Source organism: Pelobates fuscus, chromosome 2 (assembly GCF_036172605.1).
Source record: "Pelobates fuscus isolate aPelFus1 chromosome 2, aPelFus1.pri, whole genome shotgun sequence".
Classification (NCBI taxonomy): Eukaryota; Metazoa; Chordata; class Amphibia; order Anura; family Pelobatidae; genus Pelobates; species Pelobates fuscus.
The window spans coordinates 115,625,569-115,769,747 of NC_086318.1; the positions used below are offsets into that span (position 1 = coordinate 115,625,569).

At 39.4% G+C, this 144,179-nt stretch overlaps 1 protein-coding gene across 1 annotated transcript; it reads left to right on the forward strand.

The window, feature by feature from the left end:
* The first annotated feature begins 14,200 nt into the window (after positions 1–14,200).
* OTOL1 (otolin 1) lies at positions 14,201–74,573 on the forward strand. The gene is made up of 8 exons (XM_063440743.1): positions 14,201–14,267; positions 16,430–17,014; positions 18,507–19,369; positions 23,888–23,931; positions 46,898–47,265; positions 67,375–67,464; positions 71,348–71,419; positions 72,406–74,573. The coding sequence occupies exons 1-8, from the start codon at positions 14,204–14,206 to the stop codon at positions 73,308–73,310; spliced, it is 2,991 nt and encodes a 996-aa protein (XP_063296813.1). The 5' UTR covers positions 14,201–14,203; the 3' UTR covers positions 73,311–74,573.
* The last annotated feature ends 69,606 nt before the right edge of the window (positions 74,574–144,179 follow it).

Here is a 144,179-nt window from a genome sequence, read left to right on the forward strand (position 1 = left end):
TTGGTGGTTTATCTAAAAACAGTTTGAAAAAGCTGCAAATCTCTTCTTTGTGGCCTTGGCAAGCCCTCTCCATTGCATAAATCAAGAAATAAATGCTGTTTCCCTTTCCAAAAACATACTAGGTATTTATAAGACCTCTAAGACACAATAATTGGCAAATACACCTACATGATCTAAGATCACTGAAAATACTAAACCTACCAGTATTTGCAGCTCCTCAATTAAATAGTGGTCCGTCACTCACGGGAAACCCTTAACGACGAGTGACGGATCAGATTGCCGCAATCGCGGCGATCGCGGGGTTAATGGTGCTCCGGTCTGCCTCTGTATTAGAGGCAGACCGGGAGCACCGGATCGGGCTGTCCCAGCACATGTGCCCGCTCTGACAGCATGTCAGAGCGAGCACATGTGCTGTGTATACTCACCTTCCGCCTCCCTGCACTTCCGGGTTCAGTGTGAAGTGCAGGGAGACGGATCAGTGCTGATCTGCTTCCCTGTGTAAAAAAAAATAAAGTTTATTTAAAATCCCACCCCCCTTTACCATTTTAATAAACAATTAACCCCTTCCCTGCCAATTGATCACTGACTACAGTGATCAATTGGCAGGGATTGCATTTTACAATGATCTGATTTTTTTTTTAACCCCTGAGAGTTAATTCTTTTTTTTTGTTTAACCCTCAGGGGTTAAATTTATTTTATTAATTAATTTAAGTATTTTAAAATTATATATTTAGCTAGCTGGGGAGGGTGGAAGTTAGTGGGGAATTGGGGGATTTGGTGTTAGGCTAACGTTAAAAAAAGTTTTAAAATAAGCTTTAAAAAGTAAAAAATTAAGTTAAAAAAAGTTTTAATAACATTTAAGTAAAAAAACAAACAAAAAAACACCCCCCTTTACCCATTCCAAATAAAAATTAACCCCTTCCCTGCCAGTCGATCACTGCCTACAGTGATCAAAACACAGATCACAGTATTATACTGTGATCTAATTTTTTTTTAACCTCTGACGATTAACTTTTATTTATTTTGTAATCCTCAGGGGTTCAATTTATTTAATTAACTAATTTAAATATTGTATAATTAAAAAAAAAATTCTAGCTGGGGTGGGTGGGAGTTATGGGAAAATGGGGAATTTACGGTTAGTGCTGCTTACTGCTAGTTAGGGGTTAACGGTAAAAAAAAAAGCTTAGAAAAATTTTAAATCTGTAAAAAAAAGTTTTAAGAAAGTTTAGGAAAGTTTAAAAAATTAATAAGCAAAACAAAAGTTTGAAAAAAAATAGTTTTAAAAAGTTAAAAAAAAAAGTAAAAAAAATACATTTAAAAACGCTCATTACCACTACTTCTAGAACAAACTAGAGAAAAAATGATCCCACGCTAAGGTTCAAAATATGCCTTTTGAATTACCCCAGGGTGTATTCTTTAATAAATAGTATGTGTTTGTGGGGAAGTTTCAATAACCAACCATCTAAACTACTCCAAATTGGAACATGGACACAGCGTAAAACTTCAAAGTTAGAAAAAAACTGAATGGCTGCGTCTCAAATGTGCCCCTTCAACATCCACATATACCTGGCAAAGGTACATACGGGGGTATTGCTGTACTCAGACCACATAGCTGAGCAACATATGAAGTATTATACAGTCGTAGCACACATAAGGTTTGCAAAATATACTGTGCAAACTCACTTTGTGTGTCAAAAAAGCAGAAAAAACACTTATTACCACTACACCTGGTACAAGCTAGCGGAAAAATGATCCCACGCTAAGGTTCAAAATATGCCTTTTGAAATACCCTGGGATGTCTTCTTTAAGAAATTGTATGCCTTTGTGGGGTAGTTTGAATTATATAGCCTAGTAAAATACTCTAAATTGGGACATGGGCACAGCGTAAAAATTTAAAGTTTGAAAAAAACTGGAATGGCTATGTCCCAAATGTTCCCCTCCGATGTCCACATATACCTGGCAAAGGTACATACAGGGGTATTTTTGTACTCAGCTGACATAGCTGAGCAACATATGAAGTATTATACAGTGGTAGTACACATAAGGTTTGCAAAATATACTGTGCAAACTCACTTTGTGTGTCAAAAAGGCAGAAAAAACGCTTATTACCACTACACTTGGTGCAAGCTAGTGGAAAAATGATCCCACGCTAAGGTTCAAAATATGTCTTTTGAAATACCCTGGGGTGTCTACTTTAAGAAATGGTAGGCCTTTTTGGGGTAGTTTGAATTTAAAACCTGCGAAGATGCTTGGAAATTGCACAAAGGCCCAGCGTAAAAATTCAAAGTTCTGTAAATACTGATATGGCTTGGTCTCCTATATGGCACTGTAGCTTCACAAAGTAGTGCCAAAGACATTCATTGGGGATGTCTTTTTACTCAGAAGACCTAGCTGAGCATAATTTGGGGGTTTTGAACTTAGTGGCACGTATGAAATATACAAAATGCCCAGCAAAAATGCAATCCGTATGTAAAAAAATGCCCAAAATATTTTTTTTACCACATACTTTGGCATATATTGGTGAAAAAATGTGGGCATGCTAGGGCACAATATGCACCTTATGATATACCCTGGAGTGTCTACTTTTACAAATGGTAGGCCTTTGTGGTTTTTTTTTGAACAGTCAAACTGTTATAATACCCCAAATGGAAGCATAAGCTCATTAAATCCGTCTGTCAAAATTCTACTGTGAATACTGAAAAGGACAGGTCTCCTGTATGGCACTGTAGCTTCACGAAATAGTGCCAAAGACATACAATGGGGGTGTCCTTTTACTCAGAAGACTTAACTGAGCATAATTTGTGGGGTTTGAACTTAGTGGCACATATGAAATATACAAAATGCCCAGCAAAAATGCAATCCGTATGTAAAAAATGCACAATTTTTTTTTTTACCACATACTTTGGCATATACTGGTAAAAAAATAGGGGCATGTTAAGGCACAATATACACCTTATGAGATACCCTGGAGTGTCTACTTTTACAAATGGTAGGCCTGTGTGGTTTTTTTTTGAACAGTCAAACTACTATAATACCCCAAATGGAAGCATAGGCTCATTAAATCTGTTTCTCAAAATTTGACTGTGAATACTGAAAAGGACAGGTCTCCTATATGGCACTGTAGCTTCACAAAATAGTGCCAAAGACATACAATGGGGGTGTCATTTTACTCAGCAGATGTAACTGAACGCAAAATAAAACTTTGTACAGGAATAGCACACAACAACTTTACAAAATACACATGAGAAGTTCTTTGTTATAAGTTTGTGTGCCAAAAACCCCCAAAAAACACAATTTTACTCCAATATTTAGCAGAGATTGGCGGTGAAATGGCTACATAGAAAGTGTCAAAACAACCTAAGGTAAATAGCCTGTGGTGTCTACTTTATATAAATATATACTTTTGTGTGGCAATTTTGTTTTCTTTTATGGCTATTAAGCTTACAAGACAAACATACCAAATTCTAAAATCGCTCCTTATTAAAAGTTTATTTTACTTCTTGTGCTTTGTGACCTGTAACTACCAAAAAAAACTTAAAATCCCAGACACATTATATATTCTGTAAATCAGAACAACTAAATGAATTTATTTTTACTTACTTTCCTTAACCTGCACTAATTGTGCACACATTATTATTGCAAAAACTGTAAAATAAAACACAAAATGTTTCATTTTTTTGCATTTTTCTGTATTTTTTGTATAATAAATAAGCATGTGTATATATATATATATATATATATATGTGTGTGTGTGTGTTATATCAAATTAAAGCCCTTTCTGTCCTTTAAAAAACGGTATATAATATGCGTCGGTGCAATAAATTAGTCACATGCAAATTGCAGTTGAACGCAAACAGCAAAAAATGCAAAAAATGCCGTTGTCATTAAGTGAAAGACAAGCTTCCGAAGCTCTGTCCTTAAGGGGTTAATTCTATCAAGCATTATAGCTGGACAACATTAACCAGATCTGTGTAACAGCACATAAATATTGCATGCTAGAACAGAAATAGTGTATGCCATTAAGCTGCTTTTTCGAGCATGAACTACCAGAACCTGAATCTCTGCCTTTAAAACCTGTCTCTCAATATGTCATAATTCATAACTCTTACTTCATAATAAAAATAGTTCCTTATACGGAGATTTATGCTACCCAGCAGTGTGATGTGAAATGAAGACATCATAATGGGTTCTCAGCTATACATTGGTTTATGAATGGCATGATGTTCTGTGGAAGACCTCACATTAATACTTTATCCAATTCATTGCCCAACTCAATCTAGGGGATGGTCTTTTCATATCTTTCTCCGAAATACCTGCACTCAATATAACCACTAATCCATCTCTTATTGTCTGAAGCCTACATATTATCCTATTGGTCACTATGGTTGTTATACGTGTTGCTATATTTAAGGATGTGTGGACCAGAAGCTAATTTTTTTTTTTTATTCCATAAAAAAAGTAAAACTAAATGGTACAAGAAGATGATATACAATAAAACAAAACAACAAGGTTTGAGCAAATAAAAACAGTAGAAACAAACATGAAGATTATGAGTTTCAATATGCTCATGGAAAGTTTGCTACGGAGAAGTGGGTCTAATTATAAACAGCTGATTATAAGGAAAATGCAGAAAACCTATACTTAGAGGACTATTCATCACAGTGAGAATTCAAAGTCAATTTCAAATTTATGGTCAAAGTCGCCAAAGAGGAAAAATGATCTGAGTTAGCTATGCTTTCAGTGTGGTTACTCTGATCCTAAATCGGAAATTCACTTTCAATGATCAATTTAGTAAATAACTCTGGATGTGTGAAATATAGGGGGACTGGCGTAGGGGTGGTAAGAATTTTAATTAAACATAGATGTCATTGTGGCATAGCACAAAACTTACAGTTTAATACATTGTGTACACTTTAGCTATCTCCTGCTAAGGCCAATCACAGATTTGGGAAGTTCATTTACTCAAAGTGAATCTTTTCTGCTGCCAGTTGTAGTTGCTTTGGTAAAAAAAAAAAAAAGAAGCAACAAAGTTGGAAAGTTAGTAATTAGTAGCTGCTATTAAACTAAAATAAAGCAAGATAAACATTGTAAAGTTGCCATGAAAGCGCCGACTAGGGAGTATAAAAAAACGGAGTTACGTAATGTCCCTCCATGTCCTGTTTGGCAAAGCAGAACAGGATCAGTCGTCAATCGAATAATAAGTGTGTTTAGTAGACTAGACAGTGGGTGAAGAAGCAGCAACTATATATATAATTATAAAATGAAGAAGAGTTTGTCCCTATTTTACTTTTATTGGTTATTAAGTGGACCCTTGCTTAATTTAGGGAACACTTGTCATTTTTTTTTGGTAGAGATGTTCTAACAATCCATGTTTGCCCCCACACATCATTAAAGAAAGTTGTTGCTCCAGTGGACCTACAGCTCAGATTTTTTTGAATTTTTTTTAATATGTAAGACCCTGAGGTGGCAGACCTAAGGGCTAGCTGGGAACAGGGACATGTGTGAGTGGGGAGGGGATTGTAATAAGTTCAAAGAAAGGTGGTCCTGTAAGTAAAAGGGGAGGCCTAAGTTAAGGGGAGTGGCCATATATATATATATATATATATATATATATATAAAGGGAGCCATTTTCTGTTACCCTCAGCCATCTTAATTATCCGGCTTGGGAACAGCTTCCCTTGGTATTCCCTAGCTACATTCGGCCAGGGCCTATGGATGTGGAAGGTATTTTGGTGACCCTCAGAGCTGAGGCCTTGCAGGATGGTGGTGCAGCTGCAGGTACAACTGGCATGACTGAAGGCTGCTTCTGGATCGGTAGGTGCGTGCACCGGCCTAATTTAGCCCCTCCACTGGAGGTTGGGATTGGGACCCTTCCCTTATAGGGAGTTCTGTTCAAGGGGAGGTTGGGGGGCCATTGGTGGGGGGGTCCATGGGTGGCGTGTGTCCATGGGTGGCGTGGCCATGGGTGGGGTGTCCATGGGTGGCGTGGCCATGGGTGGGGGGGGCCCCAGAGGTGGTCGCCCTGGTACCAGAAACAGTGGGGACGGCAGTCACAGCAGTCACTGCAAAGGGGCTGGAGGTTGCCCTGGCGACCCACAGGGCAGCCTATATGTCGTGGTCTGGTCCATTGCCTTGTTTGATGCTGCTGTGCTTATGGTTCGCGCGGCCAGGTACCCTCATGGCCAAGGCATATGTGGAGTCGGCGTTCCATTTGCTCCGTGGTGCATCTTTAGTGTCATCACCTCCTAGATTGCATTTTCGAAGAAAAGTATTATGTTGACTTGTGGCTTCCTGTGGGGTGTTCAATATCATGCTTTTACTTCGAATGTTTTACCACTTTCTTGGAGTGGGTTGTGCGGATAGAGTAGGGTTTGCCCTCGATCCTACACTACTTGGATGACTTTCTGTGTGTGGGACCGGCAGGCTCTCCTGTCTACTCATGGCTGCTGAGATCCCTGGAGTCAGTGTCGTGGTCCTTTGGGGTTCCGCTGGTGCCGGATAAGACGGTGGGTCCGGCTACCTGTCTCAGATTTCTAGGGATCGATATTGATTCCTTGGCCAGGGAATGCCGCCTGCCTATGGACAAGGTGGTGCAGTTGCATGGCAGAGGTGTGTGTGTAACCCTGAAGGAGGTACTAGGTTCGGTGGTGTGCCCGGTTTCCTGCGGTACAGCGCCTTGCGTCCACCTGGGGAGGGCCCCTTGTTGGTTCATCATGACTGGGAGATTGGGATTCTCGGAAATGGCTATTCAGAGGATCGGTAGGTGGGAATCAGGAAGGTTTCAGTCCTGCATTCGCCCCTCTGGGCTGATTTTCTGCCCCACTGTGTTTTCTCCGTAGGTCCGGTGAAGCGAGTGTAGGTGATCGGACACTCCACCGTATACTGGGCCAGGCAGCAGGCCGGTATTCGTCCCCTGAGGCTTCTTCTCTGACAGTCATCTATGGCAGTGGAAGTTCGATGGTTCAGGTCCAGGGGGATGCGCTGGGTACATCTGCTCCTGGAGCTCGTTCGTTTATCCCATTTACTGGGAGTGCCGGATGTCATGGTGATTCAGTTTTGGGGGTAATGACATGAGAGCGATCCCGGTTTGGTGTTTGGGTGACATGATGCGCAGGGACCTGGCACAACTTATTATTTTGCTCCCGGACGTCTACTTGATATGGTCGGAGGTTGTTTCACAAAACTACTGGAAGTGCGCAATGGAGTGCACTAAGGTGAAGTTAAATAAAAGGGTATTAAAGTTTGTGCATGGTATTGGGGGTTGCACAGTGCGGCACTGCATTTTAGAACAAAATGCGGCCATGTATTTTCGCAGTGATGAGGTCCACCTCACGAACGTGGGGCTGGATCTTTTCAATCTGGCACTGCAAGATGCTTTGGAGGAGGCCATGGCAGTGTTGGTGGGACGTGGCCCCGCTGATTTTAGGGGTAAAACAGTGGGGGCTTCTGGCGGATGAAGGTCTTTGCCAGTCAGGATTGGACCAGCGGTCCAGTGGAAATGGTTCAGGGCTGATCGGGATTAAGTTATGATGAAGGACGTGCCCACTGAGCCAAAGCCAGTGTTAGCATGGATGGTATAGTTAAGTCATGGTGAAGGACGTGCCCACTGAGCAAAAGCCAGTGGTTAGCATGGATGGTATTGGAAGGCCAGTTGGAAGGCCAATTGTGGTGTATGGACGAAGGGGAAGGCAAGCGCCCAGGTTTTGTTAAATCGTTGTCAAGGATCTGATAATGGAAGTTGTGGTTAATGAATGTCATGTTAATGTGTTATGTTAATAATGGTATTGTTTTAAATAAAGCTGTGGCCTGCTTGTCGCCATTTACATCCTGTGTCGTTATTCTGAGTAAGTTGTTATAAGTAAAAAGGGTTTCTTCCTACACTATCCCAACTACCTTCACACATGTTTGTATGTTGTATGTATTTATTTATCAAATTTGTATAGATTGAGATGGGACTTATTGCACCAATGGCCCCAGTGTGTTCTTCCCTATAATATTCACAGAGAAAATGATGAGCAAAATTATTTTAAAGAATTAACATCCATCAATTCCTTTGCTTGTTTGTATGCTGTTTACACACAGAAAGCAGCCTGACAGTAGCAAAATTACATTCTTTAAAATAAGTTTTTACCTTCACAGACAACATGGAACCCTGTTACGTATATTACACATTATCTTCTTTCATTCTTGTTAATTTAAAAAAAAAACAAAAAAACACAACCCATAATTGATATATTTAAACTGAGCCTCTGATTTATGTTGGCAGCATAATCTTCCTTTTGTCCAGATGCCTCTTGTTAATCCAACTTGTGAGACAATCTATAATCGTATATGAGATGTGATGCAAGGACTGCGTTGACCTGTGCTTTGAAGACATGTGTCCTGAATACAATAATCATGTATTCATCTATTTACCATTGTGCTTTCTAAATAGACCTGATCATTAGACACACAGAGGCAGCACTGAGAAGATGCAAGGCCTTTGTAATTACTGGCAGTTATGATTTGTATGCTGACCGCATTATACAGATCCAGGAGACTGTTAGCAGAGCCAATGAACTGCACTTCTTCTTTAAAAAAAATAGATGCAAAATGAAGGTATTTATTATAAGAACTCTAATTTTAATGATTTTAATGATCTGCAATCATCAAATTATTTCTAAATTGAATAGCATAATTAATTTTACATCTTAATTTGCAAAGTTCCTGCTAATTTCAGATACTTTCTGGTTTTATCTTTGTGCACTGTGGAAACCTGAATGTTATTTTTGTTACGGCATTAAGCAACTGCCTTTAGAGCTAGGCATGTTTCTGCAACAGATAGTATGAAAATTAACTTCTGGTTTTCTCCCTGTCAACGTCCATTATAAATGCTGTATAATCAGATGTTGCACCCTAGTGGAGCAAGACTTGCCTACACCACATATTTTCATGCACATTGTTTTTGTATTTGTGAGAATATAGGAAAAAAAGCAAATCTCAAAGATCTGCAGAGACAGGCTAAGCCATCATCATCAAGTAATCCGTAACCCTGTGGTCCAAGGAATTCCTCTTTCCCCTCACAGATTTCAAGGGGCACGCAATATCCCTGACATTAACTGTATCATTTTTGCCAAGAACTTTACCATGGGGTACCAGTCCCCATGCAATAAAGTGTAGGTTGTGCCCAAACATCTGACACCAAAATTATATAAACCCTTATCTCGCAAATACACTACCATGACTGGTACCAAGTACTCCCCTCGCATGGTGTGCTGCCTGTGGAAGAAGATCCCCTAGGATTAACCTCTTCATTTAAAAAAAATAAATATATATTTTCTCATTCCACATGGGAGTACAAGATAGGTAAGCATGTAACATGTCACAGAGTATGGCTGCATAATAGCAATAAAAATAATAAGGTTTATCAAACATTAAAAAGAAAAGAGAATATGATGATTCGTTATATGTCTAGAAAGTGGATGTAGAGTGAGGGTTTTTGTGTTATATAAAATTATATATTAGTAAGTGGTAAGTTGTAGTTGTAGTTGTGCTCCATAGGGTGCTGAGAGGGTCTATAACAAGCTGTGTCCCTACCAAGACTAAATTGTCCCCCTCATGGATGCACCTCCAAATAGCAGATTTTAGCGTTGCTTGTTCTTGAACCCACTTAACGAGATATAAGGAGGGAGAGGGGGGAGGACTATGCTTACATAAGAGCTAGACTGTAAGCCATCATAAGTAATGAGCCTGTGACGAAAGCACCTTCGTCACTGGGATTTGGAGAGGCCTGCTTGCCAGCCTCTTGCCCTGTGACTATGGCCCTGTGGTGAACTGTGGGGCTAAAAGCCCTGTTTGCTCCATTTTCCCTTCTATGGTGCAGTATATGGGGCTTACCAAATGGATTAGGCTTATGGTATTCATTTACCGAACAAACTGTCGATCAGCCGGACCACCTTCAAGTGGAGTGTGCAGCCTGTTAACCGCAGCTTAATTGATGAACGGCTGGGTGGTCGTCGTTCATATATTCGAACACGTAGCGGCGGCCATCTTGTTTAATCAAACGCGGTCAGCGGTGTTCATGGAACTGAAATTGGACACTCGACGGCACGAACATCGTTGGGACTTCCACCTCCATCTATGTTCGGCTAAATATGCACGATATGCTTGTCCATGCTCTAGTAATTTCCGCATGGATTACTGTAACCCTCTCCTGATTGGTCTCCCCAAAAGCCGTATTTCCCCGCTACAGTCTGTAATGAATGCTGAAGCTAGACTGATTTTCCTCTCTAGTCAGTCCTCTCACAACTCACCCCTCTGCCAGTCCTTACATTGGCTCCCTGTATCCTATAGGAGTCAATTTAAAGTGCTAACCCATACATTTAAAGCACTGAACAATTCTAGCCCCTCTTATATCTCTTCACTGATCCATAGGTATGCTCCTCCTCGGTTCCTCCGCTCTGCCCCTGACCACCTCCTGACCGCTGCTCGCACCTGTACGGCCAACTCGCGCTTGCAGGACCTCTGACGGGCGGCTCCTTTCCTATGGAATAGCCTGCCTACTGCCATCAGACTCTCCCCTAGTCTTCAATCATTTAAGAAGGGCCTTAAAACCCATCTCTTCAGGAAAGCTTATGACCTCCCAGAGTAACCTCTACCTTACATCCTTACATACCTGTTTCTTGCTTTCTCCTATAGGGCAGTGCTTTACTCTCTCCTCCAGCTCTGCTCCACTCCCACCCTATTTGACTGATATTTCCATCCTAACGTGTTTTATACCCCACCTCCTATAGACTGTAAGCTCGTTTGAGCAGGGTCCTCTTCAACCTATTGTTCCTGTAAGTTTTCTTGTTATTGTCCTATTTATAATTACATCCCCCCTTTCATAATATTGTAAAGTGCTACGGAATCTGTTGGCGCTATATAAATGGCAATAATAATAATAATAATAAAAATAATAACAGAGAGCCGTTCAGTAGAAATAATCTACCGAGCAAACTTCAACACTGACTTTGTGCACGAATAGTCCCGTTCGACTATTTGAAGTGCACTTTAATCATTGGAAATAGACAGGCCGCACAGCCTAATTCTCTGGAACTATTTTGGGCATGAAGCCATGCTTGCGGACGGTCAAAAAGAGACTTCCATGAAACCTTTGAACCCCTGCTCTGTTCTGGGGGATTTTTAGACAAGTTGTTCACCCAGATCAGGGCTATCAGACTTTTATGGGGATATGTTGTATTTTGAGGTACTTCTGAGACTTGGTAAAATATGTTTTTTTTATGCCTGGGGATAATTACATTAATACATTATCTACCTTAATTGTATCAGAGGTGGGGGGGGGAGGGGGGAGGGGGGACAGTGGAGGTGCTGTTTGTGGGAGGGTCAGGCATTGTTACATTGTTTCTATTGGTCCATACAATTTGTGTCCTGTTACCCATCAGGTCCAGTGGGTGTTCCTCTGGCCTGAAAAGTTGTATAAAAATCCAACCTATACCATTAAACTCTCAGATCATCTTGCACCTTCATGAAGTCTTGGCTCATGTTTGGGGGATTGGAGAACTACACGCTGGGGATTGCTATAATCACTATACTCCCCTGAGTATAATCACTAAGCTCTTGTAAAAACTGTTCCTGCTACACTCTCGGGACTAAGAGAGGCCTACCCACTGGAAGCTGGATCCTGGTCTTGGGTCCAGGGTGGGTGGATGACGGCGAGAACCCAACCAAGCTGCGGCGGTTTGTGAGGTTTATGGTGGTTATGGCGTTCCAGTTCAGTGCTTATGGTACTTGCAAGTACTAGGAAGCAGCGATTGACGGAGGTACCCAGTCGGAGTACCAGGCGGTCCGTCACAGAGCCCATCTGACCGGGTCAAAAAGAGGAGTATATACTCAACAGTGAACCAAATTGTGGATAAGCTGTCCCACAGTTGTGTCTGAAGTAGATAACAGAAAGGCATGCTAAGTCCCAGTACTGTGGACTATTAAGTACTAAACAAAATATCAAAACCGTAAAACCAAGAAATAAATAGAAACTGTTCAGTGGAATAACATGGAGTCTCTAATCTTGAAGAAACCTGTGTCAATCCTGCATGCCTGCAAACCTAGTAATCAGGTCACAGATTGAGAGGACAGAGCAGTTTGGGCTGATCGGGGTGTAAACTCCTGGACCACTGCACAGTTGATGTTAGTCAGTCTTAGTCCCACAGAGCAAGTCGGCATGATGAGGCCCAGTTTATGCACCCGTTATAAGATCCTGATAGGTTTCCACTCGTACACCCTGTTTTGTGACCAAGAAGGCCCGAGGTTATCCCAACGATAAGAAATTTCACTCTCACATAATCTGTAGAAGGGGTCGCACAGATCGGGGCCAAGTTAGCGTGTTCCTAGTTAATCTAGGATGAGCAGAATTATGGATCCGTTGTCCCAGGGGTCTTCCCCCGGACAGCTGCTTGGAGCAAGCTCTTGTCTGATAGAGACTGAAAGCGGACTATGATGTCCGGAGCTGTGGAGTGTGGTGTGCCCGCTGGTTTGGGGAGGCTGAATATTCCATCTATTTTTACAGCTTTGGCTTGTTTTGGAGATGGAAAGCTGCGAGAAACTTTAGAAGAAAGTGCGGTAAGTCTGTGAGCCTCAGTAATTCCAGTACAACCTACATTTAGGTTGTGCCGCCTCTGTGCATCCTCCAAGGCATCTACTTTACCCTCCTCCTTCTGCTGTTGTTGCTCAAGTTCCTCGATCTTCACTTCCATCCTGGAAAGCCGTGAATCTTGAGAACTTTGTACGGCCTCCAGCAGAGCTATTTTTGTAGTTGCACCTTCAACTGCCTTCTTGAAGTAGGGATTCATGGGGTATGGAAGGATAATTGTCCAACCACATTAATGTAGAGAGGTCATGGCACCTGTGACTCCCTTGTTCTTTATAAAGAAGTATTTGTCCTGTTCACTTGTAAATTTTCTTACACTATGTATTATAACGTTTTAGCTACAGTTGCAAGCAGCCACTGCTAACTACAAATGCCTCCATTACGTCAATCATTCACCTATTATGTATATGTCAAAAGAGGAACTGGGGAGATAGGGACAGTTTGTGTCCTCCTTACATGCTTTCCTGGCATATCACAAAATATAGAGGGCTGACTTAAGGTCCCCTGCTGAAAACAGTAACTGTTGCCCTGGAGTGTAACTCCTATCAATCTCATGCAAACCATAGCATATGTATATCCTGCTGTTACTCAAATATCAAAGAAACTCTAACCCTAGCCCTGACTGTAGTGGTTATGATGTTACGAGTAAACTTGAGGTGTTCATTGGTAATGGGGCAATGACTTACCTCTCCTTGTGTCTTGCCAGGTGCCAAGCCTCTTCTAATGAAAAAAAGCAAAATAAAATTTAAATAAAAAAAAGAAGCACAGGGGTTTTTATTCTAACCGTTGTTGTGCTATCTATATAAAAATGATGAAAATAGATTAACTTATTGGTACTTGTAATATTGTCCTTTTTAATGTAATAATAAAAATGTTAAGCATGTGAGCTTTTTCAAGTATCCAGGCCATGCAAATCTTGTTGTTAGAAACACTCTTTAGTACAAGATCAGTTTTTCAATTTATATTTTAGCATTATATGTTTTCTTCATAGGTAGATAATGCTAAAGCCTTTACTGTTAAAATCAAGTAGCCTTACTTGGAACACCTAGAATATTGCCTCTCTTGTGTGATTTTAAATATAATTTTTTTTTAGCTACTATACCTTTCGATATCCAATTAAAATAATACAAAGGGGTCCATGAACCTAGAATTGTTTGACGTCCAGTTTCCAATCAGAATTACTTTTAAATGTCACATAATAGGGCGATAAAGATACGCTTAAGGCATGTCAATGTCTGAGAAACATATAGGCATTTTATATGGGTCTATAATTGATAGCTTGTAGATTGCTTTTACAGTTTCCTGGAAAATTATATGCTTTTCATTCAGTACAACAAGAGGCATTTTCACTACTAATGGATGAGTATTAATAGTTCTCTGATATAAATTGTAATTACAGACCAGAGTACTGAGCAACAACAAGTAGATGGGTTACATAACGGCTATAGATGCTTACTTGAGAGGTTTTCTTAAGTATTATTATTATATTCATATCAAGCAGGTAGAGGGGCACCGGACTGACTGCAGAGTACAAAAAGGTCTTTGTTTATCATCTTGTACTTAATGTCACTCAAACCAATGCACATTTTCACAAAGGAGAAAGTTCTATTGGGATGCCACATACTTTGTTTTGTTCTAGCAGGTAAATAAAATCTGTGTAGGCCAGCTTGTATTTGCCAGAATGGATAACGAACATAAGCACATCAGATTTGCATTCAGTATTCATTAGCTTCATTTTATTTAATTGTATAGCTGGATGATTTCGAATAAATGGAGAAAAACTAATGATACATATATGTACAATATTTAATATTATTATACTATATTTATTAGTAATCAAAATGGAAGTTGCTGATTTTAGAACTCGTCTGGCTTTTGAATACAATTTTACTTTGAATTTCATCATTCAGTTATTTTGCATATGTATACCCACATTTTTGCATCTCCTGAAGGTGTGTCTATCTGTCTGTTTGTCTTGCTGTCTGTCTGTCTTGAATTTGAGCTTTGTTATTATTGTACATGCTGTCTGCATATTTAAGTAGATGTTTATATATGTTACATTTTTAACTATGCTTTTTTTTTTCCAGAAATAAAATCTCATATATATTTAGGATTAGAAGGCATTGTTTTGTTTATTGCAACTGTCTATTAAAAAAAATCAGGTGTATGCATGTTTTAATTTTTTTTTTAATTACAATTATTTATATAGCTCCAACATATTCTGCAGTTCTTTAAATAGGTAAACAAAACAGACACTAAATACTAACAAAACACTACTGGCATACTTGAAAGTAGGTGAAGATGGCCCTGCCTAATCTAGCTGATAATCTAAAAGTGCTTCCGAGTATATTCTTTACTCTGAATATGTTTTTATGCAGAGACAGTTGAGGAGCTTGTTTTGTCATTTCGTAGAACATTTTCTGAGGTCCTTTCTCTCAATTATTGTCTTATGTGATTACATGTAAGTGTTTGTGCTAAGATCTGAAATGAAATGCTTGTCTAGATCAAACTATTACATTGACTGCTTAAGCCATGTTTTTCGATGATTCAATGAACTTGATGTACTGAGTACTAGTTTGTACGACTATAAAAAAAAGAGGCACTTTTCCTTGTCACAAGGATAGGTGCGACCTGGAATTATCAAAAGTATCCTATGTTTTGTGGTACGTAGCAAAGACTCACATATAAATCGGACTGGAGAGGATCTCCATCAGAATAAATCAAATCCCAAAATAATATTACTTACCATGAGACTAGTTTGTATGACTTATTATGCTAAATTGATTTAGATTGAATTTTGGTTTGTCTGTTATAGCTTATTTTGAAGTTTACTCTACATATGTCATATTTTTGTCTGGGTTACCTGTTATTAACTCTATATATGCAACATAATGTTTATGATATATTCCTATAGAATGTAAGCTCCATTGAGCAGGGTCCTCTTCAACCTATTGTTCCCGTAGGTTTATTTGTAATTGTCCTATTTATAGTTAAATCCCCCTCTAATAATATTGTAAAGAGCTACGGAATCTGTTGGCGCTATATAAATGGCAATAATAATAATAATAATAAAAATAATATATGAGAAAGGTGCAACTTATCTTTCCAGGCAGATGACTCTTTAAAACAAAGTACTATATGTTTCTCTACGCCATATCTTCTCCAGAAGGAATACAGAGATCTGTGGGCAGGCAATACATTTGTTCTGTAAAGCTGTACCGTCAGCTCTGTCTTGTCTTATGTTATCCAAATAGGAAAGACACACTATCTAAAAAAAATCTGGTGTTTCAATATTGACATGGTATTAGTTTAAAATAGACTATGTTGTGTTGTTTTCCATTATAAAAGTACTTAAACTTGCCATTCTTAGCACTGCACCATCATGTGGAACTGTGGAATAAAAGTTTAAAATATATTCCTAATAATGACAAAGGAAACCTGTGAAAGTTGTTTAATTACTGTATTCAACGGATTTTACTTTGTCCACAGTATTTTGCTTTAATTACAAGAAGTTTTCATGAAATTATGTGTTTAAATATAGCGGCAATGCTTTGATGGCAAGTAAAATTATATATTCTCCTAATTAAATCTAAAAACATTTATTAACAATGATATACTGTTCTTCTATATAATTTGTTCCAAGTATGTACATTATGTCTACGCAACAAATGGATATTTATTTCTATATTGTAGGTATGCTTTGAATGACTTAGGTAAAAGTGTACTGCTATAAATAATGTAGGGGTACAGAGCAAACAACTTTAAACTTTGTACTAAAATTTTTTATTTCTTTCTAAATTGCAGGTATGCTGTCGATATTGATAATAAAAATACTGCTTTGCAGTTTGTGGGGTGCAAAGCAAACATCTGCTGTCTTTAATCTAACATCTAGCCCTCTTCTTGCAACTGCCAAACTGAATGATACTGAATCTGAGATGACGAAACAAACACCTACTGTTTTACCAAATCTAGACATTGGGACAACTGAAACTGATCCGGTCACACATGGTGGGATTCAAGAAAGCTCCCAGACTGCGGTAACATCTACTGTAATGCCTACTTTAAACAATGTAGCAGATGGAGTGGAAAATAGTGTTACACTAAAGGGGCAACCTCCAATCACTATTGATCCCAGACAACCAATTAGTTTAGATGGATTCAACATAACCACCAGTGAGAATGCTTTCCCTGTGCTCGACAGTGCTTCCATAGAAACTGCAAACAATACCACTTTAATCCCATTACTACAGCCGAACAATGACCATCCATATGGAGATCCCTCAGGTTCTGTCTTGGAAATACCCGACAACACAACAGATAAACAGTGCTTCTGTAATATTCCAGGACCTGCAGGACCAAAGGGAGACAAAGGTGAAAAAGGGGATCCAGGTAATTTTAGCTGTTAATGACTTGGCCTTGGTGATCATTCAATGTCAGCCGGTGGGACATAAGAGTTACTGTATGTCCCAGAAATGGAATCACATGAGAACAGCAGTTGTTTGTTCATGGAATCATAGTAGGTTGCCATTCTATATAAATGTAACAGCAAATTTATATTGCAATGTGCAGATTAAAAAACATAAATGATGCTTTACTATTTCAACAAATATGTAGGTGATATTACATATAGATAGATAGTTTTACACATCTATACAAAGCCAGAGTGATGAAACATAATGGTGAACTATGGAGTTATTGACCCTCATAATGAACCATGCAACTGTGGTTAAATTGATAATGATTGTGTCCAGAACCTCAAGCTGCCATTATTTTCCCCAAATGTTATAGCATTATAACATTATTACACGCTATAACACAATGCCTGCCTGTACTAATTTCTGTATCAATGTTGGGACTCTGGGATAGTCATACTCAAAGGTCCAACATGAGTCCAGGATAATATATGCAGGTGGTGCACAACAATATTTTTTTGTAATTGCACTGTGGGTGTTGTATTGAGTTCGGCCTCAATACAATCTGTTTGGCACCTAGCTATATGCTTGCAGAGAGACTTCAACTTTCAGACCAGAACTAATGAGACTTACAAGGTCAAAACTGCTGTCCATGACCTGATTCTGGCCACAGGACATTTTGAATCACAATCCATTCTTTGATTTAAAAAACAAAAAAGCTGTGTTTAAAACAGTGTCTATTGCTAAGGGTACCAGCTGAAGTGCAGAATGAAGTCTAACAGACAATGCCTATCTGAGATCCTTTGTGTGTCAAGCTGGAACTCTGGGATAGTTATTGAAGCATGATTTTGGAGTTAATTTGCCCACAGAGGACTTTCCAAAGTAAAACATAAAATATGCAGGTAGTGCACAGCAGTAATTGCAATTTTTGTAATTGCAATGGAAGGGGGTGGGATGGAAGGGGGTTGTATTGTGTTTGACCTCACCACAATCTTTTTGGCACCTAGATTTATTCTCTCAATCCCTCAATTATGTCCTGGGAGAGTTTTATAGATAACACTTTGTGTATATTACCTGTAGTAACTTTATCTAGACTTTATACCGATCCTAATAGTATTATATTAATGATTGATATTTGTTATGTTTTAAAAAATATAGCTATTACCAGATATGCTGTGTACTGGGCAGGTATAATATAATAATTATGTTTGATGTTTTATATAAATAAGCTTCAAATCTCCAGTGAGTTTTATTATACGTATGTAAAAGGTGTTAGTAATGTAAAGTTGATTTTTCTCATCAGTGTTCATGCCTGTATGTTCATGCTAACTTGTTAAATTAGGCCACATGAAGAAATGGAACATTCACACCCAAAATAATGTGAACGCTTATTCTATAAAACATTAGTTAATATTATTAGGGGACATGTATACATATAGAAATGTATTAATGCAGTCCCTCTATTTTAGGTGAACATGGAATACCAGGTGGTACAGAACTTCAGGGATTGAAAGGAGCTACAGGAGAACCTGGGGACAGAGGACCAAAAGGAGAAAAAGGTGACAAAGCTGAACCAGGAGAAATAGGTCCCATTGGGCTAAAAGGTGAGCCAGGGGATCCCTGTTTCATGTGTATCAAAGGAGAAAAGGGAAATAGAGGTATTCCTGGTGGTGATGGTTTCACAGGACCGAAAGGTGAAAAAGGTCAACCAGGTGATAAAGGCATGGATGGAGAAAAAGGAGCTAAAGGGAATCCTGGAGAAAAGGGTGCAGAAGGCCCCAAAGGAAAGACTGGAGACATAGGACCAAAAGGCTCCATTGGACCTAGTGGTCCTGTCGGCCCAAAAGGTGATAGAGGAAATATGGGTCCACCAGGATACCAAGGACTAACAGGGATGCCCGGAAGAAAGGGAGATAAAGGTCAACCAGGAGGAAATAAAGATCATGATAACATTGCATTTTCAGTTGGCCTAAGATTGCAGAGAAATTCTTTGAGCCCAGGTCAACCTATTAAATTCAATAATGTTTTTACTAATGAAAATAGTATATACAATATTAGGTCTGGCATATTTGTTGCCAGTATTGATGGTATATACTTTTTCACATACCATTTAAGTATTTCAGGAAGGTCTCTCACTGTTGGTCTATTTCATAATGGTATTATAGCTCTGCAGACACAAGTAAAGCAACACGAACAAAACATTTGTCAAACAACTGGATCCATAATACTTCGCCTACATGAAGATGATGAAATTTGGCTTCAGGTATTAAGCAGAACAGAAAACATCTTGGTAACTGAAGAAATGACAGATTCTGTATTTTCAGGATTTTTACTCTATCCCGAAGACTAGAACCTTTTAACCAGGTAAAATTGAGCTTTTGTGTGTATATTTATATTGAATTCTAGTAAGTAAAATATGGCTATATTTTGCATCTTTGTGTAAGGTCAATATAAGAAAGCAATGAACTCAAATAAATTATTCTCTGATTTAATTACTACACTTTACTTTTCACATAGACTAGTGATGCCCATTGTCTTGCTCTGTACTGAATACATTATAATCCTTAATAACACATAATGATTTTCTAAGAAAAATATGGTTTACGCTTCTTTACCAAAAATGCAAGTGTGGGAATAATGCAAGAGCACTTTCATTTATCTACCTTTTGGTATATCTGTTCTATTATGAAATAAGACATTTGATAAAAAGTCAGATTTTCAGAGGTTTGAGACTCTTCTAGTTCCCAGTTATGGTAACGGACAGATATGACCTTTTCTTTCTAATCCGATTTCATGTAAACATAGTGTATCGGGAATTAATTTGTCACTGCTGTAGTGGTGGCTTATTTAGTTCACACCAGCGCACTTCACCATTCTCCTACAGAGTCCGCATGAATCACTCTCGGAATATATGCTCTTTTGAAATGACGTTCAGTTCTTGACAATCAGCAAAACCCTGAATAGGTATGATACATGCTGTTTTGCAAATGCAACAACCAGTAAACTATATACTGCTGATCATTTCACAATCAGTAAATAGAGAACAGAGGCTGGCGGTACATCGGATTTATTTTTATATGAGCAATGCACAAATACCTACTTATCCCTTTCATTTTTCAAATGTCAGGTACCTATATCTCCAGAAGATAGGATGTTCTCCTAGAATGCATTTCGTGCAGCTGATTAATTAGTGTTCTTCCTTGGAAGATCTGCAGGCTTATTTACTAACACATCACTGCAGATATTTATTCTGCAAACCTGCTGTGTATTACAATTATGAAGCACAATATGCATAATTACTAAATAAATATAAATTTAAAATTGTATAAAAATTGTTGTAATGGACTTGTAATATTGCACTTGTCTAGTAAAATGTTAATTCGTAATGAAATATGTACTATGCTATTTCAGAAGTATGGTGATAAAAAAAAACAAATATTTTGTTTTATTTTCTAGTTAAATACGTTTTACTGAAAGTTTTTCAGTATATTGATTTACAATAGTTTGAATGAAACAAACAATAAAGGAGGGGGAACAAAAAAAAACAAAGAGGGGAGTAAAAAGGGGTAGAACATCCATCCAAATGTTCATGATCAAACAATGTAGTTATTACAAACAATAAACAATTGCACAATGCGTTATATATGTCGTTTTTTTTAATTGCAGAAATACAAAGTAGTTTAATGTTTTTTTTTTTTTTTTTTTTAATGAGAAACAATTATGTGTTAATCAACCCATCCTGGATATTGTAAAAAAGAAAGGAGTTGAGTTGGTCTAAATGCAGCTCCAAAATAGAACAAGGACTCAAATAGATTAACTTAGTGGTATAATAAGCATGCCAGTTAGAAAAATGTATTAGGCACAGGTGTTTGCACCTACTTCATTTAGGGGAACATAGTTCCCAATCTTGCTAACCCTTATATAGTAAAACGTGCATGTCATCTCACATTCTTTGACTAAAAGAGACAAAGACATTAGGGAAATAGATGTCTTTGGTCTCATAACACAAAATGGAAAAAAATGTATTCTTTATGTTATGTAATCATGTTTCCTGCTCATACGTGTATTTAACAGTAGGCAATATTCTTACGCAATGAAAATTAACTTCATCGCTCCCAACAATTTGTGCACTTGTGTTAACTTTTGTTTTGCAATGTTCCAGCACCTATATTTACTGTGGAACGAAACACATTTTTATGCCCGGGCTATGTTTTGTTTCTCTGCATTTCTACATACTCTACCACAGTGGTGCCCAATAGGTAGATCCCCAGATGTTGTAGAACTACGGTGTCCATGATGATTTATCATTCTAAAGCATTCTAAAGGCATGCAAGCATCATGGGAGTTGTAGTTCGAAAACATCTGGGGATCTACCTTTTGGGCACCCCCGCTGTACAGCAATCTTTGCTGGTCTTACTTTAACGATACATTCTAGCGACCGTGAAGAGTGCAGTAGGGATCTGAGCACTTTGAGTATACTACATGCATTCTTTTCAAACAGCAATATCATGTGTAGTATATATATTTAGTGCAACTGTACTTACTGTATGTAAGTATTACTCCCATGAATTAACATTACTTTTAAATTCTTTTGACATGTTTAGGAAAATGCATTCCCAGAAATGCCACAAGTGCACTGCAAATACTCTCAAGCTGGGTATTTGTCTATTTTTATTTATCTATTTATTTGTTACTTTTATCGTATGTAATAAAAGTTGTATTTCTACTTCTATTATAATATTTCACTCCCTTTGTAAAGTCTCTAGATCTCATTAATAATCTCTAAAACGTTTTGCAGTATTCCTGTAATAGATGAACAAATTCATTTAAAAAGAGTACCAATTTTAAATTAAAAAAAAAACTTTTCTTTAGGTATATCTGAAGAGCAGTTGACACACACTATAGCTGTTTTATCCTACTTTTATGTGCTATGTGCTATAACTTTATATCCATTTCAAATAAACAATATGCAAATGGTGAAAGCAACTTGGGAGTGTCAGACCTGCATTAATGGGGCATTATATCGTGCTGATAATTGATTAACTGAAACAAATGCTATGGCTATTTTCAGTCCCTGCACGAAACTGACATTAGGATAGGAAAGAGGGATAGTTTTGGATGCCAAACAGGGGCTGTCTCTCCAAGGTAGAAATGTTCATTAAGAATACTTCTGTTCTGATAAGTCTCATTCTGAGTAGATATGAGCCATCACACTGCACACAAGCACATACAGACATGGCTAATGTAACCATAAACATTTGATTTGGCATAGTGAAGCCTATTAGGTCTGATGTGATTCTGCATAAGACGACTAAACATTGCATTTCGAGAGAAAGAGTCATCCATCATTGCAATTCTGTCACTTCAAATCTAGCAATGATATCTGCTGTATGCTCCTTGTATTGAATTGGAATGTATAATTATTTGGTTCTTTTTGTAGGAGGGTAAAGTAAGGCGATGCAACATACAGGAATGACGCACACAATTTGTGCAGTAATCTACCACAGAATGTAACATGTCTAGAGCTATTACAATAGTAATGGGCATTTTATTTTCATACCTTTACGTTGACTAACGCATGTTATTCTGCACTTTTATTCAACCTAAAGATGACCATTAAAAGACTATTATAAACACACACGCACACACACACAAACCTAGACAATGCTGCATTTATTTATTTTTTCCAAGTAGCATTCTTACTGCCTTTATTAGTTTGTGATTGATATTTGTAAAGTCTGGTCATAATGTTGGAAACATTTTCATGCAATGGAGAAACTAATATATGGTTGTGCAACACCAGGATTGTCTGTATATGCTAGACACTCTTAATAAAAAGCATTCTGGACTGTTTACTAAACAGTCAGCTGTTGCAAACTGATAAAAAAAAAAAAATATGTACAAATATGGGGTAGCTTTTTTTAAACTTTAGTATTTCAGTCTAAATGTTGCAGGTGTGGGTCTGAAATTATCATAACCTGCTATTAAGTGAATTACTTCTAATCAACCAATCACTGATGCAAACATAAAGCATTATTTATGAATGGAGAAGTGTGATTTGTGTACTCGGTTGCATTTTATCTGTTATCTATGTTAAATATTTGTCTCACCCGCACAGGTCCCTACTACCCCCTTTGTCAGAACTCTCAAAATGTGTTGGGTGCAATAACACTTTTTTAATTGACAAAGACAACTATATAATTACAAGAGAGAACACTTCAATACGCTTTGAGCCCCAGATAAAGCTCCATAAGTTAAAGTACAATGTATCACAAATCAAATATTTTACTACCCAAAAATAAACAGCATCTAATTTTAAATAAAATGTATTAATCTTAAAGCTCACCATCAATAACTATAAATGAACACTAGTGTTAAAAATAAACATTCCAAATATCTAAATACATGGGAATGTTTAAAAATCATTCTTTTTGTGGAACTTTTTTTTATTTATTTATGTCACCTTTTGAGCACTACTGCATCATTTAGTGCAATATTTTAGAGTACCACAAAATTCTCCATTAATTTTTGAATTGAATTCTACATACACAAAATAAAATGAGAGCCAGTAAGAAAATGACATATTGCCATCACTTATTTCATGTCTATTGCAGTGTTTCCCATGTGTATTTAGCTTAAAACCTCTCGCTCATTGTCTGGGAAGTGGATAGAAAGTGTCTCCTTGCCTTGGAGACATTTGCATTGCCTCACGTTTCACTTTAATTCACACTTCTTCTTTAAGAGCTATCCAATCACAGATTTTGTAATGCTAACCATGCACATCCCATTGGCTTTAAAAACAATGACGAAAGCAATTAAATAGATTGATTCCAGGTAGAAACCATGACAGGTGATATTCAAGAACACTATTCATGATAAAAGCAAAGGTATAAGGTAAGACATAATGGGTTTGCTTGCAGTAAATGTTATTTTTCTTGTCCAGTAATGGTTAAAACAGAATATTCAAGTGAATGACTGGTTAGCATTAGTAATGACTATAATTGGTGAATAGCTTTAGAAAAGCTCATTTCATACAACGTGCTAGTACAGCAATTGGGGGAAAAAACTATTGTTTTACAAAGTACAAAGTGTGTGACTGGCAAGGCTGAACACTGTGTTTTTAGTTGAAATAATATATGCCACTATAAAGTGAGTGATTATAAGGTAAAAGCAGATTTTGTTTACTGTTGGAGCAGAAATTGGTCATTCTCAAATGCAAGAATATTATAAAAAAGACAATTAACACAAAAAATATTAAAGATAATTAAGAGAGAAAATAGAACAATAAAGAATTGAAGATTAGAAGAAGAGTCTTCTAATAGAAGCACAGGAGAACGCAAGGGGTTTGTTTGGGGTGCCCGTGCACATAATGCATAATATAGGGCCAAATGCTACTCCCTCTCCCCTATTTTGGCTCCCACTTGCAAATTGTGTCAGTTTGGGTTGGCAAGTTATCGAGCTGAAGACAAAAATCACGTACTTTAGCTATGTTTGTGTAAACCTCCAAACCAATAGAGCAAAAATGTGATTCTTGAAATTGTGATTTTGGGGTAATATGTAGAAGATAAAATACATTGTATTTAGACTGATAAAATAAAATGTAATTCGTGACTAATAATAAAATATTTGCATTCTGAAAAGAAAATAATATACACTTATGATGTGCTGCATATCCTCATGAAACCTGTTGTACATGACTTTAAGAAGTGGTAGCATCTACCATGTTGAAGGAGTTGAAGAATGTCTAGGATGTTCATAAGACCACATTGAAAAACAAATAGACATGTAGAAGGGCTTGCTGGCTTTTACTTTCCTTCACAGTGAAAGAATTTTACATGAAAATAGAACACATTTTCCTAATCTTTTTCTGCAGTAAATGCAGTTTGGGCAAAGTAATTTCGAGATATTTTGAGAAATGAACACTAAGCTTTATTTATTTTTTTAAAAGACAATTGTCCTCAACAATAGTTTGAAGTCCTTGGTACTGTGTGATCACCTTTTAATTGCTTCTTTGCAGTTGACATACATAAACTCCACATCTGTTCTTCAGACCCTGTTACAAAGTGGATCAGTAATCAGTGCTGAGAGTTCCATTCATGTTTGTTCTCCAGGGTAACAGTTTATCGCAAAGCTGATCAATTTCACCTCTCATTATGAAAGGAACATGCCGTTAATTCCAGATGGAATTAATGGTGCCATAGTAAGACACATACAGTAGCATTTAGTTAACCTTGAATACATTTCTGTTCAATTTAATGGAAGTTAATGCCCTTGGAAATTTGTATAAGTGAATGTAACATGTTCTAACGTAGTATGATGATCAAGAGATTTCTATAACCCCAACGACCTACGTTAATGAAACTGGAGAGACAGTTTTGTGATGATCAGAAAAACACATGCAAAAGATAATAGATTGAGAACTAAAACTCTTAGCATCAAGGGTGTGCCAGATTGGTTGCAAATAAATAAATGAATAAATAGACAATGGTCATTTGAGGAATTTTTAGAACTTTGATTGGATTCTTTTGAAAAAATGGAGAGTTCCCACCAAAATATTTGCTAGATATGGGCATAATATTTTAGTTTGTTAAAGGTGCAGATCTAGGCACAACGGATCGGTTATGATCAGATATCCAGTGAGCTTTGATACACCATATGATAAATAAATATTATATTACTATTATTTAGTATTAGCAACATTGTGACAATAATGAGTTAGTGAACCAGTTGGTCGCTGGTTGCCGGCAAATTTTCCAGTCACGTGTACTGGGCTTATGTTACAGTCCATTTTATTTTGCACGTGTATGATGCAGTTCAAAAAAAAAAAAAAAATATATATATATATACTGTATATTGCAGTACTTCTTGCTATATTGTATTTTTTGACAGCTATTAGCATATGCAAACAATTAATTTCTGCCCTACCAGCAACATGAATACACATTAGTTGTTTTGCTTTACATTACAATGTAAAATTAAGTATATTAAAATAAGCATAATTTAAACCTTGGCTCCAGGACTGCTCCTCATCCAGATAAGAAACAAACTAGTAAGTCTGAGCTTTGTTCAATTTCTCTGCCTTGTGCAAAAGGGGTGATTGCCAACCCCCCTCTCCAGCATTACATATCAACATATCTCATTTAATGAGAGTATTTCTCCATATAGACAAGGGAATAAAAAATGGTCACTGCTGTAACCGTTTTCTATGAACTTTGAAATGTTGAACACAGTTTTAGTCAAACACATGTATTTACTGCATGTGGATATTGTTCGACCATACAGTTATCCTTATGTGTTCTTCTTTGCCATTTTTGTTTCATTTAAGGTACATAATATAGTCTTTAATATTTTCCAAATATTTAAAAAAAAAAAAAAACATACATCCATGGTTTGAAAAGTGTTAGCATGCCAATGAAATCAGTTTAGCAGTTTTGTCCAAACCATATGAACAATGTGAGTACTCACTGTTCTGGAGTTCCATTGGGTTGGGTTAGTCCCAGATAATAAAAGCATAAATGTATACAAGAACAGCTAAATATAAGATCCATATAGTTTATTCACCCCATATGGCTATTAAAATCCCAAATACATAACGGAAAAGTGCAACCATGCTTAAATCATATCAAAGTGCCTTTTAATAGTTCAAACCTTAAGCTTGACTGCCACTGTCTACTCGTTTTTATAGTCTTTAATAGCCCAATGGGGTGGATAAACTACATGCATTTTATATTTTAGTCTTGTTCCTGTTTATATTTAATATTTTCCACCCCACATTCTGCAAATGTACGTGATTTTAATTTTTAGATATCCTTGATTGACCATATCTTGAACTGTATCATGTGTTGTCCTTAATGTTGTGCTAACCATGTATCCCTTTTTCCAAACAAATGTTACACATAAATATATGTGTGCAACATTTATTTGGAAAAAGGGATACATGGTTAGATATAGTCCTACTCATCTGCCATAAATTGGTTTGCAATTAGAAGTTAGACTGAGTAATTTAATATTATTGCTTAGTAGTAAAAAGGGATAGAAAATAGTAAAAAGGGATATATATCCCTTTTTACTATTTTCTATCCCTTTTTACTACTAAAAAGGGATAGAAAATAGTATCCCTTTTTACTATTTTCTATCCCTTTTTACTACTAAGCAATAATATTAAATTACTCAGTCTAACTTCTAATTGCAAACCAATTTATGGCAGATGAGTAGGACTATAGCTAACCATGTATCCCTTTTTCCAAATAAATGTTGCACACATATATTTATGTGTAACATTTGTTTGGAAAAAGGGATACATGGTTAGCACAACATTAAGGACAACACATGATACAGTTCAAGATATGGTCAATATATATATATATATATATATATATATATATATATATATATCCCTTTTTACTACTAAGCAGTAATATTAAAATACTCAGTCTAACTTCTAATTGCAAACCATGTTATGTCAAATGAGTAGAATTACTAGATAGCTGAGTCCTACATGGAAAATATGTACTCTGCCCCTTTCAAATGTCATTACATATATGTCACACACACACACACACACACACACACACACACACACACACACACACACACACACACACACACACACACACACACACACACACACACACACACACACACACACACACACACACACACACACACACACAGAGATAAAGCTTATACAAACCTCTAGCATTTATTTTCTAACTGTTATAAGCTTTACTGCTTCTCATGGAATTTTGTTCCATGCATATACTAGATTTTCTGTAAGGTAGTGTTGAGTCACATCAACCATACTTCCACCATAGAGAGAGCAATGCTATTTATGCTAAGAATTTCTTTAAGTTATTATAAAATACTGCACAGCTATATTTCCATGCACACAATGTAGACAGCACACACAATCTTAAACCTGAGATTTTCTAGGAAAACACACTTCCATTTGCTGTTGGCATATATCAAATACCTGGTAATGCACCCCCTGTGTCTCGCTTTCTTGTACGAGCTAAACTGACACTCAACCCAACAACCTTAACCTTGGTAATTGCTTGAGTAGCCGAGTATTTACAATGACTGGGATTGTTCTCAGGTATTGAGGTATTTTGATAAAAGCAAGATGCTTTTGAAATTGAAAGTCAATGGAAAGGAATTTGCATTGGACAATCGCTAGTTCTCAAGTTCTAAGACATTAAAATGCTGCTGAACTCTACTACAAAACATCTGAACTTTCTACCTTTTAGCTATTGTTGTGCTTATGGCACAGGTTTGTTACATAGCATTTTCTATTGTAATGTCGACTCTATGCGCTTCTTCTAGATGTACATGCAGATGAAGGTCCATATTTCACTTGCAGGGCTGGAGTTCAGAAATGGTCAAATGCATGAAATAGTTATTGTTCTGATTACAAAAGGAAATGGTTTCATTGCCCTAGAAAGTCCACTATTCATTACAGTGTACTCTGAATGCTGAATTCTTGAAAGGGCACTTCTCAGAATGTATTTCACGTTTAACATGTGCATGTTTCACAGTTTGCAAATTATTTACTGGTTTAAAACAGCAACCTATACATAGCAAGACACCGATTCTCCATCTCACACATTTGTATTTTGAGTTCTTTCATGGATCTCTGTAAATTTAAATATTAAGAGAACACATGGAAATGGAGGGATGGAAGTTTGAGAAATGCAGAAAAGGGGATATAAATAGAAACATTCTAGAAGGCAAAAAATGGTATGAAGGATTGTATAATGTTAATAATATATTGGAAAGATATAGTGGAAACATAACATAGGTAGAGAAAAATTGTAGAGGTCTGAGAAATAAATGCTATCACCCTGACTGGTTTGTAAAAAGTGCCAGTGTGTGATAAGAACTCTTTATATCGAGTACGAAATGACTGGCATGGAGTTGGTGTTGGAGTCCCAGATGCAGAGTATGACCTAACGGGGTCAGACTTACAGGGTAAGCCTTGATCAAATGTAAATGTAACCTTTGCTTCTGTAACACTATTATTACTATTATTGGTAATTATATAAAACCAACTTATTCCGTAGCGCTTCACAATATTATAAAAGGTGAACATTTAACAATAAATGAGACAATTACAAAATGTTACAGGAACAATAGGTTGATGAGGACACTGCTCAAACGAGCTTACAGTCTACAGGAGGTGGGATATAAAAATACAATAGGAAGGGCATCAAGGGGAACAGCAAACAAACAAGGTGGGAACATATCAGACCTGGAGGTAAGAGTGGTGTTGCCCTTTAGGAGAGATTAGATGGGTTTTGAGGGACATCTTACCTGATTGAAGACTTAAAGGGACACTCCAGTGCCAGGAAAACAAACCATTTTCCTGGCATTGCAGGTCCCCTCTCCCTCCCACCACCCATCCCATGTTGCTGAAGGGGTGAAAACCCCTTCAGTGCCTTACCTGAGAGCCCCGCCGATGTCCCTCGGTGGTGGTTTCTGGTCCGCCCACGCTCCTCCCCCGCCGATATCATCCGGCGGGGGAGACCAATCGCGCATGTGTGGCCACCGGCGGGGAAGACCTAATGCGTGGCAATGCTGCCCGCGCGCATTAGACCTCTCCATAGGAAAGCATGAGGATGTCCAGCGACACTCTAGCACAGAAAACCTGTGTTAGAAACCAAGAAGTGCCCTAGAGTGGCTGTCTAGTAGACAGCCTCTAAAGGAGGAGTTAACCCTGCAATGTAATTATTGCAGTTTATGAAAACTGCAATATTTACAGCTGCAGGGTTAAGGGAAGTGGGAGTTGGCACCCAGACCACTCCAATGGGCAGAAGTGGTCTGGGTGCTTGGAGTGTCCCTTTAAGGAGAGTCTAATGGGGGGGAGGCAGGCTGTTCAAAAGGAAAGGAGTCGCCTGTGAAAAGTCCTGCAAGAGTTAGTTAGCAGTAAGGTTGCGAGCAGCAGAGAGGAGAAGGGGCATGTCTACAAATTACTGAAGAAATATATAGGGGCGTAGAGTTGCTTAGAGCTTTATAGATAATGGTTAGAATTGTGTATTGTCATCTGTAGGATAGAGGAAGCCAGTGTAAGGATCAACAGATGGGCAAGTTGTGAGAGGAGTAAGAGGAGACAAAGATCAGCCTGGTGGAAGCATTCATTATAGATTGTAGGTCGCCAGTACAGCTTCTGAGGAGACCAATTAAGAGTGAATGCAGTATTCAATGCGAGGAATTACTAGAGCATGAACAAGTTACATTGCAGCATCTTGCGTAAGAAAGGGGAGGACATGAGCAATGTTTTTGAGGTAGAATCAACAGGTTCTAGCAACAGACTGGATACGAGGTACAAAGGTGAGGCCATGATAAAGATAACAACAAGACAGTTAGCTTGCAAGGATGGGCTGATGCAGATATCCTCGACTTGCAGGGAGAGTGGAAGAGGACTTTTAGTATTATAAGAAGGAAAAATAAGGAGCTCAGTTTTAGAGAGATTAGAGAGTTTCTGAAAGCGGGAGGACATCCTGCCAGAGATGGAAGAAAGACAAGAGGTTACACGTTATTGGACGGCGGGAGAGAAATTACGGGAGGAGAGAAATATCTGTGTGTCATGGAATATTAATAGAAGTGGAATCAAAATTAATTAATGAGTTTGCCAAGATAGGCAGTATAAAGAGAGAACAAAAAAGGACCAAAAACAATGCCTTCGTGGACTCCCAACCGAGACAGGATGAGGGGAGGCGGTGTCATTGAAAAAGGAGATACTAAAAGAACATTGCGAGAGATGGTAGGAAAATCACTAGAGACGATTTCGAAGAGACCGAGGGATTGAAGAATTTGGAGAAGGAGGACATAATCAATAGTGTCAAAGGTGTCAGGGCTTACCTTAGTTGGGAGTCCGGTAAGCAGAGATATACAATAACCCTTCCAAATAAACACAGATCAAGGTGATCAGATAAGAAACCACCTGGCCTGTGAGTCAATGCACGGGGGCTGTGCAGGATATTCAGCCGCCGACGTTTATTCTACTGCTGTGAGTTCAGACTCAATTGCCTCAGATTTGGCTTAGAGAGTTGGGAGTTGGAGGGTTCTCTATATGGAATTTTAGATACAACCTGCAGTAGGGTTTTACTATTTACCCTCTACTATACCCACGGATGTTGCCACCAGATAAGGGCAACTAAGTCTATCTATATTAACTTAGATGGGCTTGTACATCTCAGCCTTTAGTTCTTTTACTGATTTATTTATTTTTTTGACATTATTTTAATCTTTCCATTAAAAGTTAAATTTTATTACTGTTAATATGTATTCCTCAGGGTTGCTACTTTTGTGCTAGCTCCAGTTGGAGAGGTTTCCATGAGACAATTTCTATTTGTCTCTCTCCCTCCTACTTGGAGTACTAGTATATTTCTTCTTTTTTGCTCTGTGCAGGATATTGCTCCAAGTCGCAGTACAGGCAAAGACACAGGATAATGCAGGAGAATCGTTGTGGATAAGCCAAAAGTCAGAGGGTGCCAGAAGTCAGGATAAACGAGGGTAAGCCAAAGTCAGAGGATGGCAAAGGTCAGGACGCACAATAAAAATAAGCCAAGGTCAGGAGCCGACTGGAGAACACTGGATCACAAACACAGGAACCAGAGTCAATGAACTGACACTGCCCTCAGAGAGAGGCAGTGTCTTATACCTGGCTAATTGGGCATCAGCTTCAGGTGGGCTGAGATTGATAGGAGCAGTGCCAGGTAAAATCCAGCCCTCTAGTGCTGCATACAAGGCAGGATAGGACATCAGGCAGAAATATGAACTGTATTGTGGCTCAGAGACAAGAGAGCAGGACTGTCACGTATTCATCCGCACATAAAAATGTGGTTAATGGCATTTACTGTACTGACTGGAAAAGTTGTGCCGAGCAGACTTAACCATCCTGACAGGAAAAGTTGTGTCGAGCAGCATTACTGTCCTGACAGGAAAAGTTGTGCCGAGCAGCAATAATGCACATGGAAACCTGGTAATTGCTTTTGGGGGTCAAAGGCTGGTTACAGCCAATTGGATCATTTAAACCCAAGTCTCCTTTTGCTCATTGCCTTGTTGTGGTTTCATCCTGATGGTAATCCGAGAGTGCGTTCCTGATCTTGATTTTTTGGTATTTGACTTTGGCTTCATTTTGACTTCCCTGAATTCTGGAATCCTTGACTTTTGGCTTTCCCTCATCTTTCTGTCTGATTCTGTGTTCCTTACCTCAGCTAGTATTTTGACTATTCTTGGATACGTTATGTCCGGCCATTCTAAGGTCCGGTTATACGTTATCCTTAGTACTAGGTGTGACACAGTTCTGCGTGCTGGATTAACTTGTAATCCTGACAAGGACTAAGACAGCAAGAGTCCAGAGTTCAAATCCCCTTTTTGGCACCTGTGGAACGGCCACGCCTGGCCGTCTGATTAGCACGGTGCCAATCGTGACAAAAGGTGGCAGAGAGTTCAAGTAGAATAAGTATGGAGTAGTGACTTTTGGATTTAGCTGTGATTAGATAATTTGTAACTTTAAGTAAAGCAGTCTCGGTAGAGTGGAGGGGGCAGAAGACAGATTGACGAGGGTTGAGCAGAGAGTTGGAATTGAGGAAGCAAGACAAGATGGTAAAGACAAGTCTTTCCAGAATCTTTGAGGAAAAATGGAGGGATATGGGATGGTACTTGAAGGGGGAAGACAGGGCAAGAGATTGCTCTTTTAGGACGGGTACAACAGTAGCATGTTTAAAGTGAGCGGGGAAGAAAGAGAGCAGTTGAAGATGTGCATTAAGGATGGCACAAGACAAAGGGAAAGATAATTGAAAGATTGTACATGTGAAATAGGTGTTAAGAGGCCAGAGGGAATTAAAATTGGCTCATATCTTGTATAGAGGTATAGAAAAAGTTATAGAAAAAGACAAGGTTGACAAGAACAGGATAATACAATAAACACTGTTTGACATGGGTGTCCATAACTCAGGAGATAGGGCTTTATTTAGGCTCTAGCAAAGCAGAAGAGAAAAATAGGAATTGTGTGCATATAGTCCACTCTGGATTTAGAAAGATGTTTGAGAATTGGTGAAATGAAATACAGAGACAAACAAGACAAGTGCTGGAGTTAATAAAAGGCAAGAATAATTAGACTTGATATAAAGAGAGCAGATGTTGACAATGCTGATTACAGCAATGCTGGCCCATCTCACATTAGAGAGGTAAAACAATGTACGCATGTCAACTGGATGGGGAAAGGATGTCAACAGCAAATTCTTCAAGAGCCTAATAAGAAACTAAAAAATAAAGAAATCTTCAAAATATGAGAAGAAAATTGGAAAATTGAGGTAAAATGTTGTATAAGCGGATTACCCGGGGAAAAACACCTAAAACACCCCACCTTCATACCCCAAGCGTCTAGAAATCACCCCGACACCAGATGGGGCGTAAAGGGAAGAAAATTATGCCCAACAAGCCCACCTCGGGGCTGACAATCGGGGAAATGTGGAGGCAAGCACAGGGCGCAACCGAAACAAACATGGCGACATTGCATGGCGGGTGCTCAGATTTCTCTGACGAAATGTCAGACGACGCAGAGGAATTACACCTGCGGGCTCCCAACCTGCCACAGAAGGCTAAACAACGCGGTGCAGAACCTGACACAGAGCCTGTTACCACAGCAGTGTTGAAAACATTATTGGCAGACCTGCAGAAAAACATCCATGAGGATGTAGCAGCGCTCCGCGCGGATCTACGAGGCCTGTCAGGCCGCATCACCAAACTTGAGGGATCCTCCCAATCTCAGGCCCAGGACATCGCGGCAATGCAACAGTCCATGCAAGACCTGCACAGCCAAACACAGCACTATGAACGTCGCCTAGCGATTCAGGAAGACGCCATGAGGAGATCCAACATAAAGATCAGGGGAATCCTGGAAAATGTACTGGAGGCCGACTTACCAATACTCATGGGGCGCCTACTGCCGGCACTGTTGCCACACAGGCAAACTACACCAATTACCCTGAATGAGGTATATAGGATCCCCAAACCGGCAGGTGCACCGACCACAGCCACAAGGGACGTCCTCCTCACCCTCCGCAACAGCAACGATAAGGCAACGATCCTCTCTGCACTCCGCGGTAGAACCCCCTTCCGCTTCGAGGGTATGGAGCTGTCATTCTATTCGGACCTATCCAAGGGCACTTTAGCCTGGCGCAGGTCGCTTAGACCACTAACCACAGTGCTTCAACACCACAAAATCAACTACCGCTGGCGATCCGCCAGATCACTGGTGGTACTACAGGGGGCAAACACACATATCATCCAGGACATACAGGAAGCCCCGGCCATACTGCGTACCCTGGGTTTGCCCCAAGACTCTATCTCTACAGAGGCGTCTACTACCAACAATTCACCAGCTCACACTCATGCCTGGAACCCAGGCCGAATCACTCCATTCATCCCCCAGGGTTCCACGCCAGACTCCTATGCAGCGATCACAACTTAAGAGCAGAGACCCACGCACCCAATGGAGATCCCGACTCACCACCTGAAACAGATAAAGAAATACCGAAAGTTCATGCAGACCACTCTACTGCCCAGTCTACTACCGAACTCTGTATCGAGATAACCCGAACAACCACGAGGCCCACTAAAGGTCTGTGGATGCGGACAACGAACTCTTGAACAGACTACCACACTTTCCCTCACAGACGCGGACATACCCACATGCTTCAAAATGTACATAGTTTAACAGCGCACCCTGCCACTGGCCCGATGCCAACACCCGGTCCACGCCAGACCCTCACCCAAGTGACCTCGTGGACTTGCTTCCTGCTACACAAGCCTTGCGGGTGCTGCCTATCCTGCCGGACGCAGGGGGGGCCATATGGCTCTAAGATAAGACTATGTTTCTTGTGAACTTTATCCTCTCGACTACCCACTGTTTTTTATTAGTGACTCACTTGTGACAGACAAGCACTGCCTAAACCTGTGCCTTTAACCCCTTAAGGACCAAACTTCTGGAATAAAAGGGAATCATGACATGTTATACATGTCATGTGTCCTTAAGGGGTTAAGCTTTCACACAGTCCACTTGTTAACGTAATTTTCCTCCAATTTGCCTTATCTGGCGCACGTAATGTAGACCCTGGGCCTCAGGTTACCCCCTGTTATACAGCCTGCCCCCTACGGGTACAGGACGAGAAAGTAGTTCTCACCAGGTTTGAGAAAACCCTCCGGCTGACGACAAACTCCGTCATTATTATCCGTACCCGGATCCCGACAGGATCATATATTTTAATTTTCCCCAACACTTTACGTGCTATACTGTATTTTTTAAACCAAAATTTCCCTGGGACCTTTAAAACAAATTCGTACCTAATGTCCAGTTGCCTTCCAACAGGGAGCTGAATAGTTTCTCAGGAGACTCTCTATGTCCGCAGCTTAGGATGGAGTTGAGGTTTTTCTTTCTTAGCGGCTTCCTATCTTCTTGATTTTAAACAGTTTACTAATTAGCCCAGTAGGCTACTGGCTTGTTTGCCGCACAGTCAGTGTCCTACTCTTACAGCTACCATATAATTGCTCAACATGCAGTTTAACATAATACTCTCATCCTTCTTAGCATATTTCTCAATGTTGACCATGCTACCACTATCGGCTCAATATAGCGTAATGTTGTATGTGTATTCTTTGTTAATATTATCTATAAGTCATATAACCAAATTTAACATGTAGTCTCTTGTCACTACGGTGCAATTGTCTTGTGCAACTTATTACCACAACCAAACACAGATTGTCAAAAATGTACCAGTTAGCAATCTTATAACTCGTTAAGTCTATTTGGTTGGTGTCCACTTTACTGTTAACATGCCAACTATACAGCAAGCGTAGCCTATATTGTTAGCATACAGGGCCGGATTAACATAGGGGCTGATGGAGCTGCAGCTCCAGGCCCAGGCCCATGGAATAGGCCCATTTAAAAAATAAAAAAAAAATGTTGTACTTTTTTTTTTTTTTTTTACACACTACTCTTAGGTTTTCCTCCTGACTGGTATTTTAAGGCACAGCCTGTATTTGAGGCTGCCTGGCCGTGCTGGTATTGCAGTATTACCGGCAATACAAATGCAAATATGTTTCTCAGTATAAACTGAGATTACTCTGCAATACCAGCAACGGCCAGTAGGTGTCACTGTGTATGGAGAAAGGCAGGGATAGGAAGTTACAGCATATCCCTCCATGCCTCACTCTACTCACTGATCCACAGGGGAGCAGCTACACAGCACAGTCAGAGAGTTCAGACAACAGCTCCCAGCCTGCAGAGACAGACTACAGCTCAAGGAAGTGAGGGATGAGGGGAAAGGCATCAGGGAGACATGGGGACACTGAGACACTGGGAGACATGGGGACACTGAGACACTAGGGGACACTGTGAGACATGGAGACATAGACACATGGGGACGCTGTGAGACATAGGTAGACACATTGGGACACATGTCTCCCAGTGTCCCCATGCCTCCCAGCCAGTGTCCCTAGTGTCTCAGTGTCCCCATGCCTCCCAGCTAGTATCCCCATGCCTCCCAGCTAGTATCCCCATGCCTCCCAGCCAGTGTCCCCATGCCTCCCATTGTCCCCATATGTCTGTGTCCACATGTCTCCCAGCCAGTGTCTGTGTCCCCATGTCTCCCAGTGTCCCTATGTCTCCCAGTCAGTGTCCCTAGTGTCTCAGTGTCCCCATGTCTCCCAGTGTCTGTCCCCATATCTCTGTGTCCCTAGTGTCTGAGACCCCATTTCTCAGTGTCCCCAAATGTCTGTGTCCCCATGTCTCTCAGTGTCCCCATGTCTGTATCCACAAGTGCCCCCATGTCTCCCAGTGTCCCCAAGTGTCTCAGTGCCCCCATGTCTCCAAGTGTCCCCGTGTCTCTGTGTCCCCATGTATCCTAGTGACACGGGACACACTGAGACATTGGGACACTGGGAGAAATGGGGACATAGACACTGGGAGACTAGGGGACTGGGTGACATGGGGACACTGACACTGTGATGCATAGGGACACTGATGCCAGGCTGGCCTTCTAATTTTTTGGACAGACATACCCCCTTTTTGGGCATGTTTGCCCCTTCTGGCAGTTCTGTTCATGTGATTTGCATCAGTGGCCTACTCTTTTACCCCGCCCATTGGCTTCCTGCTTCACTGAACACTGCTGTTGGTATGGATTTACTTGAAAGATGAAAGCATAAATTAGATAAAGAGATTAGCCATGGGTATGTGTTTTCTTATAGCTGCATCCTTTGAGTTTCCCTCCAACACCAACTCCATCAGATACATGATGCTTAGGAGGTATGACTGTTTTAGTGTTTTTCGTCGATAAGATTCTGTAATTAAGCCCCATCATAATTGTCAGCACCAGGCCCACTGGGCTCTTAATCCGGCCCTGTTAGCATATACTCATAGTGATTCTGAACTTCGCGAGACTCTAAGATGTTTAACTGGCATACACACATTGATACTTATCTTGACTACTCGTTCCCTTACTGTCAGTTAGACTAACCTGTTGTCTCCTGCACGGCCAATATGCCCACTGTTGTTTTTATTTATTTTACCTTTTCATTAATAAGTTAGGTTTAACTCTGACTCAGCTAATGCGGCGCCAACTGCCGTCATAGTCTCAGTAACCACGATCACAGAAAGATTATGACCAAACGATGTACAAACTGAGATATGTTACTACTTTGTTCATGAATGTTGTTTTTCACTACTTTACCCTTAAAATACCAGTGCAGTATGCTTTCCAATATGTACACACCAAAACTGTCTCTTAACTGCTGTTGATGTATCTTATTCTTGCCATTACTGAACGATGTACTTGCTACTGCACTGCCAAAAATAAAGAATTTATAAAAAAAAAAAAATGTTGTATAAGCATATGAGTGTGCAACCAAATCACTACAAATAAAGGAAGGATGCATGGCATTCATTCATCTGTGAGTAAATGCCACAATGTTATAATGGTCATGCATGAAAAGATGTTTATGATGACACATTCCAGTCAGGCAACATACATTCACAAGTACACTGATAAATCTCACATGGTTTGGACTTGCCATAAATGAATAGACTAAGGTACTCAGATATGGAACATAATATTTTGGTCATGAAATTAAAATGATGGAAAACTGCAGAGAATAGACCCTTGTATCTATGTGTAGATATCTAAAAAAAAAAAAGGGCCTCCTATACACATATCACTCTCCCATTACTGAAAAACAATTCAGCTATTTTGGCCTGGAATTTCAAAATCTCTTGTCAATTCCCAACACATGGTTTTGTGAATATTCCTGTAAGACATTTACTAAATTTGAAATGTGTCCTGGACTAGCAAATCACCTGTATTGGGGAATGCACACAACTATTCAAACTTTATTTAAAAGGATGGAATGAAAACGTCTTTTATGTTATTCATTTTGTGTTACTGAAACTATTAACAGCGGAAGGGGTAATGAGTGATTCCTGCCACATCTATACCAAATATAAAGTGAATGAAACTGGGAATATATGGTGAACATTTCAGAAACGGTTCTTAGATGCAGTATCCAGTCTAGTGGGAGTAGAGATCATGATTCCATTTCAAAATAAACACTGAAATGCGGTAGTTTAATAAGAACACATGGGAGCTGATGTGTTTTATTTTTAAAACGATATATAAAAAAAAAAAATATAAAACAGTGTTAGAGAAAGGGCACAGTTGTTGTTAGCAGTATTTCTTTCAGTGTATACATCTATTTAATCCTGTATATCGTATATCACATTTTTAGATGTGGAAACGCTATCTTATGCCATTCTTTTACTTATCTACTTCACCTACTTACTTCCTGCTTTATTTTTTGGTTTTTGGCACATATATAATGTGGTAATAAATGCTCCCTCTTATAGTTGTTAACATGAAATAATGCATATCCATGTCAGACCATTATCCACAGAGGAGTTATAGTATGAGCACCATCATATTCTAGTGATGAATAAAGAGAAGATAGCATTATTTGTCCCCATTACAAAACTTATCAGGAATTATTCATCAGGAATAATTGCCAAGTCAATTTATACTGACTGGTCCTGGTTTTAGACAGCTGTTCAATGGGTCTAGAAAGATCTTGGAGGGTCCAGGATGCTTTCTTGAAGGTGGTGGTGAGTTTGAGAATATAGTTAGACAAGAAAGAGAAACAAGTCTCTGAATCAAAGTGCCCAGGCCACTTCCATGCCTATCCAGGGCCAGACTTGCCACAAGGCCATGAAGGCCACAACTTCAAGGCAGCAGGCAGGAGAGGGGTGGCACAGCCAGTGGGGTGATCAAAGATCTCCCTCATTTGTCAGCCCATTCATCGGCACTCGAACAGAGAGGTTGTAATTGGTCTACCTTGCCTGCACTATTTTAGAGCATTGACATAAGCTTTGATACATTCCTCAGTGTTGGCTGGAAGGAGCTGTATGCATCTACTTAGCTTAAAAAAAATGCAATTTAGTTTTCTATTGACCCAATGCCCCCTCTGTAGCCCATATATACTACTGCTGCCCCTATCTTTTCACTACAATCACTTTGCCCAACTAAATCCACTACCCCCTGACTACAGCCCTTATAAATACTATAGTCCCTAGCCCCCACTATAGCCACTGTCCCCCCCCTCCACAACCCACACTATAGCCTCTATTTCCCCAGTATAGATCATTACTATGGATGCAATTCAACACTCTAGCCCCTATTCACCACTATAGCCACTGCAGCCCTTATACCCAACTGCAGCCACTATTCTATTTCTATGGCCACTAGCCATCTCACTATAGGCCCCATCTTCCCACTACATCCCCTATTCCCTCACTACAACCCTATTCCCTTTCTATAACCACTATTCCCCTACTACCCTAAGCACAGCTCCTATCCGCTAACTACATCCTCTATCCACCACTATAGCTACTATCCACACCACAATAGTCCCTATACACTCACTATAGCCCCTATACCCTAACTATTGCCACTATTCTTTCACTATTGCCTCAATACCATTACTACTGGCCATATACTCCCACTATTGCCTTTATTGACACTATAGCCATTTTACCCACTATAGGCCCTATTTCCCTACTATAGACACTACCCCACAAATAATGCCCTTTTTCACCCCACTACAGCCCAAAATTCAACACAACAAGCAGCCACACCAATATACACAGCCCCACAAGCAGCATTTCTGTTAGGGGTAGATCCAGAACCTACTGTTGTTAGAGGTACTGCTCGATTATTTAAAGAAACACTCCAGGCACAATAAACACTACAGCCATCTATAGTGGTTATTGTGCAAAGAGTCCAATGGTCTGCCGGGGTAGTGGCAGTAGTGGGGTAGTTAAGAGCTGTAGTAGGGGTTAGAAGATGTAGTGGGTTTTAGGGGCAGTAGTTTGGAGTTATGGGCTGTAATGGAAGGATAGGGGCTTTAGTGGGGAGATAGAGTTGTAGTGAAGGCTTAGAGGGAGTATTGGGGGGTTGGGAGCAAGATTAGAAGCTTTAGATTGGGTTTAAGGAATTATATGGGATGAGTACTGTAGTGGGTGGTAGGAGCTGTAGGGGGAGATAGGAGCTGTAAGATGAGGATTAGAGCTGTAGTGGGGGTTAGGGGCAGTAGTGGTGGGTTTGGGGCAGTTGTATGGGGCAAAAGGCTGGAATCAGGGGTTAGGAGCTGCAGTGGGACATAGAGGCAGTAGTGGGGATTATGGGTAGTAGTGGGGTTAGAGGTAGTAGTGGTGGGTTAGGGGAAGTAATGTAGGTTTAGGATAAATAATGGTGGGTTAGAGGCTGTAGTGGGGGGCTAGGAGCAGTTTTAGTGGGTAAGAGGCTGTAATGGAGTAAACAAGAGGCAGAGGGTAAAGTAAAAAAAAAAGCAAGATAAACTTTCGTTCCCCTCCCTGAGGCTTACCTTGCCCCAAGGGGGGGAATACTTCCTGATCCTTAGTGGTCCAGTGTGAGATGCAGCTTGTCTGCACCCCTAGTAAGTACTAGTGTCTGCAGCCCATAGTGGCTCTTTCCAGCCGATACTGACAAATATATCACAGAGTTATCGCAGTGTAGTGACAACTCACGTCAATTCTCTAATGCAGTAGAAGGAGAGGAGAACTTCCTCCTTACCTTCGATATTAGGGGCTGGCTGGGGGGCATGGCATCATGGCCATTATATGGCTGCTTGGAGAGGGGGAATTGCCCTCATGCCCCCCTCCATGAAACTGACCTTGATTCCTACAAACATTCAACACCACAAGCAGCCCCCCCCCCCGCGTTTTTAGTCGGTAAAGCACCTGTCTAGATATTCTATGTCATTTGTTTTGCCATATAAAAGACCCTATTGCTTGTCGTAAGGGTATGAGGTGAGCTTTGGTGATGCGTGTGGGTAGAGCCTGAAACAGGAATAGGACAGGGGTCAAGTCCTGGGGAAAAAAGTGTGGGAACTCCCCCCCCCCAAAAAAAAAACCCCACTCGTATGCATATATAAACGCGTGCACACATGTACACTCACAGACACACATACTCAGACACTCACACAGTGGTGTATTTTAATTTTGTGCTGCCCTAGGCATGACTATACCTGAGCACCCCCTAATCTAAATTTACCACCCCTTCCTGTCAAGGGCGCACCGCTTCCTGATTAAGAACCCACCCCATCCTCTTTAGACTCCACCTTTTCCTGCTCCTTTTAAAGAAATACTATAGTGCCAGGAAAACAAAGCTGTTTTCCTGGCACTATAATTCCCTATAGTGCCCCCCCTCCCCCACTCGACACTGATGGGGTTAAAATCCTATGGGTATTTAGCAGATGCTGGATGTCCTCATGCACAGGTTGAGGACGTCCAGCATCAGTTAGGCGACTTTTGGTCACCTAACCACCCGAAAGTCCCTCTAGTTGCTGTCTGGTAGACAGCCACTAGAGGTGGAGTTACCCCTCAAGGTAATTATTGCAGTTTCTGAGAAACCGCAATAATTACACTTGCAGGTTTAAGGGGACTGGGACACTGCACCCAGACCACTTCAATGAGCTGAAGTTGTCTGGGTGCCTATAGTGTCCCTCTAAGCACACTCTCTGACAGACACCCACACTGGCACATACACACTGACAGTAACACACACACTCAGTGACAAACACACAGACGTCCCTGATTTGACACACACACACATTCACTGACACACACTCATTCATTGACAGAGAGACACACACAAACACACTGACAGACACACACTAATAGTCACACACACACTAAATGACAAACAGACTCTCACCGATTTGACAGACACTTACAAACATACACTAACAGAAGCACATACACTCATACGCACACACACGTGCATACACTAATAGAAGCACATACACGCAAACATGCATACAGTAACAGAAGCACATACACTCATACACACACACGTACATATGCTAACACACGTAAATACACTCATACACACACACTCTGACACAAACACACACATACACTAACAGACATAAACTAACATACACACACACATAGACTAACAGACATACACACACACATACATACACTAACAGACATACACACATAAACTAACAGACATACACACACATACATAGACTGACATACACACACACACATACATACACTAACAGACATACACACATACACTAACAGACATACACACATACATACACATACACTAACAGACACACACATACATAGACTAACAGACATACACTAACAGACATACATATACAAATTATTAAAATTAACATTGCCCACCCACCCAGCCTCCCTACCTTTTAGGAAAGCTGGCATGGATGGGTCCCTGGGGTCCAGTGGCTGCAGTGAGGCGGGCTGCTCTCTCCCTGTCATGGGGGGGGCACCTGATTGCCCCCCCGGCGGGCGGCTCTCTCCCTGTCACACGCGGTGAGGGAGCTGTGTCCTCTCTGCTCCCTCTCGCCGCGTGGAACGTCTTCTGATGCAGGGAGCAGGAATATGACGTCATATTCCGGCTCCCTGCATCAGAAAACGGCGCGCGGCGAGAGGGAGCAGAGAGGACACAGCTCCCTCGCCGCGTGTGACAGGGAGAGAGCCGCCTGCCGGGGGCAATCAGGTGCCCCCCCCCCATGACAGGGGGAACACAGGGCATTTGGGGGCGGCATTTTTTGCTGCCCCCTGAGTGCCTGCAGGGGGAACGGCGTTCATCCTGTGAAAAAAGTGCAGGAACGCCGTTCCCACGCGTTCCTGCAGGACTCGAGCCCTGGAATAGGATACGCGGGAGAACATTTATCTTTATGGAATGTATCTGCCCTATCCATGATATGGGCTTGTCCATCCATGGGTGTAATTTTTGTAATTGAACAAAGAGGGTGTTTGGGTGTGCCGACGTAAAGGAAATATTTTAAGATCTCTGCAGATTTATATCAAGGTTAACTAACGGTAAACAGTAAGTATGATAGAGGAGTTTAGATTGTACTGGTTGGTAATTGGAAATAGGTAATAGTTCAGTCTTCCAAGTGCAAAATTGTTAAGTATCCAGACACCACCCAATAATATATTTCAGATAGACACATTATTAATATTATTATTATCATTATTATCACCATTTATATAGCGCCAACATATTCCGTAGCGCTTTACAATATTATTAGAGGGGGGATTTAACTAAAAATAGGACAATTACAAAAAAACTTACAGGAACAATAGGTTAAAGAGGACCCTGCTCAAACGAGCTCACAGTCTATAAGAGGACAAATGCACGGTCATTCACGAATGTGAGAATTGTCAGGAATTCAAAGCGATTTTCACATTTTAGACCAAATGCTGTACTTTTAATTCACTTAGAATTTCAAACATTTTTCATTTTAGTGAATAACCCTGCTAGTAGTAAGAATAGTTCAGTGAATGATGAATGGAATCTAAATAATGATTTTTGGCATCAAGACAACACACTTTTGTCACCGGGTGGCACTGTGGTAAAGAATATACTAAAGTACAAATATAGATATATATATATATATATATATATATATATATATTTCATGATTTTCCTGTTATTACAATGGCAGATCTAGTTTTAGAATGCCATACTGCATGGTTGTGAATGTAAGCTATTGCAATGCACATACAATTTGAGGAAGTAAAATATACACGTCCCTCACTGCTCCAGGTTTGTGGGAGTTATACATTGGCAAATGCCATTTAAAGCTAAAAAAACACCCACTAAATCCAACTAATTTGGGCAGCACTGAGACATGTGTATTCCGATGTTGCCATAACAGTAAAGTCATCCCCTCAACCACTACATTACATTGCAGCAAAACTTAACTCCTGCACTACACTATCCTTAAACATTAACCACAACACTACATTTCACTAGCACTAACTCCTACTAAAAAATTATCTTTACACTATAGTACCACTTAACATTATCTTTTAAACTACCTTGATTCTAACCATTAACTCTAAAACTTAGCCTATCACTAACCTTAACCCATACAATGTTTACACTATACATTAGCTCCTACATTTTACACAAATCCTAACCGAAAAATGTAATGTAAAATATGAGATACATAACAGCAAAGTATGTATGGGGGGGCCTTATACCCTCCCCACATCTCTCAATGACAGTGAGTACTTACAAGGTAATTTACTACAGTCCAAATGCCCCATAACAAACAGCTGCAGATCTGCTATTTGTTCATCCTTGCAGGGTTGTATTTAGCACTGAGCAGTGCTTGTGTGTTTGATTGTATGTTTTTGTATGAAATATGTGTATATAAATGTAGGGGTTTATTTAGGTTTTGTTGACATTTAAAAGCAGATGTGTGTATTTATGTACTGTTGTCTTTTGAAAGCAGTGGCGTAGTTATGTGTAGTGTTTGCTTTGAATGTAGGGGTGTTATTGTATGTAGTTTTGGCATTTGAAATAATGTGTGCATTTATGTGCAGTGTTTTTTTTTTAATGAGAGGTGTGTTTATATATAAAATTGGTGTTTTAATACAAAGGTGTGTTTATGTATGTAGTGTTGACATTTGAATGCATGGGTGTGTTTATGTGCAGTTTTGTCATTTGAATGCTGAGATGTATGCACCTATACACACATACACTGCCATACATATACAATACACACACAAACTTACACAGACAGAAATGCAGACACACAGAACACACACTTACACACATACAGATACACCTACTGACATGCAGATACACAGAAACACAGATACAAATACTGATACATATACAGACACACATGCTGGTCAAATTTCACGAATTTAAAGCCACCCTCCTGTTTGGGCACAGGAGGGTGGCTTCCCTGGAGTCCACTTTGATCTGCTGGCTGATGCTGTTGAGAGACAGGGGATGGCTCTCCAAATTTACACCCAATTTTCTTTGCTTTCTACTCTGTCCTCTGCCCTTCTCTCTGTCTTTCCAGCTTTCTCCAAGCACTGGCTGCCAAAGTGAAAGGGGTCGAGCTACACCTTTAAAGGGCTGCAGCGCACAATGGCGTCCTTGATGACACATGTCCATTGGGTGTCCTTAAATTCATGGGCCACCCAATGGGCCCCCTCAGTGTTCGAGGCTGCATGGGTGGTAGTTCCACTGCTGAATAAAGACATTGTTCACACTATTTAACAATGAGCCTGAATTGGGTTTGGATTTCAGCTGGATAAAAAGCACCAAAGATAAGTCAGCTTAAGCACCAAAGATAAGCACCAACAATAATGCATATTACATTTTTAATGATTGCTGACACATGTAAACATTTTGAGAATGTTTAAAAGTTTGTCAGAGAACACACGTGTAATGACAGTCAGGCTGGCAGTCATAAAGCCTGATGAAGATCTAAAGTTTTCATTACAAAAATTTAAAGACATCACATCCAACATGATAACGCAACATTCTGGTAATTGTTCTCATAGAGAGGCATTCAGATAATGTTTTTCTAGCAAAAGGATCTGATCAAGGGAACGTGGCATTTGCCACACATGTCCTGTAGATACTAATCACTTCTCTATCAAAAGCATTCGATTGGAACAGAGGCATGGATGGATCTGGATAAAAGTTTAGTTTAATAAGTTTTTTAGGTTTTTAGTTTTTTTTTTCCAGGGGAGACGCTGTATCTAATTCTTGAAAGGATCATTCTAATGTTATACATAAAATATATTTATTTAGAATCGTCCTTTAAGGATAATAGAGATGGTAGTTAATGGGTTAATGATGGGCAAGTGAAAATATCTATATATATAGTTAAATATATTATATATATATATATATATATATATATATATATATTAACTATATTAATATAAAAACAATTATATATATCTATATACATATATATTTTCCTTTATCAGACCCGGTTACAATAAAGCCTCAACGACAATGAAGTAACTGCACATTATATCTCAAAGTTTTCAAAGTGTAATTAGTTTTTTGAGACAGTATTACGTAACCTTCGGTAAATCCAATTAAATTATATAGCTTGTTTGAAATGTTTGTACACTGCAGAGATTTTATTTTCTCTTCCTATGTACTTTTTATTTCTTTTTGAGTAGATTTAAAGGCAATGTCTTTCAATCAGCAGTTTAATGGTAGGATTGGATATATTTTCAGTTTTACTGTAATTTTAAGTAGACACATCTGTCGACATCAGTCTTACTACTCTACTCCATAAATCCACCAGCACAATAAGCTGCCTAGCTGGAAATGTCATGTGAAGGATCACAGAAGGTATTGGCAAAAAGGCTGTGCATATTGTATGCATGGTTTAAATCTAGTTTCCATAATACTGTGTTGTAAAAAGGAAATAGACTGAAATATAACAGCGAGGCATGAATAATGCATTTTTCTCTCTTTTTCAGAGATATGAAAATGGGAACTTTATCTTGGCCAACAGCTACTTTTATAACTGTTGTTGCTACTGTGTATTTAGAAGCTAAAACCACTCAACCATCAAAGTACACTAAGAAAACATATAATATGGAGATCGTCAATGCCTTCGAGACATCACTTGCACCACCCACCGAGGAGACTGTTTTTACTGACATGCCAGAAACAAGTGATACCACTTCTGAACTAGCTACATTAAATGCAGATTTCAGAACAGCTACCACTCTTTACCCGTTTGATAATTTTACTCTAGAAACAGCAGATTTCTTTTTTAACTGCTGTGATTGTTGCACACCCATGGCTGGACCAAAAGGGGACACAGGAGATGTTGGACTCCCAGGTGAGTAAAAAAAAAAGCATTTATTATTATTATTTTATTATTTATATAGCACCATCAGATTCCGTAGCACTGTACAATGGGTGGATTAACAGACATGTAACTGTAACCAGACAACTGGATGTGCAGGAACAGAGGGGGTGGAGGGCCCTGCTCAATGAGCTTACATGCTAGAGGGAGTGGGTTATAGTGGGGTAAAAGTAGGGGTATGAAGTAGGTTGTTAAAAAAGTATTCACTGAGGGCTTACTAGGTAATTTTTGATAGTTGCAGGAGAGGAGTCATGGGGGTTTGGGGATAAAAAACTGCTAACAGTTTAATTGATGTGCTTTCTTGAAGAAGTGAGTTTTCAATTAGTTTTTGAATGAGTGGAGACTGGGTGAAAGTCTTACAGAGAAGGGAAGGTAGTTCCACAGAAGAGGTACAGCCCTGGAGAAATCTTGGAGGCGAGCATCAGAGGTGGGAGTACGGACAGAGGATAAACATAGGTCTTTGGCAGAGCGCAGGGGCCTTAACGGGACATACTTGTGTATTAAGGAGGATAGGTAGGTTGGAGCAGCATTATGTAGGGACTTGTACGCAAGCACCAGAATTTTAAATTTAGCCCTATATCTAACTGAAAGCCAAATGCAGGAACTGACAGAGTAGGGAGGCGTGGGAGGTGCAAGTGGACAGGAAAATGAGCCTCGCCGCAGCATTCATTATAGATTGCAGCGGTGCAATCTGGGAACACGTAAGACCACTGAGAACGGGATTGCAGTGGTCAAGGCAAGAGAGAACAACAGCATGGACCAGCACCTTAGCCGCATTTACTTTTATAAATATACTACATATACATTTAAAGTATAACGTCACATTTAAAGGAACACTATGAAGTTAGGAATACAAATCTGTTACTGCCCTTAGAACTATTAGGTCCCTCCCACTTGTACGGTACTAAAAGGGTCAAAAACCCTTCTTTACTCACCTTGTTTATAGCACCGAGGCTCCATTGGTGCTGCGGACCTTTACTCCATAGCTGCCATTACCAGGAGGCAGGGCCTCCTCTTGTGAGGTATAATCCAATGCTCCTCATAGCAGAGCTTTGGGGACCTAATGTGCATGCATGATGAGTGCCACACATACATTCCAACTTTCCCATGGGAAAGCACTAAATCAGTGCTTTTGAATGCTCTGTGTCACGTGCCTGAGTAAACCCTGCAATGTAAAAACTGGATTTTTTTTTAAGACACGGAGGCTCCTATTATGCTGCACTCTTTCTTTATTTCCCTCAGAAGCAAATAAAACTTTAACAATGAAATCAACACAGGAAACAGTCAGTAACATATATCTTCCATGGCAACCAACAGTCAATTGAGTTCCACTCTCCAGCATAATAGGCGGAATTCCCTTTGCTGCTCCCTCAGTTAAGTACACTGATCCCATAGTTTCTTAACTTTGGGATTATTATCTTATATATTTATACCTATATATTAATATTTATATATATATATATATATATACTGATATCTACTTATATATATTTATAATTTTGTCTTATGGTTAGTTGTAATAATTTTGTCTTTGTTTTAATTTTCGTTTTATTGTATTTATGTTATATTTATTTTTTGTGTAAACAAATTCCTATGGTACTTTTCTCCTCCCTTCCCTTTAGTCCATTCTATGGTGCACCCGGAGGATTTTTTCCTTGTCTCCGGTTTCAGGCTTTCAGTTTTCTAACCTTCGGCTGTTACTGTCTTTGCAGCAATTTTTGCGCTCTTTTTCTTTTGTTTTAATGGTTTTCTTAGTTTGTGTGTTCGGGCATACATACCATTCAGTAATTTTGCCGTTCGTTGGTTTTATATACCTTTCTGTTTCCCTGAAGCCACGTTCAGTATTTTTACCGTTCGTGTGTTTTGCATGAACAGCTCATTCGTGCGAGTCTGCGCAGGAGCTCAGTTAATTTCTTTCTGCCGTTCGTTCACTTCACAGGAGTCTGATAGACTTTTCATTAAAAAACGTTGGTTTTTTGCACGCTTTTTCCCAACGGTCTTGCCCCTTCCTGTTTCACCTTGTTGGGGTTTTGTAGTTTTGGCGAACGGACGGCTCTACCTCTCTCTCTGCACTTATTTCAGATTGTAAGTTTGACTTTGTTTATTTTTCAGCATTTTCTCCCTCCTTGGGTTACTCAACCCTATAGTTAGGTTACTTTACTATTTAAAGTTTTGCCAATAATTCTTTAATGATGCAGTCTGACAGGGATTTAACTTTGGCCTCTGGGTCTCAGGCGACCCCTCAGATTCCCCATGGTAACCCGGGATTTCTCCGCACCTGCGGACATACAGGCACTCTTTGACGCCACAGTCTCTAGGTCCATTACAAAGGCTATGGTATCTGCTTGGGCACTGTGTCGACTTCTCTGTCACATACTATTACCCAGGCCCTCTTACAAGCCCAACAATCTGCGCAGCAGACTCTGACACCGGTCTCTCAAGGCAGTAAGGCTATGGCCAAGACCAAACATTCCTCCAAAACTGTATTGACTGACAGTTTGCCTACTGTCACAGCTGGCACGCAACCACAACTGCACAAAAGAGCCACTAGCCGGGCAAAATTGGCTAGACTATGGAAGCAAGCAAGAGCCCAGTTTGATTTGTCTGAGTCAGAGCCCAGCGACATTGAGGAGGAAATGGATGAGTCCGATAAGGATGTTTCAGATGGTCAGTCCGAATCAGACTCCGACGGTGTGATGGGAGGGGCATCTGCCTCCTCCCTCAGCACTTTCCACGCTACGATGTTGGAGGGCCAGGTAAGTCTGCTGGGGGGGGCGGTGATGACTCTAGGATTCTGGACCCTCGGACCCTTTTTGACCCAGGTGAGCTTAGACATCTGCGTTCAGCGGAATGGTGTCCTTCTGACCATGTGGCGAAATATATCGCTTCCAGAGTACGTAAGCCCTTGGATAAGGCTACTAGAAATAAACTACAGGCAGAATGCCCCCGTCCCACTGTCCCAGATGACGCCTATAAAACGCCCACTGTTGACCCCAAAATTGCCCAAATTCTAGGGAAAACTGGGTGGAAGCTTAGAAATGTTCTAGATTTTGCTCTATCTAATTGTCAAGACAAGGTCTTGGACATTTTGAGCCCTGCAGCAAAAATATTCGATGCGGTCGAAGACGATCAGGATCTAGATAGGGATTTAATCCTTGGTTGGATCCAAAGGATAATTTGCCTAGTGGGCAACGTACATTCAGCACTGGCTACCGAGCTGGAAGTCCATCTAGCTGTAAATCGAGCCAAAGCTGGTTAATCTAGCTATTAAGGAGCCAGGTGCCCAGGCTAAAGAGCAGTTATTTGGTGTATCTTTTGTGAAAGAGTTGGGGTCTCTTGTGCACACCTTTACATTTACATTTACGTTTGGGGTGCGCATTGTGGAGATACCTCCCCAGGAGGCAGATGGTCGGACCTGGAAACGATGCTGCATATCAATTGCTTGGAACTTATGGCCGGATCCTTTGCAGTACGCAGCTTATCTCTGACTCACTCTTAATGCACAATTCTATTGAAAATGGACAATGTTTCTGCAGTCAGATACATCAACCATCTAGGAGGCATGAAATCCAAAGTTCTGGCGAACATGGCACGTGATTTCTGGCAATTTTGCATTATGTACAATATCTCAGTGACAGCGGAATATTTTCCTGGCCTCTCCAACACCACAGTGGATTGGTACTCCAGACATCTCAAGGACTTCAGCAATTGACGTCTGGACCCCTTGACATTCAGGAACATTATGGACACGTGGGGACCTCTGAGAATAGATCTTTTTGCCTCTCGTTTGAACGCTCAACTCCATTGTTTTTTCAGTTGGAGATCAGATCCTACGGCTCTAGCAGCGAACGCCTTCTCTCAAGTTTGGGCAACAGAGACAAACTACGCATTCCCCCCTGTTTGCACTGATACCCCGTTGCCATCTACAACTGCACCGCGAAAAGGGCACATTGGTACTTGTGACCCCCCCTATGGCCGCCACAACCATCGTTCCCTCATTTATTGGAAATAGTGATAGACTTTCCCCGCCTTCTCACATTGTACGATTCTCTCCTCCAGGATCTGGATGGACAATTTCATACATTAATTCTCCAGGGTCTCCTTCAACTTTTGGCTTAGCTGATTTCAGGGGACCTTGGTCAGTCAAGGGCGTTCTGCAATCAACTCTCAAACTTCTCGAGAATGCATGGGCACCCGGCATGAGACAAGCTTACAAATCTGCTTGGAATGTATGGAATGGCTGGTGCTTGGGAAGAAATTTGGATCCCTTATCGGCTCCTTTGACATCAATTTAGCATTTTTTTACTTCCTTTTTGAAGCAGGAAAACATACTGCACGGTTAACCTTTACCGTTCGGCACTCTCCGCTGGACATCAAGGCATCGATGGCGCCCCCATTTGACAACATCCCTTTGTCTGTCGCCTACTATGGGGAGTAAGTTTGTCTCGCCATCCATTACCTCGCTATTCTTCACTCTGGGATGTTTCTCTTGTCCTCCGTTTTCTAGCGTCATGGCCGGAAAATGCTTTGTTATCCCTCAAAACATGCTTTTCTGCCTCATCTCAAGCAAAAGAGTCTCTGTTGTATGAGCTCTGGACACAGACGCTCGGTCCTTTACACCGGAAGGCGTTCTCTTTGATATCTCTAGAAGGACCAAATCCTCTTCTAAGCCCGTACTCTATCATTTCCGCAGAAGCCTCTCCTGTGCCCAGTGGCATGTCTACGGGTATATGAACTCCGTACAGCTTTGCTCCGAAATCCTATGAGACCTCAATTATTCATCTCCACAAACCACACCTTCCAGTATCCTCTCCTTCTGGGGCCAGATGGGTCAAATGGATTATGACGTTAGCCGGCATTGATACTTCCGTATTATCTCCACATTCTGCCAGAGGAGCTATAGCCTCTAAAGCTTCTGCGGTTAGATGCCGACTAGACGATATTCTACCAGCTGCCGATTGGTCATCGGAATCTACATTTTGAGATTTTTATTTCAAGCTGATTGAACACTTTGCCTTGAATGTTTATTTCACAGCTTTATTCCAGCATAATAGGAGCCTCCATGTCTTAATAAAATTACCAGATTTTACTATTTACATGACGTAAATTCATGATTTTATTAACGACACGGAGAAGAGTATTATCCCTCCCTCCCACCCTTCCCTGGATGGTGGTTACCTGGGTAAGATACTTACGGTAAGTTTCTTTGGTTTGGGTTTGCTCAATGATAAGGTGATTTGGTTTGAATCTTTTGTCTGTATCCATCTCCAATATGTTGACTGAATACAATTTGAAATCAGATATAGCCTATTAACTTACATGGTGTTATTTTGTGCATGTATCCAGTTTTATACTTGGATATTACCATATTCCATTCTCTCTTACAGCTTGACTAGGAAACCTGTTTGCTGGTGGCGTTATCCCCTTATTACAGTTCCTTTTTCGGTTGGATGGTTGTACAAGTTCGGGATCACTAGAAAGAGGAAATAGTTCAGGGAATACCGTCTATTATGCTGGAGAGTGGAACCTGATTAGATGTTGGTTGCCATGGAAGGTATATGTTACTGACTGTTTCCTGTGTTGATTTCATTGTTAAAATTTTCTTTGCTGCTGGGGGAAATAAAGAAAGAATGCAACATAATACTCGCCTCCATGTTGTTAATAAAATCATGACTTTACATCATGTAAATAGTAAAATCTGGTAATTATTCAAAAACTACAATGGTTACCATTGCAAGGTTAAAAGGACACTTGAGATGAAGTGGCCTGGGTGACTATAGTATTCCTTCAATGAAATTAACAAACTGCAAAAGTGAAAAAAAAAAAAATATATATATATATATATATATATATATATATATTAGATTGTAATATTGGGACAACACGTGATCAGGCCAGTGATATCTATTGGCAATTAATTACAGGTAGCAAAGATACCCAATGGAATTTCCTTTGGCAGACAGTAAATGCAGGTACAGGGAGAGGGAACAGGATCATGGGAGGAACATTTTTTCATTTATGATATGTACATTTCTTCTCATTTTCTATTTAAGAAACAATATTCTTCATATGAGCACAATAATGTTAGGAATACACACATGTACTCTGCTAGCTGTTTAAGGCAGTTTTACTTACCTTTTCTAAATTGCCGCAGACTAAGATCATCAATCCTGATCATTTCAGCCAACTCAATGCTTCACCAACTGAGTTTTCGTATTAGTATTAGTCCAATACTGAAGAAGCAAAATAATGAAGTATTGCAGTTTCTTGTAATACCTTTTTTGTTGGACTGACAGAAGTTTGCGGTGATAAACGTTCAGGAGTTCCTCCCTTGATCCAGTCTACAGCATATGGAAGTACTCTATAGGAAACAAATGGGAAGCTGGAGTGTAGACACTGCAAATCGATGTGCTACAACAATCAGATCAAATCTAAGAGCAGCATTTGATTGAGAACAAAGTTTGACAGGAAAACAGCCACTAAAAGTGTGTTTAACCCTGCAATGTACAATCCATAAAAGGAAGCATAATTTTGCATTGGAATAAGTATAAACTCCTGTGAAATATACCAAAACAATGTCTAATTTATTTACTATAATTATGATTGTGTTAGGTGTTATATTATAACAGGCTTTCTGCAGTTGCGGTTTTAAAAATAAAAGTTGGAATCCTTGTATACAAGAAAATATAAGTAAAAGAGAGCTTTACGTGGCATCAAAACATCACATTTGGTCAAACTAGTCTTCCATGTATTGATCAGACAAATCAATGCATTATATAACTTGCTGCTTATATCTCTTGACTTTTTTTTAATGTCATTTGTAGTTATACACCATGTGATATGGTAACATGTGTGGGCTAGAAGGGTAGGCCATAGATATAAACTAGATGGGTAAAGCCTTAGTTGTAGACTAAAAGACCTGCTTGCCAGGGGTTAGCAGGCTTGCTAACCTCCACTGCCCCATATACACTTAAGAACCTGATATATAATGTGGTAAATCTCTTTTTCAGCCATTAACGTCTATTGTTGGCTTATTGCTTCCTCAAATCTGAGCTGGAATTTGTGGCATGTTCCATTGTCTCCCTTCAGGTCATCTAAATATAGAGCAGGTGTCTTGATTACTCAACTAAGCTATGGCCAATTAAAGAGGGAAACATTAATTAAGTAATAGCTAATGGGAGAATGATTGAAGAAGACTGAGTGGGAATCCAACTCAGTGGCCTCCAAAGAGACAAGGGGCATACACTGCACAGATATGCTTGATGATGCTACATATTTTAAAATGCTTTTTGCTTTCATATTAATTATGTATATTTCCAGAAAACCGTAAGGGCTCTGATGCTGAAGTGGCACTAAGGACGGAACTCAGCTCATTTCCATCCCAATACATTTGGTCAATGCAATAATGTTCCCATCTCTAAATTTTTATTTTATTTTTATAATTGTTATTTTGCGGCCATCTCATGGATCAATATAACAATATAATCATTATGAAGTCCTTGTACTTCACCACACAGAATGCTCACTACTTTTGCAGTAGCTGTTTCTGGTTTGCTGTGAAAATATACTCAGAGGGCAAAATACAAAACCTCATCCAAAGAAAGTTAAAAAAAAATGTAGATGAATATTCCTAACTAACTCAAAGGTAAGGTTAGAAAGCTACATACGTATATATATATATATATATATATATATATATATATATATTTTTTTTTTTTTTTTAATTCGTTATGTCAGTGTAAAATTAAAAAAAAACCAAAGAGCTCAATACGTCTCAATGTATGACTTCTGACTTCGCTAATTAATTACATTTTATGCTTGATAAATTTGGTTAATTTTGGATAGTTAATTGTTTTATTTTCATTGAAATTGCTAGATGTCTGCAGTTCACGTCACCTTAGAAGTCATAAATAAATAATTAAGGGCCTATTGACTAAAGGCTAATTTGCACTGAGTTTGTCATCTTAAGTGGTGACTTGGGGAAAAAAATCTCCAAGTCATCTAGTCATTAAAGGCAAGTCATGAGCTGTAATGAAACACTTCTCAGCTCGGGTTTTCACCAACTTCTATCTGAATATGTGGTCAAATTAAGAGACAGGTTCACAGATTTCAGATTGTTCCCTCTATAGCTACCAACCTTAACACAGAACAACATGACTGAAGCTGTCAGCTGATTGTTCGCTAATGGTGTTAATATGTTATTAATGTTATTACAAATAATAATAGTAATAATAATAATAAAAAGGAAGTTGTACCCCACATGCCCTCATCACCAGCATATCATTGTATCTCTCTCTTCTTCACACATTCTATGTGCTTCTAGCGGTCCATAAGAAAAAGAATGTGACCACCATGTGTTCTTACAAATAAGGAGGCGGCATTAACATATTCCATCTTCTCCCCTCACATCTTGTATAAAGGATGAATCTCAAAGGGTTATTCACTAAAGTGAAAATTCAAAGTGAATTTCACATTTGAGGTCAGAGTAGCTGAACTGTAAGCATAACTGAAAGAAGGTTTCTACATCTGCTATTTGACCTCAAATTTGAAATTCTCACCTTGAATAAGTGAATAACCCTGAAAGTGATAATTGTATACAGCAAGATTTTTGATTTCCAGTGATAAACTATTGCAGATCTGTAGTTAATCACATATAATAAACTTACAGAGGTTCACACTGCTGGTATAAATAGCCACACACAGCAGAGGTTTTATTTGATATATAAGTCATCTCTACTACTCTGTATTATGTACAAGCAAAATAAACTGTATGTGGCAATCTGGCAAAAATTGAGTACCGACAGTCCTTTTACTATTTTACTTTTATGAGTCCAAAAAAGGTCCTATTGTAAGAAAACAAAGAAAAAAACACACTCAAAATATTATGAAAATTATTATTGGACTATATCAGGGATAGGCAACCTTCGGCTCTCCAGATGTTGTGGACTACATCCCCCATAATGCTCTTACACACATAATGCTGGCAAAGCATCATGGGAGGTGTAGTCCAAAACATCTGGAGAGCCGAAGGTTCCCCACCCCTGGACTATATCATTGATAAGAACAGCAAGCCTAATGCTTGTATCTACGTTCTGCCCTATTTATGTTCACGACATGTAATATATGTGTTCATTTTATATATGCATCAATGTAAAAAAAAGTAAAAAAAAGTAAAAAAAAAAAAAGAAATATAGATTTTGACACAGGCCCATCTAGTAAGCCCATTCCTAAATTAAAGAGCAGAGACTTTAGTGTTGATTGTATTCTGTCCTCAGGGTAGCAGTAAGTTTATCCAGAAACTTTCTGAATTTTCTCCCTGTACTGCCGGAAGTCTATATAATGTATCTACAACTCTTTCTGTAAATTTGCTGATGTTAGCCATACATTTATGTCCCTTCATGTGCTTTTGCTCAGTCTAACATATATTCACCAACTATATATATATATATATATATATATATATATATATATATATATATATTTTAAATTCTTTATTTTGAATGATTTTGGTTTTGGGGTGGGGGTACAGAAAGAAAACAGGGAGTTAGAGTTTGTGATACAGGTTTGCATAACATTGATCTATTTTTCATAGTAGTCTAACTTTCCACATGCAAGTGTCAGTTGTTTGTCAGTAGTTTCAGTATATGTACATAGCAAGTATATATTTCCTACACTCGTGTCGGCATTTATTGTTCTTTCGTCTTGGGTATGGGGTGGGGTACAGAAGTAAGAGGGGTGGGAGGTAGGGGTACCTTCTCTTTTGCGATATTGTTACATACATTTTGAGGTGTATTGTGTTTTTCGTTCCTGTCTCGCGTTCTATTTGCTGTGTACCTCTTGGATGTGGACTTGAATAGGTGGGTTAATTGTGTTTTGGGTCGTGCCTTTTCTGTTTGTGGCAGTAGGGTGAATGGGATTGAGGGGTGGGGGTCGGTATGTGTTGCCTTATATTTTCTTCGTGGCATGTTTTTCTGTGTTGTGTGTTTTCTAGTTCTGAGTGTGTTTGCTGCCTGTGTCGTAGTCTGGTTATGGGTGTGGGTGTTGTCTTGGTGTCGTTCCATTGTTGGGTGGGTGTGTTGCCGATTGTGGTGGGGTCTTGTGCTGTCTCTGGTCTTAGATGCATACGTTACTAGTGGCTTTTGCGTGGTCTTGATGTCGTTATGTGGTGTTGGTCAGGGTAGGGGGAGGGGATGAGAGGATGGGAGGGATGGTAGGGGAAGAGAGGGGAAGGAAGAAGAAAAAAAAAATGGGGGGGGAGGGGTGAAGAGAAGGTGGCCAGTCAGGGTTCGTGTGCCCTGGTTCGAAGTGTCTTGTGTGTGTCACCAACTATATTTTAAATATATATCTATCTCTTTACTATATGTTTTATATATAAAGGGCTTTTCAGTCTTTCTTGATACGTATTCAATTTCTGTAGTCTTCCTTTAAATGGTCTTCAGCTTATGTCTTTCTGACGACAGTTACTTATCTGTAGTAATAATGATATTGAATGAGCATGTCACTAAGTCAAGTTTTATATAAAGTAGCTTAACAGCTTTGGAAACAGTTATATTAAAAGTGTGACAATTGAAACAGATCACAGTGTATGTTTAACTAAAATGTTTAAGTGAAACCGTCATGAGTTATAAAAGTTAGGTTAAATCACCAAATACATTAAATACATTATATGTCACAAAGATACATGATGAATTTAATGTCAAATTTAGAGATATCATTCACCATACCTCTATTTCAGTGCCGCTAATTCCTTGTCTTTGTAAGTGTTATTGTTCATGTAACACCCACGTCCGGTCCTGCCGCGCTTCCTTATATAATTTGTCCTACTTGTGATCACTTCCCCAGACTTGGAAAGCCTCCTGTGTGACTGCAACACGCTGGCCTCATTACCAACATCTAAACGGAATCAGATGAGTCACTCCGCTCCTATACTCTGTAACCAGTGCGCGTAGCGTGGGCTAGGGAGATTCCATTGCATCTAATGGGAGGTCTTTTTTTTATTTCATTTCTCAGTCAAATCATCAGCATAGTGTCTTTTTGACTGAGAAGTGGGAGAAAGACATATTTTTTAATAGGTTTTTCTCCCAATCTATATATTTGCTAGCAAAACTGCTAATACAATGTATATAATAAATTGTATGCTATTCAAAATGAGCAAAAATTTATACGGTGGGTTACAGGTATTCTTTAAAGCTGCTCTATTATACCACCCTCAGAAAATGTTAACATTTCTAAAAGCTAAAATCATTTTAATAAGATTCCAATCCAGTAAAAAAAAACTGCATATTGTTCCTCAAGACCCTTATATGACACCTACCTTGAAGCTAGATGTCTGGTTACTGAAATTATAGTCACTTAAAGGGACACTCCAGGCACCAAAACAACTTCATTTAAATTGAGTTGTTATAGTGCAGAGAGGACACTGGGAGAACGCTTCCCTCTAGGGGTTAAACGGTACTCAAAGGTTTAACCCCAATGTTGCCTGCAGTGGTGATCCCTGATTCCCTCCCCCCCCCACCCATCGTGAGATCCGGCTTCTGAAATTTCACTTTCAGAAAGCGAGGAGTGCCGCCAGGCAGGGGTGCTGTTGCATGGCGGAGAGCAGTAACCTGACTCTTTCATCCAATCAGTTACTCACCATTCACACAACTGGCTTGGAAAGAAATAACTGCTCTCCGCCAGTCAGCGGCGCCCCTGCTCTTCGCTTCCTGCAAGTGAAATTTCAAAAGCTGGATGCCGAGCTGGGGGGAGCTGAAAACGCCACTGGAGGCAATTTTTAAACTGTTTGAGAATGGTTTAACCCCTTGAGGTAAGAGAGCTCTCAGGTGCCTCCTGTCACCATAACAACTCAGTTTAGATGACGTTTTGGTGCCTGGAGTGTATTTATAAGCGTGAATCAGCACAAGCAATGCATCATATGTCATATCTAACATAACATGTATTTAAATAGCAAAAGGGTAATAAAGAAAACTTGTTACTGACTTGCTATGTAGAAATTTGTTTAACCTTTACATTTACAGGTTGATGTGATATATATATATATACACACCAAAAGAGATGTGGTGGGGAAAAAAGTGTGGATGAAAACCCCTTCCACCTGAAATAAGTGGATAGTTAATAAGTGAAATAAGTAAATAGTTAATGTTTTGTTGAGCTCATTTGCATATGCTCACCCAGAACCCCCTGCAATAGTGAGAGCACTGTTAAAGTGAGATTTCTGTGGGAAAAGCAATCCTTATGACTTGACTGGTGTGTGCAGATTTGTGTTTAACAATGTATTAACTATCCACTTATTTCAGATGAAAGGGGTTTTCATCCACTCTTTTCCCCCCACCATAACTCTTTTGGTTCATGTATATATATATATATATATATATATATAAAGCCAAAAAAGAGACCAGCACTCCCAGGATTTTCAAATAAGCAAAAAAATATTACTTTACTCCGTAGTCAACGTTTCAGCACCTCTTGTATGCTGTCCTGATGAAAGCACACAAGAGGTGCTGAAACGTTGACTACGGAGTAAAGTAATATTTTTTTGCTTATTTGAAAATCCTGGGAGTGCTGGTCTCTTTTTTGGCTTTATGTTTATTGTGCAACCAAGCACCGGGTCATAATCTTTTTTGGTAGGAGTGCAAGGCTTTTTGGCTTTTAGTATATATATATATATATATATATATATATATATATATATATATATATATATATATATATATATATATATATATATATATATATAGTATATAGTGTTACCCAGCACACACACTCAAAATCTTGAAAAAATGCCGGGTGCTTAAAAAGCCATAGCCAAAAAATATAGACAATAGTAAATAAAGGCTTGCACTCACGGTCTGTAGATAGGTAAAAAATTTCTTCTTTATTTCAATTCATTTAAAATATGGTTGCTGCCATCATCAACGTTTCAGCCACCTCTGTGGCTTTCATCAGGATCAATTCAGCATAAATAACATTCCAAATACAGATTTCTGTTTATATATAGCTAACCAGATTTAAACATAATTTTAACAATGCTTACCACCTGTGTTCTCGGACACTCGGCGTCTATCCCGATCCTGTGCGCATGTGCGAGCACGTCAAACCGGAAGTGACGTGCTCGCATCACTCAGCCGTTGCCGTGGTTACCCAAAACATACACAGACACCACGGCAACGGAGTCATACTGCTTAGCGCCAGGAAATCTTTACGAAGGGGCAAATTCATCATAAAAACATACAATCAATCACTACATAGTTCATCCCTTCATGTGACAACATTGATCCACTAGCTCTTAAACAAATAGAGTTAATATAGCGGAGGGTATATCCATCATAATGCCCTACTCCATATAGACATCACGTTAGGCTCACACTTCATATGGACTACTTCTATATGTTTATACTTTTTATACAATATCCATTGTTCACAAGGCCGATGTGTATCACGTAATGAGATCCCCCTATAACCCAACCAAATAAGCTATTATCTATGCTCAAGCAGAATAAAACAATAATACATTAATAATAAATTCATAATACCAAACAGTGCCCCCTAAAGTCAATATAGTGTTACTACATATACTGAAATACCTTCCAGTGTATCATGTGGAGTGCTGATATCCAAATGCTATCAAATCCAACAATCTTCTATATTATTTGAAGTGATATCCATAACGTTTATATACATTAAAGTGATACTAATTGCATTTATATACACTAAAGTGATACTAATTGCATATATGTACATTAAAGTGTTCACTGTGCTTAATAAAGTGAAACTAAGTGTTATCGATGGGCAACATACTGTCTGCCCTTATCCCTCATTAAAGTGATACTTAATGCTTTTATATACATCAAAGTGATACTCATTGCTTTTATATACAATAAAGTGCTCTCTATAACCAATAAAGTGAACCGCCGTATTTCTATGTACAATAAAGTGCTTACTACAAACATCTCGTAGTTATCTCTCAACATCAATCCGCCTATATCTCTTATTCAAGTGATACTTGTTGCTTTTATATACATTAAAGTGATACTCCTTGCATTTATGTACACTAAAGTGCTTCCTATAACGAATAAAGTGAGACTACGTGTTTCTATATGTACAACTCTGAGCTTATACTGCGTTGCCATCAAGGGTGAACATTCATATTAAAACATAACTTTACTCAAGAAAATTAGAAGCATATATAGCCTCGTTCAAATAAAAGGGGCATATGATAACTGCTCATTTAAGCCCCTTGGTGCAACTGTGTCCAGTTCATAAATCCAGAAGGCTTCCTTGCGTACCAGCATGTTACCCCTGTCACCACCTCTTATTGGTAAGGGCACGTGGTCAATTGCCACGAATTTCAAAGTAGTTAAGGCATGTCCATTATCCAAAAAATGTTTGGCAACAGGTTTATCTGTGGTTCCATCTCTGAACGCCGTTCTAATGTTAGACCTGTGTCCCCTGATTCGCTCACAAAGTTGGGTTTCCGTCTTGCCGATATAACACAGTCCACAAGGGCATGATAGTTTGTATATAATGAACGTAGATCTACAGGTGATAGTATGTCTTATCTTGTATGTTTTATTACTGTGGGGATGCGTGAATGTGCGTGCCGGTACCATATGGCCACATGTCACGCATCCCAAACAGCGCACACTCCCTCGTATCTGTGTCTTCTGAGACATGGTGTAACTTTGTACAGGATCCGTTCTTATCAATATATCTTTCAGGTTTTTGTTCCTGCGAAAACAAATTCTTGGGGGCTGTCTAAATTCACTGGGTAACGATTCCTCTAGTGCCAACATATTCCAATTCCTTCTGACAATATTAGATATTTTTTGAGCTTTCCTATGGAATGTGATAGGGAAAACCAATCTTGGTTCCTCTATAGGGTCCTGTGGCTTGGTCGCATTCTCTCTTGCTTTTTCCAATGCCCAATCTAGGACTCTCCTGTCATAACCACGTTCCAAAAATTTTTCTCTCATTTGTATCAATTGTCTTTGTCTGACTTCTTCTGTCGAGTTGTTTCTAATAACTCTAAGGAATTGTGCTTGAGGGATGGAATTCTTCAAATTCCGGGGGTGTGCGCTGGTGTAATGTAGAATAGTATTGCGATCCGTAGGTTTGGAATACATACTAAACTCAACCTTCTGATTTAGAATAGAGATTTCTACGTCCAAAAAGTGGACTTTTTCCTGGCTGATATCCGCCATCATCCGTACAGGCGTAGGTAACATGTTGATTGATTCAACCATCTGTTGAGCTTGTTCAATGGTCCCACTCCATAGTATCAGCACATCATCGATGTAACGGAAATATTTGATGATATTGTGTCGGTATGGTCTCAGTATATACTCTTCCTCAAATATATACATGTATGTATTTGCATACATGGGCGCCATGGGTGCACCCATCGAGGTTCCTGAGATTTGCATGAACCACTGTTGCTCAAATCTGAAGTAATTGTTCTTCAGTACCGTTTCCAATATCTCCAATGTGTACTCAACCGGCGGACCTCTGTACACTTCTGAGGAACATAAGACTTGTCTCATAGCCTCTATACCATCATCATGAGGGATGATGGTATAGAGGCTACTCACATCCATAGTTATTAAAACAGGATCCTGTACCTCGATGTGGAGGTGATGTAGAGATTCCAAGAGAGAGGGGGTATCCTTTACGCACGTATGTAGATTCACTACTGTCTCTTTGAACTGTGCATCCAGCCATTTGCCCAGAGGTTCAAGTACTCCACCGACCGCCGATACTATCGGTCTTCCTGGTGGTGCGGTTTGGTCCTTATGAATTTTGGGTATGGTATACATGACTGGGGTTCTTGGTGATTTCTGTATGAGATATGTATACAACTTCAGATCTATATAATTGGCTCTTAGTCCCATGTTCAGTATCTCCTCTATTCTGGCTTGTATCATAGAGGTTGGATCCCCCTTAAGTTCTTTATACATGTTACTATCTCTCAGTTGTCTTTTAATTTCATCAGCATACTTGTCATAGTCCATTATGACTATACCTCCGCCTTTGTCGGCGGGACGTATAACTATGGATGAATCCCGTGCCAGGTTTCTTATGAGTGAGTGCTGTTTCTTGCTGAAATTATTGTATGCCAGCTGTGGTTGTTGCAGGAGTTTCTCAGATTCCGCCTGTACTGTTGATAAAAATGTTTTAATATTGGCTTGGTTACTTTGTGGATCAAAACTGGATTTTGGTCTAAATTTCATCATCGCATGTTCTGGATTGGTACGTTGTATAAATGGTTTATTAAAGTGATCTTTTAGACGCATCGTTCTTCCAAACTTAAAGAGCTCCACATTCCAGGAGAACAAGTTAGGGTTCGTCCCAGGAACAAATGTTAGACCTAGTTGAAGGATTTCAATTTCTTCCTTCAGCAGTGTTCTCTGGGATAGGTTGAAGACAGGTATTATCGTCTCAGTGGTGGTCTTCCACGGACACTGAATTTTCCCCTTGTTGCCTCTCCTTGTTCTGCGCCGTTTGCGCCTCTGCCCCTGCTTCTCGTTGTCGTACCTGAAGCTGTTGTTTCTAAAAAATTGTCACTTTCAGCATGTATATCTGTGTCTGAAGCCGACTCTCCAGAAGTAACATCCATAGTATATATTTTTGGTCGTACAATTCTCTTTCGAAATCTCCTAGGCTTCTGTTGGTGTGCCCCACTCAGCCATTTGTAGACCCGATGCTCCATATAATCTTGTTGTACATAATCAAATTTTTGTCTCTTGAATCTGATCAGATCGTTTTTGTACTTGAGCATTTCCTCCTTTAATTTATCCAACATTTTGGTGCCTTCTGAGGTGGCCAATAGGACAGCATGTTCAATCTCAATCTCCGTTATTTTACGTGTAACCACTTCCATTTCTGCCCTCACATCTTGAATTATAATGAGCATCAAATCTAGTGATGCTTTGTTGAGCACTCCTATCCAGTCTCGACATACCTTCGCCTTTAATCTCCCTATTGTGGGTATGTTCAAAATGCGAAAGCCTCTAGGGATTCTTTTCGCTTTGTAATAGTCAGACAGAAACAGTCCATGTAAATCTAAGTCAATGCGTTTACGTTGTAATCTCAACAGTTGAAAGTATACATCCTTGGTAGTTATATTGCAAGGGAATTCATTACTGGATTGCACCCAGAGTATGGCCTCAGCTTCTTCTTGTGTAAAGTGCAGGGTTTCTGCTTGCTCGGCATAACCCCCTGCCTGTAGCATAAAATCATCAGTATGATCCATGGTGAACAAAAAGAGTTCCTTCTTGGTTTAAACCAACCTGTTAGCTCTGCTCCAAAATTAGCAGTTTAGGTGATATATCTTCTGTTGGTGCTTGGGTTAGGAATCTGGCTATCAATAAGCTTCCTTGTTATATTGTATATAGTGTTACCCAGCACACACACTCAAAATCTTGAAAAAATGCCGGGTCCTTAAAAAGCCATAGCCAAAAAATATAGACAATAGTAAATAAAGGCTTGCACTCACGGTCTGTAGATAGGTAAAAAATTTCTTCTTTATTTCAATTCATTTAAAATATGGTTGCTGCCATCATCAACGTTTCAGCCACCTCTGTGGCTTTCATCAGGATCAATTCAGCATAAATAACATTCCAAATACAGATTTCTGTTTATATATAGCTAACCAGATTTAAACATAATTTTAACAATGCTTACCACCTGTGTTCTCGGACACTCGGCGTCTATCCCGATCCTGTGCGCATGTGCGAGCACGTCAAACCGGAAGTGACGTGCTCGCATCACTCAGCCGTTGCCGTGGTTACCCAAAACATACACAGACACCACGGCAACGGAGTCATACTGCTTAGCGCCAGGAAATCTTTACGAAGGGGCAAATTCATCATAAAAACATACAATCAATCACTACATAGTTCATCCCTTCATGTGACAACATTGATCCACTAGCTCTTAAACAAATAGAGTTAATATAGCGGAGGGTATATCCATCATAATGCCCTACTCCATATAGACATCACGTTAGGCTCACACTTCATATGGACTACTTCTATATGTTTATACTTTTTATACAATATCCATTGTTCACAAGGCCGATGTGTATCACGTAATGAGATCCCCCTATAACCCAACCAAATAAGCTATTATCTATGCTCAAGCAGAATAAAACAATAATAAATTAATAATACATTCATAATACCAAACAGTGCCCCCTAAAGTCAATATAGTGTTACTACATATACTGAAATACCTTCCAGTGTATCATGTGGAGTGCTGATATCCAAATGCTATCAAATCCAACAATCTTCTATATTATTTGAAGTGATATCCATAAGGAAGCACTTTAGTGTACATAAATGCAAGGAGTATCACTTTAATGTATATAAAAGCAACAAGTATCACTTGAATAAGAGATATAGGCGGATTGATGTTGAGAGATAACTACGAGATGTTTGTAGTAAGCACTTTATTGTACATAGAAATACGGCGGTTCACTTTATTGGTTATAGAGAGCACTTTAGTGTATATAAAAGCAATGAGTATCACTTTGATGTATATAAAAGCATTAAGTATCACTTTAATGAGGGATAAGGGCAGACAGTATGTTGCCCATCGATAACACTTAGTTTCACTTTATTAAGCACAGTGAACACTTTAATGTACATATATGCAATTAGTATCACTTTAGTGTATATAAATGCAATTAGTATCACTTTAATGTATATAAACGTTATGGATATCACTTCAAATAATATAGAAGATTGTTGGATTTGATAGCATTTGGATATCAGCACTCCACATGATACACTGGAAGGTATTTCAGTATATGTAGTAACACTATATTGACTTTAGGGGGCACTGTTTGGTATTATGAATGTATTATTAATTTATTATTGTTTTATTCTGCTTGAGCATAGATAATAGCTTATTTGGTTGGGTTATAGGGGGATCTCATTACGTGATACACATCGGCCTTGTGAACAATGGATATTGTATAAAAAGTATAAACATATAGAAGTAGTCCATATGAAGTGTGAGCCTAACGTGATGTCTATATGGAGTAGGGCATTATGATGGATATACCCTCCGCTATATTAACTCTATTTGTTTAAGAGCTAGTGGATCAATGTTGTCACATGAAGGGATGAACTATGTAGTGATTGATTGTATGTTTTTATGATGAATTTGCCCCTTCGTAAAGATTTCCTGGCGCTAAGCAGTATGACTCTGTTGCCGTGGTGTCTGTGTATGTTTTGGGTAACCACGGCAATGGCTGAGTGATGCGAGCACGTCACTTCCGGTTTGACGTGCTCGCACATGCGCACAGGATCGGGATAGACGCCGAGTGTCCGAGAACACAGGTGGTAAGCATTGTTAAAATTATGTTTAAATCTGGTTAGCTATATATAAACAGAAATCTGTATTTGGAATGTTATTTATGCTGAATTGATCCTGATGAAAGCCACAGAGGTGGCTGAAACGTTGATGATGGCAGCAACCATATTTTAAATGAATTGAAATAAAGAAGAATTTTTTTACCTATCTACAGACCGTGAGTGCAAGCCTTTATTTACTATTGTCTATATATATATATATATATATATATATATATATATATATATATATATAACGTTATATATTATCATCTTCAACCTGTAGATTAAAAGGTTAAACACATTTCTACAAAAAGAGGATCAATTTCATTGGGACCTGTGTTCAATTCATAGGCATTTTAGAAAAGAAAAAGAAAAATAAAAAAAATCCCCATACTCGCTAAGCACAGGCAGTGTATGTATTGCTTCAAGGTGACTGCAGCTTGTAGCATGGGAGGTGGTTTTCAGAATATATTGATTGTCCTCCTTTGGTTCGAGTAATAGAGCTTGGGAACAGACTTAGGATTTTCAGTAAAATTAGATCATTCATTCTAAATCTTAATTGATTACACTGCAATCATTAATGATGTCAAGAAAATAAGATACATTGTGTTTGATGAACAATGAACTTTATACATCACTGTGGAATTTGCTAGTATTAGTGTAAATAATAATATTAAACAGGATTAAAAAAAAATACAATTAATTTTGGCAAACTTTCGTTTTCTAGGTCTAAAAGGAGACACTGGGGACATGGGATTGCCAGGACCACATGGACCATCCGGCCCTCCTGGAGCAAAAGGTTATAAGGGAGATAAGGGTATGTAAGTGTGTTTAATGAATGTATGCATTGAGTCTACTTACCCCTGGAGGGTGAACAGAATGGATGGTTAATTGATTTTTCAAAACGTCAAATTACCACTTCTTTCTTACAATATTTCCTGAAGTTTCTCTGGGTCCTTTGGCTGGTCAGGAGGGGAACGTGCGTTGCGTGCTAGCAACTTGGCCATGCTACAGGGAGACATATGGGCAGCTGGGGGGTAAGGAGTGAGGTGGATAGCTGACTCTGCCTTTCTCAATCATGAAGTTGCTCTACAAGCAGTCTTCTGCTGCCTTCCAAATAGCCTCAGGATAGGTCGGTCCACTGAGAAATCTCCCGGTTTATACTGTCCAGTGCTGGGGACTGGGTACTTGTCCCAGAGATTTTACCTTTTGTACCTTCAATTCTGGGTGCTATCTCTAAATATATATGTAGTTATCTCTCTCTCTCTCTCTCTCTCTCTCATATATATATATATATATATATATATATATCTGTTCGTCCACCCATTGTAAAGCGCCGCGGAATTTGACATGGGCTCTATAAATATCATAATAATAATAATAATAATATATATATATATAGTAGCCGTATTAGTCCAGTGATGCAGATGTAAAAAACAGATCAAATTTGTATCTTGTAATACCTTTTATATTGGCCTAACAGAATTTTGTAATGACAAGCTTTCGGGAGAACCTCCCTTTCTCAAGTCTAAAGCATCTATCTATCTATCTATCTATCACTCTATATATATATATATATATATATATATATAAATATATATATATATATATATATATATATATATATATATATATATTTATTTGAAAGGAACATGTAGATCTCTCCATTCCTGATTCCTGGAATTACTGAAGGATTCTATGCTCATGACAATTTTACTTTAAGTGTACGTTTGAACAGTTATTATACTAAGATATGCTTTGCAATTTACCAGTGTTTTATACTTATTGAGCACTGCAGGTAAGCATACACTAATGAGTCATTTATGGTAGGTAATCGCCCTGTATAACAATTTCAGAAAATCATTATCTTTAACCTGTTTGATACTTTCATTGTAAGATATGAGTGATGTATTCAATACGTCTCTGGCACCTATGATGTTAGTAAAGAATTAGAAAAATGAATATGCAAGTGCTGCACTGGTTAAAAATGCAATTCTGTAATGGTCTCTTCATTTAACCACTTGAATACCAGAAATCTTAGCAATTCTCAGCAATCCCATGAACACAAACGGTTAATATATACAATTACAGATACGTTGTATTTCTGCAAATCTCTTTAGTAGATGTTATTTTTGTTCTGCTGGAAGCATTTAGTAAACCGCAATCTCGGATTATGCCTTCCAGTATAGAAAACGTTAGTTACTTAATAGCCTTTACAATTATACTTCAAAGCCAAACTCCCAACTTGCAATGCCACAAGTGCAATGAAATACCCAATACTGACTATGTCCAGAGGTAATGATCTCATATATAACAAAAAGAGAACTGCACTAATTGCAGCATTACAGTGTTAATTACTCAACCAGCTCTAGTTCATTAACTGGCATTCTTCTTGTTCATTATAGCAATGCAGAATACACAGCCCACACAACTGCATGAACATAAAAAACTAACAGGGTTTGTAAGTCATTACAAGTATAGTTTACCAGAAGAAAGGTTCTCCATCATCTAAAATGAGATTTAAAGAACATTCTTAAAAAAAAAAAAAAAAGTCTGAGTTTGATTAGCATGTCAATAGTTTGTCTCTGTGATTTCCTCTATTGATCTGCGTGTTTCTGCTTACATGACTGTCTCTTTATTTCAGGGTATCTCTGTTATTTCTCTGCCTGTCTGTTTGCCTTCTTCTATCTCGTTCACTCTCTTTATTTACTTACCTCTCTACATGTCTGCCTGTCTATATCTGACTACTTGTGTGTAGCATCTCCATGTACCTCTCTACCTTCCTCTTTCTATTTCTGCCTGCCTCTCTCATGCCGCATCTTCTTTACTTTTTCCTCCCTTCTTCTCTCTCTGTCAGTCATTCTGTCTCCCTTTCTCAGCATACCTGACAGTCTGTTCACAGAAGAGATGATCTAAAACATCTCATGTTCCCGAAATTCCCTGGTAAAAACACCTAAGTGACGTTATTTCGTTGAGTAGTGAGACAACAAGCAGCCATGAGATGTCTTTTAAAAGCCCCAACATCAACACAATTGGAACTGGCAGTGTATTTTTCTTTTATGACTTTTCAATTGCTGCTAGAAGAAACTCTTATTGAAATAATTTGGTTTACTTAGAAGGCAGTACTCGTAAGTTGGGCTTAGCAGTGCATCCACCAGAGGTGATTCTTCATAATAGATCTGCACAAAATACACTTGTATCAATAATTCCCATTCACAATGGCTGGCTTCTTTCCACTGGCACGTTTTAGAATAACGGAATAGAATTCTGGGCATGCTTGATCAATTAGTAAGAAAACATTTAACTATTTGTTGTTGAGAAAATGATGTAACTGTACTAGCTGTAACCAGGCCTCCTTAAAACTGTTATCCTATATCCATGATTCCTCGTTAGTTGTATTGTACTAATAAATGCACTTGGTATGATATAATATAGTACTTTCATTCACCAGTGTGCAGGGCAAAGCACGAATAGGGAGCAAATGGAGATATATCTTCCTGCTTTCTGTTGCTGGATCACTTGAAGATTAAGATGTTCGTGTTTAGATAGCACCGAGATCCCCCTACACAGGTGACAATGCTTAGGACATTTGACAGATAAAATATAACATTATGTGCCGTTATGGAGTTGGGACATTCTGCTGCATGTTAGCAGAATTTTCTCTGTGTTTCTAATCCTCTTTTTATTCATAAATCCAGGAACTGTGGAGAATTGAGTGCATCTTTTAGACAAAAATATCTGCACTAAAGGTACAGGTTATTGCCTACTTTTACAGTTATTTTACCCTAAAACATACACATCTTTTAAATCTAAAATTCTATCAATATCTCCATTTTGCGAATACGATACTTAAACTTATTTTAGTGTCTATTTACTGAGAGCTGAGTGACAGAACAATACAATTTGGTTGTGAACATGTGGCTGTTTTGACCAAATGTAACCTATTTAGCTGTTCACAAATATTCTCAAAATTTGCTCTACTATTTGTCTGCTGTTTGATTACCTGATAAAACTGGCAGCATCTCTATGTATGCACTATCAAACGAGTTGCAGCTATATTTAATTAATTATTTTAAATAATTTCCCCTAATCAAGTCACCCTCATATAACCCCAAAACCCCATAGACCTATAATATCAGGAAGTTAAAAATGTATTAAAAATAATATCAGAAAGTATTACTTTACTGAGAGGGTAGTGGATGCATGGAATAGCCTTCCAGTTGAAGTGGTAGAGGTTAACACAGTGAAGGAGTTTAAGCATGCATGGGATAGGCATAAGGCTATCCTAGCTATAAGATAAGGCCAGGGACTAATGAAAGTATTTAGAAAATTGGGCAGACTAAATGGGCTGAAGGGTTCTTATCTGCCGTCACATTCTATGTTTCTATCACCCCAACCCCATATTCTCCTAAATCTAGCAGGGGGTTCTAGTTCAGATATACTATATCTGAAAAATGTTTACGTGAAATCCATTCGAAATAGCAAGGACCCATTCAGCTCACTGCAGTTTCTGTTCGGTTGGTAGTGAATAAAATGATGCACAACTGGATTTTATCTGTGAAGCCATTTAGTGAATAGATAACACACATGTACAAGTATGTATCTGTATAACTTGTGACATTTTATGGATAGTATTAATTAATTATACCAATATATTTTTCTGTTCTGAGAAGCATTAGTAAATATTTGTCTCTATTTAGGGGAGAAAGGGGAGCATGGAGAGCAAGGACCTGGTGGAAGCCCAGGAATTCCAGGAAGGGCAGGAGAAACAGGTAAATGATAATGCATGATACACAATTATGTTTGTATGTTTCTCATTTTACTTCTCTTGTAATGAAACCATGCTCCTGTGACCTCCGTTCAAATTGATTCCATTGAAGGTGAACTATTCCCAATGGAGCTTTCTTGGATACATACCTTGTGCAGTTAGCAGGCAGGCATACATTGAAAGTCATCTGTTTGATGTTCACGCAGACATGCTTTTGTTTAAAAAAAAAATGCTGTTTAAATAATTGATTTAACACTTTATTCGCTGCAGGAGGTGTGTAGCACATTGATGCACTTGTTCCCTCGAGCAAGAAGGTGATAATATCACTTTTAGTATTCTCAATAACTACAAAGTAATCATAAAAACACAGATGCTCGTAGGGTATGCTGCTAAAATTGGTACTATTTAAATACACTTTAATTAAGGCAAGCGCGTAGACGATGTACACCTGTCACCAGTGAACTAGTACAACATTTATATTATATTTGTGTTCGTTCCAAGCGTAACCTCCTAACTGGAATTAAATTGCCTTGGCTTGATTCATTAAATTTATCATAACCTTTTTCTTATGTATGAAATTGTTATTTTCTGTAGAGGTGTGATAAAAGCTAAGGAGCCTGATTTTAACCCTTTAATTAACAAGGTGAGACAAATCCTTTCTTATCATGACAGTCCGGATGTGACACAGTCCCGAAGAGCTTAATCAAATAATGAATTCTTATCTAGAGTAAACAATTCACTCTTCTACGAGTAAACAATCCACTCTTGTAATCACAGGATATGAACGTCAATACGAAATAGAAAATATGTCATGAGTGACGCCAAAGCCTCAAGCTTTTTACAATTTTCTTGTTATGCCTGCTCACTAATATACTTTAAACACCTATGAAAATGTCTGTATATACTGAAGTAAAATATAGTTTTGCATCCTACCTGGAGTAAAACAAATATTTGTTCTAATCATTTTTGATTATTTTTATATATTTTTAGGTGAAATAGGTGCAAAAGGTGAAAAAGGAAATCTTGGACTTGCTGGTGTTAAAGGACAGAAAGGAAACAAAGGAGATATTTGTGAAAATGGTACAAAAGGAGACAGAGGAGAAAAAGGGGAACAAGGTTTTATAGGTGTAGATGGAGAAAAAGGAGACAAGGGTGAGAAAGGAGATATTGGTGATAAAGGGTATTCTGGAGATATTGGAGATAAAGGAGATATGGGAGAGAAAGGAGAAAGGGGATTAAAGGGGGATAAGGGGATTAAAGGTGACACGGGATTTAACGGAATAAATGGTTTAGAAGGTGGACGTGGTGAAAAGGGAGAGCCAGGCATGAAAGGGGAGAAAGGAGAGTTGGGTCTCCCTGGTTTAACTGGCCCACCTGGACCTAAGGGAAATTATGGCAGCAAGGGAATTCGAGGAACACCTGGAAAAAAAGGATCGAGGGGATTAAAAGGATCAAAGGGCGATTCGCCAAAGCCTATAAGGTCTGCTTTTACTGTAGGTTTATCAAAGCCTTTCCCAGCACCTAATGCACCTGTAAAATTTGATAAAATATTGTACAATGAACAAGAAGAATACAACCCTTCTACAGGAAAGTTTAATTGTACCATATCTGGTACCTATGTGTTTGCATTCCATGTGACAGTTCGAGGTCGCCCAGCTCGTATCAGTATTGTTGCCCAAAATAAGAAAATTTTTAAAAGTCGTGAAACCCTGTATGGTCAAGAAATAGACCAGGCCTCGGCTATGTTGGTGTTAAAATTAAATGTTGGGGATCAAGTCTGGATGGAAGTTTCGAGAGATTGGAATGGTATTTATGTCAGCAATGATGATGACAGCATTTTTACAGGATTTCTGTTGTACCCTGACGATCCTGTTGAGACTGAATTAGTCCGATAAAGAAAGTAAACCTTATTATACAGATTAGTTGTTATCTTTATATAACAACTCTAATTATATAGAAGGGACAGAAGAATGTTTTCAAAAGTAGAAATATTGTTGAAGTCAGTATTTTAAACAGTGGATGATTCCAAAATTACTGGTCATCACTTAATGTTATTATAAGGCTTGTTTAAATCAGTATGTATGTACCATTTAAGATCTGCTAGACATTTATAACTTATTGCCAATATTTGTAATAATTCAATGCTGACTCAAATGGAAGATTTTATATTAAATCAATGATTGCAGCAGGGGAGTAATCATGTAGATATTAAAACTAACTGTAATAGTTTCTCAATATTGTGTACAACAAAAATCACTAATAAACATGGTTTATGGAAGAATGAATACATCTGTCACCTTTTAATGTTTTAGTAGTTATGGTTGTGTAACAAGTTATACTATGTTATTAGTGAGAAAACTACCCTCACTTACAAGAATGGTAAAATGTTTGTAGCTTGATTTTTACACTGGATGCAATTAGAAATATACAATTTAGAACAGTAATTAAGAGACTTCAAAACAGATTCAATGTGCACTTTTAGAGGTAATAATTAAAGGTCAGTTGGAGGAAATAAAAGTTCATACAACATCTTTGCAGATATGTTGAACATCAGTCCCAGTCAAATAAATGAGACTTGTGCCCTATACAGATCTTTTCATAAGAACTTGCCCTTAATGAAGCTTCCTTAAGCATCTCATCAGTAGTAAGTAGTAAAATATATATTTTTTTGTTAATTAATTTGCGTGTTGCCTTTTCATAAAAAAAGAAGCCAAAAGTTTCTGTGTTTTGTAATAAAATATATAAGGCTATGCTGGCCAGTGAGCAATGGATGTGACAATTTTCTACTCAATTTTTCAAGACCAACTGATAAAAGATGCAGTCTTGAAATCCCATGGGAAGAAATGAAACATGTGATGCCTTAGGATGCACATGAAATGATTCATTGTCTAATCTAAGAACGTTGTAAATACAGCAATGATTCATTGCTTTAATATTTCTCATTGGCAAGGGTCACCTTTGAGGACACATCCATAGAAGGACCTATGTGGACTCAAAGATAATGTAAAACAACAGTCACACGTAATTATCCAGTTGCTAAGGTATAGCTATGCATAAAAAACACAAGCCAACTTCTATGCTACCTTGAAATCTCATGTTCGTTATCAGATGTTACAAGTGTGCCATTAATTCTTTGAAAAATAAAAATATTTTCTTGATTTGCTGTCTGTTTGTATCTGATGTTCTAGTCTTGTATTTATCAACTGAACTTTATCAAAAGTCTTCTCATGGTGATGTGGATGCTTGCTAAGCAGTACAGTCATACTGCTGGCTTTGAACCTACTGTCCAAACGTATAAAGTACATAGTAAGTCAAATTATAGCACGCTGCACCATGTATGGCACCAATGCTCCACAGTAATTCTGGGCTTGCAATTGTTTATTTGATGATATGTGATGACTAAAATATTTTAAAATAGATAGTTTACTGAATGAATTCTATGTGCCTGTGCCTACTTTGTATATTTTATTTGTGATAAAAATACAGACCACCCAAAACATTGCATTGTTGCTGGATTGGGATTTAGTTATGAAGTTGTCTGTTTTAGTGATCTTTTAATTGCACTGCAAATCTAAAAGTTTTAATTCAAATCACAATGCATCTGAGCTGCCATCACAAATCCCTTAAAAACAATGGGTTGGCACCCCACTTAGATACACACGCATCCCCACATACACAGATACACACACTTATACTGCCACATTCATATACTCTTCCAGAATGCACACAGATAAACACTGTGGGCACACATACACAATGTCCGCAACATCACACACATGGTCACATACTCATACAGATGCACAATATCAGAAACACAAACTGTCAGACACACACAGACACAATCAGACACACATAGGCACATATGTACAAACACACTGTCAGACATACAGGCATGTAAGCACAGTCAAACACACTCTCACACACACTCTCACATATAGACTCTAGGCACCATGACTATTTGAAATCAGTGAAGTGGTCATGATGCTTGGGGTAACTCTTTAAGTCAGGGCTGGCTAAAACATAGATCCCCAGTTGATAAGGCTAGCAAAGCATCAATGGAGTTCTACATTAGTTATAAATTTCCATTTGGGGATTGCTGGTCTCAGATATTGAAATCTCAGATGTGATAGATGAAGATTATCTTGTTCATTTAGAACAGAATGCTAAATTCATTTAATTTAAAATGAAAACATTATGTATAATTATGTGAGTTAAAATGATATTTTCAAGATCTTGTGACCTAAATAGATCTAGTTGAATTAGGCCTCATTTTAATAATTTGGGATAAACTTTTCAGAAGTTATAATCAAGCAGTGGGAGTTGATCACAAAAAAGTACTCTTGCTAAGAGCTGATTTACATGCTCTAATTGATTGTGAAATACATATAAAACAGCCAGAAGATTTTGAGGTGAAATCCAAACAGAATGAAAAACTACTACTCAAGTTGAGCTAGACCTTATATGGTTTGAAGCACTTGGGATGAAAGTGGAACAAGTTACTACATGACCTTTTACGTGAAAATTAGTTTGAACAGAATCCTGCAGACCACCGTGTGTAAAACAAACAGTATACAAATGAAAAAGTGATACTGAAAATATGGGTAGATGATCTGTTATAGGTGCCAATAGTGAAACAATACTTAAGGATGTAAAATAAATGCTTACAGCCAAATTTAAGATGGAAGAATCGAACATTTCCAAGGCAATGACTTTCAACAAAGAGTCGGTCTAGGCAAGATGAACCAAATGAGATACAAATCAAAGATTGTGGATACATTTTATTATGACAGATTATAAATTAGCAAAACAACCGCTGGTCCCAGCTAAACATGTGATGAGATACTCAATGCATATCATTGACTATAACTTATTTTACAAGAGGTGTAATCAAGATTTATAGTATACAGTGATGCTGATTGGACCACTGAGGTGAATTATAGAAGACTTGATACTGCCTTTGTCTTATAGAGAAGAGTCAATTGATTGCATTCAAGTCTAAGAAACAGTCTACAGTAGCTTTGTCCTCTTGTGACGTTGAGCACATGGCTTAAGCTGCGACCACGCAAGAAAGTTTGTACTTAATGCAGTTGCCAAGGGGAATGCAATCAATGTCAATATCCACCAGTACAAGTCTTTGAGGACAATCGGGAGGTAATAGATCTTCCAAGGAATCCAGTTTCTTATCAAAGATGCAAGCTTTAGTTATTTGTTTAGAATGTAAATCTTTTCCAAGAAATGTTTATTGTGAGCAACACATATGAAAGTAACTGGGGGATGTTGTAGATGTAATCCCAAGGTGACCTCAATGTATGCCCTTGATGATGGTTCAATAAAGTTGTTGCCCTGCCTCTTCCCCAGCTGAGTGTGGAGCAATGGTGTGCGGGTGCTGTGTTCCTCAGTTATTGTGTGCACTTGCCAGTTATCCTAACCTCAGCATGCAGATTGCAACAAATATAAAAATATATTTATGTCCACTAAATGTGAAAAAAAAGAATACAAATTTACCTATGTTGATAAGTCACAGAATGTTTCCAAGGGATTGTTCACCCAGCCTCTAACTTGTAGCTAATTTAGCTAATGTGTCAGGATGTATATTTCCAATAATCACAATTCCCTATTAGAATGTGACATAAAAATAAAATAATATTTAAATACTCAAAAACATATACCATAATGCAAAAATTCTAAATCCATTCATGGAACAAATATTGAAGGCAATGTAAACACCTTCAACAACATATAATGGTTTTATATCAATCTGCTTTTCTTAAAACATTTGTTTGTTTCAACAAAGTAGGTAAATATGATGGGTGTCGGAGTTACAATACCGATCACCCAAGCAGATATTAAAGCTCAGAAAACTAAAACCAAAATACAAAAGTGTAATTTTAATAATAAACAAGTAATGTTACACATGGTTAGTTCCAGGGTCAAAACTAGTCAAATAGGTGGAAGTTAAAATTTTTATGCACATAGGTTTTTTTACAGAATGACTATAAAAATAAATTATATTAACGAAGCGAGGTATGACAGATGTGAAAAAAAAAATAAAGTGAAAATGTATGGGGTCTGTTCAGTAACCAGTGATTTCACACTAAAATAGTTGAAAAATAAAATCTGTTAAACTGAAGTTTTATTCTATCTTAGCTACTCAACCCATAATTTTACATGGTTTAATGCATCATAGATCACTGTTTAACTGTTTAATAAATAAAATGTTCTATGTATAGAATATGCTTTGTACTGCTAATAAAGCTTTCTTCAGTATGACTTGTGAAAACTTCACTTCATTTTTCTTTTTTCGTTTTTCCGGTAAATAGAGGAATGTGCAAGCATGAAATACCACAAGCACTATCTTTTAACTTACTAAACCATGGTAAATCAATTGCACCAGAGTATCCGGGGCATACATTTGTCACCTGAGGTGTAGAGAGATGTGTTGGAGGTGAACCATGTAAATCCAAGACTGTCATTTTTAAATGTACCGCCCTAGGCTCTAGGCCAGACGTCTCCACTGTGTCTGCACTGTGATTGTCAGTTTCAAACATTTTAGATTGGCTTGTTAGACAAATCGGCAGCACTTTAGAAATAACTCATACAGTTTTGTTTTCATTCCGTAAGAGCAAATTGAACATATCACACACTGTAAATTGTAAAACACTTTTATTGTTCTCTTTTCTAACCTGTGGATTGAATGTGTCACTGTTGTTTCCTAACATCTTATCTGTGAAATGTTTCCGTTTGATAGTCAGTCTCATCATGAACTTTCATTTCTCTGACTTTTATTTCCGATCTAAACTCCATTATACACATTCTTATCTGACAGCTAGGGGACTAAAAATAAAACAACAAAAAAACTCAACAACAATGCCATATTTCTACAGCGATGATCACCTAAGTTAGGGATTTCAGCTCAACATTCACTTATAAAGCAGACAATGTTGAAGGTCAACAAAACACCAGTCTCTGTCTAAACAGCCTGGCAAATTATATGCCACTAATTTGGCATTTTTACGTAACTTTTTTTTTTTTTTTTTTTAAAGATGGTAAAAATGTGAATCTCCTAACAATCAGTTGACAAAACAAATAATATAATTTGTTTTGTGTGTTTTCTTATTTGGCAGAGTGGTACAATACTAGAGTTCAAGACAACAATCTGAACAGCATGCTTTTTTATACTATAAATGCTGCTCTTAATTTACACAGAACATCTTTGTTACGGACCGTTTCAGCATAAAAGGGGAAAAATCCGTTTAGGCGATAATCCCCTTTTCCCAAACAAGGCACAGCTACTGCAGAACATCAAAACTCATGAACTAGATACAGGCGAATGCATCAAACTCCCGAACTGCATACCAGGGAATTAGATAGCACTCCAAGCTGGAACCTCACGAATAGCTGCTAGCAGATGAATAGGAAAAGCAGACATCAGCGCACACTCCTTAGCAATCAATCTCCAACAGCATACAGTGAATCCCCCCAAGAACGAGACAAGGCTCCGTGTTGAAGGTCAAGCAGTGGTCTGTTTATTCAGGGCTACCTGCCCCTGTATTTATGCAGGTCTCCCACCTGGTGGACACTCCCCTAGGGGACCAGATGGAAGACTGAAACAGCAGACAGACATGTATCATTTTCGTACACACAGCTACAATACTTTCCCACCATGCATCTTGGTTTCCTCCTCCCTGCCCTGGAGATAATTAATGAAGTAATTCAATTATCTCCTAAGACAAAGGCCAGACTCCATTATGCACATGGTGACACAGAAACAGACTATCACTTTAAAATACATACAGACACATTTTATACATAAAACACAGACATGTAACATATCCCCAGATAGCTCAGGTCTGGGCGCACATTATTAGGTGAATGGCACCCAGACCACACAAATACATTTTAATTGCCATGGAGCTAAAGTCTTTAATTATACGAACAGGCTCCATGGCAGGCTATCTGGGTTACTACAGTTCACATAAAACATAAACTACCGAATTTCCCTGCATTCACCAAATCCATTCGAATTAGAACCAGGGGCTGGAGGTTCAGCGGTGCCTGCACGTAAAAGTGTCCGATTTTGGTGCATGAAAGCCGGGCAGAAAAGTGTTGGCTGCCCGGGGAGCTCCAGAACAGCGCCACCTAGCGGCCGCTAAGTGTAACAGCGGCCACACAGTTAACAGGCAATTAACCGCAGCTTCAGGGAGGTAAATGGAGGGCACACTCCAGCTTCTGGGTGGCCAATTAACAACGCCGGCCGGCTTCCCACGGCTCTGGGGAGGTTGGTGAACGGCTGTTTGTTCGGTAGATGAAATCTACCGAACTGCTGTGCAGAAAGGGAGAAATAAATCATTCTGCACAGTAAAATTAACCCTTTAGCTGCCGGTCCATAGTCCAGAGGTAGCAGGCGGGCAACCAGGCTCCTCCAATACAATGTGGCGAGATTGGTTTCGTCACATCTCTCCCCCTTTCCAAAAAGACTAACAGGGTACCTGACCTCCTGCCGGTCAGTGCCCTTGTTAGTCCAGCAACCCACCCACAAAGCAAAAAAAACAGTACAGCCCACCCACAATAAATAGTTACTACACCTGGGTAGAGGAGAAGTTTGTCCCGGTCCAGGTGCCTCACCACGGCTGTGTAGGGGACTGGTAGGCTGCCTTGGTGGGTTGCTGAGTGGGCAGAGACCAGCGGTACTCTGTCCTGGTGCCAGCACTACCACCGGAGTAGTCTGGTTGGAGCCTGGTTGCTGGAGACGGACTGTCTCCCCCTTAGTTGCATAGCTCTGCTGCTGAGTGGGGAGACCGGTTGTCTCCCCCTTGGATACACAGCTCTGTCGTGGGGGGGTAGGACCGACCATCCCTACCCCCTGTGTGGTAAGTGCAGAGACCACGGTCCCATCTGCACTGGTGGGGGGTTTACAGTCTCCCCCTGGTACATTAAGCTGCCGCTGGGGAGAGGGGGTAACAAGTTCCTCTCCCGATAGAACACTCTGCACATTAATGATCCGCCGCTGGGGAGAGGTGGTAACAAGCTCCTCTCCCATACATATTCCTAGTCTTTGCGGAGGGAGACCGACTGTCTCTCCTCCCAATACAGAGTCCTGCCGCTGGGGAAAGGAGACAGGGCTCTCTATTCCCTGCTGGATACTCTGCCGCTGGAGAATGGAGACTGGGCCCCCAATTCCCGAAAACTCACGCTGCCGCTGGGGAGGGAGGACGCTGCTCTCCTCTCCCTGTATTCCACATTGCCCTCCTGGCATATCACTCTGCTGCTGGGGGACAGGAACAACTACCTCTGCCCCCTGTAACTCAGCCTGCCGCTGGGGAGGGAGGACGCTGCTCTCCTCTCCCTGCACTTCACATTGCCCTCCTGGCATATCACTCTGCTGCTGGGGGGCAGGAACAACAACCTCTGCCCCCTGTAACTCAGCCTGCCGCTGGGGAGGGAGGCCACTGCTCTCCTCTCCCTGCACTTCACATTGCCCTCCTGGCATATCACTCTGCTGCTGGGGGGCAGGAACAACTACCTCTGCCCCCTGTAACTCAGCCTGCCGCTGGGGAATGGAGACTGGGCTCCCAATTCCCTGCAGGCTCGGTGGAGAGACCTCGGTCCCATCTCCACTGGCCACCTGGGGTTCTTCCCAGTAAAATTGTACAATATCTTCCCAGCTGAAGGGGTCTGGATCTGGGTCTGCGCTTCCCTGTTGAGCCTTCTCACTGGAGTGGAACAGATTTTGGTAGTCCTGTTCCAGCTCCATCTCTAGGGTTACTAGGTGGACCAGGTCTTGCTCAATTTCATGAGTGTCGTCCCAGTCATACCTGCTCTCCCTCCACTCAAAGAGATCACTGAACCGGGCTTGTGTGGGGCTCCCAAATTCAGGCTCTGCAAAAGTCTCCCATAACAAGCCAGGACCATCAAACTCCTCTCCCTCTGGCTTGTCATGCTCGGCTGTCCAGGGCAGGTGCCGTGCAACATACCACCAAAGCGCCTGGTAGGCATCCTCCAGCCACATCTCCTGCCATACCCGGAGCTCCAATTCTTTTACCCATTCCTCCCTGGGCTGCTCTCCCAGGAAGGGCATCCGCAGGGCTAGTCGCTCCTGCAAACGCTGATCTTCCTTGGGAAGTCTCTCACCTCGTTGGTATTCCACAATGTCCAGTGCCTGGTACCAGATGCCTTTCCTTAACGCCTCCCGGTCATCCATGTCACCCTCATCGTACTCCACTGCTGGTTCCATGCTGTTGCTTTTAGGGTCGCTGTACTGGGACATGCGTTGCCCTCAAATTGTAAAAATCCAAAGCAATGGTGTTCTGTAGCTGTCCTTCTGGCTGTAGGAACGATCCCGCCGCTTGCCACCAATTGTTACGGACCGTTTCAGCATAAAAGGGGAAAAATCCGTTTAGGCGATAATCCCCTTTTCCCAAACAAGGCACAGCTACTGCAGAACATCAAAACTCATGAACTAGATACAGGCGAATGCATCAAACTCCCGAACTGCATACCAGGGAATTAGATAGCACTCCAAGCTGGAACCTCACGAATAGCTGCTAGCAGATGAATAGGAAAAGCAGACATCAGCGCACACTCCTTAGCAATCAATCTCCAACAGCATACAGTGAATCCCCCCAAGAACGAGACAAGGCTCCGTGTTGAAGGTCAAGCAGTGGTCTGTTTATTCAGGGCTACCTGCCCCTGTATTTATGCAGGTCTCCCACCTGGTGGACACTCCCCTAGGGGACCAGATGGAAGACTGAAACAGCAGACAGACATGTATCATTTTCGTACACACAGCTACAATACTTTCCCACCATGCATCTTGGTTTCCTCCTCCCTGCCCTGGAGATAATTAATGAAGTAATTCAATTATCTCCTAAGACAAAGGCCAGACTCCATTATGCACATGGTGACACAGAAACAGACTATCACTTTAAAATACATACAGACACATTTTATACATAAAACACAGACATGTAACATATCCCCAGATAGCTCAGGTCTGGGCGCACATTATTAGGTGAATGGCACCCAGACCACACAAATACATTTTAATTGCCATGGAGCTAAAGTCTTTAATTATACGAACAGGCTCCATGGCAGGCTATCTGGGTTACTACAGTTCACATAAAACATAAACTACCGAATTTCCCTGCATTCACCAAATCCATTCGAATTAGAACCAGGGGCTGGAGGTTCAGCGGTGCCTGCACGTAAAAGTGTCCGATTTTGGTGCATGAAAGCCGGGCAGAAAAGTGTTGGCTGCCCGGGGAGCTCCAGAACAGCGCCACCTAGCGGCCGCTAAGTGTAACAGCGGCCACACAGTTAACAGGCAATTAACCGCAGCTTCAGGGAGGTAAATGGAGGGCACACTCCAGCTTCTGGGTGGCCAATTAACAACGCCGGCCGGCTTCCCACGGCTCTGGGGAGGTTGGTGAACGGCTGTTTGTTCGGTAGATGAAATCTACCGAACTGCTGTGCAGAAAGGGAGAAATAAATCATTCTGCACAGTAAAATTAACCCTTTAGCTGCCGGTCCATAGTCCAGAGGTAGCAGGCGGGCAACCAGGCTCCTCCAATACAATGTGGCGAGATTGGTTTCGTCACAATCTTAGTATTCATTTATGTTTTTCTTAACAGCAATTATATAAACTATTCTTATTCGTAATTAAAGTTATGAAACTCTTGAAAATTGTTGATCACCACTGTGAATAATATTAGGAATATGCCATAACTTTACAGAAATGTTATTTGGATATTTGTTTTAAAAGGAATAAAGCAAGTTGGGTTTGAAGTTATCACAAATCATTTAAGTTAATAGAATTTAAGTAATTATGGTGCTTGGACTAACCCTTTGAAAAGACACTCTATGCACTTCACTTTACAGGTGATATGCACAGCTAATCAATGTCATTTAAATATGCTTGATATGTGAAAGTGAAACTTCTACATTCATATTTATAGTGAATAGGGCTGGTTCACAAATGCCAGCTTTGGCCAAACCACATGAAAAAAAATAGTTTGGATAATTTGGAGATAGAATCTGTTGTTTAACAGAACCATAGCCTGTAAATTTTATTTGAAAAATAATCTCTGTATACCTAAGCTCCCTCCTTCGATCCATAGCATGCATTTAATGGAAGATGCTTAAAAAATTAGAGCACGTGTAATGGAGGTACCCACTTTGTTTAAGAAGTTAAGTCACATCAAGGGTCACTGCACATCCTGCAAATTAAAGGATCACTATAGGGTCAGGAGCACAAACATGTATCCCTGACCCTATAGTGCTAAACCCACCATTAAGGCGGCTTGCCCCCCCTTACCACCCTTAAAAGCATGGGAAACTCACCTTATTCCCAGCGCCGTGCGGGTCTGCTGGCACTGGCCCAGCCCCCTTGGTGCCATCATCAGAATAGTTGATTTTTAGCCAATCCAATGCTTTCCAATGGGAAAAGCATTGGATTGGCTGAAAGCAGGTCCAAATGCCGTATTGGCCAATCAGCACCTCCTCATAGAGATGCATCGAATCAATGCATCACTATGAGTAAAATTCAGCATTCCTATGCAGAGATTGGGGATGCAGGAATGGCACATCTGTCTACTGTGCAGAACTGAGCCAGGAAGCACCTCCAGTGGCCATCTGAGGAGTGGCCACTTGGAGGTGTCCCTAGGGGCAATGTGAACACTGCCTGCAGTTTTAACCACTTCAGCCCAGTGGGAGGGGGGCTCTGAGGGAGGTGGGGACCTAATAACCCGATAGTGCCAGGAAAACAAGTTTTTTTTCCCCAGCACTATAGTGCTCCTCTATGTATAAGATTTACAGCAGGAAATCCAAATGTTTTATTTATTTATTTTGAATTGTTTTGCATAGATTGTTAAAATATTATCCTATAATACATTAAAAGAGAATAGGTTAACACCAACCGGGAGTTAAAGGGACACTCCACACTCCTAAAACAGCTGAAATGCTTTATGTGTGAAGAGTGTGTCCTCTTTTTTCATTTTACAAAAAGTGCAGATATCAGTAGAAATTGGCACTTTTTGCAATTGCAATTAGGTCAAACAGGGGGGATAGAGTTAGCGCCAGAGAATATAAAGACAGAGATGTATGAAAAACGTATATATAAAATACAAACAAAAAGCAAAAGAATGTCCAAATATAAGTCCCAATGTAAAAACTTGGTACAACCTCAAATGATCAGGGTAGTTCTTCTAGAATGGGGTCAGATCAAAGTGTTCTTAGCAGCCTTATATGAAACATTTTTTATGTTATCCTGGGATTTTCTGGGCCAATAGGGCTAATTGTGTATCCTTCATCCACTTCTACCTTTTCAAAACTTCTGATTTATATGGCTGCATTTCTCCTCTCCTCCCCTCTTGTCCTCTTGAACTTGTCCCTTCTCACCTTATCAGATTTCTACTCTTGTCTTGTGCTATCCATAACGCACATCTTTAACTGCTCTCTTTCTTTCAGTGTTGTCCCTGCTCCCCTTAAACATGCTGCTGTAGTACCCATCCTAAGAAAAGCCATCTCTTGATCCGTCTTTTCCTTCCAACTATCACCCAATATCCCTGCTCCCTTTTTCTCAAAACTTCTAGAAAGACATGTCTTTACTCATTTGGCTTGCTTCCTCAATTCCAACACTCTCATCGACCCGCTTTAATCTGGCTTCCACCCCCTTTACTCTACTGAGACTTCCCTGATTAAAGTTACAAATTACCTAATTATCGCTGAATCAAAAGGCCACTACTGGTTACTAATTCTTCTTACCCTTTTTTGACACTGCCTCCTTCTCCAAGCTCTTCAATCCCTCCATCTCTGTGACACTGTCCTCTCGTGGTTCTCCTGCTATCTCTCACAACGTTCTTTCAGTGTTTCAATGTCACCTTTTCCTTCATCCTGTCTCAGTTTCAGCCCCCCAAGACTCTGTTATTGGCCCCCTTCTATTCCCTCTTTATACTGACTTCCTTGGCAAACTCATTAATTCCTTTGGTTTCTGCTACCACCTGTATGCCAACAACACCCAGATATATCTCTCCTCCCATTATCTCTCCCCTGCTGTCCTACAACGTGTCACTGCTTACCTTTCTTCCATCTCAGACTGGATGCACTACCACTTTCTAATACTCAATCTCTCTAAAATAGAGCTTCTTATTTTTCCTCCTCATAATACCGATGGTTGATGATAACTGCATGAGCCAATCCCTGCAAACTTGCTGTCTTGGTGTTATCTTTGATCCTGGCCTCACCTTTGAGCCTCAAATCAAGTCGGTTGGAAAAACCTGTAGATCCCACTCTAAAAACATTACCTGGACCACCCCTTTCTTATGCAAGATGCTGCCAAGGTGCTCATGCTCTGTTAATTTCTCACATGGATTACTATAATTCTCTCCTAATTAGTTTCCCCAGAAGCCGTACTGCCCCGCTGCAATCTGTAATAAATGCGGCTTCCAGGCTGATCTTTCTCTCCTGTCGCTCCTCCCATACCTCACCCCTTTGTCAATCATTACACTGGCTTCCTGTATCCAATAGGTGTCAATTCAAAATACTAACCCTTTACCTATAAAACTCTAAACAACTCTAGCCCCTGTTGCATTCATACATATGCCCTTTCTCAGTCTCTCTGCTTGGCGGGTGACCTTTTCCTGTCTGCTCATTGCACTCTCACTGCTAACTCTTGCAGGACCTTTCACAGGTGGCTATTTTCCTTTGGAACTGCCTGCCTTCTCCCATCAGATTCTCCCCTTGTCTTTAATCATTTAAGAAGTTCCTAAAAACACATCTGTTTAGAAATGCTTCCCAGGGCTCCCACAGTAACTTCTATGTCACAAATCTGTATCTTTCTCTTTTCTGAAGAGTTACACTCCATTCTAACCTCCAGCTCTCCTACTTGTTAACCTTATTTGTTGGCTGTCCCCCTTGACGCCCTTCCTATTGTGACTTTGTACTGCACTCCTTTAGACTGTAAGCTTGTCTGAGCAGGGAACATCTACCTATTGTTCCTGTATCATTTTGTAATTGTCACATTTATTTATTTATTTATAAAATATTTTACCAGGAGAGATACATTGAGATTTCTCTCGTTTTCAAGTATGTCCTGGGTCCACAAAATATTGCATTGATACATTGGGTACAATAAAATACAAAAAACAATATTAATACACAATATACACAAAATTTAACATAGAACAGGTAAGAAATATATAATCAACCATGACAGGTGCATTCTGTTTTGAGGTATGTAGAGAGGGATCTGTTAAAGGACTTTAGGCTTGGGAAAGATTTTAAAGTGTGCGGGAGGTCATTCCATAATTGCGGTGCTCTGTAGGAAAAGGAGGATCGGGATGCTTTCTTTTTGTATTGAGACTAAAGACTAAATAAAGTGCTGGTACTGGATCGGAGGTTATAGGAGGTGGGAACAGCCGAGGAGAGCATTCTGCTCAGGTAGGGTGGGAGCTTCCCAGAAAAGCTCTTAAACACAAGGCTGGAAAGATGAAGGGATGAAGGGTGCTTCTGGATTCCAGCGACAGCCAGGTTAGTTCTTTTAGCATGTCACAATGGTGGGTCCTGTAATTACATGGTAGCACAAATCGTCAGAATGAGTTATACAATGTATTTAGTTTATTAATGTGGGAGTGCAGTGTTTATTGTTAAATTCCTCCCTTTCATAATATAGTAAAGTGCTGCGGAATATGTTGGTGATATATAAATACCAATAATAATAATAACAATAATAATAATAATAACAACAGGTTGGATGCTGACATTGTAAATCTCTAATTTTTGGAATTATTTTCATGGTATATTCTGATATTCCATGATTCAAGTTCTATATTTAGTTTTAAACCTACATACTTATTTATCTCTATACTGGAATTCTGTTTTTGCCCAGAAACGAGCTAATTTTACTCTGAACAATGAACACAAAGACTCATTAATCTTCATAAGCTGTACAATTTAAAATCGCATTCTTTATTGCAACAATTTACTTCTGGGCTACAGGGAAGTCTAGTTTAAAATTATAGCTGCTGTGTTATCCACCTCAAGATCACTGTTTCAAAGCATCTTCTGGTCCTAAAATTGTACAACTACAGAACCATCTCTAGATCCACACAAAGTCCCTGCATACTAAAAGAATGGGCTATAATAGAGTGCAGCAAGGTTCCACATCAGTGTTTGTCAATCCTGTATTTAAATGTTAAGCACTGCCCTCCTGTAACGACTTTACTCAGAAAATACACGTTAGGACTAAATGCATATGAATACAAATGTTATGATAGGAAAACAGCATTTTAGAGAGTAGCAGTAAAGGAATATAGGAAAAAAAGTAACAGATCAATTTACCCACTACTTGGTTAACGATTAGACAAACTGCAATATTATCAAGTCAGATCTGGCATATCACCTGCATGAAGGAGTTAAAATCAAAGAATCGTGAATTTACATCATAGTGAGTGAACAGAAAACACACAAATAAGGACAGGACCCCTGCAAGGAGTTTTGCCACCCTAGGTAAAAAAAATATTTGCTGTCCCCCACATGTTGTAACATCACAATGTCCTACTCATATGATCTGTCCATGTCATGACATCATCCATTTTTAATACATTTAAATTAATCCAAAGGTGCATCATATTCATATACACGCACTTATGCACACACATAGCCACATTCAAATGCACATTTATTTGATTTGTATTGAAATCATAATTGGTGGATCCCATGTTCTGCTGCTGAAGATATAGTGTAGGCATAAGGGGTTGTAATAGGGGTCAGGGGAGTAGTGGGGGTAGTAGTAGTCGAGGTTAGGAGCAGTAGTGGGGGTTAAGCTTATGTGAGGGGGTTAGAAGTAGTAGTGGAGGGTTAGAGGCTTGTTGGAGCTCTAGAGAAAATTAGAGGCTAAAGTTGGGAGTTAGAGGCTGAAGTGGAGAGTTAAGACCTCTACTGGGGGGTTACAGGCAGTAGTGGTGGGTTAGAACCTGCAGTGGGGATATAGGGGCAGTAGTGGGGGTTAGAGGCTGAAGTGGTGGGAACAGGACCTGCGGTGGAGGGTTAGGGTCACTAGTTGAATGGTAGAGTTAGGACGTGTAGTGTATTAAGGGTTTAGGATGTGTAGTGTGGGTCAGGACGTGAAGTGGGGCATCAGGGGCAGTAGTATTGGGTTAGGAATTGTAGTGGGGCATCAGGGGCAGTAGTATTGGGTTAGGAATTGTAGTGGGGCTTAGAGGCTGAAGTGGGGGTTAGGGATCGTAGTGGGTTAATACGAGGACAGTTACAAATATATATATATATATATATATATATATATTGTGATAAAGCGAAGGCAGAGAAGGCCGTTTAACCCCAGGGGGAGTATGTGTAGTTTGTGTTGTGAGCAACACAAAGTTAAGTTTAGTTATGGGCCCCTGGGGTGGAGCATTTGGAGAGCAGGGTGGGCCAATGCTCCACTCCACAGTTTAGTGGTTTTCTTAGGAGACATAGATCCAGGCCAGGGTTTTTTGGACTGTCTCCAACCCACTGCTTAGCTGCAGATAATCAGCTGTAGCAGTGGGAATAAACCCCTCCCTGCTAGGCAGATACAGGGGGGATTGCTGGCTTCCTCCCAGGAAGCAGGTAGGAGAGAGGCTGTTCTCTCCAGTGAGAGAGTCAAGGAGACTAGGCACTGGGAGTGCAGAAAGGAAGCAGTCAAGGCTGGCTTGGAGCACTGGGAGTGCAGAAAGGAAAGCAACAGGGTGATTAAGCACTGGAGTGCAGAGATCTGACAAAGAACTAGGTTGGTGAAACCAATATTGTTTTGTTCTAGTTTAACCCCTGAGAGATATGGAACCTAATGTTAGTTAGTGCTCAGATGAGCTAGGTTTTTGTTTATAGGGATTTGTGTTATATTTATGTTTTCATTTGCTGCTGTCTCCTGTGTGGACTTACAAATAAAGTGCCTGGACTTTATGCAAATAAAAGGACTGTGCCTGTTGTTTACCCTAGAGGACCGTGCTACCTGCAGACAAGGATCACAATATATATATATATATATATATATATATATATATATATATATATATATATATATTTTTTTTTAATTAAACAAAAAAAAAGTGCTTCTATCCCTTCCTGATGTTTAACTTGGGCCAAGGAGGGGGACATCCTGTTCTAGTGGTCCAGTGGAAAATGCAGCATGTTTGCACCTCCAGTGGCAATGCTCTAATACAGTAGATGGGTGGCTTGTGACTTGTGGACTTCTGGGGAGGGAAGGACACAGCATTGATTAGGGAGACCTTTTGTGACCCCATACACACGCTTATCCTGTGGAGCCCCAGTGAGATGGCCTCCAAGCTACTGCCTATGTTTACTAATGGAAGTGCAGGTCCTAAATAATGACAACCTAGTGGAATGCCCCCATAGGTATACAATGCAGACTTTCATAAACTGGACATTTAATCACCTTTACATTTTTTTTAACATAAGCTGAATTTCATGGACTGAATTATTTCAGTTTCTATGATGATCTTTAGTCATTCAGGACATACAAAATCACGTTCCACTGGGGACTTCAATAAAACCTTGACTATTCAGATACTAAATGTAGCTTGAGAGCCAGTGTTCTAAAAAAAAACACCACCAAGAATTGTTTTGAATTAGAAAAATAAAGTTAGGAATCATAATTGGAGCATATACATTAATGGAGTTAACAGCTGTAAAAACATACAGCACAAAATAGGTTAATTATAAATAATATAAATTAAGCAATAAAATAACTCAATATGATTTTTCACACCAGTAACAGTAGTTAAAACATCTTGTGATTTTAAAGGTTCTGTGACTACAGAGCACCTTGTGAATGTGCTGATTAGCTATAGATGAGAGATTGATAAAATAAAGCCAAAACTTAAAAAAGAGTTCTAACGAAACAAAGCAGTGCTGATACTACACATCACGAAGTAAAACACGTTAGGTTCCTGCCTTTAATATTTATGTCATATGTAATCCCTGTTACTTTGTTGTCTCACTTCACTCTATTCTTTTAGATTGTAAACTCATAGGTCATCTCCCTCTTCAGGTTTTAGCCTTACGATTACAGCTCTCTTTCACAGTTTGTCCAATGGTGTATTGTATTGTCTTTAATCTCTACCTTTGATTAATGTGCCCATTGTACAATGCTGTGGAATAGACTGGTGCTTTATAAATAAAAGTTATGACATAGTTTCATAATTATATAGGCTGAAAAGAGACATGCGTCCATCATTTATTCAGTCTTTCTTACGTCTGTTTTTGCTGTTCATCCAAAAGAAGGTAAAACACACAGTTTGAAGTGCATTCCAATTTTTCAACAAACTAGGAAATCTGTGAGATGTAAAGTGAAGCGCTGTATATTTTAAATAATGTGAGGTATACAAATTAGGACAATACCTTAGTTTCATACATACAAGTCCATATGTGACATATAGTACCTTGAAATAAAACACAAATAAAAACAAAATAGTGTATCCTGTGATATACAAAGATAGGTATAAAACGAAATAAATTTCCCACTCACACTTTTAAGAGCTAATGGATATAGCTCAATAAAATCGCTTGTAGGATCTGTAAAGGCGATCCTAATCCCTTCTTTTGGTGGGAGTTCTTCCTCTTCCTTGGTCTCTAAAATCAGGAGAGGTATATGGTGCAGTACCTTAGATATAAAATCTTTAAAAGGGTAAAGTAAAAGGGTACTTACAAACCCAGAGCCATCCAAATCGGCTCTGATCAGGGGCGTATGTGGTTAAGGACCACAATCCTTCTTTGTGCAAATTAAAGTAGCAGGAACAATGCCAGTAGTGTTTAAAAATATATATAAATACTTTATTACATAAAAATATATAACATTATAAAAACACTTTACTAGGCCACTATTGTTTAAAGATAAGAATTCTATGTTGAAGCAGCTTATTCACTTATATCACATTCACTCCACTATTGTTTAAAGATAAGAATTCTATGTTGAAGCAGCTTATTCACTTATATCACATTCACTCCACTATTGTTTAAAGATAAGAATTCTATGTTGAAGCAGCTTATTCACTTATATCACATTCACTCCACTATTGTTTAAAGATAAGAATTCTATGTTGAAGCAGCTTATTCACTTATATCACATTCACTCCACTATTGTTTAAAGATAAGAATTCTATGTTGAAGCAGCTTATTCACTTATATCACATTCACTAAATTAGCGCTAGTACACACCCCCTTTTTTAGATCTAAACTAGGAAATCTTCCTATTGAGTCCAGAATGGCAGTCACATCTTTCATTGGATCACGAAGCTGTTTACCCACAAATTAAAAATCATATCCGTGAATTGCTGTTTCGGTTTAAACATCTGTGAAATCACCTATTTAAGCAAATAATTTCACCTCCTTATTGTTCTTACTGTAAAAAAACAAACAAAAAAAAACTTTCCTTTGCCTTAGACTAAATCTCCTTTCTTTCAGGCTAAATGCGTAACTTTGAATCCCATGTCCTGTTTATATAATAGATTTCCAGATAATGTTTTGTATTGACTCAGCATATATTTGTATAACCCTATCATATCACCTCTGAGTTGCTGTTTTTTTTTTTAATTAAACAGATTTAAAGAAGCACTATAGGGTCAGGAACACAAACCTATATTTCTGATGTTATAGTGTTAAAACCACCATCTAGCCTCTCTGGCCACCTCTTACCTCCCTAAATACAGTAAAATCTTACTTGTATTCAAGTCTGCAGCTCTTGGCTCTGCCCCTGTATGCCTCAGACCTGCCCCTGCCTGCTGACATCATCATAAGTGGTGGTCTGAACCAATCAAAGTGCTTCCCCATAGGATTGACTGAGACTGTCAAGGAGGCAGATCAGGGGCAGAGTCAGCACAAATCAAAGACTGCCCTGGCCAATCATCAATTCCCCATAGAGATTAATTGAATCAGTCCATCTCTATGAGGAAACTTCAGTGTCTGCATGCAGAGGGTGGAGACACTGAATGTTTGGATGCATCCTGTGGAGGGATCTCAAACAGCGATCTAAGGAGTGGCCAGTGAAGTTATCACTAGGTAATGTAATATAAACACAGCATTTTCTCTGAAAATACAGTATTTACAGCAAAAGGCCTGCAGAGAATGATTATTCTCGCCAGAACAAATGCAATAAGCTGTAGTTGTTCTGGTGACTATAGTATCCCTTTAATCTGTTACCCTTTCTTCAAACTGGATGTTTCATTCCTTTTGTTAATTTTGGAGCCTGCCTCTGCACTTTTTCTAGTGCCACCTTTTTTATGAATGACAGTACCTTACTGGCCTTAGAAACTGCTGATTGACATTTCACATTGTTGCCTACTATGTTGTCTATAACAATTTGTAAATCCTTCTCCTGTATTGTTATCCCTCACTGCATACCGGGAACACTCTGTATGAGCACTCGATATTAAGACTTGCCATTTTGGAGATTATTTGACCCATCTAGCCATCCCTCTTTGACCTTTGTCAAAGTCACTCAAAACTTTTCACATGTCCATTTTCCGTGCTTCCATTACATGAAATCCAAGAACTGACAGTTCACTTGCTGCCTAATTTATCCCACCTCTTGACAGGTGCCATTATAACGCTATAATCAATACAACTCACTTTACCTGTCAGTGGTTTTAATGTTGTGGCTGATCAGTGTCTATCATAAAATCACAACTTATTTTCATGTGCATGTCCAGTTCCCATGGTTTCAATGCTTAGCAGACTGCCGGAATGTATTGTGGTAGAAATAAGAGTTGAAACCCTTTCACCACATATCAGCTGAGGTCAGCAGAATTCTTCCTCACTCTCCACATGCATAGACATGTTGAGTTAGAACTCATAGAAATTGGAACTTGTTGTGATCAATAACTGACAGTAGAAGATAAAGCTCTAGATAGACCTATATGGTCTTCTAACACCAAGTCTAGTCATTTCCTATTCAGAGAAACTGCATTAATGCCTTAAGCATGCTTCCAGGTCCTGTTTGCAAGTGGCATCAAAGCAGGATTGTGTGGTATTTAACCAAAAGTCAATGATGCTTTTTATTTGTTCAGGAAAATAGTATGGGACTCATGTGTTCTGCACATCACAGGACCTTCTTACTTTATATCATGACATTGGACATATCTTCATCCCTACATCTAACAAAATTAAATGCTATGCAAGCAGAAGAACAGCAAAATGCAAGAAAGAAAATCACTCCAATATCATAGATGCTGATGAAGAAACAATGATTCTAACCATTACCCTAGACCCTAAACCCTAGCTAATACCATATGAGCCAGATTATCATAGAATTTCATCTATATTCACAACACCAGTGGTTCCCAAAATGTGTGCCACGGCGGGCCACTACGGGCACACAGGGGCACCATGACATGCACACAGGGGTGCCACAAAATGCTGAACAGGGACACTTTAAGACCACGACCAGGCTCCTGTAGTGTCGACCAGCTAGGAGGAAGTGACAGCCTGCTACTTCCTCCCAGCTTCTTGCAGAGAGACAGCACTAGAGGGAGGCGGCAGTTGTATAGGCATAGTCAGCATGAGTGAAGGGGAGAGGAGCACGAAGTGATGCTCCAGACCCCTCAAATCCATCAATCAGAAGCAGGACCAGGACTCCAATCAAGACACCCTCCTGGACACAAGGTAAGTTAACAGGAGGGTGGCTGAAGATATAAAAAATATGACTTGTATGTGTTTATGTGTATGTCAGATTGTATGTCAGTGTGTGTGTGTTAGTTTGTGTGTGTCAGGATGTACATCTGTGTATTTGTGCATCTGTTTGTCAGGGTGTGCATCTGTGTTTGTGTGTATATATGTCAGCGTGCTTCTGTGTTTGTGAATATCAGTACTTGTGTCAGTGAGTGTGTATGTGCGCACACATCTGTGTGTCAAGATGTACATCTGTGTATGTGCATCTGTGTGTCAGGGTGTTCATCGGTGTGTGTGTTTTTATGTCAGTGTGTGTATCTGTGTCATAGTGTGTGCATGTGTCAGTGTTTGTGTGTCAGAGTGCGTGTTTGTGTGTGTGTGTGTGTGTGTGTGTGGGTATATGTCGGTGTATGCGTGTGTTAAGGTGTGTGTATGTGTCAGTGTCTACAAATCTGTCTGAATGTGTCAGTGTATTTTTTATATATCTGTGTGTTAATGTGTATGTATATCTGTATGTGTGTATGTGGTAGTGTATGTACATACATCCAAGCAGTCAAACACCAGCACAGCATACAAACACACTTCTGCGATCTAACACAAATATTACATACAAACACACTTCTTCTTTCAAACTCCCAAAAAATATATCCAAACACATCCTTCACTCAAACAGTAATGCTACACACAAATGTACATCCACATTTAAAAGTGAGCATTACATTCAAACACACCCCTGTGTTAAAACACTAAAATGATATACAAGCATCCCTTCAAACACCAACACAGTACATTACATACTAAAACGCCAGTATATGCTGCAGCACTGTAAATATATACAACCCAGAAATCTGTTTTGACTTGGGGCGCCTTCGAAAAATATTGAAATATTAAGGGCACCTTGAACCTAAAAAGTTTGTCAACCACTGCACTACACCATTCCTCTCTGTACAGGAAAAATTGTAGTCAGATATTGTGATAGTAGAGAAACAATGACTGTCTATGTAAGGGCCTATTTTCAATCTAAAACGTAAAGGCATAACCTGAATTATTATATTTGGAAAGTACATTTATTTTTTTTCACATGTATTTTGCTCACTTTGTCTTTTTTAAAATGTGTATTTATTGTGTATTGTCACCTGATTGCTTACCATCTCTGCTGGAAGACTATTATGTGCAATAAAAACATATTCCAACAAAAAGAAAATATATATTTGCATTGATATCCATCCATTTCTGATCTGTTTCACAAACTATTTTGTTGTTGTTCTTTAGCTACTCACTTTCTTCAGAAAACAACACGCCTTTAAATAAATCCTTTGCATGTCATGACTTCCCTTTCTGTTGATCCAGGCTACTGAAACTTTACAGTCTTCGTATTATGTATCATTTGTATAATTATTGAGACCTTCCACCATAGTATTGCCATTCTTTAATGGTGAAAGTAAGAGATTAAAATAGAACCATTTAATGCTGTCCTTTGTATATTTATATAAATAACAGATATATCTCCTCAGTGACAGCTGCATACAAATGCTGCTTGGCCAACTAATTCAGTGAATACAGGTAATGATGCACATAGCTGATAGGTAGCTGCTGCTGCTGGTGTCAGAAACAGTTTAATCAGTGGTGCTGACAGAACAGGGTATGTAACCGAGTCGCCAATGAATACAACTACATGACATAATGCTTCAATATTACTTACAGCAGCAACGGGCTTCAAGGGATTTAGCAATGCAGCATACACACAGCTTGGTGAGATAACAACAATATATAGAATACATACATAAAGCACAACCACGACACGACAGTAGAATGAGGCAATTAAATGTAATTGGAAACTGCCAACAAAGGCAGAAGGTCTTGAGCCAATTCTTGAAGACCAGCATTAGTAGAAGATGATATGAACATGATCTAACTGAGTCCAACAGACATGGTTGTCTTTTTGTTTTGACCTCCAGTCATCTTTGTTAAATAACACTGAATCTAATGACACAATTTGTAGAGATTTATTTTGTGTGCACGGACAGTATGGACTCCTTTAATCCCCACGCTAGTTTAAATGGATACACAGGCAATCTCTAAATATTTGTCACTAAACCAGCACTGCTAAATCATCCCCATCTTGATTTAATAAATGGCCAGGAAACAGAGGATTTTAAATAAGACGCAATCTGAAAACAAATACTGTACAGACATTTACATTTTTTGTTTAAATAGTATATTGAGACGATTTACACATTGCTGTAATAAATATGAAAATACTCTTTTCACTTGCAACAAAATTGTAAAATTGTATATTACCAATGATAAAATAAGAATTACCAAAAGCTAAATACATGATAACGGAAAAACACAAATGCGTAAAACAACTACTTATGCCTTATAAAAAATATATATATTAATGTGTCTTTTTAACAACACATTGTGTTCTTCATGTGTGACAACCAGTGGTGACTGGCCTGGTTTACAGGTGATAGTGTGCTACCTCCCCGCAAATTGTTGGGCTCTATCCACTTAACCCCATGAGATGCCATGTTTAAAACCAGCTACATCAATAAAGAGGAGAATAGAAGCTGCAGATAAAATAATGATAGACATGTTATTTCCAACAATTACTTACCAGTAGCCCTTACATTGCCGATAGATTTTATATTTTTATGCAACAAAAAGTGAGGCGGGAGGGGTTGTCGCTCCACCTGCCCCTATGGTTTAGGTTCCACTGGTGGCAACCTATATTATATTTTATTATATGTAATGCTGGATTGTAAACATAGTCCAGTCCCCAAATGTAGGATTCTTTTCCCATGTTGGTCAGGGATGTATATATTTATTTGTGGCATTTAATGTATAATCAATGTTGTATAAACTACAATACAGTTTTCAGCTTTTAGTTATTGCTCTACGAGGTTTTTTTTCTATATCACAAATATCAGCAGATATCATTAAAGGGACTCTCCAGTGCCAGGAAAACAATCCGTTTTCCTGGCACTGCAGGTCCCCTCTCCCTCCCACCTCCCAATCCCCGGTTGCTGAAGGGGTGAAAACCCCTTCAGTGACTTACCAGAGGCAGTGACATGTCCCACGTCGCTGCTTCTTCCTCCGCCGCCGCTCCTCCTCTTCATTACGTCGGCCGGTGGGCGAGACTGATCCCGCCGGCCGGCCGGGGAAACCTAATGCGCATTCACGGCAATGCCGCGCATGCGCATTAGAGGTCTCCATAGGAAAGCATTGAAAATGCTTTTCAATGCTTTCCTATGGGGAACTGAGCTACGCTGGAGGTCCTCACACAGTGTGAGGACGTCCAGCGACGCTCTAGCACAGGTTTTGTGTACTATAATCCAGAAAGTGCCCTCTAGTGGCTGTCTAGTAGACAGCTACTAGAGGTGGAGTTAACCCTGCAAGGTAATTATTGCAGTTTATAAAAAACTGCAATAATTACACTTGCAGGGTTAAGGGTAATGGGCAGAAGTGGTCTGGGTGCCTGGAATGTCCCTTTAATGGAAAACGGTAACGAAGATAAAAACACTGGCATTTAGAATGATAGAAGACTTTCTTCAGGACTCACCATAACCAGCTTTTATCTTTCTCTTATATTCTGTATGTAAGAGTTCATTATGAGAACAAATGTTGTAAAGAATTCCTGGCAGACATTAATTTAATTTAGCACATGATCTGCACAGAAATACAATGTAATAAAATCAAAGAACACAAGCTAATCAATGAAGGGTAACCCACCAAGCATGGCACAAACACAATATTGTTGAACAGGACAGGACACTTAAAGGGTTACTTTAAACATTAACATGTTCCGGTGTGTTACTTAAGCAACACAAATCTTAACTGATAGTTTATCAGATCTATCTGAAAAAAAAACCCTTATGATTAAAGGATTGAGCATTAAAGTTTTTTCAGAAGCTGATAATTATCGATTCAAATATTGATAACGATACATATACTTTATATTAAGGTGATTTAGTTTGATTAACTGGACACATATTACCCTATATATGGCCTTATTGGATTCAATAACAAAAAGTTGCTGGTAAATGTTTGTACTTTCAGCACTGTCACAACTGACAGCCAGCAAGAATATAGTTTTTAAAAAAGATCAGATGGGGATCAATATGACCAGCATATTAGCATAAGGGAGTTTTAATAAATGTTATTAAGAAAATAATAAAATTCAGGGAGGGACATGGGACCTGTCCACTCTGTGCCTCCAAAACAAAACAACACCGTGGAAAGTGTTAGATAATATATAAATTACTTAGCTTCCAATAAATCTGTAGCCTCCCAAGATCGTAATCCACCCAAAACGATCGTTATATATGTATAGAACCACAAGCAGAGAAATGGGATACGGCTATACAGTCTATAGAGGGAACATACAAAGAAAAAAACAATAGTGTGATACAGTATATACAGTGAATTGTGCGCTTAATTGGATGCACTCACGAGATAATAGAGATAGAAGAGCATTCAAGGTGCCTCCCCAGGAAATATGGGGGGATATTGGTATCCTTTGCCAATGTCGAGCAGCCAATGGGACACAGGACTCCAGGTGAGTAGTAGTAGAAAAATTCCAGATTTTATTCTTTTTTTAAAAGGTGATACAACACCATAAAGATAAAATATAAAAGTGCAGCAATAGGTCCAATGCGTTTCGTTCAACACAGGAACTTCATCAGGGACCGCACAATAAAAGAAATCACCAGCAGTATTGCAGATAGTAAAAAAACACACACATGTGACACGAAAACTGGTATGGCAACCTATGAAGTCCATCTTAACAATGCTCAAGCCTAAAAGTGCATACACTGCAAATCTCGAAATCGTCCTGTCACAACAAGCATAGACAAACGTGTATTAGGTCCCACGATTAGGTATATTTTTGCAAGGGATTTCCTGGTTTATCGATTTAAACCAATGAAGGAATGTAGGGAGGGTGAACTTTCTCACCTGCCGAGCTACTTTCCATATCTCTACTTGAGCTTCTCATCTTGGGAAGTAATCACTGGCCCTGTACAACAATCAATCAGAGCATTCTTATAGGCAAGTCAAGACGGAGGTGAGATTCACTTTTAAGAGCCACCAATGGGTGAAGGCTGGAGGGACTCTATAATCTCGACCATTTTTTTTTATATAATAGAATCCCCACCCACTGACCATAGGTGGATGTCGGGGGTGGACAGTGACATTTCATTTTAAGCACCAGGTGGAGGCACAGAGTGGAACCACAAGCAGAGAAATGGGATACGGCTATACAGTCTATAGAGGGAACATACAAAGAAAAAAACAATAGTGTGATACAGTATATACAGTGAATTGTGCGCTTAATTGGATGCACTCACGAGATAATAGAGATAGAAGAGCATTCAAGGTGCCTCCCCAGGAAATATGGGGGGATATTGGTATCCTTTGCCAATGTCGAGCAGCCAATGGGACACAGGACTCCAGGTGAGTAGTAGTAGAAAAATTCCAGATTTTATTCTTTTTTTAAAAGGTGATACAACACCATAAAGATAAAATATAAAAGTGCAGCAATAGGTCCAATGCGTTTCGTTCAACACAGGAACTTCATCAGGGACCGCACAATAAAAGAAATCACCAGCAGTATTGCAGATAGTAAAAAAACACACACATGTGACACGAAAACTGGTATGGCAACCTATGAAGTCCATCTTAACAATGCTCAAGCCTAAAAGTGCATACACTGCAAATCTCGAAATCGTCCTGTCACAACAAGCATAGACAAACGTGTATTAGGTCCCACGATTAGGTATATTTTTGCAAGGGATTTCCTGGTTTATCGATTTAAACCAATGAAGGAATGTAGGGAGGGTGAACTTTCTCACCTGCCGAGCTACTTTCCATATCTCTACTTGAGCTTCTCATCTTGGGAAGTAATCACTGGCCCTGTACAACAATCAATCAGAGCATTCTTATAGGCAAGTCAAGACAGAGGTGAGATTCACTTTTAAGAGCCACCAATGGGTGAAGGCTGGAGGGACTCTATAATCTCGACCATTTTTTTTTATATAATAGAATCCCCACCCACTGACCATAGGTGGATGTCGGGGGTGGACAGTGACATTTCATTTTAAGCACCAGGTGGAGGCACAGAGTGGAACACATGTGTGTGTTTTTTTACTATCTGCAATACTGCTGGTGATTTCTTTTATTGTGCGGTCCCTGATGAAGTTCCTGTGTTGAACGAAACGCGTTGGACCTATTGCTGCACTTTTATATTTTATCTTTATGGTGTTGTATCACCTTTTAAAAAAAGAATAAAATCTGGAATTTTTCTACTACTACTCACCTGGAGTCCTGTGTCCCATTGGCTGCTCGACATTGGCAAAGGATACCAATATCCCCCCATATTTCCTGGGGAGGCACCTTGAATGCTCTTCTATCTCTATTATCTCGTGAGTGCATCCAATTAAGCGCACAATTCACTGTATATACTGTATCACACTATTGTTTTTTTCTTTGTATGTTCCCTCTATAGACTGTATAGCCGTATCCCATTTCTCTGCTTGTGGTTCCACTCTGTGCCTCCACCTGGTGCTTAAAATGAAATGTCACTGTCCACCCCCGACATCCACCTATGGTCAGTGGGTGGGGATTCTATTATATAAAAAAAAATGGTCGAGATTATAGAGTCCCTCCAGCCTTCACCCATTGGTGGCTCTTAAAAGTGAATCTCACCTCCGTCTTGACTTGCCTATAAGAATGCTCTGATTGATTGTTGTACAGGGCCAGTGATTACTTCCCAAGATGAGAAGCTCAAGTAGAGATATGGAAAGTAGCTCGGCAGGTGAGAAAGTTCACCCTCCCTACATTCCTTCATTGGTTTAAATCGATAAACCAGGAAATCCCTTGCAAAAATATACCTAATCGTGGGACCTAATACACGTTTGTCTATGCTTGTTGTGACAGGACGATTTCGAGATTTGCAGTGTATGCACTTTTAGGCTTGAGCATTGTTAAGATGGACTTCATAGGTTGCCATACCAGTTTTCGTTAAAGGGACACTATAGTCACCTGAACAACTTCAGCTTAATGAAGCAGTTTGGGTGTATATAAAATGCCCCTGCAGCCTCACTGCTCAATCCTCTGCCACTTAGGAGTTAAATCCCTTTGTTTATGAACCCTAGTCACACCTCCCTGCATGTGACTTGCACAGCCTTCCATAAACACTTCCTGTAAAGAGAGCCCTATTTAGGCTTTCTTTATTGCAAGTTCTGTTTAATTAAGATTTTCCTATCCCCTGATATATCAATAACTTGCTAGACCCTGCAAGAGCCTCCTGTATGTGATTAAAGTTCAATTTAGAGATTGAGATACAATTATTTAAGGTAAATTACATCTGTTTGAAAGTGAAACCAGTTTTTTTTTTTTTTTATGCAGGCTCTGTCAATCATAGCCAGGGGAGGTGTGGCTAGGGCTGCATCAACAGAAACAAAGTGATTTAACTCCTAAATGACAGTGAATTGAGCAGTGAAATTGCAGGGGAATGATCTATACACTAAAACTGCTTTATTTAGCGAAAGTAATTTAGGTGACTATAGTGTTCCTTTAAAGTCTCAATGTAAAAATGCAATGATATTTTATTATTTAGCCATGGATCCATTTGGGTTTTTTCTTTCCACATCTCCAAATTAACAATTCGGTTAATTATTGATATTTCTTAAAGGATTAAAAAAAAAATAAGGAGAAGAAAAAAGAGGCAATAACACAAAATCTTATAGATAAACTAAACTACATTTTGAGATTTGCTTGCAAAAACTGCAAAATACATTTCTTCTGTAAGACACAAGCATTTTTACAGCACAACACGTGAATTCCTATAATATATAATGTACAGGTAATTTGTCATTAAATTTGCAAAACGCATTGTGCATTTATAGTTTTTTCCCCAGTACTAAATATTATTGCTTATTTAATGACTTTTATAGATTCTTGGCCTAGGCAGTCTGTTTCCATGACAACAGGAATAGAGCACTGAGACTTTACAAGGGTTTCCCTTTACTTATGAGTGACAGAAGAGGATTATGATTTAGTAAAGTTTAACAGTGTGAGTGCCACAGACATAATAAATACTCGTGATCAGAAAGGCCCTCACTGGTCCTCAGTGTTCATTTGTAGATGTTACCAAAAGCCCTGATGTTATCTACATATAGGAAGTATATTTTATATTTAACCCTTTGATGTTGACAATAGTTTTGCTTAACACATGATTCACGATTGTGCATTATTAATATATGAATCATATTTTTACTATTAAATAAAAGTGAACATGCACCTTAACATTTTTTTAAACGCTTCCACTAAAACTAACTACTGGCAATGACTACAGATTTAAAAGATTTATTAATGGCTATACGTGGGGAAAATACTAATCTGCTGGTGGGGTGATAGGACAGTATAGAATGTTAAATTTTTCTATGAGTAGGTTTCGTCTCTTTGAGCCCATCACCATTGACACATGCATACAAGTCACAGACATATGAAATAACAAATCAGAAACATACACAGGCACATCACGAATTGTTCACACACTTTCTGAGTTCTGTGAGCAGCTGAGTGCTGTTTGTTGGTAATTTCAGTGTGTGGATTTTCTAAGAGAGGTGGAGAGAAGTATGAATCAAATCATGCAAGCATTCAGGCAGAAGATCGGTGTGACAACTGATGTTGGAGCAGAATTAGAGAGTAAAAATGAAGAAAGATACCTTCTCATCCTCCTACTTCTCCAGAACCATAAAACAAATCTCCACAGGAATTGCAAATTTAGTATTTAACAGGATTAATTCATTTTACAGGATTTAAATCACAGAGATTACATCATCCTCCTGAATTGTAATTTAAAAAGACAACCAGGACAATGAAATAACAAGCTATATTACTTCTGCATATGTATCTTTCTATATATCTAGAAAAATGTGAAATGACAGCAGTCACTCAGTCTGTAAAATACTATGCCGGGATACCAATCCCAGTAGCCAAAGCAATTAAACAAAAATCCCAAATTAGGGCATACTTGCAAGACATTTGAAAAGAAAATAGTACATTTAATGCTATCTATCTATCTATCTATCTATCTATCTATCTATGTCTTAATTTGTTTTGTTTTTGACACATAATCATCGTTCTCATATAATCTGAAAATGATTATTACAAGCAAAGTGGTGACTTGGGACATCACTGAATGCATGTAATTGCAGTGCAGATCTTTGCCTAGTGGTAGAAATGACAAAAATGTCATAAGAGTAGTAGTCTAGGAGATTAATATTTCTTGCTGGGATTCTGCTTAGGGTCAGTTGGAATGGCTGAAAATATAGATTACATTGTGTTGAAATGAGGGTGCTAGTACATTAGAAGAAACACTCAGGGTTTAACAACCAAACATCCTACAGAACTGTATTAATCACATGACTAGAAGTATAAAGATGCATCTGTTGGATTCGGCATGCCTCCTTTTTGCTTATAAGTGGATAAAATAATTCCCCAAGTATAAACAGGTCCAAGGTCATTATGTGCAATATAAAGCATTGCAGTGGTATAACGCTAACACTGTACTCTGCAGTGGAGGAACTTGCTCTGTGAAGTTATGAATCGTGTTTCGTCTTCTGACAGTCTGACGAATTAATGAGAATTTGGCAGGTGCTAGGAGAACACTACCTCCCATACTTAGAAAGTTTTCCTGCTAAATTCTACATTCTCTTTGAGAAAGAGATAATGCCCCTGTCAGTAGATATATATACTGACCAAATTCTCTGAGTAAACCAACATAAACCTCTGTCTGCAGACATTTGTCTTGGTTATTACAGCCATCAAACTAAGAAATATCATTTACATAATGGAAAAAAACAAAAAACGAGTAGACCAGAGATCGAGAGAGAAACGACAGAGGAATAAATTAATTGTTTCTAGTTGTTATGAGAGGTTTCTTTTTTAATTAAGAAAATGGAAAAAATAGAGTCACCCATTCAGCTGTCATTTCTGCTTTGTTTTCTTTAATACCTTCCTTTCAAATAGTGGTTTCTCACTTTGCCCAACTGAACAGTAACTTGTTTAATTTATTTACAAAATCTCACCTTGAAAAACCGATCTTGCACAATTAACCTTCATATATAATCTACACTATAAAGCAAGGACATCATGAATAATCTCTGAGGGCTTTCTATTGTTCCTATGGGAACAAAAGAATAGAATATTGCTAAGTCTTTCAACACCATGCTTCTTGTGAGAAAATCCCACAGGAACGATAACCTATTTCTAGGACTCTCGGGGACTTGGCAAATCTTCTAATTCTACTCAATTAAATGAAGACGCAATATTGAATATTCTGTAACACATTTGAGCACGTTGTGCGCATGATAATTTTTTTTCCATTCTGCAAATCCAGTTATTTCACATCACTAAATAAATGTTATTTGATCAAATATTGTTTTTTATTTGTTTGCATACTTTCTATAGCCAGTTATTTTTATATACTCAAGGAAAGTTCAGGGGTCACGAATCATAATTATAGGTATAGCTGATAAACACATCTCAAAGATTTCAGAGGTCCTTCAATACTTAATGCGTTCACGGTAAAGCAGTCTTCTTTTTAAATGTTTATGTATCAGACAAATGGAATTACTATATTTAAGATGCTATCGTACTTGTTGAAAAGAAAGCAGAATGAATGCAAGATAGTTGCTTGTAAAACAGTCAACTGTAGGTGGCAATGTAACACTACGCAATAGTCTCTGATTCACTGCTGTCTGTCTAATGCATTACTTTACAATTTAGCAGAAAACCAGGTGATTGATGTTTAGCTGTCTTTTTTGTATGTTATGAAATAAAGTAGAATGGTTGCAATACTACACATTATAATTGATTTTGCAATTAGCGATTTAAAACCAAGATAGTATAGAATATAGATTCATTTTCTTTGGGTGAAATGGCAAATAGCATATACAAATGGATACTTTGCAATTGTTTGTAGACGGTAATGTTGACTTTTGACAACCAAGTAATTTGCACTTTGTAAAGTGTATCAGAATTATCATGAAATGTATCAATGTTCTTTGTCAAATAGCTATGTAATGGTGTCTAATACAAGTTTAATAAGGTGTAATAATTATTTTTTATTACATAATTTATTTAAAGTGGACCTGTCACTAGTGATTTTCAACACAGGTGACATATTCGCATACGATTTTTAGAACTAGAAGGATACAAATAATTATTGACACCCAGATTGTATAATAAAGCTGATGTTTATTTTTTTTTTCAGCTCCTATCAGCCTCAGCCAGGGTTGCCTCACTAATCAAGCAGCATTGGCCTTGTTTAATTTCCCTATGTATGTGCATAGACATGTCATAGTTATGTATTTTATGTGCATTTGGATGTGACATTAGTTTTCGATAAGATGACTTAGTTCTTTGGATTGCCCTTTCAACATTTTGTCTTTTCATCAATAGTTACAGATAACTAGTATTTACTTTGTTTTCAATGTAACATTTAAATACAAAGGACTTTTGAGATAGCTCTACTGGAGATCAGGCTGTTTACTTGTGTGAACATGTGCAGAATCCTCATGAGGTAGGTGATCCCTACAGCAATTCTTCTCTATTGTGTAGAAGAAAGGCAGAGTTCATTACTACAGCTCCATATGCTGTGCTTCTACTGTAATAGGCATTAGTGGAAAAAAAGATATAGCCATACCTTAACACACTTTCATCCTAACCCCACTCTTTACATTACTAGATATTTATGGAAAGTGCTGTCTGTAACAGACCTACATGCTCTCACATAGGGTACAAGGAAAGGTCCTTGTATTGAATGGAACGCCTGTCCAAGGTCTGGAGCTGAGAGTGGCTCTTTTAATTCATTAATTTCTAATTACTCCTGGCAAGAGTGTAAAGCTGAGAAAGGCTCCAGACTGAGGCTCATTGATGAGAGAGTGCTTAGTTTGGCTCCCATGAATGCACAGTTCCAATGTTGTGATGTGGACTTCACAAGTATGTGTGGTTTCAGTATGAGGATGATATCCTCGAGCAATAATGAGATGTTAGTTGAGGATTACACAGAGATACATTGTTTGAGTGAAGATGGAGTGGCTGGATGGAGAGAGTGATAATTCTGAGTGTGTGCTGGACTGTGCAGTGATGTATGATTATAATATATGGCTGGATGGAGTGAGTAGTTATGATGAATGTGTGCTGGATGGTACATGGATGTTTGATTAGAGTATGTGGCTGATTGAAGTGAGTGATAGTAAAATATGCATGATATGTCATTCACCTGAATTTAGGACGATGGTTCGGCCAAATTCTCTACATCTGAAGAGCTACAAGGATATATAACCGAGCAAACAACTAGTGCGATGGCCAAGCATGTTCATTTTCTTAGAAATGTGGAATTCCAGCCATGGCTCCAAAAATGAGATGATTGATGAGGAAAAAAGATACTTGATAGCTAGGACACAGTCACTGAATATTGATATTTATTCACAGATCAAGTAAAAAATGGCCTATAGAGGGACAAAAAGGAGGAGCAGTGAAAAATAAATACATCTGCAACTATATATGTACATATTTCATAAAAAATAAATATATATTTGCACATTGATAGGTGCATTTTCCTGCATTTTCCTGCCATTTGCCTCACAGATTAAGTGAGCAAAATTAACCAATAGAGGGAAATAGAGGAAAAGCTGTATATATATATATATATATATATATATATATATATATATATATATATATATAATATATATATATATATATATATATATATATAATATATATATATATATATATATATATATATATATTTATACAGCTTTTCCTCTATTTCCCTCTATTGGTTAATTTTGCTCACTTAATCTGTGAGGCAAATGGCAGGAAAATGCACCTATCAATGTGTAGCGGAATGGGCCTTGGGACGGTACCCTTATGCCTGCTCTGGGCCGTCCATACCGTTTTTCCCCTCCCCGTTGTGCCCTGTGTTTGGGGCTTGTGGTCCCTGTGTGAGACAGATCTCCCTATTATTGAATTGCCCTGTTTTTCCCCTGTTTAACCTGGCTGTTCGGTAAATACCGTTCTCCTGTTTTTGCTACCACTGTTCTAATCGAGAACCGAACAAAGTACCAAACGGCAGGCCACCCAGAGGTGGAGTGTGCCGCTTATTAACACCAATAACCCCGTTCACACCTCCACAAACCACAACTAACTGAGCATTCTAATCGGTCGGCTGGGTAACCACCGTTCGTATGTGCTAACACGTGGCGGCGGCCATCTTGGAATACGAACAGAGACATCGTTTGGTCCTCGAGTGTATGAAACTAAAATCGACCACTCGACAGGCGAACACCGCTGGGACTTCCACCTTCTGTTACATTCGTGCAGATCCAGGCAAACAGAGTGGCGTTCGGGGGGAGCAAACTCCGGAACCAGATAATTATAACGAACAGTTTGATATTCGTTTTTCATGTATTTTGTACTCCCAAAAGAGACTGACCACACAGCCTAATTTCATGGAACCTTTTTGGGCAGGCACCTCGTGTGTGGTCGGTCTAAACTATACCCCGGTGGCATTTCGGCTGCGTTCGTGGGATCTGAGAGCTTTTCAGCTATATTGGGCACTCAGACCCAGGCTATCCAGGGATATAGGACTTGAGGGGATACCTTGTGGGGAAATGTATATTTCGGGGTCATAAAGATTGTACATGTCCTGGACCTGAGAGTTAATGTAATTATGTTGTGTACTTTGTCTCAGTCTATTCTCAGGTCCAGTGGGGAATGCCCCTGGAATATGTATTTGGAAACCCCTTGCATGGGGATTCTCATAAAAGGCTGTGTGTTGCTCCATTAAAATCAGTTATACCCCCATAGCTGAGTGTCGTCAAGTTGCTGGGGAGGTGGTGGGAGATTCTTGGATTACTTTTCTGTATTTGGCTGTTCCCTTGGAGTATTCTACTTGTTCCTGAGCACATCTTGGAGTAACCAGCGGAGGAGAGTCCCTGCTAGGACTAGCACTTCGCTACACAATGTATTGCAAAATATGTACTTATTTATATTTTTAGCTTGCAATACATTGATTGGCCCCTTTTGGTTAATCTGAATAGTTTTCTTAAATATTGTCTATAGCCAATATTCAGATGAGCCAAACTGTAAAATGATTTAGTGTTGAAAGTCGTGAAATGAAAATTTCTGAAAAATGCTTCAGAAGGCTATGCACAAGTCTAATGATTAGAGTGTGTGGCTGGGTGGAGTGAGTAATAATGAAAAATGTGTAGTTGAATTGTTAAATGAAAATGAAATTGGTGATACTAAAGTTCCTTTATCTTTCTTAAAATATTACTCTAAGCCAGTACTGTAGCGAGGCATACAAATGCCCCGGGCAAGCAAGTATAGCGCCCCCTAACCCATGGACCATAACACTCCCTGAGTCCCTTAATGGGCACCTAGATAGCCTCTCTCCTCCTTTATGGCGGTTAGGGCTATCTAGGCTCCCGTTACCGGCATGCCAGCATGATTCCATTTAATTGGCATTTACATAATGCCTATTAATAGCATGATACAGTTGGTATCTTAAAATGGGAAATAGGTATTATGCAATTCACCGATAGGATTACATGAGGACAGCATGGCTGTAATTAGCAAGTAAATACTGTAAAATGTTACGTGTAAATGTTCAAAATTTTCTGTGTGATAGACACAGATGCTATTTTGTATTTAGTATAACTACATTTTTTTTTTTTTTTTTATATGTGCCCCTCATCATTTTTAACCTAGGACAACCGCCCATGTAGCACTCCCCCACACTACGCCACTGCTCCAAGCATCATCACAGACATTTTATGTATTATTTTTGAAGCTCTCTTTTCTCTTGTCTGGGCAGTCATTCATATTTATTGTATATAAGTATAGAACATAATGTGAAATATTTAGCACTCTTTGATTCTATTGCAATGACAAAGCTCAGAAGATATCGTACCCCCCTGGTGATGATAGGATAAATATGACGACCTAGAAAAATTCCCAGAGCATCCCAGGGTATCATAAAATCTACATTTTTATTTGCTGTCAAGTGGTTTCAATAAGATCATTAGAAACATACATTTCTCATAAATGTTAAATAAGCATAAAATGTTTAATACACCCATCTCACAGGACAGACCAGACATGACCTCCCTGCAGAATCTTGTCTTATTTTGGTCATTGTCATAGTTGTAGTACAATCACATTTGTTCTTTCTTTTGCAGTGATTATTGGATATACAAAACCTTGAAATGTTGATTCTTAAAATCACTTGTGCTCGTTATTCTTTGTCATGTATATCCGTTCTTCTTTTGCATCTGGGTAAAACTGGTAAACAATGTCTTAAATTAAAAGATATAAAAAATAAAATAAACTCAATTCTTTTACAGGCATAAGACGATATTGCTTATTTTGTCATAATCAAACTGAAGAGGCACAAAAGGATATTTATGGATAGGAGTAATGATAAAGGCTCTATTGACTCAAAACAATAGCATATATTTATAGGAAAATCAAAATCAAGAGTGTGAGGAAAAAGCTAGGTATGTATTTACGAAATATATATGATAGCCCTAAAGTCGAGAATTTCACAATCATACAAACAAACCAAACAAGTAATTTGCAACCGCTCCTTACTCTCATCAAATACTTTCCTGATCCACTTCACTGCTGTTCATAAAAAGTGCTTAATACAAGCTTTATTCTCGTCAGATATCTTTCTGGTCCAGCTCACTGGAATTCATAAAAGCTCAATGGAATTCATAAAAGCAAGCATTGCTTTCAGAAGTATTACACAATATCAATGTATATCAAATATCAAAATTAAAATATCAAATATCCCTTGGATAATAATAGTAAATTATTAAACATCAACTTGGGCTAAACAGGCTTCTGACACTCAAAGTGTTAATCTTATTTGCTAAAACTCAGAGGTGATTGGGAGTAAAATCATATAATCTATGTCATTCCATTTGATAGACAGCTGCATTCTTATAACGGAGAAGCTTGCAGCTCTGTGGTTTGCATTGTAGTAAGATCTGACAGCTGATTTAACCCTTCTGTTGTTAGGCATATGACGTGAGTGGTTTTTACTTGAGCCAGCTTTCTATCACATGCTATTAGAATGCATTTATGTCAAAATGTTTTGAAATGATATTATTTTAATTGTGATGCAATAACTATTAACTAATAACATAAAAGAGTGAGGAGAACATATAAAGTCTACAAACTAACAGCTACAAAATGTATGGTTAAATGTATCCAACATTTTGAAGGCTGGCTCTCATATCACACCAACTTACTTTTTAAACAGAGACCGAGAGGGAAAAGGAATAATAATACGTAACTGTAAATTAAACTTTATATACAATAATACCATATGATATATGGATTCATAATTGAGGCCTCCCAGCAACGCCACCTGGAGGCTACGCCAGGAACCTGATTTCTGTGACGCCAAATCACCGGCCATTGCAATGAGGCACCACTGAAGTCTTCTGGGAATTCTGTTGTTGGGATACCAGTGCAGAGCCATCACTGTCACGAACGCACCCTACTTCAAGAGTTAAGGGTTAAATTTCACTATTTGTCTGCACTAGGCCTGAAATAATGATAAAATCCACCTTAACACCACCCACACTTACCCATAATAACATAAATATTACTATTTTAACTCTGCCACCACCAAGGCAATTTACAAATGGGTAGCCTTGGTCCCCCAGGTAACTTAATAATAATATAATCATGCCTTTCCTACCCTAATATAATCATGCCTTTCCTACCCTTCAGACTTTCTCCCAGACTACTGAACAAGAGGTGGCTGCACTTCTCCTTTCCTCTCAACCCAGCACTTGCCCGCTCGATCCTGTCCCACCTTATCAGATCTCTCTACTCTTGTCTTGTGTCTTCCTTAACACACATCTTCATTGGCTCTCTCTCTTCTGGTGTTGTCTCTGCTGCCCTTAAACATGCTACTGTAGTGACCATGTCCTTCTCCAAACTCTTCAATCACTCGGTTTCTGTGACACTGTCCTCTATTGGTTTTCCACCTATCTCTCCCAATGTCTCCTTTTCTAATGATACCTCCTCCCACCGTCCTGTCTCTGTTGGGGTCCCCCAAGACTCTGTACTTGGTTTCCTTCTATTTTCTCTTCATACTGCCTCTCTTGGTAAATGTATTACCTCATTTGGATTCCAATACCACCTGTACACTGATGACACTCATTATACTCGTTATACCTCTCCTCCCTGGAGTCCAGTAAGCAGAGATATATGTTCACCCTTGCAATTAAACACAGGCCAAGGTGGTCAGGTACGAATTCACCTGGCCTGTGAGTCTGTGCACGGGGTTGTGCAGGATATTGCTCCAAGTCGCAGTACAGGTAAGGAAAAAAGCAGGAGAATTGTCGAGGGTAAGCCAAAAGTCAGAGGGTGCCAGAAGTCAGGATAAACGAGGGTAAGCCAAAGTTAAAGGATGCCAGAAGTCAGGATACATGATAAGAAAGCCATGGTCAGGAGCCAACAGGAGAACACTGGATTACAAATACAAACACAGGAACCAGAGTCAATGAACTGACACTGCCCTCAGAGAGATGCAGTGTTTTATACCTGGCTGTTTAGGCATCTGCTTCAGGTGGACTGAGAGACTGGAGCAGTCACAGGAAAAGTCCAACCCCCTAGTGCTGGAGACAAGGCAAGATCGGACTTCAGGCTGATACATGAGCTGAATAATGCCTCAGTGTAGAAACAGCAGGCCCAGGACCGCAAAGTACCCAGGTTCAAATTCCCTGTTGGACACTTACATAGAAACATAGAAACATAGAATGTGATGGCAGATAAGAACCATTCGGCCCATCTAGTCTGCCCAATTTTCTAAATACTTTCATTAGTCCCTGGCCTTATCTTATAGTTAGGATAGCCTTATGCTTATCCCACGCATGCTTAAACTCCTTTTGTGGCAACCGCGCCTGGCCGTCTGGGTGTCATGGTGAGAGCCGTGACACCTCCTCCTAATACTGATCGCCCCTCTTTCGCTCTCCCTTTAAGTGAGTGATACCCACATCAGTTGATCCTTGCAAGCATGCTGCGTTGGCGTTGGCGTTGGCGTTATACTTGATTATGGCCTCACATTTGAACCTCACATCCAGTCTGTTACCAAATCCTGTAGATTTCACATCAAAAACATAGCCACCCCTTTCTTATGCAAGATACTACTAAGAAGCTTGTCCATGCTCTAGTAATCTCTCGCATGGATTATTGTATCTCTCTCCTAATAGGTCTTCCCAAAAGTTGTATTGCAGTCTGTATGAATGCTGCAGCTAGACTGATTTTCCTCTCCTCTCACTCCTCTCACACCTCTCCCCTCTGTCAGTCCTTACATTGGCTTCCACAATCCTATAGGAGTCAATTCAACTAATTCCCACCTATAAAGCACTGATCATTCTACCCCTCCTACATCTCTTCACTGATCTGCAGGCATGAACCTTCTCGTTTTCTCTGCTCTGTCACAACCTTCTCCTGTCTGCTGCTTACACCCGTGCAGTTAATTCACGCTTGCAGGACTTCTCGCAGGTGGCTCCTTTCCTTTGGAATAGCCTGCCTACGACCATCAAGCTCTCCCCTAGTCTTCAATCATTTAAAAAGTGCCTCAAAACCCATCTCTTTAGGAAAGCTTAGCTAGGCCTCCCAGAGTAACCTCTACCTAACATAACTGTCCCTTGCTCTCTCCTAAAGGGCAGCGCTCTCCTCCAGCTCTGCTTCACTCCGCCTTGTTTGATTGCTACATTCTGTCCTGTTGGGTTTTATGACCCACCTCCAATAGACTGTAAGCTCGTTTGAGCAGGGCCCTCTTCAAACTATTGTTCGTGTAAGTTTTTGTAATTGTCTCATTTATTGCTAAATCTCCCCGTTTGATAATATTGTAAAGCGCTACAGAATATGCTGGCGCTATATAAATACCAGTAATATTAATAATAATAATAAAGGAATATTTATTATGAGCACAAAATAGTCACAGTGCATTCAAAAAATAGATGAAAAACAAATTATTTATACAAACAACAGATAAAAAACAAAAGGGATAAAATAACAGAAGTCCTAATTACTTACTCAGGGTTTCAAAGTAAAACTTCTGCCCCGGGGGTCTCTGGCAAGGAAGATGGTGACTCAAAATTACATTCTCTCCCCAAGCAAGTCCAAACACATTTCAGAATCATTAGATATATACCCTGGATTACCAAGGGGGTGGAGTTAAGGCATACCTATAGAAACTATAAGTGACCACCCTCTTGTTTTACAGACCAACATCAATACAAATGGAACCATTTGGTTCTATCTCCTCTTATATACTTGCCACAGAAATAATAATTGCATCTATGAATGTGGTACCATTTTCCCATTCCATAGATATGTAATTCTCCTTACTTGTGACCCAATATAGCGGACATCACAATCCCTTGTCATATGGTTAAGTTACGCGAATCATATTTAGGCTAGATTAGAAGACTGTGCTTGTCCCATTTTCAATATAATAAAATCGAGGCTTAATTATTATTCTGTGGGTAAGTATTAATGTTTCTTTTGGATATGATACTGGAACTCAAGGGTTTTCTTGATCATTAACATATCAAAGAAATTAACTAATCAATTAAGAGGTACTGGCCATATGGATGAAGTCAGTTAGTTTACATTGGAACTAGACTTTCAGGCCACTTATGTGTGACTTCTCACACCTTACAGAGCCTTTGATTAATCAGAGGATCAATCCATGTTGTAAACCATCTGCCTCCATCCACATTCCTGTCCAATTTACATTAGCCCTTCTGTCATCTGACATCTACCAAGTGGCCAATTCATATATGCACTACACAAATTACATTAAATTGCAATATTCAAATGTGCATCAATGAATTATGCACCCTTGGCATGACAATCACAGTATGCACATATTGGATGTTGCGATCAAGACAGTTTAGCACTATCTCATCTAAAGCTGCACCAAGCTGTAATCTCTATGGGAGTCAGGATCTACTATTTTGCTCCAGAGTGGGCAATAACCTAGTTAATCAATTTGACGAAAGTTTATGTGGAGCCTGGAAGTGTAGATGAAAGGTATACATAAAGGCACTTAAACTAACTATTTGACTGCCCATTGAAATTGCAGACAGATCATAATCATTAGACTTGAAAATAGAAAAATTTGCTGTGGCAATCCTTTTTTTTGCAAAAATAGAACTATTATTGAAAAATCCGAATTATTTCCGGATGTCAGTTTGGCTCTGCAGAATTGCGGTACTGAAGTTCTATTTCAGAAACCAAGAACATAAGAAGGTTTGAGAAAGTGCCAACCAATGTACTGCAAAATATATACAAAATATAGTATTATGAAGATAATTTCCAGTACGCTGATAGGAGCATTTTGCCACCATTGAGAGAAAGGAGCCAAAAGAGGAAAAAACAACAGGAGCAGTAAAAAAACTACTAAGTTTCTCTCTCTCTCTCTCTCTCTCTCTCTCTCTCTCTCTTTATATATATATATATATATATATATATATATATATATATATTTTATATATATATATTTTTTTGTCGCCACAGTCATGATTCAGGTACATTTAGGCTCAGAGTTTGGGAATTTAACCAATCACCCAATCTGCCGAAATTTGCCCAAATTGCAGTTCAATCTGAAATTAATTTTTAATAATCATTATTATTAGTAGTGATATCATTATTGTGTATATAGTACTCACATTTTCAGCGCACCCTTATAATTTTACAATGTAGATATTAACCAGGGAAATATAAGACAACTAATGAAAATTTATTAAATAAATAGAAAGTGATGCAAATATCTTACACTCTAGGAATACAGCATTACATTCAAAAACTCCCATTTAAAACTCCCCACTGAGTTAGGCAAATTCAAATGTTTATTATTGTTCTTTGCCTACACATCTCAAAGCAGATCTTTGTTAAAGACTAACCATAAGCGCAGAGCTCATATTTCTGTAGGCATCCACCTAAAGAAAGAGTATTACTGTAGAACCACCACATAACAAAACTGCAAATGCATGGAATCTTATTATTTTCTATTTTACGTATTTGTGTTATTTGTACTATTAGTACTAGTAATTACATAATGCCGACATTATCCAGTGATTTAAAATTATGCATTGGAGTTATTTAAGAAGTAATTGAACATAAAAGGTAAAGAAGTCCCTGCTCAAATATTCGTACAATCTAGGAGGACACTGAGGGGTTAAAATTCACACACTGCAGTGCTCCTTACCATTTCTTTCCAAACAGTACCTATGATTCTTAACAAAAAAGTTTTTTTTATGTTATCTCAAATTCTTATCCTATTTTAGATTTTTCAGCTTCCAGATTTTTAATCTTCTTCACAGCATGACTTTACTTTTCAGTACAGTTTATAAGCTGTCACAGATACATGATACATCCTGCATTATGTACGTTTATAACAATGGACATGAAAGCGGTGTGTCTGTGTGTACAATATACATGTTTATAAATGTGTGTATATATTTAGATAGGTAGATAGATAGATAGATATTTGATGGAGTCCATGATGCCAATTATCCTATGAAAATGTCCAGGTCTTTTGAAAGAAAAATAGCCCCAAAACATTAAAGCACCACAACCATATTTAACCATGGACATTAACGTTTCTCTACAGCTACCTCTCTGTGTGCGCTAAACCCACCTCTGTCTTTTATTGCCAAAAGCTCTGTTTCAGTTTCACCTGACCACAGAACCCAATCCTATTTGAAGCTCCTGTAGTGTCTGGCAAACTGAAGATGTTTGAGTTTGTTCTTGGATGAGCCCAAGACACAACAAACTGGATCTCCAGCTGTGATGCTTGGAGATCCACTTCACAGTGTGTTGAGAATATATAGACATACATCCTCTTCCAAGTTGATTTGTAACTTCTCTAGTTTCTGGAACCTGTTAATTATTTCCCTGATGGTAGAAATTGGCATTTTCAATGTTTTTTTTTTTATTTTCTTATTGCTACTTACAATTTTGTAAAGCTCAACAACCTTCTGCAGCACATCACAGCTATAATGTAATGAATGACAAAGGGAATTTAGCCTATATATCACCTTATATTCAGTGGTGGGATTCAGCCGGTTTGCATAGGTTCGTGCAAACCTGTTGCTAAAATTTTACAATTTTTTTCACCGAACCGGTGGTGAAAAGAGATGAAAATTAGCAATCTTTCTGATTTTCTCCCTACTCCAGACCACATCTCCCTATTGAATAAAGGTCTCTCATTTGTAACCACCCCTGTGGCTGAAAAATGTGGATGTCAAATTAGCACTGTGTTCATTACACAGAAAAAAAGATTAAAAAAATAGCAAAAGAACTTGGTCTCACTCCTGAATATATTTCACACCTCCAATCAATTCTACAGGTATTAGAACAACAAGATAGAAATCTGCCCCTCACACACTTCAGACCCCTAGTCTTAAAGAAGACATAAACATTGATCTTTTTGTCCAAATGACAACTGATATGGTAGATGCTTTACCAACTCCTTCCAAAGAACAGAACAATTTAACTACCAGTGAACTAAGATCTCTACAAGAACTCAGGACAAATAAAGACCTAATCATTAAACCATTGGACAAGGGAGGCAACATAGCATTATTGAGTAGAGAGAAATACGTTAATATGTGTATGTCCCATCTTCACGACATCTTGTGCTACAAGAAATTAGAGGGAGACCCCACCCCAGATTATTTGCAGGCATTAAAAACATTACTAAGCACTGCAGTCGAAGATGCCATCATCACCACCGATGAACATAGATTCATCTTGCCAAAATTTTCACCTACTATCGCCACCTTCTACTGCCTTCCTAAGGTTCACAAAAACCTAACAAATTCACCGGGTAAACCTATCGTCTCTGGCAATCAATCCCTCACAGAGAATGCCAGTAAATTTCTTGAAAACTTATTACATCCTTCTGTCACCAATCTGGCTTCCTTCTTACAGGATACAAAACAAACATTACTAACCTTGGAGAATTTGGTAGTATCCCCTTACACTCTGCTCACAAGTCTGGATGTAGTATCCCTATACAATAACATTCCACACACTAAAGGGATTAAGGCCACCTCCTACATTCTTGATAAATCATCTAAATACTCACCTCCCCATAAGAAATTTCTACTGGAACTATTATCATTTGTTTTGATACACAACTACTTTGTATTAAATGGCACCTACTATCTACAGCTGCGGGGCACAGTGATGGGTACGGCTTGTGCCCCCAGCTATACCAATCTCTATCTGGGTTGGTGGGAGGAGACTATCCTTAAACAAACCGTTGAGGTACGATATAGCCAATATATACTCAAATGGCATTGTTACATTGATGATGTGCTGTTATTCTGGACAGGATCAGTCACATGTTTGATGAATTGTTATGTGTCCTAAATCAGAACCATATAGGACTCCAACTTACATCTGTTATCGACTGGAATAAATTGGAATTTCTCAACTTGAGAACTATATTGTCCTTGTATGGAAACGTAGAAAAAGAGTTATTTAGGAAACCCACTGCCACCAACAATATTCTACACTGGCAGAGCCACCATCCCATCAAACTAAAAGCTGGTATACCTTATGGTCAGTACCTGAGAGCACGTAGGAATTGCTCCAATGATAACACATTTCAACTAAAAAGGGCATATCAAAAGGCAGCATCTATGGAAAGATCTCTTCAAGACCAAAATCAACCAAACAAGTAATTAGATGCATCGGCACGTTTGATCAATATTGGGAACAAGTAAGACAATATATATGCTTATAATGGCATTTACAGAAATTCACTAATACCTGTCCCCATATATTGATGAAAAAAGGCTATCATTACAATCTCCAGCTTTCTTTCATTATATTGATTCTAGGGGTGGGAGGCATTCCTTATACATCCATTTAGGAGTAACAGGCATTTTAGGTTAAGAGGTGCCCTCAAAGGCACAGAATTCGTATTTACTTTACCTCTCCCTGCTATCACCCCTGTTGATACAGACATGTATTGGCTACATTGTTTGGCAGCGACTATTGGCTAATACAATGTTGCTTTTTGTTCCCACTGCATTGCTGTTTTTTAGTTGCACTATCTCTAGCAAGACCATTTAGCCTGTATTACAGGCATTTTCTGATATTCTTATTGCAGCACTGCACATTATGAAATACTACTTTTTTTCTTTCTAAAAGGGAGAGAGACGTCCCCTTATCCCTTTGTTTGGAGTTTAGATTTATACTGCTGGTCTGCTACAGATGTTTTTTTTTTTTTTATTATCCTGAACTCACAAAGCTACAGCCTGTACTACCTTACTCCGCATTTATTATCCCTATATTTGGGTAGAACTACTAGATTTTTTATATACAGTCATTATAGCTACACTCAGGATAATTGTTTTGTAAATATGTACATTATTATTCTGTTTGAATTTTGTTTTCCTTTTCTTTTTGTTGTGGTAACTTATTTCACCTCTTAATCGCTATAGTAAAAGTAAAGTTTTTTTTTTTAGAAATACCTAGCCTAATTGGTTGATATTTGTCACTCCACCAGCGATATCGTTATTATTTCTCGCTCTCTCCTGGCAGTTCTCTATTTTTTTTTCTTTTCATTTATTCCATAGTGACCAGTCTCACTAGGGGCTTCAGGAGGTTAATAATTACATTACCTTCTTTTACCCTTTGGGAAAATGTATAACGCTGGAGGTCCTCATGCAGAGTGTGAGGATGTCCAGTGTCAGATACTAAAGGTCCGTTTCAAACCAGGAAGCCCTGTAGTGGCTGTCTGGTAAATTTTGTTTCTGGTAAATTTTGGTCCTGGCTAATGTGCGCACTAATTAGACCTCCCCATAGGAAAGCATTAAATCAATGCTTTCCTATGGGGTAAAATCTGATGCTGGAGGTCCTCATGTGAGATCAGATACTGGACCAAAGGTCTATTTCAAACCAGGAACCCACTAGTGGCTGTTTGGTAGACAGCCACTAGGGGCTGACTGAGTGCTGCATTGTAAAAAAAAATTTATACTATGGAGAAAATGTCTGACGCTGGAGGTCCTCATAAAGACTAAAGGTCCGTTTCATACCAGGAAGCCCTGTTGTGGCTGTCTGGTAAATTTTGGTCCTGGCATATTATGAATTACATTTTCAGTTTTTATATTCATGTTAAATTAAGGGGCACAATATCCACCCAGAGCACTTAATATCAATAAAATGGTCTTATGTGCAGTGCACCTGGCATTTTGCATTCTCAATATAAAATATTTTTTGAGTTACGGCAATGTTGATATTGTGGTGCTAAACACACCTCCAGTATTTATCTTGACAGCCACTAGATGCTTTTGCATTCAGAGCTGAGTTTGACCATTTCTTTTGAACAACAAATACTTCTCATAGAGAAGCATTAAATTAAATACTTTTGTATGAGAAGCATTTGATTGGTGCACTGCAATGATTGCTGTGGATGTGTGTTAAGTCCTCAAAGTTTCTTATGGATAAGTCTAATGACATCAGACCAGGCTTCAGAAAAAAGGCTGTCTTCATGTTCTTTTAACTAAAAAGGTTGGGGGACATATAATCTAACTGAACTCTATACAGTGTACACTATACACTAGACACTATACAGTGAGGGAAAAAAGTATTTGATTCCCTGCTGATTTTGAATGATTGCCCACTGACAAAGAAATGACCAGTCTACATTTTTAATGGTAGGAGTATTTAGATGCTGGGTGTATTTTAACAATGAAAGACAGAATAACAAAAAAAATCCAGAAAAGCGCATGTCAAAAAAGTTATAAATTAATTTGCATGTCAATGAGTGTAATAAGTATTTGACCCCTTTGACTTAGTACTTGGTGGCAAAACCCTTGTTGGCAATCACAGAGGTCAGACATTTCTTGTAGTTGGCCACCAAGTTTGCACATATCTCAGGAGGGATTTTGTCCCACTCCCCTTTGCAGATCCTTTGCAAGTCCTTAAGGTTTTTTTTTTTTAATTCTTTATTTTAAAGGTGCATGTTTATATTACTTGCATTACAGTGACAGATGTGGTATAACATACAGAAAGAAAGATGGGTTAATAGCATGTCACGTGAGTCTGCACACATTTTTAACTTTTTCAAACAGGTTACGTTACTATTGTGTTTCCTAGTGTAGATCAGTGCACCCATGCTATTAGCCTAGCCGTGTTTTCATTCGATTATACTATGTACCCAGGCTCATTGCTTGGTTAATCTGGTGTGTTACAAGTTTGTGACGAGCAGGGTAGTCACTATAGTATTGTGTTTCTGGTAGGCATGGGTTGCTACGTGATGTGTGTTATGTTGTTTTGTTGCGTGTTGGTGGGTACCCCTAACCAAGGGGGTAGCGGTGGGGGAAGGGGGGGTTGTGTTGTACTCTGCGTGTCCCCTCTGAGGCTATATGTGGGCTGTTGGGCCCTGCTGAACTTTAAAAGATATAAACCGACATGAACAAGTGAATGTATGGGAAAACATAAGAAAATACAAAGGAAAATGTTGCATATAAAACATTTGCAAACCGAGAGTCCGTCAGGACCTATTGAACCATGCCCCTGGTGTAGGTGGCTGAGTCCCTCTTTGACCAGCTATGTGGTACAGGTTTGCGTCAAGGAGTTGTGTGTGTACTCCCCGAGGGTCGAGGTGAAAAAGAGGACGCCGTGGCAGGGTCCCCCATCTTAGATGAGCTACTCGTGCCCGTATTCCTGTGTGTCTCTGTGAGTCCTAGCGTTGCTAGTATAGCAGGTATGTCCGCATCCGACGTGGCCTTGTAAGTGTTGTTGTTGTGCGTGATTGTTAGGACACTAGGTGCCCCCCATCGGTACTGCACTCCTGCTGCTCTCAGACGGCTGGTTAAGCTGTGCATCGTTTTCCTCCATTGCAGGGTTGCCCTTGTCAGGTCCTGGAAAAAAAGCAATTGGGCATTTTCGAAACTCAGGGGTGTCTTGCCTTTTACTGCCGTCAGTATGGTGATTTTATCTTGCGTCGTGGTGCAGCAGAGGATGACGTCTCGTGCTCCTGCGGAGGGTGAGTTGGGCCCAGTTGGCAGGCGGTATGTGCCCTGTAGGGTGATTTTCCGGGCGTCCTGAGGTGATAGGATCGTGTTCAGGAGTCTCCTGATGTAGTGAGGTATTTCGGCTTGAGAGATTGTAACGGGTACCCCCCGGAGTTTGATGTGGTTGCAGCGCAGGTGGTCCCCCTGGGAGGATATCTGCACTGCTAGCGCCTGTTGGGTCATTTGTATCTCATGCAAAGTTTTTGGGTGGTGGGACATTTCACCTGTAACTTGTGCTACGTTCTCCTCCACTGTATTTACCCTAGCTGTGTTTTGCAGTACCTCTGCCTTTATGGTGCTTATGTCCGTGGCAATGAAGTCCTGGAGTGCTTGCATCCATAGTTGGAGATCCTGTTTCGTGGGTGTGTTCCCCTGTTTCTGCGAGGGTTTCTTGAAGGGTTGGGAGTTTAGTCCGTTGTGTGCCTTCCGTTGGGGCTGCCTGTGTTTGGGTTGAAGGTGCAGGCTGCATCTCGTGTGTTTGTGCTGCCTGTGGCTGGTCTGTGGGTTGAGGCTGCGTCGTGGGTACAGGGGTTGTCTGTGAGGCCGATAGCATGGGCCGCGTTAGTGCAGAGGAAGTCTCCTCCGCCGCCATCTTAGGTGGTGCCTTACGTTGCAGCAGTTCCCCGATGTCGGGTTGTTCTGCTGGGGAGCCCTGATGACCTTTCTGGGAGCGGCGTGGCATTGTAGTTGGGGTGTCCGCGAATGTCGCGGGGTTCTCCCCCTTTGCTCTTGGCTCGTTATATCCCCGAAAGCCGCCAAGGTACGTCTCCAGGGTGTGGAGTGTAGGTTGGCGGTAGGCCTGGATTTTACGTTTGGCCTTTCCGGTCCTCGGGGGCTGGAAGAAGGGCATCAGCTTGTTCCTCACGGTGCCCTGGTTCGATCGATGTGCTTTGTGAGATTGCTCCTTATTTCAATTTCGTGTTTTTTGTCGGTAAAGGTTAGTTTCTTGTGGGAGCTGACAGAGTGTGCATCCAGTCGGGATCAGTCCCAGGCTCCACCCCCCAGTCCTTAAGGTTTTGAGGCTGATGTTTGGCAACTCGAACCTTTAGTTCACTCCACAGATTTTCTATGGGATTAAGGTCTGGAGACTGGCTAGGCCACTCCAGGGTCATAATATGCTTCTTCTTGAGCCACTCCTTTGATTCCTTGGCTGTGTGTTTTAGGTCATTGGTATGTTGGAATACCCATGCACAACCCATTTTCAATGCACTGGCTGAGGGAAGTAGGTTCTCACCCTAATTTGATGGTACATGGCCCCCTTCCATCGTCCATTTGATGTGGTGCAGTTGTCCTTTCCCCTTAGCAGAAAAACACCCCCAAAGCACAATGTTTCAGCCTCCATATTTGAGGGAGGAGATGGTGTTCTTAGGGTCATAGGCAGCATTCCGCCTCCTCCGTACACGGCGAGTTGAGTTGATGCCAAAGAGCTCAGTTTTGGTCTCATCTGACCACAACACTTTCACCCAGTTCTCCTATGAATCATTCAGATTTTCATTGTAAAACTTCAGACAGGCCTGTACATGTGCGTTCTTGAGCAGGGGGACCTTGCAGGCGCTGCAGTATTTCAGTCCTTCACGGCGTAGTGTGTTACCAATTGTTTTCTTGGTGACTATGGTCCCAGCTAACAAGATCCTCACGTGTAGTTCTGAGCTGATTCCTCACCATTCTCATTATCATTGAAACTCCACGAGGTGAGATCGTGCATGGAGGACCAGACCGAGGGAGACTGACAGTTATTTTGTGTTTCTTCCATTTGCGAAAAATCAAACCAACTGTTGTCACCTTCTCACAAAGCTGATTGGCAATGGTCTTGTAGCCCATTCCAGTCTTGTGTAGGTCTACAATCTTGTCCCTGACATCCTTGGACAGCTCTTTGGTCTTGGCCATGGCGGAGTGTTTCGAATCTGATCCCTTTAAGAGAGTGCTCCTAATCTCAGCTCGTTACCAGTATAACAAAACACCGGGAGCCAGAAATCTTACTGATTGATAGGGGATCAAATTCTTATTTTACTCATTGACATGCAAATAAATCTATAACTTTTTTGACATGTGCTTTTCGGGAATTTTCCATTTTTTAATCTGTCTCTCACTGTTAAAATACTCCTACCATTAAAATTATAGACTGGTCATTTCTTTGTCAGTGGACAAACTTTCACAATCAGCAGGAGATCAAATACTTTTTTCTCTCACAGTAAACTGTTCCTTTAATGGTGAATTCCACATGCCTTGTGTATCTGCTTGTTCAAGGATCCCATATTCAAACTCTGCCTTATGTCCCAAGTACTTCTGTACTAAATATCTACACCTAGGTTTTTGGAGACCTTGTAGAGTCAAATTAAAAGTATGCCCTAATTGTGACATATATTTTTGATTTGCTCCCAGAGACAATATTTTGTGAAATCTGTGTCTCCATACTGACCAGCATCAAACTTTAATACTAGTTCTAACCCTAGTCAAAGCTAATCCTAACCTCATCTAACTGTTATACTATACAACTATAAACCAGTATAGCCAAACCGTATCTAACCCAAATCCTGTGTATCCTAACTTCATCCTACCCTATCTAACCTTATGTCAGGATTTGTTTAAGCGTGGAACACTAATGCAAATTGATTGACTTACTTATGGCCATGCAGGTTTAGATGATGCTGTAATAGGAATAGTTCAACTGCAGTGGAGATAAGGGTTAAAGTCTAATGCAAGGTACAAAATCGCAAGCCAGTAAGGTCAGTTCAGGTCCGTGTTTTAGGTTGAAGAAAGTAGCATAATCTGAAGTAATAGCAAGGTCAGAAACAATGGAATAAATCAGAAAGAGCTCAGGGTAAATTACTGCAACATTCACTGGCAACAGAATAATTAAGCAACATGCCACTGGTTCTACAAGCTGTCCTTTAACAAGGAAGTTAAGTGGAAGTGTGGCCACATTAGATGAGGAAATTGGAGCTAAGACATAATGGAGCGATTGTGGAGTCAGGTAATGGGGAGTCCTGACACCTTAAACCAATCAAAATTGAACATAATTTAACCCTAATCCTTGCTAACCCTATCCATCTCTAGCTAACATTAACTGTAACTAGTCTTAGCGATAACGGTGAACTGGTAAGTGGATTTCACCCCAGGCTCTATTTAATGTTTTTATTAGTGATATTGCAAAAGGTCTTGATGATAAGGTATGTCTTTTTGCTGATGTTACTAAGATATGTAACAGGGTTGATGTTCCAGGAGGGATAAGCCAAATGTCAAATCATTTAGGTAAACTAGACAAATGGTCAGAGTTATGGCAACTGACATTTAATATGGATAAGTGTAAGATAATGCATCTTGGACGTAAAAACCCAAGGGCAGAGTACAGAATATTTGATAGAGTCCTAACCTCAACATCTGAGGAAAGGGATCTAGGGGTGATTATTTCTGATGACTTAAAGGTAGAGCAGCAGGAAATGCTAGCAGAATGCTTGGTTGTATAGGGAGAGGTATTAGCAGTAGGAAAAGGGAAGTGCTCATGCCATTGTACAGAACACTGGTGAGACCTCACTTGGAGTATTGGACACAGTACTGGAGACCGTATCTCCAGAAGGATATTGATACTTTAGAGAGAGTTCAGAGAAGGGCTACTAAGCTGGTTCATGGATTGCAGGATAAAAGTTACTAGGAAAGGTTAAAGGAACATGTATAGCTTGGAGGAAAGACGAGACAGGGGGGATATGATAGAAACATTTAAATGCATAAAGGGAATCAACACAGTAAAGGAGGAGACTATATTTAAAAGAAAAACTACCACAACAAGAGGACATAGTCTTAAATTAGAGGGACAAAGGTTTACAAATAATTTCCGGAAGTATTACTTTCCTGAGAGGGTAGTGGATGCATGGAATAGCCTTCCAGCTGAAGTGCTAGAGGTTAACACAGTAAAGGAGTTTAAGCATGCGTGGGATATGCATAAGGCTATCCTAACTATAAGATAAGGCCAGGGACTAATGAAAGTATTTTTAAAAATTGGGCAGACTAGATGGGCCGAATGGGCCGAATGAGAGCAAAGCCCAGTGATGACAAGCCATAACTGACAGTAAAGTACTGTCCCCAAATTGATTGGATCTCATGGCAATCAGACAGCTGGGTGGGCAAATAAATCTCTATAACTGGACTAAGGCAGTCCAGTTAGAGTTTAATGACAGTTGATCAAGGCATGCATCACGGCAGCTAGCAATAAGCACCCGATAATGCATAGATTTCTTGTGCAAGGAATAAAAAAACAAATAACTATAGGGAGCATAAAATATATTGAAACTACAGGCAGATCAATGCATTCAGAATTAATTTGATTATTATGCAATTTCACTACAGACTACACAGGACAGGTAAAAGTGTATTGAAATTTTTTTATCAAGGACTCTTCGGTAAGTACCTATAAATTATAGAAATAAAACACTCAAAGATGCCTTTTCTCTCATCATGGCAAATGATAAAGCTATTATTATATGGTAAGCACATTTTACGAGGGGCCATTATATACGTACAAAAAAAAAAGCTGAATGGTGAACAGTGACATTGATTCATCTCTATATTCTTTCAATCTAAAGATGATATTAAATGTAAGAATATTTACTTTTGTCTATCTATAAAAACCTCTGATTCCTTTATTGTATTTCGTAGATTTGCAGTATCAGCTCTAAAATGCTCACGCAACTACAAAGCTTCACTTAAGCATTACTTTTTACGTGCAGCAACATATTAAAAAATCTTATTAATAAGTAAGCTTTTATTTTTATATTGTTTATCACACTCCATCATATTACACAGTGATGTACATAAGGTAAAGGGAACAAAGCATCTAAATGATGAAAGGACAAACACAGGAGAAGGAAACCAGTTAAGGAAACAAGTTAATAAGCGTAAAATTTAGTTTCACCTTGCACTTCTCTTTTCCTGATAGTTGTATCTTTATGGCAAACAGATAGACAGAGAAACAGACAGAGAAACAGACAGAAAGAAAAAGCGAATGACAAACAGACAAATAGGTTAACAAAATAGCAAACATCAAAACAGTGAAAAACAGTTTAATGTTGAAGCAATCAAATTTAAAAAGCACTTGCAAACCAGTGTTGTATCGGGCTGATTGCTAAATAGAAATATATGTCATTTATAAAGGAATTTTGGCTGTTAGTATTTTGATGTGTTCGTTTTCAAAGCAGCAAACATCAACAGTGTTCCAAAGAGGCCAGTCATTGTCAAAATGATAGGTGTATTGGATATGAAAGATGGCAAATATTAAATAGTGTGTCCAGGGAAATAATCTCAAATATAATGAAGGCATATGCCACACATGGGTAAACTGTATCAGCAAAGAAGAACGGATAATTACCAAATGCCACAAAAGTACACCTTCATAATTATAATATATTTATAATCAATGTGTTTTTTTAATTTTGTACACATAATAGTAAAGTACTGTTTTCACCCTAAATATGAAAAAAAATAAAAAATATCAGCCAAGGCTTGATTTTGTCTCTCTGCATATATGCATAACAATTGTAAATAACAGAACTCTCACTTTTTGCAAATTTACAATATTCAAAGCTCAGCTCTCAGCTGAACCAGGGAAAACCATACACATCTATTAAAATAAGTTAAAAACAGTACACATTGGGATCTGGAATTAGCACCATGTTAAATCAAAGACAAAATAAAATAGCAAGTGTCTTTAAGGACTCCCAAAGCTAGAGAGTGATTGGCAATCTATTTAGACCCCAATTATGGGAACTGAGCACATAGCCTTCTTCCTTAACCTATTATGCAGTGAGTTGGAGGGTAATAGGAATGGCATAAGAGGTCAGATAATTGGCCATACCTCTTCTCCAGAACATGGCCTATGTAGCAAGAGGTAATGAAAATGGATAGGGTGCCTACTGGAGGGTCCACAAACCACCTGGCCCCAATAATAAAAAAAGAGCCAATAGAGAACCAATGGATAATATATACAATGTAAGTAATAAACTACTATATTTATTTCCCATGTTAACTGATACTGGGATACTTTGTCATGACAAGATGTACAGTATTGCTATATGATGCACAATGTGGGTATATGATGTAACTACGTAAAGGTAGCCCTTAAAGGAACACTAAAGGGTCAGGAACACAAACGTGTATTCTTGATCCTATAGTGTTGAAAAAACATGCTAGCCCCCTAACCTTCCCCCCATGTCACCCTTAAATAACAGTAAATCTTTCCTTTTTACTAGCGCCGAAGCGGTCTGCAGGCACTGACTTTGCTCAGATCTGCTTTCGTGGCTGAGATAGTCAATTCTGAAGATCTCAGCCAAGGAGGCAGGGCTGGGGGCTGGAACCAAATGCCACATTGGCCAATCAGCATCTCATCCTAGAGATACATTAAATCAATGCATCCCTATGGGGAAAGTTCAGCGTCTCTATGCAGAGGGTGGAGTCACTGACCCAGGAAGCATATAGTGGCTTTCTGAGAGACTGCCACTGGAGGTGTCCCTAGGGAGCAATGTAAACACATGCACATATGGTTGGAACCTAGGTGGTCCTAGTAGGTGCAACAAAACAGATTGCACTTTAAGGGGGTATACATTTGTTGTTCTAAACTAGTACCTCCCTGTTTTCCAGTAGTTACCGGTCAGCATAGTTGCTAGATGCCCGTTATCTGTTAATGTTGCAGTGCCAGACAGAGCATGAACCGTAGGCTGCTTGTCACTTGGAGGCCATCTGTGATTTCCTGCATTCCTCCTAATTAGCCTCCCCAGTTAGAGCTGTACAGCAAGCATTTAATTCACTGCTCTGTAGCCAGAGTACTAAATGTATGGAGAAGGGTTGCTCTAAAGTCATTCTGCCATATGTTCATAATATAGAAAGCAGGTCTAGAATATTTCTATAGATGCAATTTCAGTTAATGAGTGTAACGGATCACCTGGCACCCCGACTTGGTACCTCCGTTAATGGATGCTCCTAGTGCTTCCTGAGGACTCCAAGCACTCTGGCAGACACCACAATCACCGAATACGAGAAACCTTTAAATTCTCCCAAGCATATGAATGCTGTAGACCATTGAATAGGAACCATACGAATAGGCTTGTACTCCTAGCAGTCAACTGGAACAGCATGCAATAAATCCTTCCCACAATAATGAGACGACACATCACTTTGAGGGTAAAACAGGAACTCTGGACTGGCTCATCCAGCCTGGCTTTTATTCACAAACAGGTACATACAGGGCACTCCCAGGGGGAGGATGAAATTGACCAATCACATGGATGTACCTCCCACACATTTCCTCCCCTTAGATTAACACTTAACCCAATTATACAGTACACACTTTTCCCCAATTCCTGGATGTACCCCAAAAACAGGGGGTACACCTTTAAATCCAGCATCGCTGGATAGCCCTTATTCAGGGGGACAACATACTCAAAATTCAAGTCATTCGGATGAATGGTTCGGCAGATATGGGTTTCCAAAGATTTGACCGACCGCATGGGTAAAGTATCCGAAAACAGTTCCATGCATTTTGGCCCTGCGGTCGGTCACAAACAAGGGAATGAAACAGACGAATTGCTGGTGTTATAGAGACTAAGGGGGATTCGCATGAATCCCCTAGTTCGTGAGTTTCTTTCTACCGAACGGCGGGCCGTTCGGTAGTTTCCCCACGAAATCCTGGAAGTCTGGAGGTCTCAGCGGTGTTTGCCTAGTCGAGTGTCCGATTTTAGTTCCAGACGCTCGACGGCAAAACACCGCTGTTCGGTAGTTTAAGATGGCCGCCGCCACGTGTTCGGCTCCCGAATGGCGGCCACCCAGAGGACACAGACCACACTGCACTGATTGCCAATTACCCGTTTGCAACATTGTTGCAAACGGTAATTGGAGGCACACTCATTCCTGGGTGGTCTGGTTGTTCGGTAGTTTCACTCAATATAATGAATGGAGTGATTCTACCGAACAATCAGATGAATGCTGCATACAAATCACCCAGGTTAAACTTAACACATATATAAATACATATATAATACTACAGGCTGTACACTAGAATATGCTTCATAGTCTTAAAGGGACAGTAGTCCCAAAAGTCCCAATGTGTCCATAGATGCTGTTAAAAGGGCCAGTAGCAGCAAGATACAGTACAATATGCCCAAATATAAATCTTTAAGTGTACCAGTTTTCCAGGGGCCATAGTCAGCCGGTAAGAGGCAGGCAGCCAGGCCTCTCCAATGCTCAGTGGCGGGGTGGGTTCCGCCACATTGAGTTAATGATTTTTGCTCAATCTTTAGAATCTCGCAAGTGTCTCTAGCAGAGTCAATTGATTTAAGATAAACTGAAAAGACTTTAAAACACTAAAATATTACCCTTACTTATAGCTCATTCTAATTCACAGAATTATATATAGCAAGGAGGAAACTCTAATCAAATAGTTAGGATTGCTGATCTCAGTGGTAGTACACACAATCATCTGGGCCCACCAGTAAAGTTTTAAACATTCAGATATATATATATTTTTTGCTTACAGGATTATTCACAAGTCATTCACCAGTTATTGACAAAGATAATAATAATAATAATAATAATAATAATAATAATAATAATAATACAGGTTGATTCACAAAGTGAACTTAAATGAATTTAAATGAACTTAAATGATAGAATACATATATTTTTTTTAATATACATACTGGTGGACTATTCAACCTGCTGAAAGAAGGGTAGAGTCACCCTAGAATTGGACTCATACACTTATACACTTAGAGCCAAGTGACAGGCTCTTTTCAAGGTGAGAAGAACCCAAATATATATTTACATTATACCTCACTTGATTAAGGATTTCTGCACCAGGGCAAGTTTCCCTGTCTCCCTCCCCACCTTTTTCTGTTTTACATGTTTCTGAGTAACATCCCACACATGGATTCATAGGGTGTGTGCCACCTTAAGTGCACAACGGCGCAAGTGATTAGAGCCAATCCATAATAGGCTCGAGACCACGTGAGTGCTTCCAATTGAAGTATATGTTTCTACTTCAAGTCTAAAAGTGTTACACTATATATTCTTCCCTTTTTTTCTGCAGTTATTTGCACAATTTCCATATCCCCATAACAGTTTTGGAGTAAGTAATCTATCTTTAGCGCTACACACTTCCACTAATTTGACACTTGTTTGTTAAAATAGTGTTTTTCCTTTGTATCCTTGCTTTCAGTATTTAGTACAAAGCGATTTATAAGCTTCACAATGTTAACTATCGATCGAGAGCTGTTCAATCGATCGACCACTGTTCTCAAGTGAGTTCCAAGGTCAGCCTTGAAAGAGAGCTTCTATATTTTTACATTTTCTTTTGCTTCATTCAGTGATTATTTTCCAGTTTAGGATGACTATGGAATTTATGAGTATACAAAAGAAATGAAATTCTACAAAACAATTGGAACAGAAATGTTTAGTGCTAGTGGTTAGCAAGATAAACCACAAAAGCTTCCAGCAGAACAGGAACATGCCCACAGTTTATATGCAATATAACGATAAGCAAGCAGCACAAAAATGATTTATAATAACACCTCTTGTGCTTATTTAAGGGTACAGAGATCTGGATGAGTCTCTAGTTTTAGTGTAGATTTGCCAGCACCACATTTTACTCTGGTTTTCTTATCTAACAACGTTTAGTAAGTGGTCACAGATAAACCTTTATCCCTTCATTAGCACTTGCAATGGTCTTATGTACAGATATAGACATGGTTATTAAAGGAGCAGTATAGGGTCAGGGACACAAACATGTATTCGTGACCCTATAGGGTTTAAACCACCATCTAGCCACCCTGGTCCCATCATGACTCCCTAAATATAGTAAAATCTTACTTGTATTCAAGTCTGCAGCTGCTTATTTTGTCCCCGTTTCCTTTAGACCTGCCCACTGTCTGCTGACATCATCAGAAGTGGTAGCCTGTTCCAATCACAATGCTTCCCGATAGGACTGGCTGAGACTGACAAAGAGGCAGATCAGGGGCAGAGCCAGCACAATTCAAACACAGCCCTGGCCAATCAGCATCTCCTCATAGAGATTAATTTAATCAATGCATCTCTATGAGGAAAGTTCAGTGTCTGCATGCAGAGGGAGGAGACACAGAATGTTTGGATGCATTTTAGGCAGCAACGACCCTGGAAGGATCTCTAACAGACATCTTAGGCGTTACCAGTGTAGTTAACACTAGGCTGTAATGTAAACACTGCATTTTCTCTGAAACAAGCAGTGTTTACAGCAAAAAGCCTGAAGGTAATGATTCTACTAACCAGAACAAATTCAATAAGCTGTAGTTGTTCTGGTGACTATAGTGTCCATTTAACTAAAGTGAGAATAGCTGGAAATTCAATGTGAACGCAAAGTGAATTTAAAGTGAATTCCAAATTTAAGGCCACGATGAGTGGAGAATTTTCTTTTTCTAATTTTTTAAATTCATCTATTTTTGCCTAAAATTTGACATTCTTTTTCAATTCCTGTAATTTCTCACTTTAGTAATTACTCTTGGAATTGGTGAATATGGTTGTTTTGTGCCATAGAGAAGCTGGGACCGTGACTGTTGCTCATTAGGAGAAATATGTCATATCACTGATTCATACCTAGCCTTTGCCATTAAGATTTCAGTTGCTACAATTTGTTAAGTAAATAAACACATAAGTGCTAAATATCGTAGTACAGATATGGAAGCTTAAATGTCTACCCCAAATATTCTAACCCCCACAACCCTCTGTAATGGTCAAGATGGTTTGAGTACCTAGACGCAATTCCCCTGTATTTGGGCAAACCGTTTTAGAATGGTTTACCCTCTTACTTGGGACTCTGTAGGGCACTTGGTTTCCTGTTCTGCAGACTAATGACATCTGGCTTCTGCAGTGCTGCAATTGATCGCCATCTGATGGCTCTCAGACCATACATTTCAAAGTGAAACACGGCACATTTAAGTTAAATATTTGTATGATGCAAATTTCAGTGCAATCTAGGTGGCTATCTAGTGCATCATACTGAAACCCGCATTGCTAAACATCATAAGTAATTTTCTTAACAACATAGGGAATTTTAATAGATGGAGGTGGATACCACAGTCATAGATTGTTTATGGAAATCATTTTCATACTTTCATTTTGGTTTTAGAGGTAACTTTGGGAGCAAATGAGTAAATTTTTATATTCTGTGAATGACAGAGCCTTAGAAAAAACAGCACCAATTTAAATATGGTCAAAACAGGCACAATACATTTAATTCAGCACAGGCTTTGCATGCCAAAACATGTCTCAATTAAAATGTACATTATAAAGAAAAAATGAAAAACAATTCCATATTAATAATTCTGCTGAACAAAGCGTGTGACCTATAGATAATGATTTGAATTAAATTAGAGATAGACTAATCTGATCTTATTAAGCACTGATTTTTATATGAGTTCCTTTGATACAATTTTTTATATATTCTTTCAAGACCAGAAGAGGTCTATTCGGGTGGAAGACAATACCATTATTTTTTTTTAGAAGTTAATTACTTGAAATGTCACACACTTCCGTCCACCAAGAAAAACAAATGTAAAGCTTGAAATTACTAATTAAATTCACTCAACTTGCAATTACAGCACAAGGAATACCTTATAAGACAAATAAACCATTTTGTAAAGTGTCATTACGATAACAACCTAGGGGGTTAATGGAATATCAGACCATTTATAGCACTTCTAGGCAATGCTGACTTTTCAAGTGTGGATAAAAATAACTATATTTATTATCTGAATTGGAGGAACCTACCTGTAAAATAATACAATTTTGTCCTTATCCCAATTAACTTAAATTATACCTGAATTTGGGGTAAAAGACTTGTACAGCAATGAACTCTGGAAAAGGAATTAAAAGGACACTATAGTCACCAGACCCACTACAGCTTAATGAAGTGGTCCTGGTGTCTATAGTCAGTCCCTGCAGTCATAGTGCTGTAAACACTGCCTTTTCATAGATTGATGAGAAAAAAAGATGATTAATGGCTTGGGGCAGTCACTAAAATTTTATTCACAGATCAAATGAGAAGTGATCATTAGAGAGGACAAAAATAGCATTAAAAATGTATATATATTTGTAGTCGGGGCAATCTAGCCGTAATGATAGTGTACCATAGTATATTTTAACCAATAGACATATTCAAATGACACCAGTCGGTTGTGGTGTGCCGGAACCGACAGAGCAGTAGGCCTGTAATAAAAGTGGGCCCACCTTAGAGGGTGATATGAATAGAGGGAGCGGTGGGAGGGGTGACTCGCCAGACTGTCTACGGTAAGGTGGGAGGGGATTGGCAGCCCTTTTAAGGGAATGAAAGCCCCTCCCACAACTACAGGCCAAGGCCTTACATTTGTAGTCGGGGCAATCTAGCCGTAATGATAGTGTACCATAGTATATTTTAACCAATAGACATATTCAAATGACACCAGTCGGTTGTGGTGTGCCGGAACCGACAGAGCAGTAGGCCTGTAATAAAAGTGGGCAAAAAGAAGAATACCATACCAATTTATCATATAACCACAATCGTTTATTCTGATAAGTCACAAATGCTTGTATTACCTCTTCCACTGGTTCGGGCTGTAAAGAGTATAGTACTCACTTACTGGCTGAGCGTGATGGGATTTGAGCTGACTTAGTGTTTCCCGTCTATACTGCTGTTGCAGAGCCGTGGTAAGATCACACTTTACTGCCGTAAATAGACCGACGCCGGTCTTGGAGAGAAGCCGGTACGTCACTCCCCTTGGTGCCCCTGTTACAGGGAGATGCGTGGCCGGTAAGTGAATCCCCTCCGCCCCTGTCGATACGTGACAATCCTCCGTGCCCATGTTGATGGGGGGGGGAGTAAGGACCTGGCATGTGGGTACACTCCTGCCCTGGAGGTGACACCGTGGGGGGAGGAGGGTACCGAGCCGCACTGGAGACTAGTAGCCAGCAGAGAGCACTGCGGTGAGTGCTGGTTGAGGGGCATTTAGGTTAGGGAACTCTGTGAATCCCCGAGCCGATGCCCCTGTACAGCAGCCATGGACCTCGGCGGGTCAGGCTGTGTGTGGTCCGCAGGTCGGTACAATGATACCGGCCTGCCTACTCACCTCCCGCCGAAAACACCCGTGAAAGGAGGAACGCCAGCCGACAGGAGGAGCTGCTGGCAATCATTCCGAAACAGCTGCAAGCAATCAAGGAACCGGAAGTCCAGTCCGAAGTGCCGTGACTCGCCAGACTGTCTACGGTAAGGTGGGAGGGGATTGGCAGCCCTTTTAAGGGAATTCAAGCCCCTCCCACAACTACAGGCCAAGGCCTTACATATATATTTATATTTTATGTATTTAACAAATATATTCTAAATAAATATAGATTTTTTTTTATGACTCCATCTGTTTTTCCTACTATTGGTTACTGAACAAGATGTAAGGAAAATTATTTATTTAATTATAATAAATGATAATAAATAATATCAGTGCTCCTATCAGGGTGCTGTAAAATATATACATAGTTGTATTTGTTTCTTGAATCAATTTTTGTTAACAAAATTTTGCAGAGCTAAGCTGATACTTAACTGAAATTCTCTCGTCCTGAAAAATGTTTGTATTTTAAAAAAAAATAAATGGTTTAGCCAAAACACATTGTCTAACCGTGCACAAGTCTAATTTTCAGTAAAATCCTCCTACAATAATTTATATCTAATACAGGAAGCTGGCCCACAGGGGACTAAATAAAATTATGTTTTCATTAAATCTCGCAATTTCCAATTTTAAACATTTTATCTACTGTGTTGGATACTTTTTAAAATATTTAGCACAATACTAATTTGGCATTAGAAACTTTATTTCCCATAACTGTAACACACTTTTATCCTGACCATTGTGAAGAGCTGGTTATTTTAGTGTATAAACAAAGAGGTCTGCATCACTGCTTATTAACTTTCTTGCAGAGTCCCTCTAATCCGTGCAATGACCTCTGGGACTACCAGAACAATACTTCCACAAATACTGGTAGTTGGCCAATTTATCCTCCAGCACAATACGATATTACTTGGCGAATTATCACTTTTTTGGAGCCAAAATTATCAAGGTATATTCATTACACAAGACAATTGAATGCAGATATCCAGGAAATCATGAAAATACGATGCCTTACCAAAAAAGAGTAAAGTAAGTGTCGCAACTCCAAACACTTAAGACTACTGATTTATTTTCTATATTTAGAGAGAATACTTACTTTATAAACATATATTTATAAATAGCATTTAAAGACTCACCAGCCACAATTAATATTACTATATATACAGTCTATATCTTCCAACATTCTCAGCTGTACTATATTGCTCCACAATTTTTCTGTACAAATTAATTTATTTTAATTAGTTGATATTTTCGCAGTTTTTTTAGGCATGCAACACTATGCATTCTTTTTAATGTATTTAAAATATACCAGACCGTGCTTTACATCATGGAAGAATTATTCCCTTACGTACAGAAAACAAATGGCAAGAGGAAAAAAAACTTTAAATGGCCATTCTAGACACTGCAACCACTTTATCACATTGACATGGTTATAGTATGGTTATAGTGCTTGGAACCCCCTAGCGCTATCATTCCATTGAGTGTTAAACTGTTGTTGAATGGTTTCCTCATAATCATAGGGAATATATTGATACCATGGGGCCATGATGCAATAGCACTCATGACTTGTATTAAAAAGTAAAGTGGGCAATGCCTATATCTTTCCTATGATTACCTAGATGGATAAAGAGACTTAAGAAGAGTAGGGTTACATGAGAGGAGTGGAAAATAATTAAAGAGCATCTAGATCAGAGGATCAAAAACATTTGGAAAGAAAACAAAGAATGGTTCATGTCTGACAAATATTCATGATGTGGGGCCCCAGGGCATCTGGTTTCATTATTGCAACACTAGTTGGCATGGCAATAAGGAAGTGGTGCATTCGTGAACTCTGCCGATCATTTGGTCTATTACATTACATCTATCTATTGCAAGTGTTATCTCTCTCTCTCTCTTACTCTCTCACAAGATATATACGTAGATATTGTATGAAAAGGGAGGATATAATGTCAAATTAAAAGTCATTGTTCACATTACTGCCAAATTACTATTATACTGCTAATTTACTTTCCCAAGCTTACAAGGGTCCCTCCCACATAATTAAGTTAAATTTTGTTAAATTCGGGTCAAGCTTCAGTTAAACATAACTTCACTTTGTGTTCTTCCCATTATTAACCTACTAACTACTAGCAATGACTTGTACAATGTAATAGTGCAGACATTGTAACATCCTTTTTTGTCTTACTGGATATTTTGCCCGTCATGCATCAAAGCAGACAATCTATATGCATATTGGTAGTTCAGAAATGACTATAGATAAATGTTTTTCTCTGGAGGCTTTCAATCAACTTCCAAACTTGTCTCCTTCTCTATACACAGTACTAGGCCATTTTCTTTCTTTCATGATGAGATAATTGACGACCTTTAAACCTATTTTTCTACATTCATTACACAATTCTAATGCTGTTACCTCCAGCAAAATCTATATTTTATTCATGTTTTAACATTTATAATCCCGACTGGTGAGAGACCAAAGGGATCCAAACAAAAAGAATGAAAATGGTTATTTAAATTGATGTTTCGGAACCTTACTCTGTATTACAGAAACTTTATTAAGAAAAAAAAATTGCATTTAATTGCAAATGACCTTACATATTGCTGATAAGAAAGTAAAAAAAAAAAAAAGAATTTAAATATTGGACTGTGGAAACTGAACACGATGTATTTTATTTCTAAAACTCTTCCTCCATGAAGCTGACTGGAGAAGTATGTTTAATTATTTCATATCATGTTGGATAATCACTGATCTGCCAGTCTTGTATTTTGGCCTTTTAATGAGAGTTGGCTGGACTATAGGAGGCAACACAAACACACACAAGAAATCAAAGAAGTGCAGTAACATTCGTGTTTAAAAAATTGTTTCTCTCTTTCTCTCCTTCCTCTTTATTGTCCCGATGTGTTCCACATTCCTTTCCCTGAGCAAGGAAGCCTTTCTATCATTTATTTCCAGTGCATATGCTAGTTGTGTGTGTTTTCCATGTACCTGCGTCTAACAGTAGTAAACTTCTTGTACGTTTTTTAAAATTAAGTTACTATGAATTTATATCCTTTGGTAATATGCCATTTTGTGATTTTGTTTCCCCCTCCCACCCCCCTATTTGCATCATTCTAATATATATTTTTATTTCTCCTACTTTTAATGCCCTGTACATCCTTGTATGTTTTTCTACCCTCCTCAATCTGTTCCAAAGCACTACGGAGTCACAGTGCAAATGTATGACTTAGTATGTCAACAAAACCGGTCCCAATCTCCCCGATCTAAATCTTTGATTGTTTTACTGTCAATCTCCCCCTATAGTGGCCATGATTATTTAGAATATATGTAAGATGTTGTGATTTTTGTGTAATGACGAATATATTAAATCTACAAGTTAAAAAGATACTTGTTTCTAGCTTAGACTAAGTAACTATGTCATTATTTTCTTCCTAAACATACACAATGAAAAAATTGCGCGAGAGGACTTTTGTGGATGATTTCTTTTTATTGGCAGCAGATTCTGCATAAAATATGATTTACAACTGTGCTCAATATTCATTGTTTTTGGTATAATTTGTTTTGCCTAGACATTGGGTTAATGATACATTCATCAACGTGGATTGCTAGAACAGAAGAAACATCGACTCATGTCTTTGCATTATTGCAAGACTAGTAATCATTCCAGTAATCTGTTTCTTAATGAGTCTTATTACAGACAAAAAAAAGAGGTATTTTACTGAAAAAGATTTTCTTCATATTTGCAGAATACCAGGAACATATCTTTATGAGATTTAATAGAATACCTTTCAAAGTGTTTTCGAACCTGAACCTTAACATACTAATTGATTATTTGGTATGCAGGGTATACTTTCAGTTCATTTCGGAAGATGATGACATTTTGTCGGATGTTAGACAAAGGAAGTTTTATTATCTCAGTTCATTGCTTTGTTTCTAGATTTATCTAGTTTTGCTTCTAATGAACCACTTAAGACTAGAGATATTCTGACTAAAATACTCTTCATTGCAAAATATTAGCCATTAAATCGATGCAATCATTAATGGAAAAATTAATAGTGCCTATTTTGTAATACACAAAAGGTTTTGTTACTAAATTGAAAAAAAAACAAAAAAATTTCGAGAAGACTTATAGTGACAAGTCAGCGTGGGCAACGTTGGAGCATTTGCGTATAGACGGGGCTAGTCTGAGGGGTTTGCAACATGTGCTGTCACACAGGGGACATATGAAGAACGGGCACTGATAGATTGCTGGTGGTGCAGGGCTGAATCCTGTGCTATATGGTACAGGAAACCCTTCTTGAGTAGCAAGCAGAGCCATTCTGTAAGATCAGAGATTACATGCTCAAAAGGCGCATTACTGTTCTAGTGTGAGCCTGACAGAGATTATTCATAAAGTACAATCTGCAAACATTTTAAATGATTAAATATATTATGACAATTATTTTATTATCATATTGTGATTATATTGCTGGGAATCCAATGCTATTTACCAACGTGGGAGTGCAAGAACAAATTGTAGATTATGCTAACGTAGTGTAACTATAATCTTAATTTAAGTAATGACAGGAGGCGCATATTTGCATAACTCTCTTTACTGAAACTCCTAGAAGCACAGATCATAAGAGAACAACCAATCAAAAAACACTTCAATGTTATGCAAAAGGACCTATCACTAGTGATGTCGCGAACCCAAAATTTTCGGTTCGCGAACGGCAAACGGGAACTTCCGCAAACGTTCGCGAACCGGCGAACCAGGCGAACCGCCATTGACTTCAATGTGCAGGCGAATTTTAAAACCCACAGGGACTCTTTCTGGCCACAAAAGTGATGGAAAAGTTGTTTCAAGGGAACTAACACCTTGACTGTGGCATGCCGGAGGGGGATCCATGGCAAAACTCCCATGGAAAATTACATAGTTGATGCAGAGTCTGGTTTTAATCCATAAAGGGCATAAATCACCTAACATTCCTAAATCACAATGGATATGGATTGACACCTTGACATATGGATTGACACCTGTCCTCAGAGACCCTGATACACACTGACACAGAGCAGAATAGGGACTGTTCCCCCTACATAGGGTTACTTGGCAGATATGGATTGACGCCTATCCTAAGGATCCCTGATACACACTGACACAGAGCAGAATAGGGACTGTTCCCCCTACATAGGGTCACTTGACAGATATGGATTGACACCTATCCTAAGGATCCCTGATACACACTGACACAGAGCAGAATAGGGACTGTTCCCCCTACATAGGGTCACTTGGCAGATATGGATTGACACCGGTCCTCAAAGCCCCTGATACACACTGACACAGAGCAGAATAGGGACTGTTCCCCCTACATAGGGTCACTTGGCAGATATGGATTGACACCTATCCTAAGGATCCCTGATACACACTGACACAGAGCAGAATGTGTAATATTCACTAAATGCCAAACATTGTTATACAGGGGAATATTCAGTAAATAAGGATAAGGTGGGGGACCTACTGTCCTCCCCCTGGCCCCCACCCCTGCGCGGTGGGTGGGGGGCATAAATCACAATGGGGGGACCTACTGATAGGAGTGGTGTACTATTCTTATCAGTTTAATACCTGTTGCGTCTCCTATCAGTGGACGTGTATATGGCAGCTATTTTAGGAACCGCACACCTGGGACCCAAGCAAGGTCACCTCGTTGAACAGGCTACAACATTTGTCCCTGTAAAACTATCCTGGACATCATGTACAACTTATATGGATATGGCAGCGATTTTTGTAACAGGGAGATGGAAGAAGATGCTTGGTCGGTCCTCCTACTTCAAATTTGGGGCACTGCGCGTGCAATCTAATGTGCCACCAGATAGGAGTGGTGTGTTTAGTATTATTCTTATCAGTTTAATACCTGTTGCGTCTCCTATCAGTGGACGTGTATATGGCAGCGATTTTAGGAACCGCACACCTGGGACCCGAGCAAGGTCACCTCGTTCAACAGGCTACAACATTTGTCCCTGGAAAACTATCCTGGACATCATGTACAACTTATATGGATATGGCAGCGATTTTTGTAACAGGGAGATGGAAGAAGATGCTTGGTCGGTCCACCTACTTCAAATTTGGGGCACTGCGCGTGCAATCTAATGTGCCACCAGATAGGAGTGGTGTGTTTATTATTATTATTATCAGTTTAATACCTGTTGCGTCTCCTATCAGTGGATGTGTATATGGCAGCGATTTTAGGAACCGCACAACCTGGGACCCGAGCAAGGTCACCTCGTTCAACAGGCTACAACATTTGTCCCTGGAAACCTAGCCTGGACATCATGCACAACTTGAATGGAAAACGGGACTAACAGGTCAATCCTGCTTACGGAGACTCTCAGGTTATTGATCGTGTCAAGAGGAGGGGAACAACTTCAAAAAAAGATTACTGGCAAATTCTTAAAAAAAAAGTGGAAACGGCTGCTGCCGAAAATTCCAATACCTGACTAGAACGCTACAGATCCCATTACCCAATGCATATTTGCGACGTCTACAAAGGACTCTCACTAGCTTCGTGTGGGCACACAAAAAATATAATATTCAGTAAATAAGGATAAGGTGGGGAACCTACTGTCCTCCCCCCCGGCCCCCACCCCTGCGCGGTGGGTGGGGGGCATAAATCACAATGGGGGGGACCTACTGTCCTCCCCCCTCCCCCACCCGAGAGCGGTGGGTGGGGGCAATAAATAATACTGTATGATGTTGTATCGATCAGGTAGTGTAAGGGTTACGCCCGCTTCACAGTGACAGACCAAACTCCTCTCAGTGGATGTGTATATGCCAGCGATTTTTGGAACAGCGAGATGGATGAAGATGCTTGGTCGGTCCTCCAACTTCAAATTTGGGGCACTGCGCGTGCAATCTAATGTGCCACCAGATAGGAGTGGTGTGTTTAGTATTATTCTTATCAGTTTAATACCTGTTGCGTCTCCTATCAGTGGACGTGTATATGGCAGCGATTTTAGGAACCGCACACCTGGGAGGCATGGCATAAGGATTTGAGTACAGTCTTCTCAGAAGAACAATGGAACCAAGCCTTCATAGCCCATAAAGGTAGATCCAGATGCGCATCCCACCTAGAGCTAATGCGCAAGATACAATATAGGTGGTACTTGGTACCGACTAGACTAGCGACCATATATCCCAACACCTCGAGACTTTGCTGGAGATGTTTAATAGAGTAGGACACAATGCTCCACATCTGGTGGGCCTGCTCGGCCATCAGAGTATACTGGAAGGCAGTCGAGGGGGTGATACAAGGGGCACTGGTCACGAGAACCAACCTGAGACCAGAAAATGCCCTACTCTTCATCTCGATTGACCCATTCCCAAAAGCACATGCCGACCTAACATATCATATTTTGATTGCTGCCAACTTATTAATAGCCAGAGGGTGGAAACAACAACAGCCACCGGAGAGATCTAGCCTTCTCCAACAGATCTCCCTAAACCTAGCATATGAAACAAAAACCTGCCAGCGGCTACACCCCCCACACCACATAGTGGAAGCCAGGAACATATGGGAGGCGTATCTGAGGAAGGAGGAGGAGGGGGTCGTGTTAGAACAATAACATATCACATATATATATATATATATATATATACACGAAGGATGAATAGTACCACTCCTAAGACCTAACTGCTCTGACGCAGAGAGACAACGACTCCAAACACCATGGTACAACAGCCAACATTGAGGTATACCAAGCTGAGGTTAAACAATCTACAGGGCATAACGGAACAAACACCCACATTGTACATAGTTAAGTAGTTAGATAAGGGAATAGACCCGGTGACCGCACACAGCGTGCTAACTAAGAAGGAGACAAAGGGAGATGGGGGCTTCTGACGTCTATTTTCCCCGTTCTTCTTCCCCTACCATAGCCTGTCCCCAGGTTTCCCCCTTCCCATACCCCGGACCAAACCCAGGTTTAGGAGAGAAAGACAACCATGACATGGTACTAGACCAAAGGCACAAGGGCAGCGGAAAAACTCCCACGAGAATGAATAACCAGTTTGCTATTGAATGTATAAGATGTGAATAAGATCGATGTACCTTAACCGCTTACCCTCCCTTTTTTCCTTTCTGTATCCCGAACAAGTTCTCTGATAAAATAAAAATTGTCAGATTCAAGTTCTTGTGCCCCACAGTTCAAATTAACATTCAAATGACAATTCATGACAGATCACACAAGTGAATAGCCCTGCCAACGTCGTCTCAGAATTTTTTTTTGTTATCTAAGAAGAAATAGAAATGCAAGAGCAGAATAGAGACTGTTCCCCGTCCTCAGAGACCATGATACACACTGACACAGAGCAGAATAGGGACTATTCCCTATTTTTTTATTTGGTTTTTGAAGCCACAGTGGGCCTAAAAATTAGGCATGTACACATGCCTGAAAAATTTGGTATTGTCGCAGCCGCTGCTGTAGCAGCGGCCAGAAAAATTGATGTTTGTTTCACAGGCAGAAAGTGCCCTAAAACACGGCGGCTTGAACCCTAGTTGGTGGCGGATAAGTCACGCAAGTCAACCGGCATTCAGAGCTAAAATACAGCAGCGTGTGGACCAAGCGTTTTAGCCCAAGGCAGCTCATCTCATCAGGCCTTTTTTAATCTAATGTATCGCCCAGTGTCAGTCCCTTCGGGATCCATCCCTCATTCATCTTAATAAAGGTGAGGTAATCTAGACTTTTTTGACATAGGCGACTTCTCTTCTCAGTGACAATACCTCCTGCTGCACTGAAGGTCCTTTCTGACAGGACACTTGAAGCGGGGTAGGCACGAAGTTCTATCGCAAATTGGGATAGCTCAGGCCACAGGTCAAGCCTGCACACCCAGTATTCAAGGGGTTCATCGCTCCTCAGAGTGTCGATATCTGCAGTTAAGGCGAGGTAGTCTGCTACCTGTCGGTCGAGTCACTCTCTGAGGGTGGATCCCGAAGGGCTGTGCCGATGCGTAGGACTTAAAAAGGTCCGCATGTCCTCCATCAACAACACGTCTTTAAAGCATCCTGTCCTTGCTGGCGTGGTCGTGGGAGGAGGAGGATGACTTCCACCTCTCCCCCTGTTAGATTCACGTTGTGCTGTGACATCACCCTTATACGCTGTGTAAAGCATACTTTTTAATTTATTTTCCAAATGCTGCATCCTTTCCGACTTGTTGCAGTTCGGTAACATTTCTGCCACTTTCTGCTTATACCGGGGGTCCAGTAGCGTGGACACCCAGTACAGGTCGCTCTCCTTCAGCCTTTTTATACGAGGGTCCCTCAACAGGCACGACAGCATGAAAGACCCCATTTGCACAAGGTTGGATGCCGAGCTACTCATTTCCCGTTCCTCCTCCTCACTGATGTCAATGAAGGTATGTTCTTCCCCCCAGCCACGTACAACACCACGGGTACCAGATAGGTGACAACGAGCACCCTGGGATGCCTGTTGTGGTTGGTCTTCCTCCTCCTCCTCCTCAAAGCCACATTCCTCCTCTGACTCCTCTTCCTCACAATCCTCTTCCAGAGTTGCCGCAGGTCCAGCAAGCGATGCTGATAAGGCTGTTTCTGGTGGTGATGGTGACAACAACTCTTCCTCTCCCTCTTCACGCTCATCTACGGCCTGATCCAGCACTCTTCACAGGGCACGCTCCAGGAAGAAAACAAATGGTATGATGTCGCTGATGGTGCCTTCGGTGCGACTGACTAGGTTTGTCACCTCCTCAAAAGGAAGCTTGAGCCTACAGGCATTGCGCATGAGCGTCCAGTAACGTGGCAAAAAAATTCCCAGCTCCCCAGA

What these genes read in the sequence shown, in the direction of transcription:
- OTOL1 (XM_063440743.1), top strand. Translation starts at nt 14,204, where the DNA reads ATGCACATTTTCACAAAGGAGAAAGTTCTATTGGGATGCCACATACTT. An exon ending in CTGTATTTTCAGGATTTTTA is followed by an intron (nt 19,370 to 23,887) that starts CTCTATCCCGAA and finishes AAACCATGACAG; the next exon opens with GTGATATTCAAGAACACTAT. An exon ending in AGGAAGGGCAGGAGAAACAG is followed by an intron (nt 71,420 to 72,405) that starts GTAAATGATAAT and finishes ATATATTTTTAG; the next exon opens with GTGAAATAGGTGCAAAAGGT.